At 42.0% G+C, this 144179-nt stretch overlaps 2 protein-coding genes across 2 annotated transcripts; both read right to left on the reverse strand.

Moving 5' to 3' along the window:
* Nucleotides 1–205: 205 nt before the first annotated feature.
* On the reverse strand, nt 206–50244 carry ATP10B (ATPase phospholipid transporting 10B (putative)). The gene is made up of 21 exons (XM_083718797.1): nt 49621–50244; nt 38202–38406; nt 36817–36902; nt 36191–36297; nt 31128–31259; nt 28684–28811; nt 24693–24945; nt 23260–23480; nt 21475–21654; nt 19613–20216; nt 17920–18026; nt 16849–16975; nt 13682–13866; nt 11607–11922; nt 10652–10728; nt 9813–9938; nt 7557–7757; nt 6772–6852; nt 6580–6684; nt 5931–6118; nt 206–1280 (listed from the first exon to the last, which is right to left on the reverse strand). Exons 1-21 carry the CDS (start codon nt 50082–50084, stop codon nt 833–835), a joined length of 4341 nt encoding a protein of 1446 aa, XP_083574923.1. The 5' UTR covers nt 50085–50244; the 3' UTR covers nt 206–832.
* Nucleotides 50245–50859: 615 nt separating this feature from the next.
* LOC310835180 (phospholipid-transporting ATPase VB-like) lies at nt 50860–116958 on the reverse strand. Its single transcript, XM_083719984.1, has 6 exons — nt 114774–116958; nt 67724–67821; nt 58608–58719; nt 54639–54934; nt 52627–52821; nt 50860–51064 (listed from the first exon to the last, which is right to left on the reverse strand). Exons 4-6 carry the CDS (start codon nt 54914–54916, stop codon nt 50998–51000), a joined length of 540 nt encoding a protein of 179 aa, XP_083576110.1. The 5' UTR covers nt 54917–54934; nt 58608–58719; nt 67724–67821; nt 114774–116958; the 3' UTR covers nt 50860–50997.
* Nucleotides 116959–144179: the final 27221 nt, after the last annotated feature.

Below are 144179 nucleotides of genomic sequence, written 5' to 3' on the forward strand. Positions count from 1 at the left end.
AAGAGGAGTGGAATAAACACACTCATTCCTAGTGCAAAGCCTCACGTGGTCTGATGTGGTCTCTTTTGGGAAATAATTCATTTGAAACCAATGGACCTTACATCAAAGTAAGTCTGCTAGGGATTAGGGGGTTGGTTACACAAATAACCAAACCTATATCTGTTCAATTCGTAATGCACTACACACACACACACACACACACACACACTTATAAAAACATTTTATAAAATACTTTTACACATGGTTTTGAATGTTGAATTGCAAAATGCCCAGGTTGATGAATTCAGCACTGTTGACTTATTTCATTCTGGTCTTTAAAACTGATTGTTTTACCATAAAGTACTGTAATCTGGAGAAATTCCTAGGAAACAATTCTATAGTAGTGGCAAAATGGATCAAAACTGTATTGCAGCCATGTAGCTGCCAATCAGCAGGAGGCTCAGAGTGACATGTTTAGGGTCAGATTCAGAAGACAGAAGGGGCTCATTATTGGATAAAGCAAAATAGTTCTCCTCAGGTTATACTGTCCGTTTCCAAGGAAATAGTGCATTTCACATTGACGAAGGGATTCTTGCATAATATTTTTCCAAGTTGTTTGGAACTTCTCTTCCTCACAGTAAGTTCACTTGCACATACCGGAGGAGCAGTACATTGTGAAGATAAAACACACTGTTCCGCCAGGCTGGTGAAATTATACTTTAGGTCTCTCTTTCCTCTCTTTAATATAAATAGAAATTCTATCTTCCCTCTGCTACCTTTGCTCGCCATGTGGGAGGTGGAGGATGTGCAGAGAAGCAATTTCAATTTCTTTTAATCAAAAACTCAAGCTCTTTCATAGAGTCACTGCACTCACAGACCGCCGGTGGCTCCTTTGACTGGAATTTTCAGCGCCATTGGTCAGGAGGCCAGAAAAGGGCTTTGCTGGTATACTTTGCCCAGGAGATGCATCTGCTGACAGGAAACCGGCAGCCACATCCTCTTCTCCACCCCACCATTTGGTGTAGTCATTGCCTCCTCTGTTCGATGCCTGGTTCCTGAGGGCTTCTTGTTCTGGAGGACAGAGACCTTGAAACGTGTGCTCTGCTGCAATGTCAGGTGAGGACACACCCATGTTTGCAATGGGTACTTCAGGCCCATCATTGCAGACACCTTGGCCTTGTTCCCTCAATTTCCATTTCTTTATTTCCCAGTCCTGTTGTTCTTTAGGGAGCTTATCCAAGTGTTGTGCTTTCACAATGGGCGATACCTCAAAAGTTCCCTGAAGAGCCAAGATAAGATACCTAAACAAACAAACAAACAAACAAACAAACAAACAAACAACTTTAGTAGTACGCTCATAAAAACAAGCTTTCACTCTTCCTGGTTCTCCTATTCTGTAGATATCTGATGAGGTAGTATATAGTGGTACCTCAGGTTAAGTACTTAATTTGTTCCAGAGGTCCGTACTTAACCTGAAACTGTTCTTAACCTGAAGCACCACTTTAGCTAATGGGGCCTCCTGCTGCCGCCGCGCCGCTGGAGCACGATTTCTGTTCTCATCCTGAAGCAAAGTTCTTAACCTGAAGCACTATTTCTGGGTTAGCAGAGTCTGTAACCTGAAGCATATGTAACCTGAGGTACCACTGTAATGCTCTTGGGTAATCATTTATGAAGACAATCTGCTTGTTACAGTGACCTTATAACACTGATAGGCCAGCCGAGGGCTTGGAATTTGTAGGAGGGTCAAATCAGCCATGATGTGATTTTAGGCTAGTCGCTTTCTTTTAGCCTGACCCATCTCACTTGGTTGCAGGGGAGGAGAAACCATGTACCCTGCCTTATAGACTTTGGAGGAAAGGCAAGCTATATGAGTGACAAATAATACAGAGTTGTTAGAGACAGGTTTGGAGATAGGAAATTCCTTTTGTTGGAGGGAGGGGGTTGCAAAGGAGAGAAGGGGATAAGGATACTGTGGGGCTGCCCTGTGCATATTGCATGGAAGAGTGCTGTGGGGCAAGGTTCAGGAGCTAGTACACCTGCTGCATTTCTCTGTGGGTCTCTGTGGTCTAGCTAGAAATGGTGTGCACTAAGGTAGCTTTGATGGGCTGGATGAGGGCCCAGAAATTGAGACTGAATCCTGACAAGGCAGAGTGCTACGGTTTGGGAACAATTTATTTAATTAGTCATTAAGAAATGGATCTACTGTCCTTTGTCAAAAGGCCGCAGGGTGGTTTGCAACATAAAAATAACATAAGCAACACAAAAACTCAACACCCAACCGTTCATAAAATACTGCAGTTATGGTTCCCCCTCATTCAAAATCCTCCTGGAAGCGGTGTTTCTTAGGGCAAAGAGTGACAGTAAACCACTGCTTTTGATGGGGCTAAACTCCCCTTGAAAGAACAAGTACATAGTCTGGGAATATTCCGAGATCCATCTTTGTCACAGGAGGTTCAAGTGTCCTCAGTGGTGTGAAGTACCTTAGGCCAGCTTTCACCACCTGCTGTGGCTGTGTTAGGACAGAGACAGCCTGGGCACAAACTCATACTCTGATAACCTTCCATTCTGAATATTGAATTGTGCTCTGTGTAGGTTGACTCTTTGAATGACTTAAAATGGCAGCTGCAGCAAAATGAGCAGAACAGCCAGACACATCCCATTGGTTCTGAAAGAACTGAAATGGCTGCCAATAGGATTATGCTTTGAACCTAAATAGGTGACTGGTGGCGCTGTGGGTTAAAGCCTCAGCGCCTAGGACTTGCCGATCAAAAGGTCAGCGGTTCGAATCCCTGCGGCGGGGTGCGCTCCCGCTGCTCAGTCCCAGCGCCTGCCAACCTAGCAGTTCGAAAGCACCTCCGGGTGCAAGTAGATAAATAGGGACCGCTTACCAGCGGGAAGGTAAACGGCGTTTCCGTGTGCGGCTCTGGCTCGCCAGAGCAGCGATGTCACGCTGGCCACGTGACCCGGAAGTGTCTCCGGACAGCGCTGGCCCCTGGCCTCTTAAGTGAGATGGGCGCACAACCCCAGAGTCTGTCAAGACTGGCCCGTACGGGCAGGGGTACCTTTACCTTTACCTTGAACCTAAATATCTGAAGGAGCACCTCTCCCTATGTAATCCCACTTGGATGTTAAAATTTTACAACAGTGTCTCACCTCACACAGTATAAGGTGATGTGAGAAAGGGCCTTCTGTGTGGTAGTGCCCAGGTTGTGGGGCGTCTTCCCCTCTGAAATTCAGCTGACATCTACTCTCACCCCCCCATCAGTGCCAGTGTAAAACATTCAAGCCTTTAGAAAATATTGAGGTCCAGCTTGGGCTTTTTAGAGACATTTCTGTTGCTTTATGATCGGCTGTAACCGAAATGTTATTTGATGTTATTTTTATTTTTGATTAATTGATTCTAGTTTTAAATGAAGTGTTGTGGTTCCCTACCATGAGATCTTAGGAAACAAGTGGGTCATAATCAAAACAAAAAAAAATTCAGAAGAAGTGTGCATGCACACGAAAGCTCATACCAAGAACTGACTTAGTTGGTCTTTAAGGTGCTACTGGAAGGAATTTTTTTTGTTTTGACTATGGCAGACCAACACGGCTACCTATCTGTAAGTGGGTCATAAATATGTCAAAAGAAATAAACAAACTGGTGACTGATTCCAGGGGACCATTTTTGGGTGGAGGTAATTAGTTGAGTGGGAATATCTTTTTTCTTTCCTTTCCGTGTAGTGAACAGCAGGAAAAAGTAGAGGTTGTATCTTGTTTTGGCACTGTCGTTCAACACCAGCAAGCTAAGCAGAAAGTGACAATGCTTATTAGTTTTGCAGCTCTGGGTCATATTTGTAAATCATCGTATGGTGCTAACAGCCTTATGAACTAGTTTTCAGCACAGATTGACCAGGCCTGTGGGCAGAGCTAAATCCTTTTAGGAATGTAACATTATTTGCTTACACGCATGTGGCTGGCTGATCTGTGTAAAAATCAATTCCGAAGATAGTTCTCAGATTCTGCCTTGACTTGGCTTGTTTAGATTGTAAACTCCCCATGGGAGAGAATTTAGCACCCTCTGCTCACATGGCTTCTAGCCTTATTGCAATCCCTTCTTGGTTTGCCTGATAGCCACTAGTGTAAGAATAACTAGGTACAGAAAGTTCAAAGCCGAAGTGGGACACAGTTCAGCTCTACATAGAGGGAGTAGAACAACTCCATCCTGCCAAGCTCCAGAGAACTAGAGTTCAGTTCTCATCTCTTCCTGCTCCACTTCATAGGAGATTTGAATGTGAGAAAAGCCCACCATGCCTGATCTTCTTCCTCCTATTTTCCCCTTGGGAAGTGATCATAGAGTTCTGATCCCTTGCAACCCCTAGTCTGCTGCAGTGAGAATCAAATAAAAGGAGGGACTCCCAGGTCAGAGGTTGCTATCTAGCTCCTGCTTAAGATCAGAGTCTTCACATTTCATCATTACATGGGGAAATGACAGGTTGGAAAGATGGATCATGCCAAAGTCCCTGGTAATATCTTTGTATACATTCATTGACTGAAGTTGGATCTGGTGATAAACTATGGTTCATTATTGCATTAATGAGCCTTGTCCTTTAGTGACACAGTCCTCACCTCCTTTGGTGCAGCCGTGAAGAAGAGGTTAGAAGTCTTCACTTCCAATTTTTGTTAACTGCAGTATAGTGCTATGGGCTGCCTGAATCTAGCTCCTCTCCCAAGAGAGAAGATGACATGCACCACACCAGGAAACCTCTGTTGCTGTGGCTGCCAGCATGTTTTCACCCCTGCTCCTACGGTAGGGACAAAGAGAGCCTCTAACATGTAAATGGGGACCTGGACTTAGTTAACCCTAAACTGCAGTCAATCATAGATTTAAATATAGTTTACTGAAATAAGTCAATTCCATAAACCACTGTTTGTTCAGATTTAAACATAATGATAAACTGTGGTTAGTTGGCTTTTTTAAAATTAAAAACTTCCGATCTCCTCATGGGTCTGCTGGGGTATGGCAGTCCAAGGCTTGCCCAAGCTCATTCAAGTAAGAATGAACCAATGTTTATGATTTTGTCTGAATGCAGCCATTTGCTCTAAATGCCATCCTCATACAGGTGGCACTTGGGAGTGCATCGCTGACATAGAACTGTGGCAGGGCTCATACGGTTCTTGTATGGCAACTTTTTAGCCTTCAGACTGCAGGGACCCTTGTGAAACTCCAGCCTGAATAATTATTTCACAACAGAGGAGCCGATTTCTTCTTTAAGACAAAACCAAAACCAAAGGAGCAGAATGCTATGGAAACATGCTTTAATGTTCTCCTTCTGAATCTGCCCTGAAATCAATATGTGTTTATAGTGAGTGAATAAAGTAGGATAGATGAAGAACAAGATTTCCAAATCAAATGAGCAGAAGATTCTGCTTCTACATGCTTTGCTTTCTCTGTCTCCTTTTCTCTCTCTGTATAACAGTGGTGGTGAAGCAAACACTGTACATTTGTAGTTGTTCCAAGGCCTTGTTGACAGCTGGGAAAAAGTTTTGAGACCTGACAGTTAACTAGATCCATATTCGAGTGCTGAAGAGGAAAGCACCAGAAAAGCAGTTTCCCCCTCTACTTTGAAATGCTCAAAGGTTGCCTCTCAAAGAACTCCATTACACAGCACAACCACAAAGCCTTTATGTTGCAGCCAAGGTACACAGACTTGATGCCTCCCGAACTCCAGAAAGAGGTTGTGACAGCACGAAAGGGAACAGGCTGTCAAGGATTTTAAGCCTCTCTTCCAGAGACCATCAGAAATCAGAAGAAAGTAGCTGATCAGAGGCACAGCAGGTGATGGGGAAACAAGAAATAGGACACTAAGTCTGTTGGAAAACCCCTTCCCACCATTACCCAGGAACTAGGTTGTTGCTGACCAGGACATGGTATTCTACCCAACAGGTACAAAAGAAGCATATGTTCAAACCTTGGAAGAAGTGCTATGACTGGAGTGATGATGCATATGAAATAAAAGCTCGCCTGCGACATCTCAAACTCCATAATCCAGTAGGGATTGGTGGGAGGGTTGCAGACGACACATGTGGCATTGTAGATGGTTGAGAAAATGAAGTACAGAAGAATGCTCACAGTGATTGTAATTCCATGGGACAGAGTCTGTGGACAAGATGTGAGGAAAAGAACCATTATGGCAGCAAGTTTGGTCACCAGGATTCCAGTACAGGAGAAAAGGCAACAATTGCAAATGTTCATGCAGAAGCAGCCAGATATAGATGTGTGCATATATATATATATATATATGTGTGTGTGTGTGTGTGTGTGTGTGAGAGAGAGAGAGAGAGAGAGAGAGAGAGATTAACAAATTAGAGTATTTTTCATTTATGTGGCAAAACATTTCAGCTTCTGAAACAAGGAGAACTCCATTGTGCAAGTGGAAGTCCTTTCACAGGGCTTCCACTGATGGGACTCCTTAGCTGAATCCTGATCTCTGTTTTGTTAATCACAATAGCATGTTTACTGCAGAACAAGCTAGCACAGGGTACATAAGTTATGATAATCATTTCTAAAAGCAGGCAATTAGAAAGCTATAATAGTTACTGAAGGGTTTATCTACATACCCATGTTTGAATTTCTAAAGCTTGGTGAAACAGAATAGTAAGGAGAGCGACTGTATTGATTGTTGTTCCAAAGCGGAAAATGTCAATATCGGAATCAAGATATGCCTGGAAAACAGAAATAGTTGTAGGCTTATTGACTGACATAATTTTTGTTTCATTAAGAGCCGCTTAGAGAGTGCCTTCAATACTTACCAGATAAGGGACAAAGAAGCAGATAAGGCTCTGATAAAAAGATTCCAAAATGGCAACCCAGAACGTCAGAGGCTTGTAAACCTGCAGCAAATCATAACACAAAGAGGAAACACTTGATTTTCAGTCAGAGGTTGGTTTTTTTTTTGTATTTAATGTGGCAGTTGAGTCCTCTGTGAAAAAAGAGAGTCAAAACTCTCCAGTTCCCCCCTCCTTGGGGAAGCCATCAGGGAGGAGAATAACTGAAAGCTTTCCTTTTACAGCACTGGGCTTTAAAAGCACCCATTCAGGCATAAACTGCGTGGGATGGCCTTCAGCAAGTCACAATCCCCCAATTTATGTACAATGGGGCAATTGTGAAGATAAATGAGATATGGATGGTAAATAACTTTCAATACAAATAGTACCATGCACATGAAAAATAATAAATAACCTAAAGTTTCAGAGTAAAACAGAATCCTACTGAGATACTTTATAAAACCAGAGAATAGGGTACTGAACATTATGTTTTCTAAAATGCTTCTGAAAATTCTTATTCTTCACATATTTAGATCTCATTGCATTTCTTTTCCCAGTGCAAGAGAAGTCACCTGAAGTGACTGTAGACTGTAGCCAAAGTTCAAGTTGTACATGACAGTTTAGGTGGCGTAAGACTGCACAGAGGGAGGCTGCTTAACCCTCCCCACCTTAAAATTGCCCTCCCCAAACTGCTTTTTCACCCACTGCGCTGAAGGATATGTGGAAAACTATAGGGACTTGTGAGGCTTCCTTGAGCAAGAAAGGTGTACCTCTGAGTTTTGTCCACTCTTATAAAGACCAGGCAAGCTCAGCAGAGTTCCTGCCGAAACATCTTTATCCAGGACTCCAGAAAGTATTGGTGGCACAGAAGTGAAAAACAAGTTGAAGAAGATCATTTGCCAGTAGTCTATCATGGCGGCCCCAGAGAATGCACAGAAGAACTGGTACCAGAACAGCAGGTTGACGTAGGTCTGGTGGGAAAATGTTTAAAAGGCAAAATACATTAGTTTTTTGTGTTATTCAAGATATTTCCATGCACACTTCATTACATGTGTACAGATGATAAGCTCCCAGAACACGTTACAGCCTGCGCTGTGACTCAGTTAATGCTTAAGTACTTTGATTTAAGGCAATTCAGTCCAAATGACTTCAAAAAATCCAAGTATTTGATCTTAATCAGGTTTTTGATCAGTTTGAGAAGCTAACTACAACTGAGCTCTGAAATTATTTTTAAAAGAAAAATGCAGCATTGGGAGTGGGGAATTTAAATAAAAAGTGAGGGAAAGGGTGCTTGACTGATATTTCTGTATGATATTATTGCCTCCTTTTTCTTCTCTCTAAATCGTCCCCAAGTTGCTATTCCTACCATGAACTTCTAAAAGTGTGTTTGCGCTAGGTTTTGGACTACCATAGACAGAAATTGCTGCTGGGGAAATTTAGAACGGGGAAGCAGCTGGTGGATAAAAGGTTTGAGAACTTTTTGCACTAACACACGCACTTTCTCCTGAAGCTTCAGGGACAATACACCAACCTAACGGCCTCCAGCAAGTGGGTCTTGGGGTGGGTGTGTTAGACTTGTTTTCTTAGTAGCAAACATCTGTACAGTGGTACCTCAGGTTACAGATGCTTCAGGGTACAGACTCCACTAACCCAGAAATAGTACCTTGGGTTAAGAACTTTGCTTCAGGGTGAGAACAGAAATCACATGGCAGCAGCGTGGTGGCAGTTGGGGGCCCCATTAGCCAAAGTGGTACCTCAGGTTAAGAACAGTTTCAGGTTAAGAATGGACCTCCAGAACGAATTAAGTTCTTAACCCCAGGTACCACTGTATGCAGTTAGCCTCATGCGCTGATGGCCAGGAACCATTTATTTGCTATTCAAAGGTTGTTTTCACAAATTTAAACTCTGCTCTAGGAACAGCTCTTCAGTTTAAACATGTTCAACACCTTTTTGAATAGAATACAGAAGTGAGAAAAATATATTGTGTGTGAGAGACCAAACTGCAGGTGGAAAGCCCCCAGTGCAAAAGAAACAACCCTTATGGATCTTGTTAGCAAAGTAGGCAAACTATAACCCAAATATTGCTGTTCCAGCTGACATATTCCTGTTCACAGGAATGGGATATCTAATAGAGAAGGGTGAGTTCATGTAATACCTACCACCGGATCATTTGAATAAGGTGGGTGGGACTGCATTAGACACAATCTTCACTGTATCTTCAAGACAGCACAGAGAAACAATACATAGAAAAATAGTATCAAAAGGGAAAATGGAATCCATGGTGGATGAGAGAAGGGGGAATGTGGGCTTTTGAAAAGGAAGTGATGGGAAGGGAAGACTCGTGAAAGGAGTTTATTAAGGTGATACAGCTCTGATAGTTCCCATGGAATACTTGCTTCTCTTCCACTCCTTCTCAAAGCTGAGCTTCGAATCTCTAAAAAGTGTGATGTTTCATCCTACCTCCCTAATGGAAATACATGACTTGAAAATGGAGGTGTGGGGTGTGTGTGTGCTTTCTCATTATGTTGGTAAAGCTGATTACTGTTGTTGCTAATTGCTAGCATGTGGCTCTCATCAAATTAAGTGTATTGGCAGGCTTTTCAGCCTAATACAGAGCCAAGTCCCATTCCGAGTAGTTATAATTTACTATTCTGTATGCAGAAACACAGCCAGGATGATACCTATGGTTGTCAGAACATTTTTTTTCTTAAATCATTATTATTTAAGATAGGGAATTATGACTTAGAAGTGTCTCCTTCTCAGCTTTTGAGGAAAAAATGGGAACAAGCCTCTGTAGTCAATCTGTTTTTATTGTGCCTTTTTATTGGATGCCTATTCATCTTTTCAGGCTCTGAATGTGATTTTTAAATGGAATGTTCTGTATGGTATTTTTGGAGCTTGTAAGCTGCCTGGCTTGGATCCTTAATCAGTACAACTATGAACCTTCATTGTCATCATCATCTGTGGCTAGGAGAAGAAAGCATTCACAGCTGGCACAGAGGCAACTGAAGATGTCTGAAACTTACCACGTTTTTATAGAAAAAGTATATCACCAGCTTGCCTAAGCGGGAATAGCACCAATGTCCATGAACTAGAAGCAACTTCTTCAAGTGTTTGAATTGAGATATGGCAAAATCACTGGCCATGACAGCCTGAAACAGAAATGAAAAGAAGAGATTTATTTCCTCCGCTTTATCTGACCCCAAAACAAACCAAAGACAGGCAAACATCAACCAGCTGGGCAAAAGCAATGACTGGGAGGAAGTGCAAAATGTTTCGAGTTTGGCTTGATTTCAAAACTGGCTATGGTTTCATTATGAGACTGCAAGCGCTTGCCTTTCCAAGTCTGTCACAAGAACGTAATCACATAGAAGATGATCCTATTCCAGTAAGAGGATAGGAGCAATTTTGGATGAGATAGCCTGAAGTACTAGACACTTGGGGAAAGTGCTCAAGGATTACTGTTTAATTCAGCAGTTTTCTACAGGCAGTGGAATCCTGTGTGGAGGCTGCCGGACATGGTGAGGTTTAAATCGCAACCTGCCTCTGGGTTTCCAGTGACTCAGCATCACTTCTCGGCATTATTGGGCTAACAAGCGAGGCAGGGAACTCTTTCTAGCTCTGGACATTAGCATGAGGGACAGCGATATATTAAGTCAAGGCAAGCACATAAACACTTTGATTAATTGTGAAGACAGGACATTTCACCTTGGTTTATTAGCATATTATGTCAGATAGCCATAATGATAGCTTACGTTCATGTTATACACAGAATACACCCTTCTATAAATTCTGAACGCTGATGACAAATGCCCCAGCAGTAGCTGCCAAAGACAAAGGAATACACTTCAGTTATTATGTATACCTGCATCCCTTCTTGTCCTGAAATACCGATTCCAACATTAGCTGCCTGAATCATACTTACATCATTGGCACCATCACCTAAAAAAGTGGGAAACAGAAATAGTTGAAACAAATTGTAAGTTAATGCAAAGGGCTATATTCAGCATAGCATAGAGTTGCAGGTTCCATTTGCAAGGATTTCTTCTTGCACAAATGCATGTTCTTCTGCTAAATTTGTTCTGTGTTCAAGGTGAGGAGAAGTGGAGGGCACCCCATTGCACTAGTGGTAATACTTATACATGTGTATATACCACCCTTGATGTCAAATGATTAAGAAGGCAACTTGGGTTCACGCAAGAGGCTTGTTCCAGCCTAATGGAATTATTGACTCACCCCCTTTTGAACAGCTAGATGCCCCCCTCACTGCAAAGGCATGCCACTAGTTGCTTTTAAAACTCTGTTTGGCTTGAAATGTGCCATGTCAAATGGCTTGGGGTCTACTGCTTGAGTAAATTAACCATATAAATCCTCTTGAGCTCATGAGTCGAGTTTCTCAGTTCTTTAGAACTTGGCTAAAATGCCTCTATAAAGTTGTTGTGTTACAGCAATACCTCAGAGCTGTGATCAGTTAAATATTGCGAGTAAGCCACTTTACACTCACACCTGACATCACATTTCAAACAATCTGGTATTGCTGAAGGCTGATTTACACATGCACATCACAACTTGCGCTTAGAAATGCAAACAGCTGCTATTGACAATAAATGTGCATGATGGTAGATGAGGCGATATTTAACAGTTGGTGTTAGATCTGTGATGGTGTTAGATCTGTGAGTAAATGGACATTAAACAAAGTGTGGCAGAGCAGGACATATTTGCCCCTCTGGTGTAGGATAGGAGATGGCTTTAGCGTTCACATTTCAAGCTAAATAGCAGCCAAGTCATGAGATCATGATGCTCAAATGGCAACTACTCACCTATTGCCAACGTCATAACTTTCAGCTGACCCCGTACAAGTTTGACCACCATGCTCTTCTGCAAGGGGGTACACCGGCAGCATAAAACTGAACGGCTGTACTTGGTTAGTTCCAGAAACTTATGCTCAAGTTGTCCCTGGAAAATGGTATTCAGAGTTCTTCCATCAACCACCAGACCAATTGCAGGATCTGCAGTCACACTGGTGGACATAGAAAATGGCAGCTTGATGCCAAAAACAGTCCAAGATATCCCTTGAGTGCTTTGTGCCTTCTTCACTTCTTCCAATGTAATATCCAACAGTGATTCACAGGTTTCCTATGAAAAGAGTTGTGTAGAGTTGTATTCTCCATTGCACTATAAGCAAGACTTGTTCCATTATTAGAAAGTTTTGTGCTAACCTTTTTTTTAAAAAAAAGCCCACAGCCTTTCATTTTATTTGAGTATCCCAAAGACTGGTGAATCTAAACCAAGTGTTGACTTACCAAAGCCTTCCAAAAAGTCATTTTATCAAACATTTGGTAATGATAATTTCAATTTACTTCTAATACCCTTTTTGAACTTAATGCACCCATAATGTGTAGCTAATTTGTATTATACTAATTATTAGCTTGCTTATTTATTTATAAAAATATTTATCTGCTTCCATAAAACATAAAGCACCATTTAAAAATAATAATGAAAAATACAGATTTTCATTAAGGTGACTCTCCAATCAAAAATATAAATTAAACAGCTGCAAAGGCCCATTGGCATGCCCTTGTTTTACAGTTTAAGAATTGCCTTGTTCATTTATTGTTCATAGGATATGCTATCCTCAGGGAATACACAGAAGTAATTTTAGTAAGTTGATAGCAAATGCATTCAAACCGATATCACTGCATGTATCGGAATAGACCATTCTACTGTATATAAATGTAGTAGCATAGCTGCTTTACGGTCTGATGATTAAACTGATTCACTGGAATAGGTGCTCAAAGTATTAGATGATAAAGATCCCATATCAGTGCATTCCTTGTTTAGGGGCCCAATCCCAGTACTAGAAATAGATGGATCACTCTATTTCTGGTCTGTGTTAATTTTGGATGAATTCATTCATTCATGTCTGCTCTGTCCTGCTTCCATATTCATCTGCCTTTCTCTGTGTTTTAAATCTCCCTAAAAGCTACTGAACACACATTTCAACATGCATTTTATCCCTACATGGTATTTAAATAAACATTTCATCTCACATTTCTAAATGTATTTTATCATAAACTACATTTTAAATACATTTGGTATGCTTTTAAAGTTGAGAAGTGTACTGCACCCACTGGATAAGAGTAAAATCTGAAGGGTAAGCATGTTTTGGTCTGCAAATTAGTCTGGGAGCTTTGATCAAGTCAGAAATTGAATTTTCAGCACCAATGATAGCTCTGCCCTGAACTATACAACATGTCACCAGCCAAGCAACAGGTGCCTGTCACATGGGGGATGTCAAGCCCATGGGTGCTTGATACCCCCATCCCCAGATTTCTGCAGTAAAAGGCAGAGAGCACAAACCTGTGGTTTACTGGGTTGTTCTTGGTCCATCAGATTTGGCTGCTGGGCTACATTTGACTTCGTGGGTCACTAGTTGTGCAGGCTTGCCATAAGCATCCCCTGCAGGAATGAATTAATTGGAACAGGGTAAAGGCAACATTTCCAGTTTAATTGTTGCCAGTGAAATGTTATCTAGCAAGTAGGCTTGCCACACGCTCTTATTTCATAGGACAGTTATGTACTTATTTCGTATACAAATCTAGCAAAGGACAGATAGCAAGCCTTCTAGCTAGCAAAACATCAACACTATTTGGAGACCAGGCTTTCTGAAAATTGCCAAATAAGTGTGAAATATTAAAGCCAAATGTTTGTCTATAAGATCTTCCTGAATTCTGATAATACAGCATAGTGGAGCTTCAAAAGGATCATTTTTTTTTCCAAATAACAGTTTGACCCATGTTTTTCACTTTAATGCTGCATTAAAGATGAAGGAAGCTTGCATGGCAGATCATTAAAGAAGTCGTCATAGAGTCTCTTGCAGGCCATTTGGACTCACCTTACTGTCAGTATTAATGGTAAACACTGTGTCTCTTTGGTCCAGAAGTTTGCAAGAATATGCAATGTTGACTGCTGTTTCCTGCTTATCTCCAGTCAGCACCCAAGTCTGGATCCCTGCCTCTCTGAAAGCAGCAATGGTATCAGGCACTCCATCTTGCAGCCGATCTTCAATACCAGTTGCTCCTGGTGAAAAGGAAGAATGGGGAACCAAGCTTTGACTGAGCGTGCAGAGTGTACTTTGCATACAAAAACTACATGGCACTGTTACAAACCTGTCCGTTTATTCACCTGTTCCAACAGTTGCTATAAAAGATAAAGGAAAAGTAACTGAAAAGATGTAGGAAAGTAAGTTCATGCAGTTTTTCTGCTGCATTTTCCTCAAAGGTTCTTCAGGGCTAGAAATCCTCAAAGGGGCAGACTCTGTCATAGAATCATTGTGGGTGGTGATACCAGGCCCCAAGAGTAATTCAGTACTGGGGATGTGCTATCAGCCACCTGATCAAAATGCTCAGGGAGATCTTGAGATGAAGAACAAAATCAAGAAAGCATCCAAAAGAGGAAACATTGTAGAAATGTCAACATATGTGTTCTAGTCATGACAAAGAGGTAAAATTTTGAGATACCCTAGAAGACTGTAGCCTACAGCAGTTGGTATTGGAACTGACCAGAGTGGGGCAACCCTGGTCTCAATACTGAATGGTTCCCAGGACCTGCTTCAAGAGGTAGGCATTGTTGAGCCAATTGGGAGCAGTGATCCTTCTCTGTTTATGGAACAGGTTTTAGCACGTAGAGTTAGTTACTTTGTTCCTGCAACAGCCTTTGCATGTGAGGAAAATAGAGAATCTGCTCTGTGTGCACAACTAAGTTTAGATTCAGCTCATTATACGCATAATTTGTGCCAGCACTTAAGCATCAGTGCACAGAACTGCGCAGGTAGTAATCATTTTGTTTTTTTACCTGCTCATAATCACCAGATCATAACCTATGTCTTCAAAGCATCACAAGAAAGATACAAAACTGAACTGAACATTGACCCTTTTAATTCACTAAACAGATCAGCTCCTTGTCACATTAAAGAAAGTAGGGAGGTTATATTACATTTCTTTGTTTGAGATGCTCAAAAACTAAGGTAAGAGGCTAAATGAATGCTAAAGGTAATTAATGACTGGGAGAGTAATAGCATCTCTTCTGCCAGAGGTCAGTATTAGATTATTTTCAGTGATAAATGAGAGCTGAGATAGGTCTGACTTTTTCATGTGCTTTATTACAACTAACTTAACTCCAAATGAAGTTGCCCTTTCCTGAAGACATCATCTAGCCAGGGAAATCTGAGAGTTCTTCTGGAGATAGAAATCTGAGTGAATATTGCCACAATTTGTATGCTTGCCTGAGGTCAGGAATGGAAATCAATATAATAAATATTGAATATTAAAAAGCAAATTATTGCTTAGAGCATAGATGGCTAAAAGGTGGCAGAGGCAGCAGAGATTTATACAGGCGCAAGGGCCTTGCATTGTCCGGTCTGTACTCCTACTTGTTTTTCTGATAATGTAATGCTTCCTAAATTCTTGTTTCTGGCATGGTGTGCAGCACATATGCACTGTAGCATGCACTCAAATGACACTGTTTCTCGCTGTGGGCATTTGGGACACAATGACCCAGAAGACTGGCTACTGCTGACTTAAAGCAAACTAACAAATTTTTGGTAGTTCAACTATGTCATTAACTGTACTTCTAAGGGATGTGGTTATTTATAACTCTAAAGCTCTGCTTAGAATACTCTCTGTTCCAGCGGCACATAGACTACATTTTCTAGTTCATACATCACATAGAAGTGGAGAAGGAAGAAGCTCCAGCAGCAGGGCCAGTCCAAGACATTTTGCTACCTGAGGCAGATGACAAGTGGACACCCTTCTCCAACCCTATGCAGAGAAACTGATGGGACTGGTAGTTGGGACGGCATCCTCTACTGCACCTGTGGACAACAGGCTGGGGTGTGTGTTGTAGTGCAGGCCACATGGCGCACACTGCTCTGTTCTCCAACATATTGCTGCTGCTCCCCATCCCTATCCCCTGATGCCTGAAGTAGCTGCTTTGCTCTGCCTAATGATAGGGCTGGCTCTGACCAGCAACATCGCTTAGAACTGTAGGCAGGTAAGTTCTGTGAACCTCACTTTGTACATTACATTAAAGTAATAAATTACTTCCGCAAAGCACACAAAATGTTCTAATTTTACAATGCATAACTGAGGAAAAAACTTACAGTGTAAATTAAGACTCTGCAACTGTATGTGTTTAAATGTATACAACATGCATACATATACAGTGGAAATGGATCAAATAAGATGAACTTAACTGAGTTTGTAGTAAATTCTATTGCATCCTTTCAAAACTCTAGCTCAAAACAGCAGAATGGTGATTGAAATAGGACAGAAGGTTCACCGAAGATGATTGCGGTTTTGCTTATACGCAAGATAATGTATTCATGGATCAAGCATATATTTCACATCATGAACTCACTGGCAAGCTTGTAGATACTGTTTCTATCTACATACATAAGTATAGGAGTGCTTTGTATGTTGTTACATCAGGGTTGGGGAACCAGTGGCCTTCCAGATACAATTGTACCTCTGGTTACGTACTTAATTCGTTCCGGAGGTCCGTTCTTAACCTGAAACTGTTCTTAACCTGAAGCACCACTTTAGCTAATGGGGCCTCCCGCTGCTGCCGCTGTGCGATTTTTGTTCTCATCCTGAAGCAAAGTTCTTAACCCAAGGTACTATTTCTGGGTTAGTGGAGTCTGTAACCTGAAGTGTATGTAACCTGAAGCGTATGTAACCCGAGGTACCACTGTATTGCTTGGTTATAACTCCCATCATCCCTGACCATTGGCTACACTGGTGAGGCTGATGGGAGTTGGCATCCAGTAACGTTGTGAGGGCAACAGGTTTTCCACACCTGCCTTATTTAATTTGCAAAACTATACAGGAAGATATTTAAGATGAAATTTGTCATAGACTACAACGTTAACATCATTTTAGTTTTTATATTGTGACTCACTTCCAAGTAAATGTGCTTATGATTGGATACAGGCAATTCATCCCTTTAAGTTGCCAAGGATATATCATTACACTCTAGTGTGTAATGAATTGTCTTAAAAGTTACCTAGTAATGTGAGTTTGGTCTCCAGGTGTTGCGCTGTCTGCATGAGTAGCTCATCTCTGTTGTCAATAGCCGTTTCTGCCTCACGACGAAAGTTGGCCCATATCTGAAAGTCATCTTCACTCAGGACCTAGTACAACACATGCTCACAATTACAGATGGCAAAGACATTCGGTTCCTGCACTGTGTTGGATTGTTTGAAGTAAATGTTTCAAACACAAATGTTTCTATCTGACATTTAGCTTAGTTAAGAGTGTTCTGGATTGGCTGAACCACGGTGCAGTGCCACAAAGCACCACAGCCAACAAGCAACATGATATCGGATTGCAGTTTAAGGTTCAAGAACATTTCCTTGGGAGTAAATCTCATTAAACTCAGCATGCTTACTAAGAAGTGTGCTTCAGTGAGTAAATTGCAATCCTATATCCATCTGGAGGTTGGCCCCACTGAACACAATGAGACTTATTTGGCTTGGGATGTTGTTCTGGCATCCCGAGAATGTGGGAGAAAAAGAAAGCTGTACAGACTTGTAGGAATATGTTGGGAATGCAAATAATGGTTTCAAGTCTGAACTATAGTTGCTGCAAATCATGGTTTAACGCAATACCTGAAATAATTCTAAGAATGAGATGCAAACTGACTTTTGTGTCATGATGAGCAGCTTCTCCTCACCCCACCAAACACCCATTTCAGGATAATGTGAAATGTTAATAGGAACATTAAAACCTAAACAACCCTTCCCTTCTTCCAGCTCATTGGCTCCAGACCATAATCCACAAATGATGATCTCTGGAGGAGCCTTGGAATGCTTACACAAGCGGTGATGGGAATTATTCACTGCTACTCTAATACAGCAGAAAGAAGCTGCAGGTTTCAGGCCATTTATATCATGATTAATCAGCAGAGGAGGAGTACAGAAAGCTACATGAAAGAGAATATTTATTTGATTAGGGATTTCTAAAAGCAGTCTGGAAAGAGTCATAAGAAGAGCAGAAGTAGAGCATTGGTTCTTTAGAGTATTGCCCCTTTTAGTAAGATTGTTCAGATGAAGGAAAAAAAAAATATTTTGCTTACCTTCTTAGCGATGCATAGAGTTCTCAGGCCATCTTGTGCATAGAAATCTAAATGTTTCTGTGTTTGATCTCTGACTTTTCTTATTTTCTTTTCCATGTCTAGGTTAGCTGTGAAACACAAGCAGATTGATGCTTATTCCAGTTACAGATTACACCAAATCACCACCTCACACCTGTAAAAGCATGTTAATATTACAAGGATCTCTTCCAAGCCCATAAATGTGAAGTGTGTTGTCTCTGGTGCATAAATATCATATATTGTCAGAGCAGCAGAGCTGCTTTAGAAGCCCCCCTACTGTGCTCAACCAGATATCACTTTCCTCTTAGGACCGAGTTCTTAGAAGACATCTATCTATCTATTTTTCTATCATCTATCTATCTATCTATCTATCTATCTATCTATCTATCTATCTATCTATCTATCTATCTATCATCTATCTATCTATCATCTATCATCTATCATCTATCTATCTATCTATCTATCTATCTATCTATCATCTATCTATCTATCTATCTATCTATATCTATCTATCATCTATCTAGCTATCATCTATCTATCATCTATCTATCTATCTATCTATCTATCTATCTATCTATCTATCTATCATCTATCTATATCTCTATCTATCTATCTATCTATCTATCTATCTATCTATCTATCATCTATCTATCTATCTATCTATCATCTATCTATCTATCTATCATCTATCTATCTATCTATCTATCTATCTATCTATCTATCTATCATCTATCTATCTATCTATCTATCTATCTATCTATCTATCTATCTATATCTATCATCTATCTATCTATCTATCTATCTATCTATCTATCTATCTATCTATCTATCTATCATCTATCTATCTATCTATCATCTATCTATCTATCTATCTATCTATCTATCTATCTATCTATCATCTATCTATCTATCTATCTATCTATCTATCTATCTATCATCTATCTATCTACCGCTGTTTACTGATAAGTCAATATGGAGAAAACCCAATCTGGAGCAAAAGTCAATCTGGAGAAAACCCGATTGACATTTGCTCCAGTGCAGCAGTAAAAAACTGGTTTCTTCAGGGGGGGAGCTGCAGGGCAAGGGCAAGTCTGGATGTCGCTGCCTATCTATCCCAATAGTTAGAGCATCACAGTGTGCAAGATAATTGTGGTATTATTGCAGATCTCATAAAACCTATTCATTATGGCTTCCCAATTAGGCTGCTCTACATGATATACACCAGGGAACAGCAAACTTTTTCAGCAGGGGGCCAATCCACTGTCCCTCAGACCTTGTGTTGGGCCGGACTATATTTTGAAAAAATAATAATGAATGAATTTTCTGCCCCACAAATAACCCAGAGATGCATTTAAATAAAAGCACACATTCTACTCATGTAAAAACACCAGGCAGGCCCCACAAATAACCCAGAGATGCATATTAAATAAAAGGACACATTCTACTCATGTTAAAACAAGCTGATTCCCGGACCGTCTGCAGGGCGGATTGAGAAGGCGATTGGGCCAGATTCGGCCCCCGGGCCTTAGTTTGCCTACTCATACTCTTTCTGCACTACAACTTGCATGGTTAACACTTTTGCTTCCGTTGTAGTTTTGTAGATGGAATCTATATTTCATGCAACCTAGGCTACGCATTCTCAATAGATAGTTTCTTGGCGAATGCAAAAATTTACCTCTGGAAGGTTCTTCCAATAAGTCCATTATGACAGAGTCAGCCCCTTTGGTGTAGACAATTATTTCGCCAGTATGGGGATGCCTCACCACCACCGACATTCTTTTTCTGTTGGAGTCAAATCCCAAAGTGAACAAGAGGTCAAAGGTCAGGAGGGTGCCCTCTGGCAGCCTCACAGTCACTTGTTCAGCAGTCCTGGACACTAATGTAAACTGGTAAGCCCGGGCTGCATGGACAAGGGCAGCTTCATCTGGGCTTTCAGCCTCATAACAAAACTCTACTTGGGAAGCTCCCTGGTAAGCTGCCCCACAGATCTCCGCTGGAGTGGGATCGCTGTCCCCAAAGATGTCTTTCTCAGTGATTGAATCTCTTCTAAAACTGCAATCATCTGCTAAAGTGGAACAGCTTTGAGAAGAAAAATAATCTTTTGTTTCGGAGTCAGCACAGACTCTGGTGGTTTCTGTAGTCAAACTCTCTCCTAAGTCTGAATTTGACTGAGCTGATGAAAGAGACTGGCTGAGGCTTGCCAGCTTTAGACGCTGGAACAGCTGGTGAATTTTCTCCAGGGATAGTGCTGATGGTTTCATTGGTGACGGAATGGTAACCTTGAAAGAAAAGAGAGAATCAGGATTAATTATAGCTGAAATTATGTACTACAACACAAGGGGGGCATTTTCTAACCAATAGAACACTGCTATCACCATATGACAAAGATGTATGCGTCAGGTGATGTCTGTAGATACAATGAGGGGCTCCTTAAGGGAGCATCTAGATTTAAGAGGGGTTTTGTTTGTTTGGTTGGTTTATAGTCTTAGTATCAGAGAAGGAGATGAGCAAAGGTACAGAGATAATTAAACAGCAACATGTACCTTTGAGAACCCTGCCATATACAAAAACAAAGCTGTCAACCAAGCTATTTCAAATCAGTGAATTGCCTCACTTTTAACTAGTTACTCAGTTAATTAATCAATTTGCATATATTAATAGTGCTTTTCCTGGTGATCCTAAATGAAGGCGACAGCTTTTCTTCCATTATGTGTTCACAATGAATTTAATAAAAGAAAAGAGGCAAAAGGCTGCCATTCATTGGGCTGGATTCTGAGCTTGGTGTGTGCAATGAGGCTGGAGGAAGCTGACGTTCCCTTCCTGTTATCCTGATGGCAGCCCCCAGAGGCTACACTGAGGCTTAGGGGACCCTGCTGAAAGTCCTGGGGTTGTGTGTTTAAACTAGTGATTTCTGAGTTATGTTTATCCACCCACCCACCCACCCTGTGCCTTTCAGGCATAATTTAAAACATAACATACCCTTCTAATGGGTACCTATGGCTTATTCATAACATTCAGAACCTCCTTTTGCAAGGCATGGAAACAAGTGGGTGGCACTGGGGTTATATGGGGTAGGAGGAGGTTGAGATCCATACGCCTTGGCTCAAGCAAGAGTGTTTTTTTCAGAAGCTCATAACAAAAAATAAAATCTGTTTTACAAAGGAAGCAACTGCCCTGATGAACTGGAATGCATTTAGAAGCTGCAATTAAGGCTTTAATCATTTAATCATGCCAATTAATCAATTGATGTTTGCAGTCATAATCAAGAAATATAGGGGAATACTATTTCACTTTCAAATTAGCATATTCCTTAGGGACATGAGGATAAGTTGTTAGGCAGGAAATACGAAGGGAGACAGAGAGAGGATTCTGCAGAATCATTGCAGACTAAAGGGGAAACCCCCCTACCCTTTTTTTACCTTCCCCGCAAAAGCAACTTTTTTTTTACCTCCCCAAGTAAGTTGTCATCATAAAGCTCTCAAGTCTTTTATTAAATTCAACTCATTTCCTCAAAGAGACGTTAAAGTGAGAGATTACCCTTTGTCTTGGATCGGTTGCTGTGGAGACCACAACAGTGTTGCAGAGGGTCAGAGCAAGAAAAAAGTCTGTGATGGAGGAGGTGGTCTTTGCAAACATAAATGGTGTCAAAGGTTCAATCTGGCACGATGCATTTCTCACTTTCATCAGCAGCCTGTTATCTGGGGTCACGTCCTTCTCCTGGAATACATGTTACTCAGTTTTTTTAAAAAAATCTTCACATTGTTAGGATTGTGCGAAAAACAACCTTCTGCTGGGTGTTCTAGAGTTTCAAAGAACATTGCGCGTACAGAATCACAGTGTTATTATCAGCTTCAAAACCAGTGGGTACTAAAGCATAAGAGAAATGGCAGGGATTGTGAGAAGGAAGTTAGGCTCATGGCCCACCCAAGACTTTTTGCCACCTGAGGCAAAGGATAAGATGCTCCCTCCCCAATTCCCTACAGAGGATGTCCAGACCAGCTATTCAGTCTCATGGCATCCTCCACCACACCTGAGGGCAGCACAGGCTACCTTATGGGGTTCAGGGCAGGTTGAATGATGCATATAATGTCAAAACTTTGCTTCTCTTTACCATATCCCAGCCTTTGCTCCCTGACACTGTTGCCTCCCTCTGGTTAGGGTTGCTGGCAGCATCACTGGTGCCTCACTGCCACTCATCTGGCTGTGACAGCTAGAAGGTGCTGTCAGCCTTGGTGTGTCAAAACGTTAGCAGATGTCTGACGACACTGACTTCTGGCCTGGCAGAAGACCTTATAAGTACTAGGACCAGAAGGGGAACTACAGCAGTGGAGACTGGCATCCTTGTCAACCAAGGTGAACATAAGCAGGACTTGACTTGTGGATTGTGGCCAATTTGGGAAGCTCCTTTGAGCAGGCACGGGAGAGTTCAGTTTGAACGCATGCTGGGTAATTCCTCTCACTTTTTCAATCCCCAACACAAGGGAGCTTTGAAAATCTCTTATGGCTAAGGATGGAGCTGCAATTCAGCAACAGTGAGAAAGAAGGGGTCACAATTGCCTGTGCAGATCCGCCCACAGGCATCTGGATCAGGATTGTTGCCTCAAAGTTTTTCTTTTAAAAAGTCTGGATTTAATTTTGGCAATTCCTCTGACAGCTGCTAGTGCAAACGCTTTCTATTAAACCTCAACATCAGATGTGCTGGTTTGCCGCTTATCAGATTTCTTGGCAATAGGCTTAAGAGGCAGGTGTTTGCAGGAGATGTTGTACTGACCTTTAGTCAGGAACTACTGCATCTTCTCAGCAGTGTTAAATTCTTCCGTTGTCATTCTACCTGAGGCTACCACTTTTTATGCCTTGCACATAGCGCTAGGAAACCTGACATTTAGTAAGCAAAACCCATAAACTGTACTGCACGAACCTTTGGGGGGGGGTATGAACGTGGTGTCTTTTAGCATGAATCAATGTTTTGCTTAGTGTTTATAGAAACCATGACGAACATTTGAACGCAGCCTGTACAATCTGCTAGTGTGCATTTTTTTAAAAAAAGAACCACACACCACAAAGGAAAACTGGTTACTGCTGTTATGCTTTAAAAATATTTAGTCTGTTGTTGTTGTTGTTGTTGTTGTTGGTGTGTGTGTATTTTAGCTGGAGCTTAGGGCTGATTCACACTTCCTTTTGTCTTGCTGCTTCTCCACTGGGGAAACTGCTCTTTAGCGCTCAATTGGAACAAAAAGCAATAGCAGTTTTCTCCAGATTGCCATTTGTTCTGATGTATTACTAAAGACTTTATAATTAAAAGAAGCAAAAGGTCTTACTTACAATGGTACTGCTAAATGCCACTTGAGACTGAGAGATGCCACCCAGAGATCTCTGCCTTGTGTGTCCCTGAAACCGAGCCCGAGCACTCTGCCACCTCCTCAAGGGCTTAGCAGTGCTGTTCCGCCTGAGAATTTCTCCACCATTGTTTGGAGGTAGACTCAAATGTTTCGCCCAGTCTTCAGTGTCTGAATCCAACTCCTTGTACGTTTCTAGTCTCTTGGCTATAAGAGATAAAATAAATGTGCTGCATCATCACCATCATTATTTGAAGGGACTCTCAGACAATACTTCTGTCCAACTTCACGTAGACCTCCACAAACCAGACCCCCTGAAGGTTGCAAGGCCATGATTCTGTCCTCACCAATGCAAAGTGCAGAGTTTTAGCATGTGCATAATGTGTAGGAGCAGTGCACAAGCAGAGCTCTTAGCCCAGGTCAATGTAGTGTAATGGTTGAAGAGCTGGACTTGCAAATCCCCACTCAGATGTGAACCTTGGACCCATCGCCAGCTCCCAGCCTCACCTCCCTCACAGGATTGTTGGAAGCTGAAAAAGGTGACGGGGAGAAGAATGTATGCCATCTTGAGCTGCTTGGAATAAAAGCAGGATATATAATAAATAAAGCAAGGATCTCAATGAAACAAGGAAACACACAGCAGCCTAAGCACTTTTATCTCTGGCATCCTGGGCTTGCTTCAACCACTCATTTCATGCATAAAATTCAGGTTGGGAACAGGGCTATCTAGTACTCATACTCCTACATAGCCCTGCAGAGTGGGCAAAGGGGAAGGTGGGAGTTTGCTTGTACCTTAGAGGTTGTCATAGAGCAGCAATGGAGAGTTGAAGAAATGGGTCACAAAGGTTCCAATTGCTGGAGGCTTCTCTGCTGCCAGATGGCTGTACTATGTGACCCAGCCTCCCTGCCTGCAGACAAGTGGGCACAAATCCCCTTAAAATGGCCTGGTTGTGCAGTCTACATCTCCCACCTCCTCAGTGGCTGCTGGGGGATACAGGTAAAGTTGCTCAGGAGGAGGAGGAGTTTGGATTTGATATCCCACTTTATCACTACCCGAAGGAGTCTCAAAGTGGCTAACATTCTCCTTTCCCTTCCTCCCCCACAACAAACACTCTGTGAGGTGAGTGGGGCTGAAAGACTTCAAAGGAGTGTGACTAGCCCAAGGTCACCCAGCAGCTGCATGTGGAGGAGCGGAGACGCGAACCCGGTTCCCCAGAGTACGAGTCCACCGTTCTTAACCACTACACCACACTGGCTCTCATAAACTTTCTTTACATCTGTATGTGCTAAACATGGCTTTTAAAGGGGGAAGGAAGCTAAGATCCTCTGTCTTCCAAAGCAACTTCCAGATTATATGGCAGAAAGACCATGTTTCACATTCAATGTAGCCCAGGGTTATAGAGACAGTGCACGTCTTACCATTTTCCTGATGTGAGAATTCTCTCCCATCAATTGTACAACGTCGAAACACCATCTTATTTTCCGTCAGGGTCCCTGTTTTGTCAGAGAATATGTACTGGATTTGCCCCAGGTCTTCAGTGATATTTAGTGCTCGACACTGTATGGGTAAGTCTAGCTCTTCATTGTACAGGTCCATATCATTATGAATCAAGAAGACTTGACCTAGCTTGACTAGTTCAATGGATACATAGAGGGAAATGGGGATCAAAATCTGAAAGAGAACATTGCCCAGAATGTTAGAAATTCGTTAGAAGCAAGATTTCATGCTGGCTGCTCTAACAAGACTTCCTGGAGGGAACTAACTAAAAAACCCAGTAGATAAAAGTTGACAGCAAAAATGCCTGCACATTTTCTCATTGCTGTCTAGACTCCACAGTGAATGCATTGGTTGTGCTCCTAAAGCATTTGGATTGCCAGACACTAGCTAAACAGAACAAAAGAGATTTGGACATTGAAATGAACTGCTACTGAGAACCAAATAACTTCCCACCTTTATACAGGAGTGATGTACTGCCAAGAGATTCATACTACAGGACAAGGATGCATGACTATGCAACAGAAGTCAGCCATAGCCAGAAAAACCTTTCATACAGGAGTGGGACAAGGAGTTGGCTTTTCCTTGGAAAGGAGTGGGACAAGGAGACAACTGCTCAGACTAGTTCTTTCTAGGTATGGGATAAGCAGAAGTGTGGATTAGCCCTCAGTCTGTTTCCAGGCCCAATCCAAAAGCCTGGCTTTGGCCTTCAGAACCCTTCACAGTTTGGGCACACAACATCTGAAGGATTGCCTCTTTCGACATGTACCCACATATTGTCATGAGAGGAATGTGTCATGACCGTCAACTAGAACAATAAACCCATTGACTTGTCAGAGGAACATGTGAGGTCTGGCACCTGGTAATGATTGAAAGAGGCTTTTCAGGAGTGGCAACCTAGTGGTAGAATGCTCTCATCTGGGAAACCTATTTGGTGCCTACTTTCATGCCCTTGAACACCAGGAAAGTACATGTTTGTTTTTCTAGATGTTTCAAATTTTGCTACAGCCTTTACATCTTCCTAATCTGGAGAGCTGGTGACCTATAAATCTAGGAAATAGACATGCAGTATTCATGTGGTAGTAATACACAGACATATTAACTGTATATGAGGTCAAACTCCCAGAGGTATCTTCTGGAAAGCTAATATTCATCTTAAACACAGTCTGTAAGGACAAGCTTACATTGCTCGTATTTGTTATGAAAAACAAAATATGTCATCTCTCCCTCCCCACCCTTGCTGAATGGGCTCAGTTACATTTCTAATGTAAAATTTAGCTTCCCTTTGGAGTTCTACAAACAGCTCAGAAGGTTGTTTGTCATTCATAACCGTATTTATTTATTTATTTATATTCCATCAGCTACTACAATAAAATGGAAAATAAATGTCTTTTTCTTACCTCTCACATGGGCCTCAAATATCAATATCTGGACACATCTCAATCCCAATTTATCTTTTTATCCCTACACCTATACTGATATTTAGTGTTATTATTTAGTGTCATGAGAATTATTTATTCTTTTCGTTAGCCGGTTTTGTTGAACTTTGTTGGTTGAAGTATCAGTTAGTTGAAAAGATAAAATGGAGGACAAGGCTCCTGCACCTTTAACAGCTGAGGTGAGTTAACTTGCTACTGAAAACCAAAAGATGGCTATTAGCATAATGGATTAAATGGCTCCTCTACATTTGTGTTTGAGCACCCTAACCCTAACCTTTAGGGCTGCCATCCTGGAAATCAGGATGTCAAAATGGGGTCCAGGCAGATTTTTGCTAAATCAACAAAATGTCTGGGAAAACCTGGATGTATGGCAAGTACGGCTATTTTTTTAAAAAAGAATATTTCCTGATTTTCATTTGGGGAATATGGCAACCCTACATTTCCTCTTTCTGGTTTCTGCCCCAGCACCATATCAAATGCCACTATGGAAAATCCCCCAACCTTCAGGATCAGTGTTGTATTTATCTAAAAGCTTTAAATGGGCTGAGAGGAGCTGTGGTGAGAGACCTGATAAGTCCTAGTGTAAATGGGACATCTGGCCTTTCCTTTTATGCTTTCTCTCCAGTCCAGATTTGGTCCCTGGAGCTGTATCTTCTCCAAAGGGCAGAAGCTACTGCTACTGTAATAATAATTTTAAGTTCTTAGATATATAAAAAATGTTCATAAATATACCAAGCAAACATATATAAACCACATGTCTGAAGCAGCACAGGTAGACCTGAAACCATTTTGACTCCCAAGCTGACCAAATGTTTCTCTGCAAGGAGGGAGGAGGTGAAAAAAACCTTCCTTGTTACAGGAATTTAGTAATCACCATTTCAAAGGAATGGGCAGACTACCAGGAAAGGCAATCAGATAAGGCATTATCAGAAAACCTGGCAGACAGGAAAAGCAACAACATTCAAATTTCTGTTGTAGACCACCTTTTCTGTGATGTAGGTATGATGTTTGTGGGGGGTGGTCTTGCGTTACACCCCTTCTGTTATGTATGTATGATGTATGGAGGAGTGCTCTTGAGCTCCAGGGCAGGGAATTTTAAATATCTATATAAGGGCAGGCACACCTTGGTTCTGGGTCCTCCTCCTTTCCTGTGTGTGAGGGGAGCACCCTGTTGCAGCAGATCAATAAAGTTCAGGCTTACTAGCTTCTTTGCTTCTCAATATTCTCTGGTTGGCCTCTGTTATTTTCTCCTACCAATAGGGAACCCATGTAACGGCTCTTGGATACCTCATAAGAGAAAAAGGGCAGATTTTGTTTACAACATTACCCACATAAACCTGCATGTTTTGCTCCACAAAGCAAACAGCAGCTCAGTGATGGTGTGATCTGAACGGAGAAAAGGCTACAGTAGAAAAGGTAAAAACAACACCTTCCTCTTTTGGTGGGGCAGCTGTGATCTGATTCTCCCCACCTGCGTACACTTCTTCAGCCTTTTGAAAAAGTAGCAACACAGGATATCTGATCATGGGGCTCCCAAAGCAATGTCTGGTTGGGTCATTTATTTTATATATTAGGTTTCTAGTATATAAAGGGAGACAGGAAGAATATTTCCTATAAACAAGGAGAAGCCAAATAGTCTACAGCAATGTTCTAAAGTCCTGCAGTAATATCGCAGGATGCGGCTGAGAGGATTAATGCTAACATCGAAACATTCCTCTCAGTCCCTAATAATGTTCTGTCTGCTAGAAAAGTAACAGAGAATTTATATTGTACTTTTGCATGCTCAAAGTGCTTCAAAGCTGATTACTTCAGTGATGCTTACAGTGAGATGGGCAGGTACATGGGTAGGCAAATAAAGGCCTGGGGGCTGGATCCGGCCCAATCGCCTTCTAAATCTGGCCTGCGAACTGTCTAGGAATCAGCATGTTTTTACATGAGTAGAATGTGTCCTTTTATTTAATATGCATCTCTGGGTTGTTTGTGGGGGCTGCCTGGTGTTTTTACATGACTAGAATGTGTGCTTTTATTTAAAACGCATCTCTGGGTTATTTTTTAAAAAAATATAGTCCGGCCCCCCACAAGGTCTGAGGGACAGTGGACCGGCTCCCTGCTGAAAAGGTTTACTGACCCCCCTGGTATTTCACTCCTCTCTCCCCAAGATGGGAGGGGGGGCTGGGAGTGAGAGACAGAGAGAGAAAGAGAGGGACAGGTTTGTCCAAGGCTGTTGAATTCATGGCTGAGATGAAGAAATATAATAATTTTTATTAATTTATTATTTATACCCCGCCCACTTGAGAACTTTGACTCACAGATAACACTCAGACTCATAGCCACTATCATTGCTCAATTTACACAGTTTACAGCATAAGCTTATCAGTTACTTGGAAGCAAGCACCCTTGCCCCCAGCCCAATTTCAATCAGACTTAATCCTCAGTCTTAAACCTATTTCCTCATTAGCAATAAATATTTCCCCACCTGTAAGAGGATTATCATTGTCAGGAACATGTAGAAACCCGCAAGAGCTGGAGCGAGATAGCTGCCATTTATATCGGGAATGACAAACAAGGGGTATTCTAAGAAGTGCCCGTTCCAAATGCCATGACCTGCATAAAAATACAAACTACCGGTACTTTAGAAGAAAAAGCCTGGAAAAGTGCACACTGGGAACAAGGGAGATCACTCAATTCACATACTACCTGTTAAGTAGGAACACAAACTTTAGCAGCAATCACACAGAAGTAAAATAAGAATGCATATAAGAAGCTGGACCATTTAAATCTGCAGTACAGTAGTTTAATGTGGGTGTGGCTGGGTTGCTTTGCCGTGTGTGGAGATTTGCATTGCTTTGTAGATCATCCTCTAGATACCACCTTGGGCTATTTGCAATTCTTCTAAATACACATTTGGGGTCTTTGTCAGGTTTGAAAAGTAACTGGGAGGAAGACTTATGGATCATAGTGGATTCTGTGTGGTCTGGGTTATGGTCTCAGAAATAATTTTAATCTGTCTCTGTACCAGTTAGTGAGACTTCTCTTAAGACAATACATAGATGGTATAGAACAGCCACACAACCTATCAACCTACAGTCCCAACTGTTGGAGAACTTGTGCTACAAAAGGCACTTACTTCCACTTATGGTGGGAATGTTCTGCCCTAAGTAACTTTCTGCAATAATTATAGAAACTATTGTTCACTTCCTAGAATCGATCATACTATCTTTATTTCATGGCTCAAACAAGGATTTACACTCTAGGGAACTTTGACATTTTTACTGGGGAAACCCAGCCAGATGGGTGGGGTATTAATAATAATAATAATAATAATAATAATAATAATAATAATAATAATAATAATAATGAGTGCTGTCAGACAAACTATCAGGGATGATGTAGCAGTGTATTTCCTGAATGGAGCAGGGGACTGGACTAGTCAGCCCTTCCAATTCCAGCATCGAACAAGGTATTCTTTCTGATTTTAAAATATTCAGAAAATAAATGTTGGGAAACTGGATTTTGCCTGAAATTAATAGGTGATTCATATGTTTACTTTTTTTATAGACCTACAGCTTGCTTTTTGACCAAAGTCCTCATAACAGGTCAAAATATAGTAAATATCTTTGTATTAAAATGCAATATTAAAACCCCCAAAATTAAACATTATTAACATTTTGATTTTTAAAAAGTGAAAAAAGAAGGCAAAGCTGCTCTTGTTCTCTGGTAACCGAAAGGTACGTCTGAAAAGCTGAGCAAAGCTGAGCAAGTAGTTCTGGTGAACTTCTGGTGGGATGAAGCTTCATACAGCAATGCTAATTTATGTTAATATCTTTGACAAGCAAAGGTGCAATCCAATGCCCATTTAACTGGGAGTGAGCCTCATTGAATGAAATGCATTGTACTTTTGAGCAGGCTTGGATTTATTTATACGCAAGCTAACAAAGTTACAGTTTAGGGCCTTCATCTTATGAAGGGCCTGTAAATAGAAAGAGCCACTTTATTTCACGTTTCATACAATTGGTTAAAAAACCAGGCCTATTGCAAGATCAGTGTTTTTGTTAGAGTGTCAATTTTTAGTTGCATCCTTGACTAGGTACCAGGATATTTGCAAATATAAAAAAAATATTATTTCTATTTTCATTTCCCTTTCTGTTAGAATAATACACATCTTTTGGTAATGGTATGGGGCCTCTTAAATTTAACGTAGCTTAGGGCTCCAGCATATTTTGAGCTGTCCCTGTTTCTGAATAGGCTTGTAAAGGATTGTGCTGTAAGTCACCTGCGTTTTCATCCCACCTGGCCCGAACCCCTTTCCTTTTTCTGATGAATATCCACCATCCACCCGGAAAACCGATCAAGTTGCAATGTCAGTTAAGTCAAGAAACTCATTTTGAGCTGAAGTACCAACAGTAAAATATAATAATTAAATCTGTGCTGTTGTTCAGCTGAAGAGGATTCTTCACTTCTGGGTCCTTCAGTACTAGTCTGGTTAATTGACTGGCTTACTGCCATGTCATGCCAGATTTCTCCAGGGCACTCTATGCTGGGAAAAAGAAACTCACTATGAAACCTTGCAACGCATAGTGCAGTGTTTTGCAACTCACTTGTGTATTGCCACTTAGAAACCAGGATACAATTACAAGAACCTTTACATGCCCTGCCAAATTTTTATTTGTGGAAGGCTCAATAGTCTTGTTTCCATTAGAGTTTGACACCCCAGCAAATCGTGGTCGCAGTAGGACAGGATTATCGTAAAATTGCTACAAAGCAATCCTTTTCCCTGCTACATATTGAAAGCAATTGGTTCTCTCAGCAGCAATCTAGGAAGCCCACCAAAAATAAGCTATTAATTTTAGCAGTGAAGCACATCCCTATTGCAAAGGCTTCGTGAAATGCAGGAAAAAAGTTTCCATCATTACTCCATACCTAGTGCTCCAGTGAGACACATGATGAAGAGCAGCCCCACGCAAAAGAATATATCAATATTCAGACGTTGTTCTATTTTGCTGCGTTTATAACGAGGACCTCTGTTGTTTAACATGGCTTTTGTTTCAGGGCCTTCAAGAAAAAGAAGAAGAGGAAGAAACTGTCATATGGCTTTATTATCTTAAGAATGGTTGAATGCTAGATTTAGAAAAATTCATGTATACAACATCAAGTCTCACATCAAATATAAATGATCTGTAAAAAGGACTTTATGATCTGAAAATAAAGACGATGTATGTACCTTTGCAAACACATACATAAGTATATAAACCACATGTCTGAAATAGTACAGGAGAACAATCCTGAAGCCATATTGACTCTCCCAAATTGACCTCAAATATTTCTCTGCAAGGAGGAAGGAAATGGGAAAAGCTTTCCAATTGTCTTTGGACTGTAGGGGCTTACGCCTCCCTGTAAATACAGTCTGGCAAGTATCTGTTAAGCTGAGCACACTATCAATATGCGTAAGAGATTCAGGAACTAAGTATTTACCATCTCGAAGGAATGGCCAGGCTACCCAGAAAAGGCAATCACATAAGGCATTATCAGGTATCCTGGCAGACAGGAGAGAAGCAACACACTCAAATTTCTGCTGGGGACCACCTCTTTCTGTGATGTACGGATGATGTTTTGGGGGGTGGTCTTGAGCTATAGGGTAGGCAGTTTCAAAAGTCTATATAAGAGCTTGCACACCAGTGTTCTGGGTTCCTCTCCTTCCTCCCTGCGTGGGGGGAGTGGGGGACCCTGTTGCAACGGTTTAATAAATATAGCTGCTTTGCTTCTCAATACTCTCTGGTTGGCCTCTGTTATTTTCTCCTACTGATAGAAACCTACATAAGGACTAAAGGAGCAGTTTTTTTTCTTATAACATTCTTTACATTCATACTTGGTTATGGCATCCCTTCCCTGTAGCTAGGGTCTCCCCAAATTTCTGGTGCTAAATGCTTGGGTTTAATGATTTAATTAAAACGGGTATGTTAGGACTGGTAATAACCAGGCTCATGAGAATGAGCACATGTGAAGAGTTAATGAACCTAGGCACACTTCCTGTGTTGTGTATTGGACATTGTAATCTTAGCCAAAGGAACAATGGTTAATAAAGTCAGACAATAATAAATTGTCAGACAGGTAATAAAGTCACCTCTTTGTGAGGGGACTGCCTGGTGGGCATATACACTTAGGAAGTTCAGGCATCAAAGGATTAGGTGTTGGCACAACACAGGATCAAAGGAAATAGGTGTGAGAATGCAAATGTGAGACTTCCCTCTCCTCCCAGATAGAAAAGGGAAACTGAGAGGCTATGGGGTTAGAGTTGGGAATGGTGTAATCAGGAAGCAGAGATAGGAAGTGTTAGCTGGGTTGTGCCCTGCAGTGCAAAATAGGCACCAGAGAAAGGATGGCGCTGGGCTCATTGTTGCTGCTATGGCATAAGCTGGCACACAGGCTCAGGTTGCATATATGTGTAAATAAACCATATAACAAAATGACACTGTAGCCTCTATTGTGCCTCATTCCCAAAGGAAACATTAACCCTGAGCAGCATGCCTGCAACCCCTGGAATCTTGTGCAGCTACTCAGCTGGGGAGGCGTGGAACAATATATTCACTTACCACTAAAACTGTCCTCCTTATTAGAACAAATTAGTACTTTGAAAGTAACCAACAAAATACGAATCTTTAAAAAAGGATTAAAGGGGTTTGGTGAATTTACAAGAATCTTAGTCTAGTGCCTGCCCTAGGTAAATTGGTATAAAACATCACTAAGTGTGTTTGGGTTGTACATAGTTTGAGTGGCATTCCTACCATTGAAGCACACACTGTTGACCAGTTCTGCCATTTACAAGAAAAGCCAGAGGAAACCAGTGTCAGGAAACTCACACTCCTCCCTGAGGCCCCTTTTCAATGTTTTAAAAATGGATTCAGCTTGTATGTATGCATGTAAAATGGGAGAGTGTATTATTTAGGCAGTAGTCCTAAACCCACTTACCAGGGAAGCAGTCCCACAGAAAACAGCAGGACTAATCTTCAAGTAAACATGCATAGGGCTGGGCTGTTGATTGAATAAATGTACATTCAGCTCTCTAAGAATAAAAAAGGGTAAGATGTCCACCTGTGTGGAGAAGCTGCTGTAGAACAGCTGAAGGGAAAAAAACACTGGGATGGGCATGTATATGTTTGTACACAACCTAAGGCTAATATTGTTTCTAGGGTAGATGCCTTGCTGAGGAAGAATCCACCAGGGGAAAGCAGAGCTTTATCCCAGCAACCCTTTATAATGAACAGAAATGAATTCTCTTTCTCCCCACTGCCGTTCCCAGAGGTTCTGTGCATTAAAACGAAGTCCCTCCTCACACATTATGTGATTCATTGCCAGAATATGTTATGATGCTCACCACCTTACCTAGCTCTAAGGGATTAGACACATATAGGATCAGTCTATCAATTGCTATTAGCCATAACAGTTAAAAGGAAACTCTGTGCTTTGAAGCAGTAAATCTCTGTTTAACAGGTGCAGGGAACATGCCACAGATGATGCTGGTTTCCCTCATGGTCTGCTTGTGAGCTCCTGAGGCCCATCTGGTTGCTGTGGCATCTGATCCAGCAAGACAACTGTTATGTTCCACCCAGTTCTACACTAAAGTCTAGAGATACCTTACTTTAAAGTCAGCACAGTTTCCTAATACTACAATATTATGTGGGTGTTCATATAGAGCTCCCTTGAACATGTTACTCAGAGAAATACATTTGACAACCAATCCACCTTCTGGAAGTATTACTTGAATATACTGTTTGGGGGAGTGGTAAGCTTGTGCAACCATTACCATTACTATAGCCTGCTATAACTATTACCATTATTAGTGTAGGATATTTCCTTTTGAGTCACTTCCTGATACAGTGGACGCTCGGGTTGCAAACGTGATCCGTGCGGGATGCATGTTCACAACCCGCAGCGTCTGCAACCCGCAGCAGCGCGTCTGCGCACGTGCGGGTCGCGATTCGGTACTTCTGCACATGTGCAAAGCGTGATTTAGCGCTTTTGAGCATGCGCAACCACTGAAACCTGGAAGTAACCCATTCTGGTACTTCCGGGTTTTGGCGGTCCATAACCTGAAAAAACGCAACCTGAAGCGCCCGTAACCTGAAATATGACTGTAGTCAGCAAAGAAAGGGATTTTGTGTCAGTGTCTGAACACTGTAGAAACATCCACTGTATTCACAATGAACAGCTACTTGAGGTTAGAAGAGACAAAGTACTTAAATGTGTTAGAATCTAATTAGATGGCCGACTGATTTTTAAGTATGTTTGACTATTTCACAGCAACCAAATTGACTTAATGAGAAGCTGCTAGTGCACTTTCTGTGTGAACATAAAGAAAGCCCAATATGTCAGATCCAGCAGTGAGTAATTTTAATGTTACTTAGCTCTTCTTGAAGTGAATCTGAAGTACCAACAAAACAGCAGGCCCAAAAAGAAAATGTGTACTAAATTAGAATCAAATTGCTCCAATTTCAGTGGACGGGTATTTGAAGTTCTAACCACAAAACATGAAAGGGAAACTAGACTTTATTCTGTACCCCTCATGGTGATTTCCAAGTTCCCTGCTTTCCCTTGCTCTGAGCATGGCCGCTGTGGAGCTGTGTGTGAACAAGATATCAAGTGACAGTCCCAGCATCAAAGGTCTCCAATGCAAATAGACAGTTTTGCAGAGGGATTTATTAGGAATGAATATTCCTAAAATGTGCCTTTAGGTCCTCCCCAGTATTCCTAAAGGCACAGTCCTAAAGTCATTGAAACAGGCATAGCAGGGGAAGGAAGTTAGTTCAAAATGCTCTCTTTTTGGAATGACAGTCTTGATCAGGATCACAGCCACAGCTGCAACTTTCTTTTTTCATGGATGTCCAAGGGCATGCAATTGGGTAACATGCTGACATTCCCAGTCATGAAAATGTTTACTCAGAGCAAGTTGCATTGTTTTCAGCAAAACTTCCAGATAAGAGGGCACAGGACAGAGCAATAGATTGAAAAGTCTTGGAGCCCTGGAAACCCTAAAAAAGGGAAAGGCAACCTGTAGCCTTCCAGATGTTGTTTGACTCCAACTCTCACTCAACAGCTGCAGCCAGTACAGTCAATGACCAGTTGTTGTCCATAAACATCTGGAGGGAACCAGGTTCTTCCTCTCTATTATAAAAGCGCTTTCTTCACAGTGCATTCAGTTCTCTTTGTAAGTAGCTTCTCTGGGTACCCATTCTGGATTACCAAGTGGGACAAGCCATGTTTGTCTTCCTTCTGACTGTTTGTGGCCATTCCTGGTTAGGTATTGCTCAAATACTGTATAACTTTTTTACTTAATTCCCCTCTCTTTTATAAAAGTTCCCAGGGTGTCTTTGCGTAAGAAGAAAATACAAAACACAATTAGAGCACAAATAGTACAAATCTGTATCTAAACATACTCACGGGTATGGCAGCCAAACAGTTTATCCCCATAAACTGACCTTTCATAAAGCAACAAGTTTAGCCAAAGCCACTCTTGACCTCCCTACCATTTACAATGGTAAACCCTGATGGCAAACAAATGAGTGTTAACACTAATATGCTATATAGACATAGGTCTAAGGGAGGACTGGGAATGCTAAATCTATGATGCTACTGCACAGCATTTCAAATCAAATCAAATCAAATCATTAACCCCACCTATTAAAAAAGGTAAATCCTTCAAATATGAAATTTATAACAGTTTATATACGCAGTTGTTGTTGTGGTGGTGGTGCATACTTATAGCGCATTCCTACATGTCTACTCAGAAGTAAGTTCCATGAAATGCAGTGAGACTTACTCCTAAGCTGGTTTATCTAGCATTGCTACCTTGATTAGACGAGACTCTGAGAGTGCAAAACAAATTTCAGGTTGCACGGATGACTGTTGGGACAAAGGAACAAATCATATTTCTGGGCTGAATAGACTTAAAAGCACTCTCTCAGCAACTATGTGGGGAAAAACATTACCTGCATAGACAACAATTCCTATTGTAACCTCTGTGTTCCTCACTGTGCATCCACGAAGAAGGAGACTTTCATTGTTAAAACCAATTCGTGTGAGGTCAGGCTGCTCCCTACAAGGAAGAAAAGGATTTTCCATTTATATCTTGGCTCTTACAGTGCAATCCCACACATATCTACTTAAAAATAAGCCCTGGTGAGTTCAACAAGACTTATTTCTAGGTAACAATGTACTGGACTTCAGTCTCTCACACATATATATCACATTTCTAAACCAGGGGCGACTAACCTGTGGCCCATCAGCTCCCATCATCCCTGGACCATTGGTATGCTGGTCAAGGTTAACAGAATCCCCAAACATCTGACCTCAAGTTAGCCATGCTGTGGCTTCAAACCAGAGCCCAAGGGCAGAGTATCTAGATTACAGATACTCTGCCCAAGGTCCACATCAGAGTCACCAAAGAGCGGTTCTGCAGAGCACCTCTTTATGCTCAGTGTATGAAAATTTTGGGAGGTTCCTTCTGCTTTCTGTTGTGCAACAGTGCCAGCTGTGCAGGTTATAGGTAGGTAGGTACAAATGAAGTTTGTCTGAGACATCTATGAATGTAGGGATAAACACTGCAGTAACTTACACATAGCCTTTAAATCGATTGAGATGGTTGTTGGGTTTTTCGCAAACAATTGTGCTTTGGAAAAGTTCTGGTTCAAATTCAGCATTCTGCAACAAAACCAAACCCACAGTGAGTTCCTGTTATGTCAGGAGCAAATCAGTGCACTATTTCTGAAAGAGTAACAAGCTGTGTAGTGAAAAAGGAACATCAAGCATTTAAATTTACATCAGAAACAACTGCCACTCAACACTGTAATTTACAGTGAGCCCAATATTTGTTATTAACCTGTCAGGTTGAAATGTGTTCTAATTTTGAACCCAGTTATAATGTATGTATGTTTTCAGGCCTATGTATTTATGTGTGCATATTTCTATATAAAAACATTGCTTAGACATCAATTATACAGTGTTGTAAAATGTAGCATCAAATGTATTTGTGGCTGCACACACAACTATCTTCCTTAAAGAATGAGTAGCAAAGAAAATAATGTGATTCTGAATGCATGATCACCACCAACAAGGCCTCACCTGCTAAACATAAGGTCTGAGATGGCTGATATTGGGAAAAGTACTCAGGTCCAAATTATTTAGAACTTTATATGCTAGTACTAGCACATTGAATTGTATCAGATTTCTAAGGTTTGGACACCTTAACTTTACCAGCTTGAGTTTCTATTCTCCAGCATGTCCAAATTTCATTTTCAGAACAATCAAATGTCTCCCTCTCAGATTTTGAAAGCCTCTTTCCTTTATCTCTTTGAGTTACTATGTGATTCCGATCTCCCGAAATAGAAGACCATTTCTTTTTGCATTACAGTGTAAACCTGCTGATTTTATATCTGCTTGGCCCACCTTCATTTCACTGCTCTGCCATGCTTCTTGCCTGCATCAATGAGGGATTTGTTAAGTGCCACACAAAATGGCTGGCATTCCACTGGCTGTGCCAGCCTGGATTAAGGCACTCTCACTGCTGTAGTTATATAGCTTTGGAGAGGCACCTACCTGTGTATATTATATATGGGATTACTATAGTGTTAGAATTCAAAGTGTAGCAGCCATTATTTTATAAACAGTAACCATCTCTCTGCCCTGCCTTCCAAACACAGTAATTCAGTACCAAAGGCTTGAGGCTGGTTCACACGACATCTCTTCAGACCACTTTGCCACACAAAAGCTCCGAGTCACATTTGATCTAGCACCTGAAGCTAACATGGTGGCAGTTGTGGAAATGGTCTTGTGTAAGCTAATCAAAGCACATTTTGCCAGATGGGTTTGCCAGAAGTTATCCTGCTAAAGATTCCCTCCAGCTGGACACTTCTGTGCTTCTGTCTTAAATTTATTTGCATACCGAGGTGCCACTAAAAGAACAGAGGGAAGACAAGTTGCAAAAGTCGCTTCCAGGCATACCTGATTAAAGAATCCTTTCACAACTTGTCTTTGCTTAAGGTTCGTCTCGCCATCAAGATTTGATGTCTCTAAGTGACAGATCCCCTTCTGATCAGAGGTGTGGAGCAGCAGGATGTCCGCAGGGACAGTCTCATTACATTGCAGCTGCACAAAGTCTCCCACTCGTACCTCTTCCCAGCACGTCTCAATGTAGGCTTTTTTCTTCCTGTTATGAGAAAAGACACCACAGCTGAATGGCCTGTGACAGGTCCATCAAGTCACAGAGCATCTCTTTTCTTTGTGGTACAGCAGTGGCTGGTGAAGTGGTTCAAACAGAACGAGGAACAAATTCATTTTTATTTTTATTTGCATTTTTATGAGAAATTTTGTAACTGACATTTCTCAGAGCAATATGTGAACTGAAGTATAAATATCTCTTGAAATTTGCATATCTCTGAATTTTATGATGCAGGCCTCCAGTGTGTACCAAAACGCACCTACTAGGGGAAAGTGTGCATATCTATACATATACTAGTGAAACTAACATACAACAATTCACTTTGTTAGGGGAAATTGAGTGCAAAAATGTGCATGTTAGTTAAAATTACATACAAAAAAATGTGTGTACTTCCTTGTGACTGTGATTTTATGAACACCTTTTAATATTGTGTTTTTAAATTGCTGTAACTTTATGTTCTTTTTGTCCTGGAACTTTATGGTGAAGGATGATGAATTTTCATGAATATTTTTTTAAAAAATTGCTGCAGAAATGAGGAGAACTGAATTTAACATTAGGAAAATGACAAACTGAGGGAACCTGAAATTGGCATATTCACCCATCCCTAGTTGAAGCCAAATGTTTTACTTATTGATCACAGGCATATAATAAGTACAATAATGTATATTTGTTTTTAAAACTCTTGAATTATTTGGCCAAAATTCATGATAGCAGGTGATAGATGAGCACCTTTGAAGAGGGTGTTCTATAATTGTTCCATAAGTGCAACAGAAAAATCCCTCTTTCCTGTCACTACTTGACTAATCCCTGAAGGGCCATCAATGATTATTTTAATGAATGGGCAGATTTGTATGGGAACACCAGCCTTTGGGATTTTCTGATATTCAGCTTTATATAACTTTACAGGTCAATGTTAGCACTTTCAGTTGTACTTGGAAGCATATAAGAAACCAGGGAAGATGTTTAATACCAACAAGATACCGGTAGATTCCATATGTTTAATCCTAGTCAATTATTTGGCTGTTGTGTTTTCAAGCAAGTGAAGCTTCTGAGTAGCCTTCAAAGGCACTCCCAACAATGATGCACTGTAGAAGTCTTCATAGATTCGCAATTGTTGTTGTTTAATCGTTTAGTCGTGTCTGACTCTTCGTGACCCCATGGACCAGAGCACACCAGGCACTCCTGTCTTCCACTGCCTCCCACAGTTTGGTCAAACTCATGCTGGTAGCTTCGAGAACACTATCCAACCATCTTGCCCTCTGTCGTTCCCTTCTCCTTGTGCCTTCAATCTTTCCCAACTTCAGGGTCTTTTCCAGGGAGTCTTCTCTTCTCATTAGTTGGCCAAAGTGTTGGAGCCTCAGCTTCAGGCTCTGTCCTTCCAGTGAGCACTCAGGGCTGCTTTCCTTAAGAATGGATAGGTTATCTGCTACCTGCTAGGAATTGATTCATGTGAAAAAGGCTTCTGCAGGGCCTCTCCCACTTGGTTACCCAAACAGCTATGGGGTGATTGGAACAGGTACTTAGTACTGCCTAAAAGCCACATTTCAAACAATTCTGAGGTATTTTAGAGGTACTGTGGCAGGTATCTTTCTCCACGGCCTGGTCTCTTTCTTTAATCTTCCATTTTGTGTTCAGAACTTGTTCACAATCTATGTCCCTAAGCTGGGAATTTGTAACAGGAAATAAATTAAAGTTGGTGATCACAGACATAGTGGTTATGACTCTGAGGTCCACTGAAAAGGGAATAGATTGCACTGAATCAATATTTCCATCAAGAACATGGACAGAGAACAAAATGCGTATTTGTTTGGAAAACAGAACTGTGATGAAGGATCGCAAATGCTTTAAAAGATAGGATTAGAGACTCAAATGATCTTGATAAATAGGAGAGTTAGCCTGCAATCGATACAATGAAGACAAATGTGAAGTATTGCACTTCGGGAAGAAAAATGTTTCCACTTTGCTTGGCATACTTGAAATTCTTGGATACAGTAATGACAACAAAGTGCTGCATTCCAAGCAAGTTGCCTGGGTGCAAAGGAACTGACTGAACGGGACTCTACCTTCCCTTCTTTCCCCCTGCAGCCTCCCCGTGTGCCCTCAAAATCTGGTTCAAGGACAGATTTTTGGGGTGCATGGGGGCTGAAGCAACGAGAAGAGGAAGGCGACATCCTGTTGAATGAGAGTTTGCTTATGTAGTGTTAAATTCCTCCCATAGAGGCAGAGGAACACAGGAATATAGAGCTGCCTTGTATCGAGTCAGATGATTAGTCCATCTAACTCAATGTTCTCTCTACACCAGGGGTGGGGAATCTCCTAATTAGACTTGCCAGACCCAATCTATTTACTGTCATTTTACAATGGTACCTCAGGTTACATACGCTTCAGGTTACATACGCTTCAGGTTACAGACTCCGCTAACCCAGATATAGTACCTCGGGTTAAGAACTTTGCTTCAGGATGAGAACAGAAATTGTGCTCCGGTGGTGCAGCGGCAGCAGGAGGCCCCATTAGCTAAAGTGGTGCTTCAGGTTAAGAACAGTTTCAGGTTAAGTACGGACCTCCGGAATGAATTAAGTACTTAACCCGAGGTACCACTGTATTTATGATTACATTTCTATCCTGCTCTTCCCCCCCATCAAAGAAGCAACCCACACACCTTCACCTGGTGTGGGAAAGTCCGAACCATGGCTTGAAATGTCAATCTGTGACTAAAAGGAAGAACTGTTAAGTGTGCTCCCTGCTCTTTGACAACTACAGCTTGAGCTTCACAGTGTATTCCTTCACAGATGTAGCTTGAATTCACACAAGTGAGGAATCTCCAGCACCTGAGATCATGGTGATATCAGGGAACTGACAAGTGGGTGGATGTGCCCAACTGCAAAAGTGGTCTGCAGAGCACAGGGGAGTTTCACATCTGGTCTGCTGGCCAGATCTTGTCTTCCACTTCTAGTCTCCACTGGCTGTGAGTAATTTTGCACAGCAGGGATTTCTCAGATCTTATCCTAGAGACCATTCTCAGTCATAATAGACATACATATTTGTGTTTAGGATTTGCTCTATAAAAACACTGTTACACTAGATCAAGCATCCCCAATCTTTGGCCCTCCAGATGTTTTGGACTACAATTCCCATCATCCCTGACCACTGGTCCTGTTAGTTAGGGATCATGGGAGTTGTAGGCCAAAACATCTGGAGGGCCGCAGGTACTGGCAGAAGGTGATGGCATTAACTTGCAGAAGTGCCTGGAAGGTAGTGAACTGGATTCCAGGTCCTTTGGGGAGTCTTTTAGCAGGAGAGTGAGGAAAGCACTCTTTGCACACACTTCATAGATCATTTCTGAGTGCCAGCATAGGTCCATGCAGGTGCTTCAGATGGTTCTATACAGATCCAAAAACTACCAGCTAAATGCTGAGGAGTTCCACTGTACTTACAGGAAGGCACTGGAATATTGCTAAGTGTTGCAGAAGGTCTACCTCCATCTGCTAATTGTGGTGTGGGCAGAGCCCATATGATTTGTGGCAGTATAATGTAAGAACTAGTTCTTCATCCTGGAGGTCCAGCTCCGAGGGCCTTCTGGTGGTTCCCTCACTGCAAGAAGTGAGGTTACAGGGATCCAGGCAGAGGGTCTTCTTGGTAGTGGTGGCCGCCCTGTGGAATGCCCTTCCACCAGATGTCAATAAACAACTATCTGACTTTTAGAAGACATCTGAAGGCAGCCCTGTTTTTAATGTTTGATGTTTTGCTGTGTTTTTAATATTCTGTTGGGAGCCACCCAGAGTGGCTGGGGAAACCCAGCCAGATGGGTGGGGTATGTATAAATAAATAAAGAAGAAGAAAAAGAGTTTGGATTTGATATCCTGCTTTACCACTACCTTAAGGAGTCTCAAAGCGGCTAACATTCTGCTTTCCCTTCCTCCCCCACAACAAACACTTTGTGAGGTGAGTGAGGCTGAGAGACTTCAAAGAAGTGTGACCAGCCCAAGGTCACCCAGCAGCTGCATGTGGAGGAGCAGAGACGCGAACCCAGTTCACCAGATTACGAGTTTACCACTACACTACACTACACCACACCACAAATAATAAATAAATAAACCTGGGTTTAAGAATAAAGGGAACTCCAAGTTTGCTCCAGAACCCAATTAGTTCACAACTCGGAGCCATGTTTTCACCTCTCTCTCTCAAAAAAAGGTTGGATCCCTTGGAATCTCCAGCCCATTACAGTAGACCTTGTGGGCATGTGAATGTGGCCTCCCGAACTCACTGTCACCTTATTCCAGGTGGGTAAGAAACACAATGGGTGGAAACTGCAGTACCAAGTAGGCTGCCTTGAGATCTGGACTCCATACACTGGCTGCACCCGTCTGCCAGCACCAATGCACAACTCCTGCACTGTGCTGTTGTGCCAATACGGTTGTTTCCTGCTGTGCTGAGAACAATGTCAGACGTTCAAAACGAGGTTTTCAAAAGTATTTTAATCATGAAAATAGGGAGGGGAATATCTTATAGAGAAGCATGTTTAAAAATTGTCTGTCGGGAGTTGGTTGTGGGGAGGGAGGATTTTCTCTGACCCACTTTAGGCATAGCAATAGAAGCAGAGGGTGTGTCATAGTTCTTGATGAAAGAGGCACCTGCTGCCTCTGTCTGGGGAACAGCGCATTATTTCCACCTGCTTTTCTGCCAGGGAAAGAAAAAGCACGAGGCTCTCTTGCTGATAAATGAAAACAGCTAAATTAATTCATTGCCTGGAGTGATTTGAATGTCACAGCATGTCTGTTATTATCATTATGTGAAGTACCTTCTCCCTTTAGGACTCAGCTCTGGTTAGCCATTGCTCAATGGAAGCCGTGCTGGGCAAGTCGCTCAGACCAGTGAAAATGATCAAGAGATCAGGAGAGCGAGACACTCTTCTCCAAAGCAACTCCTAGTGCCCTGTGACGACTCGCCTCACACTTGGAGTGGCAGTGCTGTAAAAACTAGCTACAAGCTTGGAGCATGAGCCAAGATAGCTCACCATGCTGGAGATGCTTCCTGCTGACAAGCCAATGCTTGAGGTTAAACATTAGAATAAATCCCGTCGGAGCAGCTCTGCAATGAAACAGACGAGCCGTTCATTTGTCCAAGAGCATGCCAGATGCAAGGGCCTGTGTGTTCTGTCTCTGCCCCTCCACCACCGAACTTGCTTACAGGGTTCCTCCCTGCGTTCAGGAACCCTGATCACAGAGCTTTCCAGATCTCACCAAGGCTTGTCAGCATTTTCAAGTGAATGTGCTTTCAAGGCCCCTTCAGACCTTGCCATTTAATGCAGCAAAGTCAGGAACAGATGCATAGGGTGCATAGCCTTGTGCCTCCAACATAATGTCTGACAGGGTGAAACTTCATGAGATGTTTCCAGAATGGATGGGCATCTGTTGGGAATGGTTTAGGAGTGGAGGCTTTGGTTAGACCCACAGCTGCTTCATTCTGTGACACAGAAGCCACCATTTGGTGGTGCTGTGAGGGAGCCTCATGCCCTCCCAAGGGATTAAAAGGCATGCAAATACGGAGCTGGGTAAATTGACTTTCTGTGAATGGGTGCTGGCATCTGTCTTGGGAGGAATGCACCTTCGTAGGTGAGGTCAAGCTGTTGGAAGGTTGCAGTGCCTGCTGTGGCTGTAGAGACTGATGCAGGTGAGACATGCTTTGCTGCACCTGGGGCGGATGAAAGCATCCAGGTGTGTTGCTGCAGATGCACCATGGCATTTCTTCTCTCTTCACTCCTCCCAGTAGTCATTCCTCCTCTGGACACTGTTATGGATACATGACTTGACTGCCTGACTCCAAGCACTGTGGTTGTCTGCAAGGGATTCCCACATGATGTTGCCAACTTTCATGTCACGTTTGCAGACATCTTTGTAACGCAGAGTTGGTTTGCCAACTGGCCTGGTGCTGGAAGCCAGCTCCCCGTAGGGCATGTCCTTGGGGAACCATGAGCCAGAATCTAACTCATGCTACCCCAGGATAAAAAACATGGATCAGAACCTTGCTTAATATCCTTTTTTGTAGTCAGAAATTAACCACATTTGTGTAGTTTCCTATACAGTAGTTTAACACAGCCTAGAAGCATTCTATTATGGTGTGTACAAGAAGGTAAGAAGTGTGCAAAACATCACTTATTTTTGGTTTTAAAGAGGATGGTGTATTAGTATGTCATGTCTGAACTTGGGCCAGTGACTTGCTCTAGACCACCAAATGAGCTCCAAGTACACATCCATTTCTGTTTCTCTCATGCATACAGTCACACACTGCTTCCATTGACTGCACATATTGGCTTCAGGTTAACACATCATGTCAGCCTAACCCACCTCACTGTTGGAAACAAAAAACATAACCCAATGAAAGTTCAATTCTTCACCCAAGTCAGTGTGCTGCACAGAAAGCACTCATTTCTATCTATGATCACACACACACACACACACACAGAGAGAGAGAGAGAGAGAGAGAGAGAGAGAGAGAAAACCTAAAGCACTGAGAGATTTTAAAAGCAAGTCCAGACAACTTGCAGCAACTTATCCTCAGGCTACAGCTGCAAATTGGTACAACGCACGGCATCACAAATATGCCCCATAAGATACACAGTGTACATTCATAAAACTGCCTCAGTATATATTGATACCATTCAATTTGCAATTTATATTAAGTTAGTTTGAAAAGTGGTACAGGGGCATAGCCCTGAAGTAGCTGTTTTTCAAGAAAACCAGTAAAAATAGTACCACATAAAAATGAATATTGCTTAAACGATAATCCCAGGATACAGTTCAGCTGGGAAGGCAAATAGCTTTCTTGAGGACAAAGTCTCAATATTATTATTTTTTCGGGGGGAGGGAGGATTTTGTAGAGCTGTGTTAGTTGATGAAAGACAAAAGAGGCCTTTCTGATATACTCCTGTTCTCTTATTAATAGTAATCTATGAATCAACTTTCACTGAAGTCTCAAGGCATTTATAACAATACAATAAAAACAACTAAAATAGGTTTTAAAGCAACATAAAAGTCAAGATAGATTTAAAAAGCATTGGTGGGACTAAATAATCCACAGGGGCCCTTCCAACTCCATGATTCAATGATTCACCAGAGAGCCTCATCAGCAGAAACCCTGCAGAAAGACAGCTGCTTGTGCAATGAGACTTTCTTCCCTGTCCTTCCCCCATGCACACCCTGAAATTGGCTTGGGTGGGGCGGGAGAATCCCTGGAACAGTGTGTGGGAGGAAGAGAGGCGGTATCATTTCACATGGCAAGTTAAAATGCTTGTACATTCGAAGTGTTTGTCATAGTGTGATGCTAAATCCCACCCTACACATATAAACAACCAAGGCAGAGACCTACTCCCTCCTTCCCTCCCTGTCCTCCAGCCTGTTGAACCAAAGATGCCTTTAATTATTTCCAGAAATTAAAAACAGGGAGCACCTGTTGCATCTCAACAGGAACGCTGTCCCACAAAAATGGGGGCAGCCACACTGAAAGCCCTGGCCCAAGTTGCTGTGGGGTGGGCTTCTGATACTCTAGGGCCTTCAAGGAGAGGCTGTCTTGGAGAAAAGCATCCTACAGTGACCTGCCAAAGCTGCAAGGTCACTAAGTGCCGTCAGGATCAAACACGGAAGTTGCCCTCCCCTGTTCCTTCTTTCTTTTTCACGCACCAATGGCACTTTGGCATTCGGTGATCAAAGGTCAGAATATGTTTCTTAGCCTTCTTTGTTATGCAAACAAAAGGAATATAGATATAAGGAAGAACAAATAAAATGCAAACCAATTTATGCTATAAAATAAGCGGTGTGATTTCGGCAAAGGGAAAGATCCAGACCCTTGCAAGAAATGGTTGAAAGGAACAAGAGTTTAGAAGAGAAGAGGGAAATGATATGTCTGAAAAATTAGGGGAGCCAGTAGAAAATTCTTGAGCAGAACACAAATAAAGAAATTGGGAATGAAAGGCAGAGGGATTTTAGAAGGAAGGCGTGTTAACTAGTCACATAGAAGCCCAATCGCCTCTTATGTACTGAAATTGCTGAGGCTGATATACCACACAATAAGCCCCCATTTCCTTTATATGGCTATCAGGCCCCTTAAATGCTACCCTAGCTGAGTGGAATTGCTCTCCATGGCCCAACCACATGCACATTAGGGGCCAAAAACAGAGTCACAAACATAAGATTTGTGTGCGGTGCTAGGAGAGGGGAGCTATCAATTCATTTAGGGTAGAAGAAGCACACTATTGGCCCTTGTCTACCCAGGATGAGTTATTCAAATGCTACCCTAACCACAGTAATGGAAAAATGGCTCCCATGTAGCTAGGTTAACTTTAAAGGGACTCAGTTTCTGCCTCCAAAATGGTGTTTTTGTTATTTAGCTGTGCTTCACTCTGAGGTCCTAAGGTGGATTGCCACAATTTAAAATACCATATTAAAAAATGGTTTAACAGCAGTTTACAATCACAAAAAATTGAGTGGGTCCTAAAATATACATCTTAGGTGTGAACATCTGGAATAAAAAGGTGTGTCTTCACCATTCACTGAAAACTGTATAGTGAAGAAGGGTAGCACCACATAGTGGACACTGCAACAACCCAACGTGGAAGTTACTCGAGTATGGAGTCCAGTGGTTAAGTCATTTCTGTCCAAATGGGGCTGTAGATGGTGAACCAACCAGAGGAGGGGGAGAAAAGAACTTCTAGCCCCCAAAGCAATCTGAGTCTCCTGTAACAGTGTTGCATTCAAGCTGCATCTTCTTCCTTCCAGGGAACTGCTACCCCTTCCAGAACAGGCCATCTCCCCACCTCCTGAACATGAGAATTTGGGATGCACAACACTTCTGTCTTTTCACTGCCTCTGAGTCTAATAGTTCAACCACATTTCCCAATTCCAATGGAACAGAGAGACAGAGCTGGGGGTCACCTGCATACTGATGTCTCTTTACTCCAAAGCTCATGATGGCAGCTCCCAGCAGCTTCAGACAGATGTTAAGTAGCAAGGGGGACAAGATGGAACATTGCATTTCTCTGGGTGTCTCAACCCAACCTGAGCAACACCCAGACTCCCCAGAATCACCTTGATTCTGCCCAGGCATTGGCCCTTGCCTGAACCCAGTGCACAGCCCTATAGAAGACTATAGTCCTATTATAAGGCAGGTAGGCCTAGATTATTTTTTTTTAAAAGGTAATGGGAGGGCAATCAATCCAGACATGTGCAATAAATGCTTCAGTGTAGTTTTCCAGAGGTGAATGACACTCCTCAGTCATTAAGAATCACACAGCCCATCAAATCACACAGCCTCTTAAGTTTCATACCTTACCATAGAAACTATGCTGAAATTTCTAATGCACATGGAAGGTGTTTAATTTTATCTTTTTCTTTTCACCCTCATGTTTCACAGGGAGCATTGCCTCCTACTGTTCACAAGATATCAGACTGACCAATTCTAAAGACAGATCTTCCCACTTAATCCTGACCACACTGTGCCACAATCAGACACTGGATACACAGCAGAAAATTCTTGCAGGGCAAATAGCTAGAGATCATTCATGCTTGTTTTGAGACAATCTAAACTGAAGCTTTACTATCCTTGTAGGTGGGACAAATTTGAGATGCAATCTTCCTTAATCTTTTAGTAGCTTGAAGATGCGAAAGAACATAATTTCTTTCAGAAATTGGAAGACAGTTCTGTTTTCATATTTCTGATGGAGTTCTAATGTGGTGATGGATAATGTAGATCTCTGGCATAAAAGAGACACTTCTCTCACTCACTTCTTGATTTGCAATAAGCATGGTTTGTTATTTGGTCTGAAGTTGGCAAATTCGGTTACTGTAAACCATTGTTCACTTCCAAGCCAGAATGGGAAACCCAGTTCACAGTGTGGTTTCCAGTTCTGTATGGAGACAAATTATTTTGGGCATTAAATATCATTTGCCCTGTTTGGATGTATTGAGAAAGGATTGTATCCAATTTAAGGGTAGGCAACACATTCCGTCAGTGCAAGGATTTCTACTTGTACAATGGAAATTTTCCCTCTCTCCTCCCATTGTGTGTACCCTAAATCCCTGGAACAGATTTGGGCGAAGATGCAGGGTGCATGTGGGGAAAGGAGAAGGAAGGAAGCTACAATGCAGAAATCATGGCACTGACAGAATGCATTGGTTGGATACTGCCCTTGCTATGGTTATAAAGCATCAGGAAGTAAGGGAGAAAACTCGAGCACGTAAAGCAAGGTAGAGAGGAAACATTTGAGCATAAGGCCTTCCTGGCCTAAGCATGGCTTAGCTATGATGCCTGCTCTGGGCTACTGTTTCCACTCATGTTATCTTTGGAATAGTACAATAAAAGTAATGAATAGACCAAGAAACCAGGAAATGAACTACAAAAAATCGCTGCAGTGATGTGGTTGACAACAATTTCAACAACTCAGATTTTTCCAATACATCATACACAATTAATAATATTATTTTTCAAAAGGTTGAGGTTGTAGCACCTTATGAAAACAATTCTCCCCTTTTACCTAAAATAAGAGATGAGATTACTAGAATTTTACAAAGCAATCATGCACAGAAACCAGGAAACACGTTGTTATTAGGCAGTCTCTGAATTTGCCCCCTTTCACTGAATGCACTGCTTTTACTAATGCTAGAAATACTTAAGAAGAACACTTTCCTTCCAAGTTATTTTGAAATTAGAAATGTTGTTTGTGTTTCTGAATCACAGGTCAATTTTTAGCCAACAATTCTCTGGCAAAAGTCTGAGTGTGCAGGGGACATTTCAGTCCCCTCCAGATATAGTTTCTATTGTGCATTCATGGTAAGTTATGCTGATCATGCTATTGGAGTGGTCCCAATTTCAATACTGTTTGTACCAGCAAAAGTATTGGGTCATACTGCTTCATTTCCAGTCCATGTACACACCCTGTAACTTCCTGCTGAATTCCCATAACTTTTCATACCACAAACATTCTGGGCATTTTTTTGTGTCCCACTTTTGCTATATTATTGGGAAAGCATTGTCGAACTAATAAAGCAGAATAAACACATCACCAACACACTATCATTGTGTTACAGAATCCACCCACAATAAGGAGCCGCAAATAGTCACTTAAACAAAAAGACAAACACGCCTTTTAATCTAATATTTCAATGCATGTTTCTGAAGCATTCCCCAAATTGAATCCAATGACTTATTTACCTTTTGTATACCAGACAGCCCATGCTATTGATCTCTTTGTCCAGTTTGAATCTCCGAAAGTCCTCCCAAGCATCTTTGATAGCTGTGATGGCCATGATAACACAGACTGGGATCACAGATACCCCAGGTTCAAATGCATTGACCACTGGCACAAAATTGAGTACTGCAATGGCCACAAAATATAAATTAGCAAATCGATGAAATTGTTCATACAGGTTTTTAGGGATGAAGGACAGAAGGGTGTATCTTGTGGTCTTGATCCTGTTGCCCACATAATGTCTGTTTGGGTTTTCTTTCCACGTGTCTTCAAAGGGCAAGTTAGAAACGACGACTCTTTTTGCTTCTTTCTTTTTTCTCCTCGTCCTTCTCTCTTCAGGCTCCTCATTCTCAGAATCTGAAGCAGCATTCTGGCAGCATGGTCTTCTGAACCAAAAGATGTCCCTTAGGAATTTTATAGGGCACATTTCCTTGACATCTTCCTGCCCCTTAAAAGCCACACTTTCTTGCACAGGTTTCTGAAAATTTAAGCTTCAGTCTTTAAGTAGATTCACTGTACAGCAAAGTGCCGGTCTGAGTTTAACTAAAGCGATTGCTTTCACTTGCTTTTAGTCAACACCTGCTGGAATACCTACGTCACAAATGCACACAGGTATCATCCTCCTATAAACCGGTTTTCCAGTCATCCAAGCGAGTGATCCTGGGTCCTAGTGCTTGCTCTTTGTAGTGATGAATGAGGACTTTGTTCCTCAGATATACACTTGCATAGAAACTTCCTGAATCTCACTATGAACAGCAGACAATGTTTCAACCTATTTGTCTCTTATTTGAATATTTGGAACATATTCTTAATATCACAAGTTTAATGTATATTAAATGCCACGTGTGTGTGCGCGTGCACATGCATACAGGGCTCAGAATCAATCAAATTTCTGCACAAATAAATTCTATGCAACAAAACTAAACTACACACAGACCAAAGATGAATTCCACAGCCTGCATTATTTGCACAAAAAAGAACATTTGCATATTTGTGTTTACTTTTCTTAATATATTGTATTTCTTGTCACCATGAGGATTCCCAGCCTCTGGAAATGTTATTCACTTGTATTCTGCTTCCTTCTTGTAGCCAAAAATGAAATAGTCCAGTTGGGCCTGGACCAGGAAAGGAGAAAGAGGAGCTGGAGAAAAGAGCTGTTGAAAACAGGTTGCATCTTTATTTTATGAATAACTTTCTGTGGTGTGGTGTTAGGAGGGCAGGGGCCAAAGCACTGTAGCACTTGTAAACCCCCCCCCCCAAAGGCATAGAACAATGCAACTTGATGCCTCCTTCCTTAGCTATTGATGTGAGGCACACTTCCAGTTACAGGACTGTTCTAGTTACAGCCCAAAACTTCTTAAGGAGTCCCCACAAAGAGGTTTCCACTTCCTCAATGCCCATTGGCAGTTGTAAAAACATATACAGATCTAGTGACAAGCAAATACTACGTGGCTTGATTTGAACTAGGGTCAGAAAATCCATTTCAAACAAAATATTGTGTCTAAGTTAATACTGAGCCCAAGTCTCAAATACATATTTGGGAATGCAGCAAAACCCAAATACCCTCCTGAAAGTCTTCTAACCCCACATTGTGAGTAGGGATGGACGAAACGGGTCTCAGTTAAGTTTTTCATTTTTTCCAATCTAAAATTCAGTTTTCCACATTTCCATAGCAATTTGTGGTTTTTAAAAGAGATCCTGATGAAAATTCACCAGAGTTTCATTGCAATTTTCTCCTAATAAACAGATTTCCATATGCAATTTTGCCTAATATACAGTTTTGCAAGCCATTTCCCCTAATAAAAAGCATTTTGTGTGTGTACTACTTTCACTAATATGTGTGCTTTTATGCACATTTTCCTCTAACAGATGCACAATGGGTGGTATTCAGTGCAGCTTTACTTAAATTAGATCCACTGAAATTAGTGAGAAAGGTTACTTTAGGTCCATTAATTTCAGTGGCTTTATTCTGAGTAAAACATAGTTGACTACCACCCATTCTTTGTCTGGATAACTTCATCACAAAATTCAGAAAAGTATTAATTTTGAAGGATAGCAACATTTCTGTTTGCATTTTGGTTCACAAAGTGTAAATCAGGTAGTGTCTCATTAAAATGCAAAGTGCCACTTGTTGGAATGCTGTAATGATGTTACAGGCATCAGATACCCTAGGAAACAGAATTCCTCCCTGGTGCCTAAGTGCTTTGTTTGGCCATAAGAACGTAAGAAGAGCCTGTTGGATCAGAATGATGGTTCATCCTGTTCTCACAGTGGCCAAGCAGATTCCTCCTGCAAGCAGGAGCACAAGAGCATTCTTGGTGGGCACTAGGAGCGTTGGAAGTTACATATCCCTTTTGTCAACAGCAACAAAAACACACAACTCTGTAGAGATATGTGTCTCCTGTAGAAGCATGCAGACTGGTAGTTGCAGTCTGGCAGGAATTCAAGTAATCCCAGAATAACACTAGAATGGTTTTCTAATATGTTTGCCAAAATAAATATTTAAGATGCCATCTAGAGCCAGAAGAGGATTTCAACATGAATTTTAAAGCAGAAATCACCTACTACAGAATATGATTGCTGGTTATTTAATTGTAATAATAATAATAATAATAATAAAAATAAAAATAAAATTTATTTATACCCCACCCTCCTCGGCCCTTTACACCAGTAAAATTACAGTAAAATCATAATAGGGAAAAAACCACCAATTTAAAATACAGGTTAAAATGCAATCTCATTTTAAAAGTAGCCCATGAATCAAAACCGTAAGGGGAGGGAAAACATAAGGGTCAGACTGAGTCCAAACCAAAGGCCAGGCGGAACAGCGGAAAGATGTCAAGTCCTGCAGGGCCCTAGTCTCTTGTGACAGAGCGTTCCACCAAGTCGGGGCCAGTACTGAAAAGGCTGGAACGGAGCGCTGGAATGGAGATCTGGAGTATTAGTTAATGAAGCAGAAGAAGGCTTACCTATTGTATGCTTTAGTCTTGGATGAATTGATTTGCTGATCAAACCTGTATCTCTTAAAATCTTCAGCACCATCTTTAACTGCGATAACTAAAAGCACAGCAACCAAAGGTAGCATTGTGATCTCCCTGTGGAAGACTTCTAGCTGTGGGAACCAGTTGATGATCACCAAGAACAGGAAATAGACATTGGCCAGCCTAAAAAAAATTGTATCCTATTAAAAGAGGTTGATAATTTTACACTTGATTTCCACTTCCTAATTTGGTTATTTTTGGGTAGTTAACAACAACAGGAAAATTCTGAAACACGAATTCATGGGTAGGCAAACTAAGGCCCGGGGGACAGATCTGGCCCAATCGCCTTCTAAATCCGGCCCACGGATGGTCTGGGAATCAGCATGTTTTTACATGAGTAGAATGTGCCCTTTTTTAAAAAATGCATCTCTGAGTTATTTGTGGGGCCTGCCTGGTGTTTTTACATGAGTAGAATGTGTGCTTTTATTTAAAATGCATCTCTGGGTTATTTGTGGGGCATAGGAATTGGTTCATCCGCCCCCCCCAAAAAAATTGTCCAGCCCCCCCACAAGGTCTGAGGGACAGTGGACGAACCCCCTGCTGAAAAAGTTTGCTGACCCCTGCACTACTTGGATCAATCAGCTTCTTGAGATGCTCACCCCCTCAAAGGCTGCAAGCTGCTGGGCTTCGCTAAAGAATGGTCTGCTAAGGACAAAGGAGATACTTAATCTCCCCATATGAGGCCACTCCTTGTTCAATCAAAATAGAAAATCAAGTTGAGACCATGATCTGAAGTATATGTGGGCTAGTATAGTATTGGGTGGGGATGCAGGTGGTGCTGTGGGTTAAACCACAGAGCCTAGGGCTTGCCGATCAGAAGGTCAGATGTTTGAATCCCCGCGACTGGGTGAGCTCCCGTTGCTCAGTCCCTCCTCCTGCCAACCTGCCAGTTCGAAAGCACACAGTGCAAATAGATAAATAGGTACCACTTTGGCACGAAGGTAAACAGCATTTCTGTGTGCTGCTCTGGTTCGCCAGAAGTGGCTTAGTCATCCTTGCCACATGACCTGAAAGCTATACGCTTGCTCCCTCGGCCACTAAAGTGAGATGAGCGCCGCAACCCCAGAGTCGTCTGCGACTGGACCTAACAGTCAGGGGTCCCTTTACTTTAATATATTGGGTTAGTCTCTTGGTTATCATGGCAGCCATGAAATACAGGGTTTTACCCCATCAGAAAGATCTCAACACTAATTCTATATCACCTCAGTAAGCTAATTTACGGAATTTGCCACGCAGTGCACTAAGTAGAAATCCCAACCCATTCCTAGATCCCAAAACCCACAACACACATGCTACATATGTGGTCTGTCACCATATTTTTATATACTATATATTCATATACTAGGGGAACATGATGACAGAAACCAAATTTCTATTTATCCATGTGACTAGACCTCCATCTGCAAATTCTTCATTAGTGGTGTATTAGGAAACTAACTGTCCATTGCTGTGATAGGAACGGAACTCCTGCTTCATCCAACCATATCTCTGTAATATATGCCAGACAAGGATCTTCATCCAGGGTTAAATTATGGATGAGTATAGTTTTTGCTGTTGTTGTAACTGATTGGTATTAAACATTTGACATAGTGGACTGTAGTCTTTGCCACAATACATTTAGGTTGCCATGGGACTCTATTGTTTTTTAATGTTGTAGGTGTTTGGCCGTATCAAATATGGTATATTTTGTGTATTTTTCCCAAGCTAACCTGGCTGCACCCTATGAGAATTGGAAAGTTTTCTGTTAAATTCTACAGTGCACTACACTGATTGAGTTTTCAGATTTAACTACCGTAGGTTAGGCTTTTTAAATCAAACTACTCCATCTAACACTTTTTGCTTTGCTTTACCATTCTAGCATTTCTTCTGAATGCCTTTCCATCCCTGAAAATATATGCAAAACCTTTTTATCTATATAGTTGTGGTGTGTATAGAAATACCTGTGAAACTGCTCAAAGAGATTTTGAGGTATAAAAGTCAGCAAAGTGTACTTGGTGGTCCGTATCCCATTTCCAGAATAAACACGACAGACTTTCTCTGATTCTTTCTGAAATCTCTCATTACTGGGAAATACAACTCTCCATTTGTCCAAGATGTATTTCTGCCTCTCTTTGTCAGCTGACAACAGAGGTGCTGATTCCAACTGAGTCTGGGAGACCTCTTCTACGGACCACCGAGACTGCCAGCGATACCAAGCAGAGTCTACTGACAGAGCCATTTTCACCTATGGAATTGCCTGAAAGAAAAACACATAACAAGGGCTGAAAACCAATTCCAGTTTGGGAGCAAATGCATTTCTTGCTAGTGAAGCTTAAGGGCAGCAAATGAACATCTCAAGTTAATGTACTGGCTGCCTGAATTTCAAATATTGTGTTTCCAAGAACAAATTGCATAGGCTAACAAGTACAATAAAAATACTTTGAGAAGAGAAAGAACAAACTGTTTAACTGTTTGGAATAAATCACAGTTTTGTTGTTAAAATGCATACAGGGGTTTTTGTGATATCCATACAGAGATCATTTCATACAAACAGAGTGGGAAGTTGATGCCAACATACAGTGAACTGAGTCACAGCAGATGTCGAAATGTTACAATATGAAAACCAGGGGAAAGGATATCTGGCATGCTGTGGAATGAAATATACATATAGTTGTTTATTAGATCAAAGTCTAACAAACTGCATGCTTCCTCAGTGCTGGAAGTGATCACAACTTGTGGAGGGGAAAAAACCTAGAAGAAAGCGCAAAGCAGCAAGCAGTTCTTGAATCCAGTTAATGGTCTAATTCTAAAATAATAATTTAAAAATCTACTTCAGTTTAAGCACTGAAGTCACTTACAAAATGACTTATGTGCCAAAAAAGCATTGAAACTGCAAGCAAAGGCATGTCCTTTAACCTCTACACCATGTAAGCCAGAGGTTGCCAACCTGGTGCCCATGGGGGCTGTGGTGTGCTCGAGGTCTTCCTCTGGTCACTGTGAAGTGTCTGAGCCTCCCAACACACTGCCCCCTTGGTCACAAAGTGGTGGTGGAGGTTATGTTTTTCTCCCCTGAGAAATTGTAGTCTCCTCCTTAAAAAACTGCTACGCTGAATGTGGAAATGAAAGGGTCTGAAACCACCAGTACTACCAATTCTGAAGACTTGGTGCTGTTTCATTGCTTCCTGCTATTATGTTATTGCCAGGAGTGGCTACTACTCATTATAACCCAATGGAACATTCATGTTTGGGGAGGTAGTATTGGAAGCAGGAAGCTGAGACAGAGAGGATAGCCATCACCTTCATGCTCTCCCTATGAGCAGTTTGAGGTGCTCAGCCAGGCTGCACAAAGTGCAGGCAGCCTGCTGTCTTGAGAAAGATCAATAAAAGCAATGAAAATATCAGGATGCACATCCAAGCGAAATAAATCAGTGTTTTGCATTTTAAATTACACATTCTTGTTTCCCCACCTCCTTAAGCTGGAGGCAGAGCTGGCCAAAAATACTGAGATGCGTCTGAACTGAAGGGCAACCCAGTCAGATGAGCAGTGTACAAATAATAATAATAATAATGGCAAAGGAAGACAGGAAAAGCTGGCTAGGCGTGACATTGAACTGAGTGAAAAATTGAGATGGTTCATCATTCATTTATGTGGAATAATAACATTAGGCAGGACCTCTCATCAAACTGTTTTAGAATCTTGCTAAAGACTTCCTTTTTTACTTCAGCAAGCCTCCCCAGTCATAGTCATAGTTATTTATGCTTGTCTTTAAATTTTTGCTGATTTTATCTGTCTTACTGATAATTACATTATATTATTTTCTGTACATAAGTTAGAATTTTTATTAGGTGTTTAATAAATATATAAGACTGAAATAAGGGGAGTGAGAGGAAGCTGAAATGAGCACGAAAACATGAGACTTGTCTCTCTTGTTGGGGGAAAATCAGAGGTGGCAATTAAGTAGCTGAGAGTTAGGGAGAATTTATACTTTTTTTCCAGGGGGAGGGGGAGGAATGAACCTCTGGAGCAAATGTAATTAAAGGAGAAATTAATTGGTAAGGAGGTAAAAGGGTGGATTGGTTCTTATAATATAGAGGCACCAACTATCCCTTGTGAAGCTGAGGCTCCAATACTTTGGCCACCTCATGAGAAGAGAAGACTCCCTGGAAAAGACCCTGATGTTGGGAAAGATTGAGGGCACAAGGAGAAGGGGACGACAGAGGACGAGATGGTTGGATAGTGTTCTTGAAGCTACCAGCATGAGTTTGACCAAACTGCGGGAGGCAGTGGAAGACAGGAGTGCCTGGCGTGCTCTGGTCCATGGGCTCATGAAGAGTCGGACATGACTAAACAACAACAAACTATCCTTGTTTGGGAATGGTCACTGTTGAAAATAAGAGTTCTGGATTAGATGGGTTCTTGGTTTGACCTATTAATGACATTTGCATTCTTCCCATTTGTTCCCACTTCTGCCTCCAGGCCCTGGTGTCTTCATTAAAGGTCCCTGCAACTTTGGAGATAGCTCTGACGTAGGGTTCATCCCAGGGCTGGATTTACGTATAAGCTAAAAAAGCTATGGCCTAGGGCCCCACTCCCTTGCCCCCCCCCAAATACTTCTTCTTAATTGTATTTCAGTTCAACAATTACTTTGATAAAATATATATTTTGTTATGTGCAAATGGCTTTAGATACCTATTAGGTCCATAAATTACCATATGGCATATATTCAACAAAAAAAACAGTGACAATTTGTTGTTGACAAAGGACATATAAAGGGCCCCTGCCCATTGCCTTCAGTAGCTTAGGGCTTCATCAAACCTAAATCCAGCCCTGGTTCATCCATACTTTCGCTTCTTCCATGGCTAGAAAGTAGGGGTCTTTTCTGCTTGTCCAATGCTTTCTAGTCATGAGTCTGAGTAGTATTGCATTTGCCACACAGCTTTCACCTGAAAAGCACACTCTTTGTCACTAAATTGGAACAACCGGCAATCCACAGAAAACCCGATTGCTGTTTGATCTGTTCAGTGGTAAACTGCCAGTTTCCCCAGGGAAAAGTGACTGGGCCAATGTAACTGTGGAAGAGCCCCAAAGACAAATGAAACAAGGGCTAGAAGTAGTTGACAAGTTTTGAAGACCAGATACCAGTCTGCTTCTCTGATGAAATCTGTCTCTACCTGTACTCAGGAGTACTCGCAATGGGTTTTGTAAGAAGAGGGTGTTAATCTTGGCACTGGAGTCAAATTTCAATGAAATAATTAGCCAGCCTTCATATACATTCCCTACAATTTTATTTAGATAGCAAACAAGCAAAGCAAGAGCTGAACAATAACTCTTCAGAGGATTCAAGAAGTACCTGCTTGTTGGATCTTATATATACCTAAAAGGAGACCACAAGGAAAAAGAAAAAGAAAAACACTTGTTCGTTATACTGTTGTTGCTGTTGCTGTTGTTGTTGTTGTTGTTGTTGATGATGATGATGATGTTTTATTACTTGCTCTTCATCCTAAGGTCCCAGGACAGTAATTTAGAACACAGTTTAAAATAGTTAAAAAACTTACATTTTTTTTAAAAGTGCTGGTTTAAAGTGTTAATGAATTTTAGTTTTCTAAAGTTCCTCTTCTGGGTTGTTTGATTTGTGAAGTGTCACACTAAGTTGCCTGCCATAGGTATACTAACTTCAAAGATTGTCCTTTTAACTACAAGAAATAATTAATTTCCATTTTCACATCCCACTTTCATTAAGTATCTCAGTTACCAGACTGAAACTCTCTCATTAGCTGATTTTGACCACATCAGACTGGCCAGTGTCCAGCTGTGCTCTATGTTCCAAATCTCTGCTGCCTATAAATTAATCAGCCAGGTTATTATAATATGGTCTCAAAGGCCTTAAAGGGATTTTCAATTAGATAATGTTATTACAGTCTTAACTCACCTTGTTCTGAAATTGTTTTCAGTGAATTTTCATCCTGACAAAATTACTTGCATCCCAAAGCGTTCAGTCAGAAAAGACCTTTCACAAGTAGGTATCATCACAAAGCTTCAAGCTAAAGTGATGCAAAGGAGACAATTGAGTTCAGAATGTGTTATGCAAGGCATTTTCAGAGGCCTGAGGAAATATTAATGGTCCAAGGCCCTAGAAAAGCCTCTGTTAGAGTAACTGCTTTAATTTAGGTCACAAATTATAATGAAGGGTGTGTTATAAGATGGGGTGGAAATAATCAGACTAGTGTGGAGAAGTGGGTGGCACATCCATTGTAACAGGTATGATTTCCAGGCTGTTAAGTTGCCTGTGTCTGCCGTGTGTAAAATATAAACTGGGATTTGCAAAACCATTGGTGAACTATTATTGGTGTCTCTGATACAGCTAGGGGTCTAACTGTATGTTATGTTAAATGTGTCTCAGGAAGTGTTTGTTCCCTTTAATATTATTATTCTCAGTGCTTTTTTCTGGGGGTACGCAAGGTACAGTCAAACCTCGGTTGTCGAACGTAATCTTTTCGGCTTCCAAAATGTTCAACAACCGAGGCACAGCTTCTGATTGGTTGCAAGAGCTTTCTGCACTCAAGCGGAAGCTCCATCGGATGTTCAGCTTCTGAAAAACGTTCAAAAACCGGAACATCTACTTCCGGGTTTTTGGCGTTTGGGAGCCGAAACGTACGATAACGGAAGTGTTTGGAAACCGAGGTTTGACTGCACCATTCTTTTTCTAGAAGAAAAGCTCTGCTTGTTATCATTATTATGGCAATTCACTCAAAGAGACTTACAAGCACAGCAGAAAAACTTAAACCAACTGCCATAACACTAATGGCAATTTTCACTGGGAACACAGCACAGGAGGAAGAGAGGCTTAACCTTTCTCTCCCCTGTCACAAAGCTGAGGTAACTCTCCAGTCAGAGCACCCCCCTCACCATGGGAGGTAAGAAAAGCAGAGCCACCCTGCCAAAGTGCTATTGCCTGCCACTATGATACATGTCTTTACATTTTAGGAGCACACTTTAAAAGCTTGAGCGTACACCATATAAAGTGCAAAGCTGCCTTTATATGATATTTGGCTGAGATAAACTGCCTCAACAAACATGCCTCAGTAAGAACATGCTTCTCAAATAAAGAGTTTTAAAATGTCCCATCTTCTTCAGCAGTCAAAGGTGTGTTTCACCAATCGTGATTCATTTATGACTTTTGCTGCATTTGTTGTCACATGACTGAAACTCGCACACCTATTCATTATAGCCTGCCCAACATACACAACACTCAATTGGGGATTATTGTAGCCACCTATTAAATGGGCCATTTTTAGGTGTTAGTATTCTATTCATACTCAACAGGGAATATTGCTTGCAAACACTTATACAAGCCTGTAGCTTGTCTATATCCAGCTTGTGGCTCTGAAGAAAATATTTTGCGTGGACAGGCGGAGTCCCCAGATCCTGAGCGGTCCCCCCTGTTATGTGGAATAACGACTCAAGACAACGTGCTATGGGATTAAATTGGTCACAACTTTATTAAATTTCAAATGTGGGTAGACCTTGGCTCAGGCATTGGGTGTTCTCCCTCCCCAGCCGGGACCTAGGGAGCATCAGGGTTATCCAGTGTGTGTGGGGGGGATGGGCCGGCTCTGGAGAACATATGTTCAAGCAGAGATAGCCGCCTCTGTTACGCCGCCGCCGCAGGGGAGAGCAATGATGACCTTTCGGCATACGGTCAAAGCCTCCCTTCAGAAACCCCTTTAACGGGGAACCCTGGTATCGCCGTCGCAAAGAGGAAGATGGACTAAAGGATTCCACCCAAGGCCTGATACCGCCAAAGTTGTGACGTTTTGCTACGGGAAAGGCGAAACCTGCCAATGCAGGGAAATTCCTTTCCGGCCCTTTAACAGCGACCTTGACGTAGCAGTGCCCGCATACCTGTGAAGAAAAGTTAACCTGCAAAACCTGTGAAGAAAACTTAACCTGCAAAATAAGACATTAACTGAGGGTGGGTAGGGTGGGAGAAGCTCTGGAGCCAAGTGAGGATTCCCAGGTAAGGTCCTCCCTCTATTGTGTGGGCAGGTAATCGCTCCCCTACCTGGCCTGGTCTCCTTGGCAACGCTTCCCCCAGGTGGGATTGGACAACTGACTGAGGTAGGCGGAGACCTCCAGGTATCCCACCTGAGGGAAGGCAAGCCAAGCCTATGCTGATGGAGCCGCTCCAGATCTAGGGGCTGCACACATCCACGCAAAGGGCGCCCCCCGTTTTAAGCGGGGAGTGGTCATTATGGCTCCATACAGCCCCTTTCTCTTTTCCACTAGCAGCTAAAGAAAGCAAAAGGGTTCATGTTAGGCTCAATTTGCATAATTATTGTGAGGCATGGCATTTTACTTTGTGTGTGTGCGTACACACGTGTGAATGCACAGAAAATGGATTGCCTGGAAACAGAATTTGGAGTTTTGCTTTCCTATGTTGATATTCAGTGTTAAGCATACTCAAAATAGATCCACTGAAATTAATGCCCCTAAATTTCAATGGGTCCACACCAAGTATGACTATCATGGAATATCATGGGTTACAGCTTATACCTGACTACCTGGGTTACTGAATAATTAGCAAAAATACATCTGGCACCTGAAGTCGGAGATGGTGCACAGACTACCAATGTATCAAGGAAGAAGCTCCTCGCCAACAAACCAAGCCAAAACAACACACATAGTTTCTGCTTCTAATAGGGGAGTGAGCCATTCTAAGCTACAGCCAATCTCTAACCAGCTACGGATTTATTTTACAATCTAAATACCCTGCCTACTAGTTTCTTCTATTAGACGTCAAGCTTTCCTGCCTGTACAAATAGCTCTCTTGAAAGCAGTTACATTTATGAACAGTTTGTGTGCTGATCACACTGCCAGCTGTCAGCAGACAAACAATCATTCACACCAAGGGAAGGAAATTGATGCTGAAGAAAAATGGCTCTCAAGCAATGTCCTCATCAATCCAAATAGAGAAAGAACCATAAAGAGTTCCTTGTAACCTAGAGCCTTATTAATGACTCCCCAGCTTTGTTTCTAAATACATAACTTCCCTAGTTTTATTTGATGACAGACATAAAGAAAATGTACCCTCAGGGGTAGCTTTAGAAACTGTGGCAGTGAGGCTGTGGTGCAAACAGATCCTGATCTAGGAGGGATTTTATTTATTCTAAACATCCATAAACAGTTTCCCCAAGGCTCCAAGGCTTGAAATTCACCCAAGTCTTGTTTTCAGGTCAGAAAAAGGACACATTCCTCTCCCCATTTCTCACAGTACATCACTGCACAACAAACTTGCATATTTTCCCTAGGCTTCGATTTAAAGTACTATTGCCAGGTGTGTGTGTGTGTGGTTTTAAGTTTGGCATGTTATAAGCTGCTTTGGGCACAATCTGGGGAGAAAGTGGCACATGAATAAATGGATGATTATGAAAACCCATGCCCATTTTCACAGTTAAAGGTAAAGGTAAAGGTACCCCTGACCGTTAGGTCCAGTCGCGGACGACTCTGGGGTTGTGGCGCTCATCTTGCTCTATAGGCCGAGGGAACCGGCATTTGTCTGCAGACGGCTTCCGGGTCATGTGGCCAGCATGACTAAGCAGCTTCTGGCGAACCAGAGCAGCACACGGAAACACTGTTTACCTTCCCACTGGAGCAGTACCTATTTATCTACTTGCACTTTGACGTGCTTTCGAACTGCTAGGTGGGCAGGAGCAGGGACCGAGCAACGGGAGCTCACCCCGTCACGGGGATTCGAACCGCCGACCTTCTGATCGGCAAGCCCTAGGCTCAGTGGTTTAGACCACAGTGCATAAATTACAACACAGCAGGGCAAGTTATCAGCAGAACTAGGTTGGGTCAATTGGGCACACACCTAAATAGAAATGCAAGGTGGACTTTCCAAGACTGTGTAATACATTTAATTCATACAGATAAATGAAGACAAAAAGGAAAATCCATGCCACTTCCATTGTTACTGTTGCCGTAATTACAACAGAGCAGGGCGAACTGTCAATAGCATAACAAGGATGGGCCAGCTGCACACACCTTAGACGAAGATGCAAATGGGCCTCCCACGGTCATATAATGTACCGTACTGATAGAAATTGCCAGATATCAGCTTGGTGAGATGCTTATGAGACCAGCATGTCAAGCGGAGAAGTGTCTTTTATTCTCTTTATACCTGTATCCTAACACAGTAAAGCACATTTAGTAGTGCAGTCTTGCTGGCATGGAAGGTCCCAAAGTGCCTTAACAATCAATCCCTCTTTCCAGGGAACTTTGAGAATTGTAGCTCTGTGAGGGGAATAAGAGTTGCCTAACAACTCACAGCATCCTTAACAAATTGCATTTCCCAGGATTCTGGTCTGATTCTGTTTCAAGTGCTATGATACTGTTTTAAATAGGGTACATAGTGCAGATTGGGCCTATTACATGTGGGCAGGTGAAGAGAGAAGGCCTAGGGCTGATGTCCCCAATGAAGTACTCATATGAAAGCCTCACCCAGCCCCTGTGAAGCCTTTTTTGCTTTGTTTCCTACCCTTCTCTCTGGGTTTCTTTATATGTTTTTGTTTTTCCCTGCCCTCAAGGGGTAGATCGTTAGGTTCCCCACTCTCTTCTGTTTATGTTCATCATCCTTCTCCAGTGTCCCCCCCTCCTCTTGGGGGTGGTGGCTTCTCCCACTCTTCCTGGGGAGTCAGTATTTGTTTTCCCAGCCCTGTGTGTTTGTTTTTCTTCCTTCTGGCTTGCCTCCCTTCCTTTTAGTGTTCAAGAAACACACATACACAGAGCATAACCAAGCAGGGGATACTCCCAAGAAATTGTGACTGGGGGTGTCTCCCATGGCAGCCATTTTGTGGTAGTGCTCATGGCACTTTTGAAAATTCCAGCTGTATCCATGGCTCTGAAAAGTTGGGGACATCTGGCCAATGGTTTGTTTGTTTTTTATTTATTTATTAAAGCACCATGGTTGGGGTTGTGAAGAAACTTACTCAAGATATTGCTACTTCCCCACCACAAGAATGCCCCCAAAGAATTGCCACAAATAACAGGAGTTGGTGGCTTGCAGCCTGCAAACAACATTGTTTGGGGCCATTTTGCCTCAGTTTAAATAACTAGTTCCATCACTCCAGACAGATATAGCAGGACTAAAGAAAACATGGCCATAAGGTTGTGAGAATAATTCATACCAATCCAAAGTCACCTCTGTATATTTCTGCTTTTGCTGTGGTAAGCATTTCCATGTTTGTAAACCACTGAACTTCAAAGTTCGCTGCAGGGGATGCTACAGGGTGTTCCTTGTTTCAATGTGTAACATGACAGAAGATGGTGCTCTGGATCCAGAAAACATAGCAAACCATACCAAAAAGGACATCTTAGACAACAGAGAACCTTCCCAACATACAAATTATGCCCCCTTTTATCCATGCCTACAAGCTTTACCTGTAACTGGAATAAAAGTCAATATGGATATTTGGTCACAGATGCCGGAACTTAAATAAATTGTGCAATAGTCATTCTGCCAACCTAGTTGGACCATATGCACTACTCATTCTATGGGCTTTCATTCTGTTTTTACATGCTTCAAGAATCATAGTTGTTTTCAACTATGTGTGTTTTGTTATGGTGTTGTAAGGTTGTCCTAGTTTGAAGAGTATATGAATTTCTATTTTTAATTCACTGTAACTTTCCATAAAATGCAGAGCAACCCTGTCCATGATTATTCAGAAGTGTTCAATGACACTTACTCCCATTAAATAATGAAATAATGTACTTTACAAAGGATTGCAAAAGCTTTTCACATGGGACATCAAGACTATTCTCTATAGGCAGGGCCTGATATGTCCCTTGCATTTCCCTCCTTATCTCTGTCTCCTCCAAAAGATGAGGGGTGTGCTTTTTATTTTACTTTTCACATGACCCCCCCTAAAAAAAACCTTACCCAAACCTCAAGAAAGAGACAAAGCATATATATCAAAAGATTGGTATGTATGACTCTATGGGATCTGATCTAGGGCTATCACTGCAGACATTTCAGAAAGGTGCTTTTCAAAAAATGGTTGGGTAGATTAACCCTCATAAATAACTGAAAGGAGCAATTAATATGGTTAACCAGACTACAGTCATCCATGTCCCACTAACCTCCAGGTTAGACTACTGCAATGCACTGCACATGGAGCTTCCTTTGAAGATTGTAATTAGTTCACATCATAGCTTATAGGCTAGCAGCTGGGACTGAATATTGGGAACACATCTTGCCATTATCATCCAGTCTGTTTCTGAGTTTCATAACTGAGTATGAAAAAGAAGCACCGAAGAGAAGAAATTATATAAATGCTGTGATGTGACATATGCTGTAGGCACTAACCTAGATGGTTTTTCCAAGACAGATGTTTCATTCCTGCAAAACAGAGCTGCTTGATTGAGGGTGCTTCTAGACTGTTGCTATTTTGTTTGTGAGATTGAATCATATTCCAGCAAATTCAGTTTGCACAATTAAATTTGTGCAACACAATCACTTCAACCACTCTTGGACATTTTGCAGTAAGGAAAATGATGGGGAAAATGTACTGGAAAATGTGATATAACAACTGCTTGATGCAACATTATGTAGCCTCCCTGCAAAGAAATCAGCATAGATGTTCAGTAAACAACTAGTGTTGCAGATAATCTGTCCACAGAATTGTGCAAACAAATCATGATGAATGCTCAAAAGCAGGTTGTCTGGAAGCAACCTGAGATTTTCTGTCTTGCCAGTGAGGCCTGGGAGCTGTCCAGCACAGCAATGAGAAGATCAAAGGCAGGGTTGTTGAAGGAGGAGGGGAACTATCCAGCCAAGGAGTCAGAAGTAGAGCAGAAGACTAGGAGCTGGACAGAAGGGGGTGTTTCACTAGCAACATCCGGGCACCAAGATTTTATATCTGCCCTGTCTCACCAGTTTCTTGAATGCCAAGAGTGGGATCCTTGTTCCAAGTATCATAAAGTTCATAATTCATTCTTCTAAACAGGACTCAGTTTGAACTCATTGTAACCTCTAATTGTGGAGACATGGGGTGACCAGAGAGGGCTGCAGCTGAGGTGTACAACTAGTCATGGGTGCATGATGGCCTCAAACTGACCTTAGTCCCAGTATGTGCCTGGGTTCGCCTCATCTGTTGTGGGTTCAGGCATCAGTGATCTCACTCATAACTACAGTAAAGAAAGTCAAGGATAGGTCTATCTTCATATATGTGCAGTCTTCAATTTTACTTCAATATTATGAGCTACATCATCCCTCAGATATAAAGACTTAGCAAGAATAAAGTAGCCTGGTTTCAAATGGAGTGCTGTTGTCAAGAGGATGACCCCACAAAAGTGGAAGACCTGGATGCAACCAGATAGAGATTGTTGATCTCATGACCTATTGACCCCTGCAGCCAATGAGAAAGTGACATATAAAAAGAGAAAATCTATGTGGTAATGCTTTCTTGACCTGTATGGGGATTGAAAAGGCATGTGGAATATCTGATTAGCTGGGAAAGTTGTCAATGACTTTAAGGAAAGAACTCCTCCCTGTCTCGCTCCCCTCACTGCTTTTTATTTTGTTATGCTCTTTTAATCTATTTGATAATGTAGTTAATAATGTCTTATATGATTTGGGCATCTTGAAGTTTGGGGTCTTGGCACAATGGAAAGATATTCAAGGTGGGAGCTGCAGTTTTATGGGGAAGGGTTAGATGAGCAGAGGAAGTTGAACAATTGCATTCACCCCTGACAAAATGTTTCAGAATATGAGTCTTTTTATTTTATTGTATTGTTTTTTTTAAAAAAATACTTCAGATTTTAAAAAAAGAAGGATGTGCATGTCAATGGCTATCAGCTGTGAACTCCCTGATCAGAGTAACAGATGGTGGGAAGGAATGCACAAGAAGAGATAGTCTGTTTCCACACTGACTGTCTACAGTTGGCAAACCAATGGTCCTTGACTTGACCTGACTTGATAGCTCTTCTTTTATTTTCAATCCTGGATTTGATAAATGTAAATATGCATTTCTAAACAATACTCCTGCTGAAGTTTATTCATTAAGGAAGGCACTAACCTTTACCACCACTAAATGCAAAAAGCCCTGTAGCATCAACAATAAAGATGCCAATAGGTTGACTTTCCATGCTTCTCCCGTGCACACGCCTCTCAGTAAGAAGACCCTGAGGGATGCTTATGCAGCTGTAAGGGCTCCAGCAGGCTGACAGAGTACTTTCCCCTCTCATTTCTCATCAGCATTCACATCAGTGCTTTTGGCTAATAGACAGGCTTCTGCTTCCAGATACACAGCTAAAGATGAGCATTCGTGCCAACTGAATTAGACCTTTCAACCAGAGATGCTTGGAATCGGTACTCTTCACACATCACAGGCCATCTGAAACCTTCTGCTCATACTGTTTCGCTGCAGCTACCACATCCCATGCTCACGGAGAACAAGAACACGGGCAATAATATAGGAGGAGAAGCAGCCATGGGCTGTTCTCTTTGCCAGGCTTATATTAAATAATGCATACTTATCCAAGAAGCACATTTTGGCATATCCAGAGAGCCTGCTTCTACGGAATGCTACAAAATTTGATTAAAAAATATTGTTGCTTGCTTTAGTTGGGGTTATTTTTTTGGGGGGGGTGTATTGTGGGCACATTCAATAGTAATACAGCACTAAAATTTGAGAATGGAAGGTGTGGGTCACCTGGCAACTGTCTACCTGGCCTGGAATAATCATCCACCCCACTTGAGTGACCAGACCAGGACCAAATGAGGATGCAAGTCAGCCTGAGTTGTCTCCTGGTCCCTTGGGATGCTGCTGCTGGTTTGACACTGGATCTAAAGGCTGCTTGTGGAACAAGCTTAAGTGGAAGGTTCCTGACTAAAGAATTTGCAGGCTGCAGCTACAAACTGGGTAAGAAAAGGATCAAATAAAGCCATAGCCAAGCCTCTGCTCCCACCTAAGGTAATTTTTCCTGGTCACCTTTAGGGGGGACAGGAGTCATGAAATCCGCAGAAAATGTAAACCAAATGATTACCTTTTCCTATCAACTCTGGGGACAGAATTTTTTTTCCTTCTTCTTCAGTTCACTCCATTATATTGAGATGTTCTTGAGATTACACACAGTTGTAGCTTCTGAAAGTGAAAGGCAGTTTCCATTACAGATGAAAAGTCAATTTCAGTTAGAGTTGAGCTGAAATGAGGAGGGAGGGGGTGCCTTTGGTTTTGAAGAGTTCCCAATGTGTAAAACTTTTATGTCCCATTGAAAAGGGAGTGCCAGTGTACAGCTCCAAGACACAAAGCATTGGGTCAGCTGCTCCAAAACAGAGAAGGCTGACCTTTTAGAACAGGGACAGGGCCATTTCCCGTCCCTCCCTCCCATATGATTTCCCTCTGCATGATGTTACTCTGCATCCAAATCTGATGGGCTATGTGGCACTGTATTGACATCACATCAACCATGTGGGCCTGGATTGGCTGGAAATGAAATAAAGGTGGGAGGCAATGGCACCAGAATAGCAGCAAGGTGGGAAACCAAGTGTCTATAAACAGAAATGTCGTAGGACTAAGGGTTAAGGGCAGGTTGTGTAACTGCTGCACATTATGACCAAGGAAAACTTTTAACATCCAAATGTTGCAGGCAGGATTCAAATCTGGCAGCTTTTGAAAGAGAGTTTAAATGCGGTCAGTTTTACTTTGCTCTTTTCAAATGGCATATTCACAAACTTTCTTAGTGGTGTTAATGCTTGAATTATATGCTTGGCTTGTGGCTATACTTCTGGCAGGCTTCTCTACTGTTTGGATAGCTTCATAGCTTGCGTGCCAGCCAGACATCATAATCCTGCATAATTTGTGATAACCAGGTGGCAAACTTTCAATCTAAGACACGTACAAGTGGAGGTGTTACATGTGCAAGGCCACCTCATTCTTTCAGTCGAGGCAGCAGATTCACCCATGGGTGAAAAGCAATGTTATTGTAGATCTTCCCATCCCCAGCAAAATGAATGAGAAAGCCATTGCAGGGATAGAGGCTTCTGTTCCTTGTTTGAACCTGAATGCTTTTCTCCAGTATAAGGATATGCTGACCATCTATGAATAGGTAACATGCAATTTCCCCATGTGGTTAGACCAGCATGAGGAAGAGTGCAGATGTGCTGCCCAGTCCCACCCCTTCCAACTCTCCCTTGTCTTGAAGGGCTAATGCCTGCAATGGGCAGGCTGATGTCCTCTTGGAGGCTTTCTGCAATTTAGGCTCCTGATCATGCATGATTCTACGTAAATCACACTGCGGTGGGTTCCCAATGTACAACAGGCTTCCTGCTGCAGATATTTGCCTTCCAATTTGTGGAGGCTGGTGGGGCTGGGTGACAGGGATGTTGACAGAGGAGGCAGAGAAAGACAGCATCTCTCCACTCTTCTCATCATATGAAGAATCATATGCATTCATCAGGGGAAGAATGCAGCTGGTGGAGAGAGAGAGAGAGAGAGAGAGAGAGAGAGAGAGAGAGAGAGAGAAGAATACCATTGAGTGCTAAACCTTGTGAACTGTATTTCTTCCTTTCCAAAAGGAACAGAAATCTTTCCAGCCTAACTTGGGGTCTCCTAGATATTCATTATCTTTCATGCTGTTTGTGGACGGCTCTGCTTTGCTCCCAAAGCAACCAGCACAGGACTATAGCTGCCCATTTTGCTATTACAGGGAATGAAGATCACTCATGGCTTTATCACTTAAAACCTCCATTTTTCGGTTTTGCAGTGTGTTTGGTATAGCAACTGTAACACTATACGTAAGATAAAGGCAATTATATTGCAATAATGTTTTCAAAAGCTTGATGAGTTCACTGTGGCAAATGACTTCAACTCTGTTGTCCTGACAAATTTAGTTGAGAGAACGCTGGGGAATGAGGATGTAAAAAATATTTGACCAAAAGAGGGCAGAGGCGCATTGTACAGAGTGATGAAATGCAGAGACATGTAATCAGCCTAGTTACTTGGGTTTTTATTGCAGCACCTGGAGCACATAGGAGTTTTTAATATATTTTTTACTCTTGCACCAGAAAATATGACACAAATGGTTGGTTCATTGGGTTTCCACGGTTATGGTAGTTTGTAGAGAATTACTGCTGGCACCATAGTTTGGAGAACACACACACACACACACACACACACACACACACACTCTCACTTAATAAAAAAAGCATTAAAACATATAGTATGAAGGGGGAAAGGGATCTGTTCTGTATGGTAACAGAATCCTGACTTCTTGTACATGCATAATCATATCCCGTGTACATGATTCCCCCCTAAAATAACAATGCTGCTAGCCTGGAAAAGAGGACAATGTATTAACATGGCTGTAGCCTTCATCCCAGAAAATGTTACTTTCTTTTATCAGGGTTTTAGGTTTACACACATTTTGAACTTGTCAGCCTTGACAACATTCTTTTAATTATCTGTTTATGTTGGGATGGGGACTCCATTTTCATTCCTGATACTATTTAGATCATAATGTGTGTGTGGAGGGAACTGTTCTTAGCATCTTTTTATAACCCATTTTCATCAGTCTAGTAACAGTAGACTATGTGTGGAAAAAACCAAGTCCCCAAGTGGATCATTCTTCCAGATCTGAATCTGTTTGCTAAGACACTCCACTACTTCTGCTCTATTCAGCACACTCCTGTATAATGAACATGCTGCAAAAGATGGAGAGACCTATTTAGATAGCCAGATAAATGAATCAAGTCCCATATATGGATTATGGGACCAGGTTTGGCATTGGGAAACGTGAAAACTCTGCAGCTGGAGAACACATCCTGAAATCATGTTCATTACCTAGATACCTAGTTTTAACACATGGCTGTAGGACTAGACCTATGTTCTTTCCTTGGCTTTTACCTGCACTTGTACCTTCTCTCCTTCCAGGGATACAAGGAAGGATACAGTGGACCTCCTTCTTGCCAGTTCTTTACCTTTATCTAGTCAAACATCCTGGAATGGCCTACTGAATATTACTGATGCACCTTCAGACATTTCAGCAGGGCAATTGCAGAGATGTCAGGATTTATGGGGAAAGACAAAGAGAGCTAAGCATTGTCAGAGTACTGGCAATATTTTGCATTGTACAGTATTGCCTGTGAATTCATGGGCACCGGTGTCTCCAGGACAAGCATTTTGCGATGGCAATGAGTCTGGAAATCAGACTCAGATCTCAAATGTCATCTGGGGTATATAGAAATGGGTTTTTGTTGTATTTTATGCTGAAAATGTTTAATTAAAAAATGATTATTAAAAAACAAAGATGTTAAGGTGCTAATTACATGCATAATCTGTAGTAAAACTGAAAGAGAATAAGAGACACAAAAGTATAGTCTCTGATAGGATGGACAGATGCTGAAAAGCACAGGGTTGGTGCACCTTCAATAGCTGTGTCAAAGTGGGAATTTCTACAGGTGTAGCTTGTCAAGTTATAGCTGCTGAAATTTCCTTATCTACAAGACTATTAAAGGCATGGGAGGCCTGTCCTCTTTTGCACGGGACCACCCTTTCTCTGGGAGAATTCTGCTTTCTTGATTTGCCACTTGGTAGCCTTGATGCTTACATCACTTAGTTAATGGTAGACTTTGCAAGAAGTGCAAAGGCCAAATAGGTGAGTTTGCTTCCTTATTGAAAAAGTGGAATGAGACAAGGAGATGTTGCAACAGTGAGCTTCTTGGGAAGATGTAAAGAGAGCATATGTTTGCTGAGGCCAGACCTGGTTTTCAGTTTAAGCTTCTGTTTAGCTAAGTGGCCCATATCTGCTTGGCTGCTGTGAAACCCTGCTATCCTGTCACCTTTCTCCTCAGAACATGATGATATTCCCAAAGCTTGCTGCCTCTTCTGTTGACACAGAATCCTGTAATCTGATGCCCATGTCTAACACCAGAGCTGTGTCACTGCTATACCTCCTGCTGGCTGTAATTTGTCTGCTTCTGTTGCCTGTTGCTAGTAGCACACTCCAGGAAACAGGGCAAAGAAGTAAGCAGGGGTTAAGAGCTGCTAGTGCATCTGCAATGGCCAAGAAAGAAAGAAAGAAAATAAAAGCACAACCTGTGGTCAGGTGTTGCTGAAGACAGGTAACTGGTGGATGGTGTGACCTCGATTGTCAACAAACAAGGCTTAGCAACAACAGATGTCAGTGAAGCCAGGCCATATGTTGTTACACAATTGCTTTGGAAGCTGACACAGTTCCAATTACAATACATCCCCATGGAGACGGGTTCTGCTAATGATTAATGACTCTTGATCTCTTGAGCTGTTTCTACAAGAGCACGAATATTTGACATAAAAGCACAGAGCTCTGCTTTCAGAGTTGCTGCATGTGTGTGCTGGCCACCACCTGTTGTTCAGGGACCAACCCCGTTAGTAAACACAAGGAAGGGTGAAGGAAATGGGGAGGAAATGTTTGTATGTCAATAGAAGTCCATGTAGGTATAGCAACAGTATAAACAGATAGCCGCTGCTTGGATGGCAGTGAGCAAGGGACAGGCAGTATTTTGCAGGACTGCGGGAATGAATTATTCAAGTCACACTGTTTGTCATTTTCCAGGCAGAAACCTTTCCCCTCTGGTCATTGGTAAATCCCATCTAGGAGATTACCTGCCAGAGAACACCATTTCCAAATCTTCAACACTCCAGTTGCTAATTTCCAGGGCATCTCTGCTTGAAATGCATTATTTACAAGAGAGCTATGTGTGGAAAGGTATTAAGGAAAGTTGCATAAGCCTTGCAAACCTGGCTTAAATTAGGAGCAGAGAACAAGGATCTGCAACATAATTCTTGTGGCTTGGCTACAAAGAGGCCTCGTCACCGTAGGTAAGCTTGTAAGCATCAGCCCGGTGTCTTCAGCTCTCTGTGCTCCTGTTTCATGGTTATGTTTCACCATGGAAATAGAACAGCAGCTCCTTTTCATTCCTAGGAATGTGCCCCGCGCAGCACTTCCTGGGCTGCCAAGGATGTCAAAACAAATATGATATGGCAGTCTTTCTCAATGTGCTGCCGATTCTTAACGTTAAGGGAACACCAGCCAGCAAGCAATGAATTTCATAACGAATAAACGCTAATTGCAAAACCAAGAGCTGTGAACTTGGGACAGAGACCAAAACCGTGAAATAATTTTGGTTTTTGAGCCTTTTTAAAGGGGGGGGGGGGAAGATTTGAACTATGCAGTCGCAACAGCTGCTAGAAAGGTGATGTGACTGCAATAAATGGCTTTTGCTGTTTAGCAGCTACTGAAGGCAAGGATGTGTGCTTGCATGGAATGGAGCTGACCTCACCAGGGTCTGCTTCCAAACCCACCAGGATGGGATTGGTCCTCTTCAGCTGCTGCTCAGCAGCAACAACAACTGGTTATGCTACTACTGTACCACCTGCCACTGTCTGGTAGCCTAGGGCAGAGTTCATTGTTGCTGGACTACAACGCCTATAATATCCATCCAGCTTACCAGTGGGCAGGGATGATGGAAGTTGTAGTCCAACAACAAACACCTAGAGACCCAAGGTTGAAGAAGGCTGGTCTAGGGAACAATCACTGCTTAGATCTGGCTGCAGCTTAAGTACAGTGTAAATACAAATATTTAGACCTTCTAATTTCAGATGTATGAATGAAGGCTGTTCAGCAGTGAAGGAGGCGTATTTTACAGGTGCTTATTGTCTCTTTACATACCCCTGCTTAGATCTACAGAGAAAATACAGGCAGTGAGAAAAAGCTGAAAAGTGAGGAGCCTTGGAAATAACTTTTTGTTATTTTAAAGGCTTCAGACTAATGATGTATGAAATGGAACTATTAATAGGGAAGAACCGAAGGAAGTTATGAAATTGCCAGAAGCATGTGGCTTCAGAAATTCTACCAGGGACAAAGAAGAAAGCACAAATGATTATTTTATTGGGGGGGTTCCCTTTTCTGGATCTCATCTGAAGGGAATAGATATATGGTCTATAGTGAGATGCATACTCTGACTACCTTGCTATGGGGAGGGGGTGTTATGGGTCTCCTCTGTTGTAGGAGATGCCTGTTCAAAGTCCCTGGCTGAGTCCTTCCCCCCACTCCATAGCATTTCATACAGATATCTTAAAATAGAAGCTTTTTCCAATCAAGATGTCACAATTTGGGTCACTTGATAATTCACTGTGTGTTGTAAACCAACTTCTATCATGAACTAGAGACACTCTGTTCTTTTAGTCCTTGTAACTGAAAATGAGAATTGTTAACTGACATTTTTGATTATGTCTGAAAGCAGCACTGGGTTTGTCTGGGGCTTGGAGAAACGTGATATGAGAGGCCAGAATTTCAAAGTTATAGGATTTGTTGAACCTCACTATACCTGGTTACTCCAGTGGTATGAAATTAAAAGAATGATAGGCCAGATTTCTTGCTGCCCCAAGGGTTGTATTCAACTAAGTCCTCCTATGAGCACTTTACCCTAGTTTTTTTTACACATTACTTGACTGGAGAACTGCAGCCCAACATTCAGAGAATTGCAACTTTCAAAGAATGACTGTGTTTTGGTTCACATATTAGGTAAATTCATATTTAAATGTGAACTGAACTGAGGTCTTCTCCATCCCTATTTAGGGGGAAGCCAGAGGAAGAGATGGAGCAAGGGGAGGTGTAATACTCTTCATAGCTTTCTAGTAAAGAATTGGCTTTATATACGCAAAGTCCCAAGTCTAATCTCCAGTGAAAGGACTTCAGATCAGATAAATGGGATGGACTTCTGCCTGTGATCTTGGAGGGTTACTGCCTGTTGGATTACTATGAAGACGCTAGCTTCCTTAGCAAGAGGAGTCATGTACCTAAGATTGGTGTGAGCATCTATGGCATTTCTGCCTCAGGACTCTTCTTTATGCCCAATTGGCTGCAGTAGTTAGAAGTACAATTGTTGCCAGAGAAAGTAAATTCTGAGGAGAATACTGTTTGCAGGGAAGGCCAAATTGTCCTCTGTACCCATCTAGGAGTGGCACTTTTGAAAAGCCCAGTGGCACCATTCAGACACCAATTCCTGTCTTCATTAACCTCTCCACCCACCTGGTGCTGCCCAAGGTAGATTGTTTCATTCTGATTGTTTCAGCACAGTGTCCACACAGTCTTAGCAATATATCAGCATTAAGTTTCCATTTGTCTCTGAAGCACCTTCTACTGACGATTTCTAACAGCTCTTTAGACTGGGATTCATAACCATTTTCTGCAGCTAACAACAATTCCCAATAAAAGTTTTTAAAATGCCAGTGCAAGTCTATGCCTACTCAAAAGTAAGCCCCACTGAGTTCACTGAAGCTCCTAGGTTAAGTGCATATCTCATGGGTGGGGAAATTCAGACCTGGGGGCCAAATGTAGTCCTCTGAGCCTTTTTATCCAGTCACTGAGGCTCTGTCAGGCCACACTCCTCCCTGCTCCTGCTCCCTGCTCTTCTCACATGGATTTGCCTTGCTAGGATGTGTTCTTGAACTCTGATCATGTCTGTTGGCTGCTTGGGTGAAGGATAGAGAGAAGTGTGTAAGTCTCTGTAGAAACTAGCCTAATGAATGAAGGTAAAATTTATATTTGTTGCTCTGGCCACTTTTGATTCTTCCTCTACCCACCATTGACATGTGGTCTCTTGACAATTTCCCAGATAGGAACATGGTCATCCATCTGAGAAAATATATGGGTATGCAGGAATGAAGTCCAGCTTCTCTGCTGTCACTCTTGTTTCCTTAAGCTTTTTATTCTCTGTAAGTTCAGAATACTTAACAACCCTCTAGCAGATGTCTATTTTGTATGTATCTTTGCAAGTTTTTTTTAAAAAAAGTTTTCTAGTTGCCTTCTCATCCTTTTGCGAAAGGGAGTGGTCAATATGATCGACCCCATGTTGGTAGCCTGGAGAGATAACAGAATTTCCAGCAGTGACAAGAGATGTGAAAAAAGACAACAGCCTGAAAGGAAAGCTGAAGAACACTGTCTTTGCTGTGTTCAGTTTGAGATTTCAACAGGATATCATTCAGGAACATTTGTCAGAAAATATTTTCAGGAGCTTATGCTTTGTTTACCTTCAAAACTGTGGACAGAACATTCATTTGCAGACTAGTCTCTAGAAATTTTGGGTGGCAGACCAACTAAAATTAATGAGCGTGATTAAGTTAGGTCCATTAATTTCATTAGGTTTACTCTGAGTAAAACATAGATGAATGCTGCCGATGGGGCTGGTAGCTTTATTTAAAAGGGCTTGTCTTGCTAGAGTCTTTGATTTTATCAGAAAGCTCACCAGCTCCAATCTGCCATGATCATGCCTGTCAGTTTGATGCAACTTGAAAACTTGTAAGCCATGGGATATAGGATTTTGTCATCCCACTGCAACCTTCTCTTCCCCACAATGTGTATGCAGTAAAAAGTGTGTTGTGAAATCATTTAGATTAACATTTCTCTACTCTGCCATCTCATACATTGCTTCTTGTGGGTGGGATGCAAATCACAATGAAAGCATGTCATGAGTTTTGCTGTTATTGGGGAGAAGATGTGGGGCAGCTGCTCTGGGTGACTGCCGTGAATTTTATTGTAATGAGTATTTTGATATGCCTTGATGCTCCTGTAAGAATAAGCACTCACACCTCCCATTGTGGGCGCCCTTTGCAAGACTGCGTGCAGAACCCCAGGCCACATGGGAATCACCAGCTGGTTGCGTTGGCCCATCTCCCTGTCGCCAGTTGTTGGGGGTTCCTGCCAAACTGCAGTTTAATCTATCAGTGTCTTGTTGGAGGTGGGGCCAGCCAAGCGGACTGCGAATGGGCAGGCTTCTCATTGGCCCGCTTGAGATGCATAAATAGGAGGCGGAGCTGGCAGCAAGCATGCAGTCGGCTCTGGAGCTTCACCCACCCACCCTCCCTTTGTCTAATGCTTCATTGCAGGTTAACCATTTTCTTTCCTGTTCAGCAGGCATTGCTGCAGTCTTTGGATGGTTGCTGTTGAAGAGCCAGGAAGGAATTTCCCTGCTCCGCAGGTTTTGCCTTCCCTGTGGCAATTGTCACAACTTTGGCGGTTTTAGGCCTTGGGTGGAATCCTTTAGTCTATCTTCCCTAAATGGGGGGGGGGGCGTGAAGTGGTGACTCACCCTCCCTGCGGCGGCAATTCCAGGGTTCCCTCTTAAAGGGGTTGGTGAAAAGGGAGTGACTGGCCATGCACTGAAAGGTTGTCAGTGAACTCCTCTGCATTGTGGGGATTAGAGGTGGGCTGCCTGCATGCACAAGCATCTTGCAGTGCACCCTCCCCTATCCCGTTCACCCTGAGGAGCCCCAGTTTCCCGACTGGGGGGCTGGGAGGGATACATGCCCAATGCCTAAGCCAAGGTCTTCCTACATCTGAAAGGTTTAATAAAGATGTGGCCAATTTTAATCCCATAACACATTTGTCAAGAGTCGTTATTGCTTCTGGTGGTCTCTCAGGGTCGGGGGGGGTGTCTCTGCTTGGACACACAATGAGACCATCATATTCCTGCAGTACAACCAACCAACTCTGTGGTAGGAGTCATTAGTAAGAGCCATGTGAGTTAGAATTTGCTACAAGAGCTGTTGGCATCTAGCACATGCAAGTATTCTTATGCTTCCATCAATTCTACTTAATTTTACTTAGGCCCAGTTCAAGACATAAAGATTTTGGTCTGATAAACCAAGAACAAGTGTTGGGCTTGTATGTTCCTTCCTCCCTTCCTCTCCTGCTAAGGGTTTCTTAAACCACCCTTTCCCATTCAAACTGGGAAACTAATTTGATATATTGACCACAAACCAGGAAAAATAAGAAACCCAGAGAAACCGAAAAATGATAGATTCAGCCATCCCTAGTAAAAACTGTTGTTTATTTGAGCCAGATTGTTACATCTGAACTAATCCTTTACCTCTTTCATCCATTTTCCTAAATGCAAAGGTAGCAAGCAGCCCTTACAATTGTTTTAGAGACCAAAGATACAAATTACAGGAGTTTTCACAGATACCCCCCCTTGTTTTCTGCAGAAAAGATTCTCTTTCCCCCCTCCCCCCACAATGTATAAAAATTATAAGAAATGGCATGTGAACGAGGAATCATAACATAAAAGCAAGAAAAAGGGGCACAGCCTCCTGCAAATTTTGAATGTGACTTTCACAGTGTTAAGAAAAAATCTTGGCATCGTGAGTTTGACAAATCTAAATCTGATCTCCATTTTTTATGCTTCCGATAGCTCTGAAATAGAAGCACTTGACATCATTTCTAATGAAAGGAGCATCTGGGATATAATCAGATTCTCATCTGAATAGCAACTACGAGATAACACTTTTAATTCCATATTTGAATGAAGGCTGGTTAGGTGGTGTATTTCTGGTTTAAGTACCCAGCTTGTTTTGTTCTGGATCACAGAACATTAAGATCTCAAATGGATTTTTGGCCAATATGGCAAATGCATTGCTATTAGATCCAAAGACAGAAGTAATTTGTGCTTTACTAATGGTTATGGAGTCAGATAGGTAAAGCTATGATTCCTGTCACCATGGCAACAGCAAATGACACAGCTTATTCACCCAATGTACACACACACAAGTAATTTTGCTTTTTTGTTTGGAAAGTACTTTTTCTTTAATGTTTGGAAGCTTTTGGAAGAAAAGTATCCTAAATGTTTTGAAAACAGAAAAGACAGGAACTGCTTTGATGGATCAAACCAGGCACCAGAATTTTGCAACCAGCAGAGGCCACCTAGATACCTGCTGTTAGGTGATGAAAAGCTCCTCATAGAAATACGTCTCCCCTCCCCTCTGTGCCATTCATGGAACATGCATGTGAACAATGAGCTGACAGGCACTTATGGCCAAAGTATATGGGAGACTCAAGTGGTACAAAATTTGCCCTTATTGTTGGTGAGGGTCTCACAAAATACAGCTGCAAAGACTGCACAGAAAACCAGGATGGCAAAGAAAGTCTAACCCCTTCCCTGCACGCTATTTTCCCCTGCTAAAAATTACACAGACACCCTGTTGCTTTTCGCCCCTTAAAGGGAAAATCTATAGGTAGTTGTGCAATTTCCACTGTCTGGCAAAAAAAAGCAGTTGAACAGTGAAGTTAGCAGAATAATGGCATGAGGAGGAAAGGGCTGCAAAATCTTTGGCCTCCAATGAACTGCTCCAGTTTGCAACCCCCAATGCTTCATTTTTGTAAAACAAAAGATGTACAACAGAGCCTCATGTGAAGTTTGGCCCCTACCTCTGTCAGACAAAGTCCTTCACTGGAAAAACCTAGGCCACATAACCTCTTTAGAACAACATTTTCTGGAAGTTTACCTCATGATGCAGCACATTGAGTATGTGTGGACGATAGGAAGTAGGCAGCAGGCCTGGATGTGAGAAAGACAAATGTGCACACATGCTGCAGTTTGTTCAGGTACTGCTTAGCTCATCTTTCGTAGAGATAAACCCTTTGTCTTTTTCGAGAGTTCCACCTAGCAAATCGAATTAGTGTACAATAAGGGTTTTTCTTTTTTCTTTTTTTAAAAATGCATAGCTGGTGCCACTAGGCCTGGCTGAGAATGCTGATGTAAAAGGAAAGAAACCCTGGCAAGTAATTAGTATGAATGATGTGCATCTGCTTTCATGCAGACTCACCTGGCTAATTCTAAGGAAACCATTCATCTACATTAAGCTTTTACCTGAATTCATCACTACTGAAGTTCTGCTGCTGGAAGGAATATTTATAGACAGCTTTTCTATGAAGTACTAATTTCCCACCACAATGAAATAATGCAATCCGTTTTCAATTGATTAGAAAAGGGAACAGTGTAACTTATCAAGGTGTTCATATTATTATATCAACATTACATCATTTATCGGCTGATTATTTGCAGAGAAAACAAGAATCAAATCTTAAATGGTGATTAACAAACATAACGTCTTAATTTTTATTTAATGCTGAAAGGGGCTAACAACCTTTGCTCTAACTTCAATTTAATGCACTTTACAAGAACAAAGATAGGAAGCTTTACAGTATGACCTAGAACAACCTATATCCATCATTCTTTTTTCCCCCTGCTAAGCAACATCAGCCATGACTGCAGTTCCTGAATTCATTACTATTCTGTAGGAGTGTTAAAGAAACCCAGCATTGAATACCTAAAACTCCACTACAACAGATATCTAAATGTTACACAATTTAGGTCCAAAATTAACTGTTTTCCTCAAAATGTACTATAACAAAGAAACAGAGCTGTGTGTCAGCAGCACACTGATGACACTTTGTTCCAAATTCCATAACAACTGATCCCAACTGCTTCATGTAGATCTTAAATAGCACTGGCAACAAACACCTCCATGTGGCACCCCAATTACCAGAGGCCCAAAGAACATTCTCCCAATTCCAAGCTCTGGAACTGACTCTGCAGGCAGGAATGGAACTACAGAAAAACAGTGTCCCTGGTTCCCATCCCTCAGAGCTGGTCAAGGATGATACCATGGCCAATGGTATTGAAAGCCATGTAGAAGTCAGGTAGGAGAAATAGGGTCTCACTCTCCTTGCCCTCACCTGATAATGGTGTATCAGGGCAATGAAGGATTATTCAGCCCCAAAGCCAAGCTTGGGTCCAGACTGAAATGGGTCTAGATAATCAGTTTCATCCAAGAATGGATGCTGTTGCTCCCCCACAACTCAAGAAAAGGTGTATTAGCCACCAGCTGGTAACTACTGCAGACTAGTTGGCAGGTTGGCAACTGGGAGAGGGGGCATTCAGTGACATTAATGCAATCCTGGCCCAAAGCATTTTGCTGCCTGAAGTGGAACCCTGCTAGGACCAGGACATTAAAACATCTTGCTGCACCTGACACAAATTCCTCCTTCATCTATCACCTCTTCATGGTGCTGCCTGAAGCAAATTGCTTTGTGCTATTGCACTGCAGAGCTGGCCCTGTATTAAGGGACCTGAGACTTTGATGTTCTGTTTTATTGAGCAGTTTTATAGGCCATGGCTTTTTATTGTTGGGGCATTGTCCTTTTTTATATAGTACACTTGTGATTGCTGCAGCTCCTTAGATGAGATTTTACTGGATTTTAGTAATTTTAGACTAGATTTCATTGTATTAGAAGTTTTTAATGTTGTATGTTGCCCCAAGTGCAAAGAATGGACTGTTAGTGGAGGTGGCTGGATACTTTATGTTTGTCACTTTCACTATTTCACAGTGTTTCCTTTTGCCTTGGATAGTGTGCATATGTCAGTTCATTGAGGCATACCATATGTCTGTTTGGCTATAGTACACACCTCTTATTTCTGCCTAGTGTTCTCTGTTTTAGCATCCAGCTCTTTATTATCAGAGTCGTGAAAAATTTGTCTACACATATATTTTTTGCAATATACTTTTGAGCAGTAAAGTGATATTTAATACCTGAAATACATTTATTTTAACTATTAGTATTTTAGTTTGGCAATTCAACTGAAATGCAACATCTTAAAACAATTCTCTATCAGTCCTGTGACTTATAGGGTGGTTTTAAAATTGTTTAGGGAAGTCAAAAAGGGTCAGAAACAAAGCCAACCAATCAAAACATTAAGTTCTCTGAGATATTCCTTGTGAATTTTCTCAGACTAATCAGACTAATTTCCCTTTTCTGTATGCTTTTAGTCATTCCTGGCTCTTGAATAGTTGATAAAAAGTTCAATGTACTGACCGTTGGTATCAACAGAGACAGCGAAAACCAGGGCGGAGGAAGAGAGCACTACATTGAGTTGCTGTGTGTGTTCTGCGCTTCCAAGAGAGATCCCATGCATTTTATCATTTATTAATGTCTGCTTGTTACAGTGTGCTGTTTACTTGAGCTTGGACTAGCCTGAGGCAACAGAGGAACTGATTGTCCTCCGTTGCACAACATAATGTTTTGACAATTGCACATTCATTGCCTAATCCACGGAACTGACATTTTTCTTTGCATTAATTATCACTTCACTTTAACACTGTGCTGTGGAGCCCTTCTGGGATTTGTAAGATAAATGAGGGTGACTTGGACTAGTGGCCCCTGATACAGTTTTATTTATAGGTGCTAAAGAAGGCCAGAGACCTTTATTTCATAACACTTAAAAATGATGTTCAGGTTTGTGTAATAAGAATTTGAGAACAATTTCTAACACCTGCACTTCTCTTCTCTTCCATTGCAGATAGATAGATCCATGACTATGCAGTGTCTACTTTCAGAAGAGCTTTTCTGGATCAGTGAAGCAGTCCATCTAGTAGTCTAACATCCCATTTCCCACAGTGGCCAACCAGATGCCTCTGTGAAGCCCACAAAGAGGATGGGATGGCAGCAGTCCACTTTTCTTGTTGCTCCCAGAAGTTAGTATTCAGTGCCATTCTACCTCTTAACCTGGATGTCAGGGAACTGCCATCAGCGCAGAGGCGAGAGGTGGAAGGGCAGTTGGGTTACAGGGAGCCTCCGAAGGTCGTGAGAAGCAGCTCTTCCTTCAGCGAGGAGGGAAGCCCTGCCTCCAGTGGTAAAGGGATGCAGGGCTCGGAAGATGCAAGGGAGAGCCGCAACACCAAGCCTGAGCAAAGCGGGGGGAGGCAGGTCCCCCTTTGCCCACGCCCTCTCTGCGTAGTCTGTTTACGTGCAGAGAGGGGAGGTGTAGGATGAGGGTCAAAAGACTGCTTTGCTGGGGAAAGTTTAAGGACCGCCCACTCCCAGATTCTGCTAGCGGCTGAGCAGACATGGAATTGAGACGCTCTGCACTGTGAATGTTTTGCACAGATAATAAAGCCTTTAAAAAACCAGTGGGAGTCTTGCCTGTTCACTCTCGAGCAACCACGCCGGCATACATAACACTGGGTGATTAACATAGCCACCGAGTCTTGCAGTCGAGATACATTCCAGACATGGGGATATATCGGCATACAGTATTACGGCATTTAGCTGCTGATATCACTATGTTGAAAACCAGATATCACTGAGCCCTAACTCCTACTTTCTGCCCTTTAAACTCCACTAAGAGTCACTTATAACTCTCATAGTTTGAGGGAGGTTTGAGGGCAGAAGGCAAACTAGATATGGCCACAATCCAAAACAGAGTCAAGCATGCTTAAGGGTGTTTTGTTGATTTCATGGGACCCAAGCCTGGATTTCAGTAGATCTGACCACACTTAAGGATGGCCTGAAAATATAGGCATGTGACCATCCTTACTTAATGAGATCTGCAAAGCAATACTAAGAGTGTTTATTCTGAAGTAAATCCCAATGTGTTCAATGGACTTTACTCCCAGATAGGTGTCCTTAGGATTGTAGTCTACGTACATTTTCACACATGGCACTGGAAACATCTTTGAAGCACTCATACTACTTGTTTGCAGTTTTGCCTACCAGTAATGTGGTCAAAAAAGCAAAGACAGACATTTCAAAGTTATGTTCCGTGCAATGTAGGTATCATATTTCACAGGGAATCTCATCTAATAATCACCATAGAAAGAACATTTGAAAAGTTTCTAATTTTAAAGTTCAAGTTGACATAAAACTTCAGGATTTTGTGCCAGAGCTGCTTGTATTGAAAGAGAAAGTGTGAAAGGAAACCAGCTTCTAACATTATTAAAATTACAGAGTGAAAAATACCAAAGGAATGGCTACGTAAACAAGGTTATTCAAATGACTGAACATCCAATTAATGTCTTCTCCTACTCAAAAGTATTAGGTAGATGCATGATTCATGTACAAATCATATTCTAGCAAAGACTAGATCATCTTATGATATGCTAATGGAGCCCTTCAAAGTAATCTACAATCCTATACATATCTATTCAGAAGTACTGTAAGACACACTGAATTCAGTGCAACTTCAATTCAGTGCTCCCAGGTGTATATAGGATTGCAGCCCTGGATATTCCTGGAAAAGATCAATTATGCTTTTAATGTAATTTTCCATAACTGCCTACTCAAAGCTTCAAATAATATTGTCAAGTTTGTTTTCTCTATCTTTCTTAAGTCAATTAACTGGAACCTTTAAAAGGGGTGAAATGTAATTTATAGAGTGAACAGCTTGAGAGCATTCCACCAGCACCAAATCAGCTTCCCCAAGAGTTGTATCTGGAGAAGTGCTTCAGCAGAAGATAAAACAACAGAAACCAACATTTGGAAGGTAAAATTACATGGTAAGCTTATAAATGTACACACGCTTGTGTTTACTTTCATTAAATTATAACCAGATATTGCCTTGATATTCAGATTCCAGATTTGATGCATTATGTCCATCTCTGTCCTTTACTAGGCACAGATTTGTGGATTGCCTTCAGTATCACATTTCAATAAATTGATTTAGGATGATCACAAATGAATATGCACTTTTAATTCTGTGTTGTGGTGATGGTCACATAAATATGACTCTCTCTCTCTCTCTCTCTCTCTCTCTCTCTCACACACACACACACACACACACACACACTCTTCTGGTTCAGAACTCATTCAAACAAAACATTTCAACATCAAATAAGTTTGAAATTATCCAAGCAACAAAAACATAACAGTAATAGAATTAAAGCAGGTCCCGCATTCTGAATTAGATCAATAGTACCTCTAATCTAGTTACTCATAATCATTGTTGATTGTATCTTAGCCAATATTGTTAATGGTGAAAAGATGAACTACAACGGCACATCAAACTGTACAGAAGTTTTTTTGTTGGCTTAATTTAATAGAGAAGGAAATGAGAACCAGGCATACCACTGCATGCAAGATGTCTGCTAGGCAGCTTACATCAGAGCAGCTACTCCTGTGTGTAACCATTACAGCTCATTGTTTAATTTGAAGTTTATTACTTTTCTTTATCTTTTGGTCTTGTAACATCGCCTGCAAAACTTTATTATACTCTTTCACTTTTACTGTAAGTGACTCTCTTGTGTTCTTTATGCCCACAGCAATATTTTCTCTGCCTCACCGCAGAAATCCATGCAGTTCCTATGGGACACTCTGAAGAGTTATTTATTTGCTCCTACCAGTGGAAATAACTGTACTGAAGCTGAACAAGCTAATGGCATTGGTGTGACAGCAAGCTCAGTGGGTTGTGGAAATGCTTTATAAGCCTACACAAGTTAACGTATCCCTGTACCCTCCAGCAGTATTAGGGTTGTCAGGTCATCACCTGAGGCTCAGACCCGGGGATGCTGTGTGAAGCAGAGAGCTACTGAATCATGCCTGGAAACCAAAGGAGTGGAACCTCTTGGGATGGAGCTGATCCAAGTGACAGCAGAGGGTGGCACCTGGCTGAGAGAGAGCATGGCTGTGCCTGGTAACTCTGGCTGCAGCCTGATGAATATGAAAAACTGCCTGGCACAGTGAATGGAAAAAAGCTGCCCCCCTTAATTCTTGCCCTTCACTTTGAGACTCCTTCTCCTAAGAAGAATCTGAGACCCTGAAACTTCAGGTTAAACACTGAGCTCTCAGACCCTCCAAGTGTCCATATTTTCCAGGGACGTCCCTGATTTAGAGATGCTGTCCCCGTTTCTGATTTGATCCTGGAATGTCCTGTTTTTCCTTAGGACTTTCCTATTTTTATTGGAGAAATGTTGGAGGGTATGGGGTTATCTGACTCCTGAGCCATCTGAAGGAAATCCTGTATGGGGAAGTTTATATAATCACCACCCAGAGTGGCTGGGGCAACCCAGTAATATATGTGGGGTGCAAATAGTAAAATTATCATTATGGAATGGGATGTCCCTATTTTAATCACAGAAATGTTGGACAGTATGAGCTCTGCAAATCCCAAATTGTACTAAAATGGCTACAACATATATTTATTCTGTGCACCAATTGCTGGTGCTTGTTGGATGTATCAAAGTCTAGCGCAGGCAGAAGAAGGGAGGTTTAGTGCTTGCTAGCCAGTAGATAACCCTTAGTGAAGAAAAATAATTGAATTGGTTCGGGTGTGGGTGTGGATGTGAACTGGTAAACAGCCCTAGTCTAGTCTTGTCTTGGTATAGATAAATCACCTAAAAAGGTAAAGGTACCCCTGCCTGTACGGGCCAGTCGTGCCCGACTCTGGGGTTGTGCGCCCATCTCACTTAAGAGGCCGGGGCCCAGCGCTGTCCGAAGACACTTCCGGGTCACGTGGCCAGCGTGACAAGCTGCATCTGGCGAGCCAGCACAGCACACGGAAACGCCGTTTACCTTCCCACTAGTAAGCGGTCCCTATTTATCTACTTGCACCCGGGGGTGCTTTCAAACTGATAGGTTGGCAGGCGCTGGGACCGAACGACGGGAGCGCACCCTGCCGCGGGGATTCGAACCGCTGACCTGACGATCAGCAAATCCTAGGCGCTGAGGTTTTACCCACAGCGCCACCCGCATCCCCCAGATAAGTCACCTAACTGTGTACAAATGGTACAAAAACTGGATCTCCAAGATAGCATGCAGTCCTAAAGAACCACATATTGCCTTTTGCCAGTGAACCTGAACATAATGTATATTATGCAGATCGCTCATCAATTTACATCATTACACACTCCTCTTGAAATGGCAAACTTTGCTTTCGATGTCCCTAATGCAAAAAAGCAATGTTAAGATGCATTGCTGATTTGACTTTCTAATTCTACAGTTCCTGTATAAAATCATAAAGGTCACGCACCACCAAACATTAAAAGCATCGCTACAGAGACAAATGTAGTATATTATGGCTGGAAGCAGTACCCACAGGCTATCCCAACAGTCCCTGCTGGCTTTAAAGAGTCAAAAGAGGGTAGGGTTGGAGAATGAGAGCAGCTGTTGCTGCACATCTGCTCACTTTGGTGGAGAAAAGGCTATCAGTGGCTACCAGTCACAAAGACTATGTTCTACCCTCACTGTTGGAGGCTGTAGGCCTCTGAATACCAGTTGCCTGGAATAACAAGTTGCATTACGGTCCTGCTTGTGGGCTTATCATAGGTATTCGGTTAGGAAAAGTCTTTATTTTGCATATCTGTAATTTTTATCAGGCCTAGGCTCCCAGAACTTCCAAATTCTAGAACATGGGAGGTGGGAGGAGAGAAAGGAGAATGGGAAGTTGGAGAGAAACATTGGAATGACTTTGCAAAAATACTTGCAATGCTGTGTTAAAAGGTATTGCATACAATGCCTTGGAGTAAGAAAAGTCTTTGAGGCAGATCTATAGGCTATCAGAAAGCAAAGTCTATTCAGTGTTCCATTTAAAATGAATTAAAATGGCAAGCTCTTTCTATTGCAACCTTTTGACATGGTTTCCCCTTTGCTATATGCTTTTCAAGAGTCCCCATGCCATTTTCTCAGTATCATTTGATGCAGGATAAAAGGACTAGACAGGCTTGTAATCTGTATGCTTATGATAGTAGTTTTGCACTCAAAAATTCCTAGCTGGTCAGAATTCAGAAAATTATACTTCAGTGTTCCTGGATACCTGGCTGGAATACTGATTTTGAAATGTTACACAACATTTCTTCAGCTCTCTACAGATTGCCATAGAATGCTAAGTATGAAACAATGTAAGTTCTGAAACAAAATGGAAGCAAATGCACAAACCAGGAATAGATGAAGACAATTCATTGCTATGAAGCTTTAATTTAGAGAGTGTGAGAGTTAGGGTGATCTGTATAATCTCTCTTCTTCTTCCACTTAAAATATATTGTGTGCAATATGCAGGGCACTCATTCCACTGTTTAGAATCAGAGCCAGAGATACGAAGGGCTCAACCACATTTACCTGTTGCCCTGCTTTTTCCAGGCACAGGTCTGCAATTTAAAGCTCTAAGTCCAAGCTCTCTCTCTCTCTCTCTCTCTCTCTCTCTCTCTCTCTCTCTCTCTCACACACACACACACACACACACACTCTGCCCTGGAGCTTTCCCCACAAAAACCCACTCTTCAAACCTGAAGGGCAACCAACAGCAATTCAAGCTTTCTGCGGACTGCTATTTGCTCCGATCCAGCTTTTAAGAGCAAGTTTTCACAGGGAAAGCTCTGGAATAAAAACAAAACAAACAAAAATGGACATGGAGCTTTAAAGCGTGGGCCGTTCCTGCAAAGGGTGGAGGAAGCCCTAAGCAACACCTGTGATTATCTTGATAGCTACTTTTTAAAATACCCCATGGTCCAATAGTCTTTTGTTATTCAAATTGTTCATGGCTGCACACAAACATGGTGTGAAAAGACTGGAGTTGTAACATATATTCCAGCTATGGGGAAAATTTGGCCTCTTCCCATATTTACAGTACAAGTAACAGATATGAATGCTGACTTGCTTTTGCCTGTCCCTCTCCTTCCATCACTATACTTCCTTCTCTCCCTGTTTATTCTAAATTGACTCTTAAATTATCTCTTTGGCTCTTAAAAATACCCTTTATACTCTTCCTTGTTTGAAAACTTGTTTGTTTTTGATGTTTATCTGTTCTTCAAGTTACTGGGCTTGCAGCTTCTTCCTTCTTCTGTACTGCTGGAGAGTGCTTCTATCTTCTTCTCAACAGATGCTTGGAGTATTTTCCTCTCCCATTGCCATGGTATACATGTTTCTTAGACGTTTCCTTTTGGTAGGAACTACTTTTGATATCCTCAGCTCTGTCCCTCCCAAGAGATAGGTCAGTTATCAGCTCAGAGTTAAATGACAGACTGAGAACCTTAAGTGTAACTCGTACTTTGTAACCACTTGGATCAGTTATTTCAAAATGGAGCTGCTCTTAAATTGTTTGGAAACTAAAGCTTGTGGGAAGAAGTGGGCACAGATAATGCCACGTTACCCAGATGAACATCTGACAAGGAAGTGCTATTATTGTGGCACTATGCTTTTGCGATTCTCTTCCTGGGTGGTGTGTGTGTGTGTGCAGCTACTTAGAACCCTTCCAAAATTTAGGAAGCCTGTGAAAGCTTTTGAGAAGTTTCACAACTGCAACCACAACCCATGATTATTATTACCCAACATGCTGTCATTGTGATTTTATTGGCTTATGGAGAAGAACATCAGAAGAACCCTGCTGGGTCAGGCCAAAGTCTAGTCTAGCATTCTGTCCTCACAGTGGCCAACCTGACTCTCACGGGAAGCTTGCAGGCAAGACCTGAGTGCAGCAGCACTTTCCTCACCTGTGATTCCCAACAATCAGTATTCATACTGCCTCTGACAGTGGAGGGAGGTAGAACATAACCATCGTGGCTAATAGCCATTGATACTTGGATGCTTTTGGTAAATCTGATGGTTTTAAACTTGGATTTTATTGGGGTTTTTTTTCATTTGGATTCAATAATTGATGTATGCTTGTAACCCCAGCTCTGTTGAACTGTTGCAGACTGCTCCTCCTGGGGCAGTACTCAGTCAAAGTCAAGTGAGTCGGGGTCAAGAGGAAGGGCTGCCAGATGGGCTCCATTCTTTTGGTACAGCTCCTTCGAATTGCTCCCAGGTTTCTTCTCTTAATGTACCACATAATGCATGAAACAAAGTGGCATCATTTAGAGTTGTGCAACAGAAGGGCACTTTAGTATAGCAATTTATTCATCAGGATTATTTCTTCTTCTGCTATTTTTGTTCTATACCCTCTGTTATGTAGTGCCCTTGCAGGAAGGGCTCTGAAGTTAAGGATAAGTCTTTGGGCCAGCCTCTTTTTTGCCAAATCCTTAGACTGCTGAAGCCTATGTCCTTCTAGATGGTCAGCACACAAGCCTTTTAATTTACAACTTTTTGGTTCAGTAGCTACAGTGGAAAGGTGCTGTTTACAGTGGCGTAGCGTGGGTTGTCAGCACCCGGGGCAAGGCAAGTAATTTGTGCCCCCTAATCCGTGGATTTGCACCTCTAACCCATGGATTTGCGCCCCTACCCCCCATATGTTGCTCCCAGGGCGGCCGGCACCCCCTGCACCCCCCACGCTACGCCACTGGCTGTTTAAATAGTAATGTCTTGGTCTTTGATTCAAATGATGAAATGATAACTTTGGTAATTTAAGACATCAAATCTCATTACGTTTTGACTCCGTGTAATATTAAGATAAAGTTCAAGGTTCTGCCAGCACTACAAGTAGGACAATATTTAGTGAAAATCCTACGACAAACACTCTCTCCTTCTGATTACAGGTCTCATGTTCTCTAACCGAAATGTACTAACCAAATCCTGTCTTGTGGGAAACTGTGCTGATGCCTTTTCAAAGCCACAGGGATGCAAACATCAGCCTGTTAATCTAATTATCTTGTGCAACCACTTTAGGCAGTACGGTTAAAAAGAGAGAAAACAGCGGTAGCGGCAATATGACTGCATTATTAAAACCAAATGCAGATGGGCTTTTTAAAAAGATGCCTCTGCTAGATTCATCAGCAAACCCTTTTTCCAAGAGCTCAATTATGAGTCAAATTTAGTGCTATTTCCCTAACTGCAGTATCAAAAGAAAAAGAGTTTTGAAAACAGAAATCCTTTCCAACATTACAAAATTACCACCCCCATTCATAACAGGTGGATAATTGAATGACGTGGATGCCGAAATGCTAACATTATGCAATTATTTGATGGGTCTTTTGTCATGACTCCTGACCAATAAAAATGGTGCTACTCCTCCCTCTCTCTCACACACTCACATAGTGAGGAAGCAGTCAGTCCCTCTCTGCTAAATTTAATAAGCCAAGAGAGATAGAGATCAAGGTGGCCATGTGGAAAAGTATATAGCTACCAGCCCCTTGCCCACATCAGCTGACTGTACAAGCTGAAGCCTGTCCCATAACACATCCATATCTCCAGAACTGGATAATTAACCTGAAATCGCAACAACTGCAGAGTCAATATCACTCCAAAATCAAGTGGCTTTATCCTCAATGTATGTTGCCAGTTGGTCAAAGTGAGTCCTTAAATGCTCCACAGGCCTCTCCTCCAACTTTTAGTATGGTTGACCACCACTCATGACACTATACACAGAGAGCGCAGCAAAGGATTTACAAAGGAAAATTAGGCGCTTTTAGAACCTATCTTACGTAGATGTAACGTTCTCTTGGAGACTGAAGAAAGTCAAGCATTAGGAACATAGTAAGCTGGGCCAGTCCATCTAGTTCAGTATTGTCTATACTGTTTGGCAGTGAATCCCCAGGACTTCAGACAAGGTCTCTCTCAGTCCGGGCTGGAAAGGTCAGAGTTTGAACCCAGGACCTTTTGCACAAAAAGCATATGCTCTGTGACTGAACTATAACCCTTTTGCTAAGAGTGTACTAAACTATATGAAGATACAATAGATTATGAAATACATCAAATTATGGTGTGTATGAGAAGAAGGGGCTTTTGAGTGGGTCCCTTCCAGTTTTCTGGTTTCCAAAACACATGCATCAGCTTTCCAAAGATATAATAGAGAGGCAGACCCATATGCTCACTTGCAGGCACAAGGAATACTACAGTAAATTATCAGTGGGTTCTATCCAACAAACTTCTACTCAGAATAAAATTAAAGGATGTAAGTTAGTGATGTTTATTGATCTCATTTGGTATCCTCTGGCCTTGCACTGGATACAGTCCTAAGTATATAATTTTTATTAATTGGGTTCCTTTTTTATTCAAAACAATAAATTTTAATTTTGATTTCACAAATAATTAGAAGGAAACAGTTCAAAGGCAGGGCACAGATCCATCCAAAGTGATCCCCTCCCCCAGTTGAGAGTCAGACAAAATCTAAATCCTTTGCTTACGTCCATAAGTTTCACTGTAGTGAAGATCCAAAATTTTAAGATGGAGAACTGTTCTCTAAAGACCCAAACAATCCAGTTATCAAAGCCAATTTTTCTGAACCGTAGAGAGGAAAGATAAACAGTAACTTCTAATATATGCAGTGGTGGTTTTCCTTAGGGCTTAATTTAATTCTGGGCATCTCAAGGCTGTCCCCCAAAACTTGTTGGACTCAGCTCTGGAAGATGTGAAATCATAAAGATGAGAGTGCTTCTGAATATAGCTCATGGGGCCTTTGTTTACAGCTGAGTGAACCTTGAACACGGAGGGGATTAATCTGAAGATTTCCAGGGCAAATGATGCAACATCCAAACCGGGATGAACATCCTCATTTAATTAGACTTTGGCAAGTTACAAACTAAATTCACCCAACTCTTGCTGGAAAGAAAAACAAAATACTCTGCATCAAGGGCTGAAATGAATCCTCTGCCCTCCAATATACAAACTATGGATATGTGAGGAGAAGGCTGCTCATGCAGAATTAAATTGAGCCCTTCAAAGTAAGTTCCAGTGATCAACAGAATACTTTGGGGTCAGGGCAGGGTAGCATGTGGTGGCGGCTTCTTCAGGAGTTCCCAAAACTAAAGGTTCAAAAGCCTACAAAAAATGCAGGAAGCTGCCAAACCGCCTAGCTAGAACATATTTAAATGCACAGCTATGGTAAGCAGTGCTTAAAAAAACCCAAGGCACAATATGCAAAGGAAAAATAAAATTGAATATAGAAGGAAATCACAGTTTACATGGCATTTCAATGTAAAAGAAGAAAATACATCTGAGCTGTCAAAAAACATTACAAGAGGAGAAAGCAACCTCATAAGTTTCCTTAGGCAAATGCATTTCAACACTGCCTGGTGCAAGGTAGAAATATCTCAAGGACTTTTGCTGAAAGTTCTCCAACACCTCAGAATGACCTGGCCTGGGGCAAATGCTTCCCTGCCAATTCTCTGTGTCCTTAGCCTTCCTTGCAGAAAAAGTTTTCCTCTTTCCTAAACTTACCTTGCACATGGAGAAAAGAAAAGCTGGGTGTGCAGAAGTCTCTCCCGTTTGCAAGACCTCCCTTCCCTTTTTTCGACATAGTCTAGAAGCCTTTGCACCCAACCCCCATTCCTTCTGGCCAAAGGTACCTTCCAGTAGTTCTCTCTCTCTCTCTCTCTCTCTCTCTCTCTCTCTCTCTCTCTCTCTCTCTCTCTGTTTGTCTGTCTGGGCTACTCCTTGTACCTTCATCAAGGACCTAGAGAAGCTGGCCGATGACAATTCTCAGGGATCAGTTACTGTAATATTCCTGTAATCCCTTTAGTCTAATGCAAACTCAGCCTTTCCCTTCATGTCCCCTGCCTCTCGAGCATATATTCTAAGCAAACAGAATTGGGGGAAGATAGAGTTTAGAATAACAAGCTTATTCATGAGCTGAGCCAAAATTCAAATGATTTTGACTGTTCATAAAAAGCTGCTTATTTCTGAAGTTGGGTGGGAGGGTGTGAAACCTCCTCTTTCCCAGTTCCAAAACTCAGCAATATCATTAGCTGTAAGGCAAATTAATTAATAAAGGGAGCCTCAGTGGAAATTAGCATTTCCATCAGTGCTGTAGTCAATCATGGCACTCCACCAGGTTATATAAACCTCAAACTAGACCAGGGCTTAAATACATAGCAGACAGTATCTTGTTTTTCGTTAACTAATTACATGGATCTGGGAGCCCAATTCTCACCTTGAAGGCCATGAGAATTTACTCCAGCTAGTGAATAGGGATGAATCATATTTTGTCAAATTTATTTTTCTCTCACTGTGAAGTTTCATTTCGCTCTACCTTATACATCCGACATCAGTCAGTGTTTAAACTGATCACCTGAACACACACAGGATACCTGTAAATTCACAGCCATATCTTTTGCTGCAGACTATATAACAAGGGACATCCATTTTGACCAGCTGAACACCTGTCCCTCAAGAAGCAATGACAGAAAAAGACTTGCAGAGCAATAGCAAAAATAGTCATTTATATGCACCTGGGACACTCCATAGACAAACTGCAGAAAGATCACTGCTTTAAGGAAATATTTTTTGTTCTTTGGGGTTCGTAACATATAGGGAGGGGAATAGAGTGTCTGCATTTATTTAAATATTCTTTTTGCTATCCTGAACGTAAGATAGGGGTTATTCTAAAGTGCCTCCTTCAAGACAGCAGTCACAGCTATATAAGGCACCTTACACATTTATTCTTTGCTCCAGAATTGCGGCTTCAGGTTTCTCTTTGCTAGTCTTTCTCTCAATGCACTTCAGAGACCGTTCTCTGCAACGTGAAGAGCCAGAGTATGAAATGTACAGTAGGGGGCAGTTTGGTTTCATGCTTGGGGTTGTGGCTTACCTGTAAGTTTTTTTGTAGTATTTTGCTTTGGACTCCCCTGCCCACCCCCATTCCTAGCTGTGTCATGCTAAAAAGGCCACATTTAAGTTTCTCTTCAAACCAGACATCAATAATATTACAAAATCACTGCTTTTTCAAAAAAAGAAAAGTTCAAAGGGGGAAAAAAACTACAGGGATCAAAGTGTTCTGTTCAGCTCTAAAAGGAACGCAAGGCTGTTTTATTATTATCTATTCTTCATGGGTTGATGGACTAGAGTGGTTCTGACAGAATTACTTCAGTTTTTGTTATTAACAGATTATTCTTATTCTTATTAATTGAATTTATATACTGCCCTATACCAGGAGGTCTCAGGGCGGTTCACAGCATAAAATCAAAATATAAAACCACAAAATACACAATCAAAATAAAAACAACAACCTATTAACCCCTCTTATATTCATACTTTGTATGCAATGTTCCACATATATATCCCCATTCTCCTCCATGGCATATAGCACCTTTAAAAAATATATATATGTATATGCAAATCTAAGTCTTTCTCTTGCTTTCTCTAGCTCTGGTTAGGTGATGAGGCTTCATTTTACTCCACTTTTACAACACTTTCCATTTGGGGAGCACCTGTGGACATTCTGCTGGGCTGCCCAACACCCCACTATTCATTTTCATCATATTTATTGTAACTGGATGTACAGAGGGAAAGACAGAGATTTCTCTAGCACTGTCCTTTAGAAGGTCTGCATGTTGACATGCAGAGGCTAGCCTGTTAGGAGCACTGCCTCACCAACATTAGCCAGCCCCACCTGCCTGCCTTCTTACAACCAACCCAGGCACTAGTCTAAAGGACAGTGCTAGAGAAATCTCTGTCTTTCCCTCTGTGTATGGTTCAAAGCTTCCTCCTCCTCCAGTCTCAGTGTTGCCCTCCTAGTACTCAGCAGGGAGGAGGATGAGGAGAAAACTAGAATTGACGAACTCTGTCAATGAGCCTGGCTCTGCTGGTTGGTTGCCGAGCAGTAGCCACCACTGCCTTCTTCTCTCTGAGGTATTTGGCTAACCTGCTCCACACTACATTTATGATTGGACCCTCTTCATAATAATCATAATAAAAAGAATCTCTGCATATGTTGTTAATTTCTTACCTGTCCTTCAATATAAGGTCCCAAGGCAGGTTACAACAATGTAAAAAATGCAATGTTAACATCAGTTAAAATAATTTTGAAACCTAGCAGCTTAGGGTAAAGGAGTTCTTCTCCTCACGGTATAATTTTGAATGTGGAGGGAACTTTTCCATGTGGAAAAGCATCAAAAAGCTGCTGTCTGAAATGCCACCACCCAGACACAGGTTTACTACCTCAGTGCCATGACCCTGAAGTCAGATTCCTCTGCTTCGGAGGATGAGATCTAGAACTCTGTGTGAGAAATGAACACAAGGCCAGCCCCAGAAGTGTTCCCACAAGACAAGCCTACAACGCCAGTGGCCTTCTGGCCTGATAATGTTACACTGCCATCCTCAAACCCAGAGGAGCCTATTGCAGTGGCCCCCAGTGAGGTGTGAGTCCACCCCACCATGCTGTCAGAGTAGAAAATGGCAGGAACAGGCTGGGCTCCTTTGAGGCTATCCACACTGAGCATTTACAGTTGAACAGTTGCTGATTTTATAGGATTTATTGGCATGTTGCCACATGATGTCAGCATCATTCTGCCAGTACAGTGGTACCTTGGGTTACAGACGCTTTAGGTTACAGACTCCGTTAACCCAGAAATTGCTTCAGGATGAGAACAGACATCGTGTGGCGGCAGTGGGAGGCCCCATTAGCTAAAGTGGTACCTCAGGTAAAGAACAGTTTCAGGTAAAGAATGGGCCTCCAGAACGAATTAAGTTCTTAACCCGAGGTACCACTGTATTCCTGAATAATGTCTAGAACAAGCCCTGTACTGAGAAGCAACAGAAAAATTATTTCGTTCCCATGGCAATATATCACCAGAGCATCAGGGTTACTCAAGCCAGTGTGGTGTAGTGGTTAAGAGCGGTAGTCTCGTAATCCTGGGTAACCGGGTTCGCGTCTCCGCTCCTCCACATGCAGCTGCTGGGTGACCTTGGGCCAGTCACACTTCTGTGAAGTCTCTCAGCCCCACTCGCCTCACAGAGTGTTTGTTGTGGGGGAGGAAGGGAAAGGACAATGTTAGCCGCTTTGAGACTCCTGAAGGGGAGTGAAAGGCAGGATATCAAATCCAAACTCTTCTTCTTCTTCTTCTATTTTCTCACATCTTAAAAGACTGGCCAGGTCTTGACCCAGGGCTTTAAAGGGAAGTTCCTGCCCAACTAGTTTACCACTTTAGCAGACACTTGCCCAGAATGACTAAGTTGGAAAAGACCCTGGGGATGTCCCAGTCCAACACACAATGTTTCAATCTGGAGAAAAGAATTTATTATTATTATTATTGGGCAGTCAACCCAAATCTCCCAAAGCAAGATGCCTGCTTTGCAAGACAGTTGGGCAATGAAACAAAACTGTACTAACAGTGAAAACAAAATACTTGCTTTTAGCAAAGGATGATTTCCTGGGAGTCCTCACCTGGCCGTGTGCTGCTTTATGATTGTGAGAAGCATAACAAGGCCCCTGAGTAATAGTCGGCTCTGCAATGGAGCCTCCTGTGCACTGACTGCCGTATTTTTTTCATTTGGAAGCAACTAGCCTGAGATGACACTGGACAGGAATGCATGTTGGCTGGAGGTGACCCAGTGTAAAGAAGAGCTCAGCGAAACAGCACAGACAATACTTGCCCTTCTTTAATATTTGGCTCATGGACTCTTTGGGCTCTGTCCCACCATGCATTACTGAATAAAGTCTGAGTGATTGGGAATTTGGTGTGAACCTCTGTACTTGAACCCTCAAGGACAATTTCCTCCACGTTTGTGTCCCCAGTCAGAGGCAGTAATGCTTCTAAATACCAGTTACAGTGGTACCTCGGGTTACATACGCTTCAGGTTACAGACTCCGCTAACCCAGAAATAGTACCTCGGGTTAAGAACTTTGCTTCAGGATGAGAACAGAAATTGTGCTCCGGCGGCACGGCAGCACCGAGGGGCCCCATTAGCTAAAGTGGTGCTTCAGGTTAAGAACAGTTTCAGGTTAAGAACAGACCTCCAGAACGAATTAAGTTCTTAACCTGAGGTACCACTGTACTGGGAAGTGCTCAGGGTCTGCTTGCAAGCTTCCCATGGACATCCCAAAGCTGGCCATTGTGGGAACACGATGCTGAACTCAATGGGACACTGGCTTGATATAGCAGGGCGCTCTTAAGTTCTTATTTATTTCCTGCATTTATACCCCACCTTTTCCCACAAGGAGCTCAAGGTGGCATAATTGGTTCCCCCCACGCTCAAAATTAATCCCTGCAACAACCTCCTGAGAGAGTTTGGGATTAGGGGCAGTGACTGGCCCAGGGTCACTCAGTGAGCTTTCATAGCTGAGTGGGGATTTGACCCCTGGTCTCTCAGGTCCCAGTCTGACACTCTAACCATTATACAACACTGTTCATTTTGCTGTTCCATATACAGTCTTAGTATTCCTGGTCTCTGTGCCCCTTAATGATTATTTGTAATTTCCCCCCATGGTGCTTTAGGCTTTAGAGTTGGACACCACCCTGATATTCTATGGTATGGTATTACACCAAACCTTTTATAAACAATAAACAAAACAATCAATCTGATTTCTATGTGACGTTTCTGTTCATTGTTTCTTTATGTGGCTAAACCATAATGCTCACAGCCTGGCATCTCACAGTTCCATTTAACTTTAACTGGATAACTCTTTTTTGTCTATGCAACATTGTTTTCCTTAAATTCCCTGGGAATACCACATCTCACCTACTCTTCATTTCACATCTCCTTTCTTGTTTGTTTTATGATCTCTGCATTCTCAGATGCAGTTGCTCCAGCAACTAACCAATTTGGTCTTCCTGCCAGACATGCACATATATTAGACATTTCTGATGTCCAAGGGCTACCCCTTTGGGACACTGCTTACAGCTTATCGCCTTTTTAAGAGAGTTTTTCTGACAAGCAAAAATCTGTCTAATTTTTTAAAAAAACTATTTTCTTTACCCTTGCTATCCACTGCTCTGTCCTCTTGTGGTTAGCACTGGGCTTCAGTTTATGCAGGAATCTATGAAGCAGATTTTGAGCAAATATTATTTTCAAATATCCAGCATTAAAACTGCTTACTGCTTTAGGAAGACTGCAGTTGTGAGTGCAAAGCAAAAACACAAATATAAGAGCACCAAAGGCTGTGCCCACATCAGTGATCCTGAGATAACGGTGGGGGGGGGGGTCCTCCTACCTAGATATGTTTTCTTTTTAATTTTGTAGGTGTGAGATTGGAACACTAACCTGTAGGAACCATATAATTTAATTTAATGAACATTAATTACTTAAGATATATGAAGAGTTGGAGCCATGCCAACCACATGCAATTTTGTAACATGACAGGCAACAAAACAGATGAGCAAAAATGTTTGCACACACAATACAGTGGTACCTCTGGTTACGTACTTAATTCGTTCTGCAGGTCCGTTCTTAACCTGAAACTGTTCTTAACCTGAAGCACCACTTTAGCCAATGGGGCCTCCTGCTGCCACTGCGCCGCCACTGCACTATTTCTGTTCTCATCCTGAAACAAAGTTCTTAACTGAAGCACTATTTCTGGGTTAGCGGAGTCTGTAACCTGAAGCGTATGTAACCTGAAGCATATGTAACCCGAGGCACCACTGTATATGCATTTTGGAAAGCTGTTTGCTATGCATTCAGATGCCTTTTAAAATATCACAACCAAATTTTGCACAGTGGTTCTTGAGATCAAGGAGCAGGGTTTCATCTCTGTTTAGATGTAATTGGATGCCATTTTGAATCAAGACAGCAGACTAGTTGAAGGGCTGTCCAGTCCAGTCCTAAGAGGGGAAATCAGCTGCCTTCAGAAGCGTTATCAAGTAAGGGTGATGGGGGGGGGGGCAACAACGACTTGCATGTGTGATGCTGTGTGTGATGTTAGGACGTTGGAAGGACTTGGGATGGAGCCAAGTGCAGCAGCTACACAATTCAATGGTCGGTGGCTCCTTGTCCTGCCACTGCTACTGGCAGGGGGCTGCTTTGACCCCCTCTGTGACAGCAGCAGCAGCAGCAGCAGCAGCAGCAGCAGGAGGAGGAGGAGGAGGAGGAGGAGACGGAGCTGGCCACTGAAGCCAAGCTACGCTCAGCTCCACGCTCGGCCTCCTTTGCCCTCTGAATTTTTGGGACTTGGTGGGGTCCCTCCCAAAAAATATTGGGGCCCCCCAAAAGGGCTCAGCTCTCATGAGTTGGCACCCTGGTTGCCTTGAAGCTGTCTGTCAATAGCCTTCCCCACTATGGTGAGATTCTCTCCCCCCCCCCCCATTTAAGCTAAAATAATTATTTATAGATGAAGACTAGCACAAATTCATACTTGATGCAACTCTCTGTTCTCTTTTTGTGTGTGTGATATATGTGGCATTTTTAGCATTACAATATTCAAGGGGTTTATATGGGAAAGCAACTGCTCCCTCCCTGCCAAACCCAACAACTCCAGGTGCTTGAAATGAAATTCATTCCAGGCCCAATACATTTTGGAAAAAAAAATCCTTTCTTGGGGGCACTATAAATACAGTATATGAAGGACACACGTGAGAAATTGGATAGTGACTATAAAGTGTAACACTTCCTCATGTCACATACTGATAAGCAGTACTGAAAGAATATGAAACAAAATTACCAAGTCGCTTTTTATTTAAAAATATGGCAACAAGTACTTAAAACATATATATGAAGGAAGACTATATCTAACAGTACCAAACTAAAAATGAAACACCTAAAAATGGGACCAAAAAAAGTGTTTTTTATGCTCCAGGGAAGCTAACAATTTAATAAACTCTTCTGTCCTTTTGCTCTGGTAGGAGATCAGTTCAATATTTCTCAAAAGCATTTTTTGTTTGTTGCGGGGCAGGGGGAAGTCTGTGTTTTCTCTGCTTCAAATATACTGCACCAGCAGCAGGAACACATGACTCCGAACAGGCAAGCACTTCAAACACTTATCTCTGCAAAGCCTTTGGTTTATTGTAAATGTGATGCTTGCATGTGAGCCTTTTCTGTGGCTGCTCCCATATTGAGGAATCCCCTCCCTCCTGAGAGAGGCTAGATGGGCTCTCTCCTTGTTCTCTTTCTGCTGGCAACACAATTGGTAGTGCTCCAGACTTCCCCAATCTCCACAGGCAGTGTGAGATTCCAGGAGCTGCAGGCACACTTGCCATGGTCTGTGTTCCCTTTTGAGAGACACAGTGGAGACTGTGGTGTCTTTATGATATATGGCTTTATTTACACATATATACAACCTGCACTTAGATGGGGGGATTGCATTCAGCTCTTATGAGGGTCTGGCTTATCCCTTAAGGGTAGCATTAGATTCAATAGACAGCAAAAAGCCATCCACTGTGCCTCTTAGTTCCTAGTTCTAGCCTGTCATCCCCACTCACATGGAGTTCTGCCCTTCCTTCTCGTTCTCACTTCTTACCGACTCCAAGGACCTCCCACTAGCCTACGTCATTCAATGTTGAAACTCTAAACCTCGCTTTCACCTCTGGGGTCGCCATTCCCCCTTGTCTGGCAGTCTTGCCCTCTGATGGTTTCCTTGATGAGCCATCATCAGCCTTTGTCCTCTGCTGAGCTGGGTTGGCTCATTAGCATAGTTAAATCCAGGGGGTTTCCATGTTTGGCAAAGTGTAATCAAACTGTAATCAAACCTTGATTAAGTCAAACTTTTACTAAACCCAGGAATTATGGAGAAGATCTGGCAGCCAGGTATTTAGGGGGATCTCACCCCCCGCAAACCCATAACAGTATTTGAATGCTAGTTCTAAATAGTATTTCCCTCCAAGACATCCTTATTTTTGAAAAAAGAAAAGTGGTTTTTTTTAAAGTTTCCTCTAGTATTTCAGGTTTAAGAGTAGGTTCTGCAGCTCCCTTTCAATCAACTTACCTGATTAGAATTATGGTTAGCAATGCATGGTAGATCTCATCTTGAGTGACAGAAGCATTAACAGACAAACCTACTACAGTTTGCCTGGTCTCAGCTGTCAACAGAAATAATCCCCATCAAGTCTAAAGGGCTTTCCATGGAGGCTGTTGATGGCTACTAGCTACAAAGGCTATGTTCCACTTCTGCTGTCAAAGGCAATATTCCACTTGCTTGGAATCACATGGGGATTCCCAGCTTTTGTGCTCAGATTCTGCTTTTTGGCATCTAGTGAGAAGAGGATGTCCAACAGGTAGATGTTCAACAGGTATATCGTGATCTATTGTTAGATCGTGAGGTGTCTGTGGTAGATCGCGGGACCCTCCCTCAACCCCCTCCAAAAAAAGCTCAAGAACTTTGACTTCTTAAAAAAAGCTCAAAAACTTGGGTAGATCACTGTCAGTTTTTTTTTTTATAGTGGGAGTAGATCTCAGTCTCTTGAAAGTTGGATATGCCTGCTGTGTTAGATGGGCCATTGGGCCTGATTCAGCGGGTTCTTATCTTATATTCTTATCAGTGATATATTAATAGTAGATAAGGATACACACAAATGCCAGAAGCTGCTAGGAAGCTGTAAAGACACAAACAGATTTTGCAATGCATGGCAATGAAGATCTGTAGAACTGTGCCTATTGATTTATAGCTTTATATCATCTATATTAATATTATCCATATTTACTCAAGTGACTCCAGTGCATTCCATAAGCTTATTCCCATATAAGTGGGTACAGTTTGGCAGCCTCATTTTGGCTATGCAGCCCAACCCTGCCACCACTAAAACCATGTTTAAATAGCTACAAAGGGGTATAATGCAAACAACATGGTAGAATGGTAGTTTCACCACATAAAACAATGCTATACTGTAATTAAAAAGTAGTTCAGCCAACTGAGTATCCCATCTCACAAAATTAGAGTAACACTCATGCTGAGAATCTGGTTAAAAACTCGACACTGTTTTCAAGAAGGATAGAAAAACCAGTTTGCACACGAGCATAGATATTCTCAAAGGAAAGTGCCATATTTTATTGAATTTTTTCAAAATTCTGTGTTATTATATCAAGCTCACTTGACAGTAGAGGACAAACTGTCTTTCACATGCTATAAAAGTAATATGCCAGCGGTTCAAGAAAGGAGCAAGATTAAACAAGACTGTCTGGTGGATTTATCTGCACCAAATATAAGTCCTCCAGAAATTTTCAAGTGACACACTGTTTAATAAAAACAGCACAGTCCTAACTTTGAAAGATTATACTATAGTGCAATGAATTTACCCCTGAGCTGAATGTAATAACATGAAAACCCCCCCAAAGCATGCATCAGTTTCCAAATTCGAATTGACCTTTTCAACACGTCTATGCCTTTCCATTTCTTTCAGTTCCAGTTTTACATTTTAGGAGGGCAGGCAACAACACCTGGGTCACCACCGGATTCTCCAACAATACAGGAAATATGCTGCTAGGAAGATATATTGTGCGATTCTATCAAGTGCATTATTGACAATGAGCCATTAGAGTGTTGGTATTTCAGCAAGGACAGACAAAGCCACAGTATGCAGGAAACTGTATTTTGTTCCCTCAGGAAAGGAATCACCAAGGAGTAGTTAAATGTCACTTATAAATACATGGAGAATGAATAAATATTCTCTTGCGCTTGCACTATACTAATAAAAACCTGATAACATTTTCAAGAATCCCATTATTCCCTTTCAAAACAGCCATATGCTATATACAAACACCCAATGATTTTTCTATATTATTTGACCAGCTTCACTAATAGAACTCATGACTTGCAGCTGTTATGCTCTTTTTGACAAGATATGGACTTCGTTAATGCAGAGAAAGCAATATTTATGGTATCGGAGCAGCTACTGGAGTACCTAAAATAATCAACACTCTCTCAACCTTTTCTGAATATCTTTTGGGCTCCCTCAAAAATTTCCAGGGTAAAACCTCCTGGAGTGGCCAGCTCATATTGATAAGAAGCAGCTCTCACGACCTGAAGGTAGACTGTCCCTGAAGCAAGGGACCTTTGCCCCTCCAGAGGTTGTTGAACTGCAACTTCTCTCAGCCCCAGCAAATATGGCCCAATGGTCAGAGATGATGGGAACTGTTGTTCAGCAACATCTGGAGGGTCAAAGGTTTCCCAAACCTGCTGTAAAAGTTGGAATTAAATTGGCCTATCAACCTTTCTGTCTCTCTGTCTCTGTCTCTCTCTCTCTCTCTCTCTCTCTCCCTCCCCAATATACAGTCTTAACTTGAATGAGTCTGGAGGCTGAGATATATTAGGCATGCCACATGGCCTAGAGCAGGCATAGGCAAACTCGGCCCTCCAGATGTTTTGGGACTACAACTCCCATCATCCCTAGCTAACAGGACCAGTGGTCAGGGATGATGGGAGTTGTAGTCCCAAACATCTGGAGGGTCAAGTTTGCCTATGCCTGGCCTAGAGGCCTCTACATTTGTTGTTCTCTTCCAAGCATGGAGCAGAACCTCACTGCCCAACCTTCCTGTGCAGATTATTCTCATAAATCTTGGATTTAAATGGCTTGAACTACTCTTCAAAATAATCCAAAATGCGGGACTATGCCCCATGAAGTCTGCCTGTAACCTGCTCTGCTCTTGTGGATTGTCTAGCCTAAGGTGGTCTTTGGCTTGCAGCCCTTGCTTTCTTGTGACTTTAAGAAGCACTGCCAGTAAGTTAGAAGAGGTTAGTAGTTGTGCAAAAGAAAAATAAATAAATACAACTTTCTAAATATTGTTTCCCTGGCATGTACCAATTGCCAGTCTATTTAGGCCAAGCTATTGCTTCTTAACTCTGTGACAGCTGGCATAAGCACAGCCTAGAAGCTAACTAAGACAAATCCTTGACAAAGGAAGCACTATGTTAGCAGGTTATTTATTACCAGCTATGGGCAAGTGTTGACAGATGCTAACGACTAGAGAGAGTGATTTAATGCAAGATCCGTTCCCCTTGCCCTCCCCATCTCAACCCTCAAGGTAGCCAAGAAACATGGTGTGTTCATAGGACTTGGCAAGAGACAGATTTCCCTGTGCTATACTGATGGATTCAGAACCGCAGATGACAGAAGCTGTTATAACAAATGCATGATCAAAAGAATGACTATGAAACAAAAAGTCATCTGCTGGACAGCAAACCCCCCCAAGACTAGTCCGACACACCCTTTTGAATTGACACACTGGCAATTTTGCTTTCGGGATTCCTTCTTGAGATTAATTTGGCTACCAGGTTGGGCTTTGTGCTTGGTTTTGCTTTTAGGATGTTGCTGTGCTTGGTCCAAACAATATACTTCCCTTGTTCTCTTTGAAGGACTCCTGGGGCAGTCAGTTTCAGATGCCTCTGCCCCTGCCACTCCTTAAAGTACAATTGCCTTAATTTAAACTGGCAGAACTTGCTCTTTTGTCTAGTGGCTGTGAGAGCAAGGTACCATTTTAAAAACTCTTGTAGTCACACAGCAAGATGCATTCAAACCCACTTTAAACAGGCTTAAAAAACAACAACCCCAATTTAAAACACAGTCCCCCTGATCTCTTTTCAATCTGGCCAGAATGGATTGAGAATGAAATGGCAAATTCTTATGCAAATCTGACTAGCAACAGTGTGGATCCTTTGATGGAGGAAGTTTCTCTGGATCCAACCCAAGCTCAGTTCAATTTACGGCTGTCTACACAATATACCTTCTAAGCACATTCAAAGCACAATCCTTCCCTCAAAGAATCATGGACCATTCTTCACTTGTTGCTAAATTTGGAGGTGAATTCTTTAGAAATGGCACATGTGCTGTGAAAACTATGGTGTAGATCTAAATGTAAAGGGCAGTAAACAAAACTGAGGGTCATTTTATGAGAATATGCCCTTCTGTTGGTATTTAATTAAAAAAGGAGAAAGGGGCATTTGGTCCAGTTTTGTTGTGGGCAGCTAGTCATACACAACAGCCAGTGGCCCTATATGAACATCCTCATTTGTATCAAAAGATTCAATCCAAGCAGATCAATGGGATTCAGCACAGCTGAGCAGCTGGTCTATAAGAATCTGAGGGGAACTTCTCCTTGTTTCCAACCACTAAGATGACAGTTTAGGCTGTAATCCTAAATAAGTTTTGTAGGGTGCAAACTCCACTTCTGAGTAAAGATAAACAGCATTGCTGTCAGTGGAACATAAACAACAGCACTGACATCTATAAAATGGTTGATCAGAGAATGTGAAAGAAAGAAAGGCAGAAGGACAGACAGACAGAAAGAAAGGAAGAAAGGAAGGAGAAGAAAGGAAAGGAAAGGAAAGAAAGCAGAAATAAAGTTGCACTTGGATCTTTCTCGCTGGATCAGGGCAGTCGTCAATTCTAATATGCACCAAATTTAGATAGAAACAGTTTACAATAGGGCAGAGAAAATGCAAATGAACTTCTGCATTTGTGGTGGAAAAGAAAAAGCCTATTCAAATTAATGAAAATTTAGTAGATGTCATTAAGGGTAATTATACTAACATCTACAGAAAAAACAAAATCTCTGGCTTGCTTGATTAGAAACGTAATAGAACAGTTCATTTGTTAATGATCAGGGATCTTATAGCAAACCTGACTGCAGTAATTCAATGTCTTAAGGTTAAGATCCCATCTATTCATGAAGCCTTCCATCTATGGACATTTTTAATAACTTTCATCGACAATTCCAGACCTCCCTCCCCATCACAAGGCAGAATACATAACTTTAAGAGCTAATATTTATGACTAGCAAGGGTTAGTTTCAGTGGCAACAAGCAAACATTTCCAAGCAGAAGTAAAACATCCTTCAACAATGAAACTTTCAGCACCATGCTTTATTTGCTACTTTGGGAGGCAAAATTAAAGGCACCCTTAGACAAACTGACTGTGTAATCCTATTCATGCCTCCTCAGTCAGAAGTAACTCCCTCTGAATCTGAGGATACTTGAAGTGGCCAGGCCTTGCACCAGTGTTTGGCTAGTTCAGGCACTGGCAGAGGGTCCCAGGGGTTCAGACAGCCTGTTTCCTTTCAGATTCTATCTGTGGTGGACACCTACCTTGCTTGATTATCCAAAATGCACTTTCCTGGCCTACAGACCTTCTATAGAATGTCCCAGAGATGGAAAGAAGAAAAAGTCCTGACCAGAGACGAATAGGTGATGAAGATGATGGACTATGCTGAAATGGCGAAATTGACTGGGAAAATCAGAAACCAGAAAGAGAGGAACTTGTAATGTATTAAAAACTAAGGTAAAATTGGATTATTTAAGAAAAATATAGAAAACAAGTGAAGCAGTGGAAAAAGATGGAAAATGGTAACCATGGAAGGGTGGAGGGGAGTCAAAGGATTCAGGGAATGCTAAACGATGATGATGATGATTAATGTTTGAATTTAAATTTGCAATGTAAAACTTACACCCACCCACCCACAGTGGTACCTGTGGTTACATACGTTTCAGGTTACATATGCTTCAGGTTACAGACTCCACTAACCCCGAAATAGTACCTCGGGTGAAGAACTTTGCTTCAGGATGAGAACAGAAATTGTGCTCTGGCAGCGCAGTGGCAGCGGGAGGCCCCATTAGCTAAAGTGGTGCTTCAGGTTAAGAACAGACCTATGGAACGAATTCTTAACCACCTGAGGTACCATTGTGTGTGTGTGTGTGTGTGTACACACACACACACACACACACACACACACACACACATTATAATCCTGGTCCCAGCTACAGTTTCACTAGCTCTATGGTTCTACTAGTAACTAAATATGGTGGGCAGCCACCATGGATGGGAGCCAAGCTCCCATTGGCAGCATCACCCAACCAGCACCGAAAGAACTCTGGTGGGCAGGGTGATGAGTGGTGGCCAAGGGGAGGAGAAATGGCAGTGATGCTGTCCCTTTGCACAGTAGTAAGCAGGTTGGAGTGTATTTCGGATGGGGTGGCCTAGGGAGAGGGGCTTGCTCCTGCTCCTGTGCATATTGGCAAGCAGGAGCCCTGCCCTGGTTGGAGGGGACATCAGTGGCACTATGCCCAGAGCCCATGAATCTTCTCTGCAATATGGGGGATAAAAATACTCATTTACTTTGCAAGCTTCTGGAAATTATCACTAGATAATGAATGTGATTTAAACACTCGAAAGCACCATAAAAAGGCAAAGTGTTGTTGTTGTTGTTGTTGTTGTTGCTGTCGCTGTTGTTGTTGTTGTTGTAATACACCTTGAGCATTATCTTTGTCTGCTCACTGTTCTCTACCATGTAGACAAATGCAGGTTGCAAAGGGACTTAGACACATTTATGTCCCATAAAATCTCTCCGGTTACTATGCCAAAAGCAAGCATTCTGTGGAACTGGGCAGGGTGAAGGTTTTGTCGAATAGGGAGCATCACCACAGGCATTCAAAATGTACTCAGAGAACAAAGGAGCAACTCAGTGTTTCATTGCATCTGGAATCCCTTTAATTAAATATCTTTGTCTGCTGTTTGTTGTGCCTGTCAGCCTACAGCACTGGCTGTTGTTTGGCTCATATTAGCAGATGAAACCAAATGTTGGGGAGGGGGGAAGAGGAGGAGTTCTGGTTCTGATTGTTTTTCTGTTTTTACTCAGGGCACCTAAGAAGAGCCCTGCTGGATCAGGCCAGGGACTCAGTAGTCCAGAACCTTTTTTTCACAGTGGTCAACCAGATGCTAAAGGGAAGTCTAGAAGCAGGATCTGAGGGCAACAGCACTTCCCACTTCTGTGGTTTCCAGCAATGTATTGTTACGAGTTTGTGGGTGCTGGACCTGATTGCATATTACATATTATGCTGGACCTGATTGCATATTATTGCATATTACATTTCGAGCACAATTCAAAGTGTTGGTGCTGAGCTTTAAAGCCCTAAACGGCTTCGGTCCTGTATACCTGAAGGAGCATCTCTACCCCCATTGTCTAGCCAGGACACTGAGGTCCAGTGCCGAGGGCCTTCTGGCGGTTCCCTCGCTGTGAGAAGCCAAGTTACAGGCAACCAGGCAGAGGGCCTTCTTGGTAGTGGCACTGAAGCCTTATTTACCTAGGGATCCATCAGCCTCGCCATCCCCGGACCTTGGAGGGAACAAAAGTACCAGGAAAGCAAAATCTTCTTTGGAGAAAAAGTTTATTGAAATCTATGCACAGAGACAATCTGTACATAGAGACAACCAGCAGGATACCTCCTGAAAGCTGGCTGTAAAGAAATACATTTCAGCAAGCCTTCTTATACCTTTTGAGCATTTCCCCCCTCCCATTCCTTCCTCAAATTTTCCCCAATCAGCTGGCAAATGTTCAACTTATTCCCTTATATGGCACATCTTTCTGCTGGCTAAGCACTTCCTCATACGTGTCTTTCTTATCTTTGCATTACTTAAGACAGGAAGCGTATGGCAGGAAACATGGTGATGATTTGCCGTGGAAGAAACTAAAAAGTTTTAAAAATTAGTTTCTTCCATTAGATTCACAAAATGTTTAGGGGTATGCATCCCCCTAGAAACCACCTTTTTGCCAAGGCACCCAAACATGGTTTGTAGTTTTGAAATATGAAAACAAATGCATGTTATAAAAGACAGAGTGAGACCTCTTTGGCAGGCTGGTTAAATTTGCAAACAGCTGCAATTTTCTGGCTAGCTGGTAAGGCAGGAAGCTGGACTCTTGACCTGCCTGAGTTTAGCAAACACCCATTGTTTGGTAATGCCGCAACTGCAAAAACAGGATTAGTACAGGAATTTACTGCAGGAAATATTCGAGAGCAACCCCTACAAGGTACAATGGTACAGAGAAGGTAGAGAGAAATCCTTCTCATGCCCTGCATGTATGTCTTGCATTTCTAAAATATTTCTAAAACAGATAGCACAAAACAGGAAACAGCTCCCAGTCTGCAGAGCTGAAAACAGGAAGCAACTTCTGGCCTACAGAGCTGACGCATTTGCGGTTTCTGCCTAACCACAGCTTTTAGCTTCTTTGCCTTATTAACCCTTCCTTCTCCCTTCAGCACCTGCCCTGTGGAATGCCCTCCCAGCAGACGTCAAGGCAATAAGTCTGGTGATATATTGCCATGGGAACAAAATAATTTTTCTATTGCATCTCAGTACAGGGCTTGTTTTAGATATTATTCAGGAATACAGTGGTACCTCGGGTTAAGAACTTAATTTGTTCTGGAGGTCCATTCTTAACCTGAAACTGTTCTTAACCTGAGGTACCACTTTAACTAATAGGGCCTCCCACTGCCGCCGTGCGATTTCTGTTCTCATCCTGAAGCAAAGTTCTTAACTCGCGGTACTATTTCTGGGTTAGCGGAGTTTGTAACCTGAAGTGTCTGTAACCTGAAGCGTCTGTAACCCGAGGTATCACTGTAGTATAGGCTGAAGAATTAACTTCAGTGTATAAAGGGGGACAGGGTAGGGGAGAGCAAGGGGACTTTTCTGATGGGCCTCTCCTTCCATTTATCAAGCATCTGGCTTAGCAATATAGTGCTTAATGCATAGCGTGTGAAGCTGCCCTATGCCCTTAGGTTTCACAGCTGTTTGTTTCCTTACACAGAAAATTAGCTATGAAAAGCACGCTAAGGAAATATGAGAGATGGGTTTTCTTGCTTTCCAGCTAACTAGAGCACAGGTTGATTTTATTCTATTAATACCCAACAGGATTTAAGAATGAAAAAGAAGGAGGGAGGAACAAAACTTTTGGGCAGAATGCTGATTTTCCTTCCTAGCTTCTGCTGTGTTTGAGGCTTGTGGCAGATGCAGGAGTTGAGCTGACATTCAAACTTCAGATGCACAAAACTTCACCCAGTTTCTGAATGTTCAATGATGTTAACATGCTACTAACAAGCAGAAAAAGAATGCCACATGGTCAAATTAAATCGAGACTCTCACTTCACTTGGCTAATGAACATTGCCAGAAGGAAGTGTTGCATGAATTGCACTCATTATCTTTTAGATATCTGTGTTATAAATTGAAATTCTTGAAATCTTGTTGATGCTTTTATCTTTTTTCTGATTTATTTCAAAGATTCAGTAGCTGGGCAGATGAGAATATGCACATACTTGCAAAATTTGGTTTTATTTCAACAAGACCTTAATATACCTGTTCACAGCAGAAAAGCACAAATCAACAACACTGACAAAAAAGAGCTTCCATTCCAATGATATGGATGGGTAGAGAAATGAATGATGCATAAATATATATTTGCATTTACTGTTAAAGCAAATGAGTAGAAAAAAGCCAGGTGTGATCTGTTCTGCTGCTCCGCTTAAATAGTTATCATCTCACCAGCTAATTTCCTATAACTCATGAAAATGGATGCATCCAAGAAAGGAAGGCTAGAAAGTAAACAGGCATCCCTCAGTGAACATTAAAAATCAAATGGAGTAAGACACGTATCACAGCAAAGTCTCATAAGGTGAAATCCACCGTTGATTCAGCAGAGGCATGTGCTAAGAAAACAGTTGTCCTAGACCTAGACTATTGCCTGGAGGCAAATGAGGCTACCACTTTGGTGAAAGCAAGAAGGTCTGAGTCTGGTAAGCTCCTGAACTGGAGACCCTCTGGGAACCTCATGTACGCCACCTTGGTTGCGTATCAGAAGAAAGAAAATAAGTAAAAGGAAGGCCTTTTTTATAGATTTTGTCTTTCTCCTCTACCACCTTCCACATTATTTTGAAGCATTCCCTCAACTTGCAGAAATGGATTTGGGGGGGGAAGTGCAGGAGGCTGCCAGGGGTAGGGGGAATAATAAAAAATTACCTCCCCTTCTCTGGTGGTAGCAGATGGCTTGTGGAATGGCAGCAGTGGATTTTACTCATATGGATTCAGCTGGCTAAAAATACTTCAACTCCACATAATGAAAGCAAACTGAGTGGTTTCAGGTTAGGTGTTAGGTGGTTCCTATACTCCTCTGTCTCTGTTTCCTGAGGTTTTATTTTGGAGGAAGGGAAGTTCATGGTGACATGATAAAGACAGATGAAGTTACTAATGGTGTGGAGATTGCAGACGGAGCTTTCTCTTTTATCTTGTTGGTGTTGGTGCTGACCTTTAAAGCCCTAAACGGCCTCGGCCCAGTATACCTGAAGGAGCTTCTCCACCCCCATCATTCTGCCCGGATGCTGAGGTCCAGTGCTGAGGGCCTTCTGGCGGTTCCCTCACTGTGAGAAGCAAAGCTACAGGGAACTAGGTGGAGGGCCTTCTTGGCAGTGGTGACCGCCCTGTTGAACACCCTCCCATCATATGTCAAAGAGATAAACAACTACCTGATATTTAGAAGATATCTGAAGGCAGCCCTGTTCAGGGACGTTTTTAATGTGTGACATTTTAATGTATTTTTCATCTTTGTTGGAAGCTGCCCAGAGTGGCTGGGGAAACTCAGCCAGATTTGTGTGTGGGGGGGTATTATTATTATTATTATTATTATTATTATTACCTTGCTAGCCCCTGCTTGGTGAGATATATATAAAAGAAATATTTTGCACAATATATACTGGATATGGAATGCACTGTTGAGAACATAAGAACAGCCCATCTAGTCCAGCATCCTATTTTCACAGTGGCCAACCAGATCCCTATGGGAAACCTGCAAGCAAGACATGCACACAGCAACACTGGAAGTAAAATATAGCCATCAGGACTAATGGTCATTGATAGTTTTCTCTTCCATGAATTTGTCCAAGCCTCTTTTAAAGTCATCGAAGGTGGTAGTTAACTTAGATGCAATATATGCTGAGGGCCTCTCATTGAAATGGCTTTAAAAGGGACTAGATAAATTCATGGAGGATGAGGCTGCCATGCTATACCCAGTGAACATACACAGGAACCCAGGTACCAAATCAGACCATTGGTTCTCCTGATTCAGTATTATATACACTGCCTAGCAGTGACTTTCCAGGATTTCAGACAAGGGGCATTCCTAGCCCTACCTGGAAATGCCAGGGATTGAACCAGGGACCTTTGCATGCAAGGCAGATAGTATAGGATTGTACTCCTGATGCTTCAGTGGCTACTAACTATGATAGCTAAGTTACAGATAGGTAGCCGTGTTGGTCTGCCATAGTCAAAACAAAAAAAATTCCTTCCAGTAGCACCTTAAAGACCAACTAAGTCAGTTCTTGGTATGAGCTTTCGTGTGCATGCACACTTCTTCTTCACACTTGAAGAAGTGTACATGCACACGAAAGCTCATACCAAGAACTGACTTAGTTGGTCTTTAAGGTGCTACTGGAAGGAATTTTTTTTGTTTTGACTATGATAGCTAAGTGAGGACTATACAGGAAAACAAGACCCCCCCCAAGGAACTATATCTCACACATCATAACCTGCCATATCACAGAACAGGGAAAACCTAGCAAGCTTTGCCATTGATTTAGACATGAATACAAGCCATGCTATATTTTTGAGCCATGTAAAACGAAGAATTGAACCGCACTGCTTTTGATAATGGAAACTTCACTTCTAGGCTGCAAATTAAAGCTGAAAAGCAGCTCGCAGTTAAAATTCACATCAAGTAGTAGAGAGCATCATTAGAAGGTCATAGGCAAGAGCTTGTGACTCCATGAATAGCAATTAATTCCAATCAATATAGAAATTAGAGAGAAAGATTAGAAAGTGGTGAAATTTACACAGTGAGAGCTAATTTATATTTTTAACAAATTGTATCCTGCTGCACAATCAGTAAGGTCAGAATTAAGATTCAAGACCCAGTTCCTCATTGTCTTTTCTTGTTAAGTGTCAGTGTGTGGGCAACCTTGGACAAGGAGCGCAAGCATAAGTGAAAATATAAATAAAAACAAAAGGCTCCCATTAGCAGAGGCTCCTGTTAGTCCCTCTGTAGTTAAATGTGAGCAATTTAGTAATCACCCAGATGCATCCAGGAAACCCACAAGCCAGGCATGAAGGCAATAGTTGTCTCCTGCTGTTGCTCCCCAGGAGCTAGGATTCTGTTGCGGAATTTTTCTGCATAGTTAATTTATTCAAGTCACTGCCAAAGGATGTTTAGATGGCTTTAAAGGGGGATAGACAGATTCATGGAGGACAAGGAAAGATATAAGGATATTTTAACCCTGATGGCTACGTTGTACCCTCCACTGTCAGAGGCAGTACAGCTACTGGGTGTTTTGACTGTGCAGAGGATTTGCTAAAGCTCACTTTTAATACATTCAGGAATCTCAAATAAAGAGCAAGTCCTTAAGGTCAAAAGATGGAACACTTGATTGAGACCATTGGGAGAAGGCAGAGAAAGTGGGGGTTTCTATTAACCCCCACCCCAATTAATGACTTCATATTCTCTCGTATTAGTCTCTTGCTTTTGTCAAGGATGCCCATGGGCATAGAGAGTTTAAGGTCAATTGTGTGAAAGGGTATAAGAAAGCTATGGGAAGTGGGGGGAGGGAAGGGAAAGGCTCCGAGAGCATTGTCTCCCCAAACCTCATAAAAGGAAAGCAGCAATATGGCCTCTCTGAACTTTCTGGATTGCATGCTCAGAATAAGAAGCTGAAAGGGCTGTTTCTTTCCATCTACTGTGTGTGTTCTGCAAGGTGCCTTCCTTTCTAAGAGTAATGAAAACTTAAATTTGCAGAACTGCTCGTTGGTGGCCTTTGTCTGTGAAAATGTCAGGGGCCTAGAGACACAAGGTTTTGCACTTCACACCATCCAGATTTCCAGAAAAGAAACCAGGAATATAATTTGATCAGAGACCAAAACTTAGAGGGACTAATTGGGGAAGAGAAATTGAATGTGCATCGCTTCCTGTGTATGTATTAAGGGACAGTGTGCTCTCTGTATTGGACCACAACACAAACAGATGCTCCGCATTGCAGTCTGTCTCAGTGCTCCTTGACTTTTGCTGGCTGGCAAGGGTGCCTCTGGCAGATCTAGTTTGCCAGCAAGTGGAGGAAAAGCCACAAGAAAAACAAACATCACAGAGTAAGTACGGTATATGAGTCGATATTGCTATCGCTTTCTCTTCGATGGTACCACACCAAAACAATTCAGAGGATGACTACAAGGCAATCCCACTCTTATAATCCAGCAGGTACTTTTTCAAATTCTAGTGTTCATAATTACTTTACTCCTTTTGGTAAAGAGAGGGAGACTACTGGTGAGATAAGAATACCACCTAAGGAAAAACTTCTGCCAAACCCAAACTATCCTGGTTAACTAAAGACTGTCAATGCGAAATAGAGAATCTGAGCACTCCTTTAATCTTCTCACAGCCTCAGCAAGGGTCACAGAACTGATATGTTCTAGGAGCAATTAATCAATGATTTTGGATCCAAGATGGTCTTCTGAATCTATTTTTTAAATAATTCTACAAACTATCAAGTTCTTACAATCCACAATGGAGGTCAACAGGTGGAAAAATTCAAATTGTTACATGCTCTGCACTCCCCCAAGTGGAGAGAAGTTTTGGGTCACCACTACTTGGGATCTAACTTCCTCTGACAAGTTTCTGTAGTCCATTCACAAACACATCTAGGACACAGGTAAAGGAGGCATGCAGGAGACATACTCTTCACAAGTCACTGCTTCTCGAACCCAGAGAGGCATGGTTCTTCCAGATTTTTTTTACTTATTCCTTCTCTTTTTTGCTTCTCTTTGTCCCTCTGTTTCAAAACTGCCATTTCTACACACACAGAGTTTACATCAGCCCTTACCCTCAGTTGTAAAAGGGAAGGAAGACCACCTTCTCAAAGCTCTAATGGCTAGCATTTAGAAAATTTCCAAATATCTCCTAATTATTAGCTTCCATTGAGAAAACATGAATCAATCATTCTGGGCTATTAGCAACCCCAGCCCACCCCAGGCTTTGACTCAATAGCCCACAGCTATGTAAGACAATTTACTGAACTTTACATGCAAAGACAAGAGTTTAACTCGAACCTAAGTATTGGAGAGTTCAGAATCCAAACAGAAAAGAACAAAAATATGTTTATTATAATTGTGAGGCTGGGGCTGGAAAAGAATTACTTACCCAATTGACCAATCTCTTCTCTGGCAATCTCATATACCGGAAGTTTCCCAGTGTCATATCTCTGTGTCGATCGCAACATAGATTTTCCAAAAGGTTGAATATGAACCAGGCAGCACGGCTTCCAGCACCAAAGCCCCAGCTTACTGATTGACAAAGAGGGGAAAAAAATCAGTGTATTGGCAAAGTCAGAAGATACGTAATGGAGTTTATTCCCCTAGTAGCTGGACAAACTGGAATTGCCAGAGAGATAAAGTGACCATGTGCCCCACCCTGTCCTTTGGCACATTTCTTGAGAGTGGAGGGAACTTGACGCTAAAAAGAACGTGAGGAGATAAAGACTTGCTTTACATATCGGAATGCAATATCACATTTTTGTGGTACAGATAAAGAATGTTTGCCTTTGTGAATGCTTGAATATGTTAAAGGAATATCTAAATGGAACATTTCCAGATCCACCAACTGACTTCTAAGTAAGTGGGCAAAATGCAACTGTGATCAAGGAAACGGTTACCACTTCCCACATTGCACAGCCTGGTGCACCCTGGCCCTCGTCTATAAAGCTGTTGTGTGAGCTGAGCTAATGTCCTTTTATCAAAAGCTATTTCATGATCCCAACTAGGTTCTTGACCCTCCTTTCTTTATTTTTAAGCACACACACATGTATTGGGGTTTGAACTGTAGCATATTCATTTTTTCATGAATTAAAGAAATGTAGCATTCATTAAAAAGTAAAAGCCTTAAAGAAAGAAGCACTTGTGCATAGAGAATGTATGAAGACAGCAGATAAAGAAAATGGAATGTGAGAAGACTGCTGTCTGGATGTGCCTTGGGGTGCTTCCAGAAGGGGGCTCTTTGTAGGGCAGGAGATGCTCCAACATGCAAATTTTCCACAGAGTCCACATGATGTCACTGGCATCAGAATGTCAGCCCATATTCTGTCACCCTCCCCTCCCTGTAGCTGAATTTACCCTTTTTGGAAAAAATTCTGAGAGGATGGTGTATTTACTTTTTAACTGTTGCCAATGACCCATTTGTGATCACTGAATGACCTGTTTACAGTACTGAGCTCCTATCTGGAAGCCCCCATAAACTCACAGTTCAACAAGCCAGCTTCACAATTTCGCACAATGCAGTTAGCCAGCCCCATGAATTTCAAAACTGCTGGGCTCAGCTGACACATGTGGAAGCCAAAGGCAGCCAAGCTTGAGGCATGAGGAGCTTATGTTAGTATTGCATTGGCTGATGTGGTGTTCTCTCTATGAAAGCCAGCCCACATTTAGAAGATGGAAAAGGCAAAATGGATACACAATGTGCTGGGGGAACCTGGCTATAGGACAATTTACTGTTGTGACTCTGACATGGTCCACAAAGCCTGAGTGGCAGAATTGTGAGCTAGCCCCATGCTGAAGAGACCAGTCCACTTGGTGCCAAATTCTACATTTATCCACACAGGCCCACATCTTCTATTTGCCAATTTGGCCATTGTGACAATAGACCTGATGGAAACAAAGACTGGGAATGCAGCCATGATGTCGCTGCTCTGACATTTTCTAGAGTGGTTGAGTGGTTTGTTTTTCAGTTTGTTGCTGCTTCACAAAGTTCTGGGCTACTACACATGCTATAAATGGCAGAGTGCCCATGAGCTGTCTTGGGGAGAAGATGAAGAGGCTGCAGCTTCCAGGTTTTTACATCTCTCATCTTTCCAGCCCTGAGCAGCAAGCGACCCCAAAATGAGCTCTTCTCCTCCTTGCTCCTCTGCTTGACCTGCAGCAATGTATTTGGCACTCTGTTGGTGGGCGGTGGGCTTTAAAATCCCAGCCTCCTGATTGTGGTTGAGTTTGTTGGTGCCAATCTCCCTTGTGCTATGAGTTTTCAGACTCCCCTGTGGTGGTAGGGGTTTCTGGGTTCCAGACACTGAACCTCTGGATTCAGCAAATGTTAAAATATAAGCCAGGCCAGTTTCATCATGAGGAAATTAGGACAACAAAAGGAAGGCGACAAGCCATTAGGAAAGCCAAAGAGAGGGGGGGCCCTCTGTGCTAGATGGCAAATGGGAGGGCCCCCTCCCTCAACAGAGTTATTTAGAAGACAAAAGCAGAGTCTGAGGGAGAGTTTTTGGGTTGGCTGTGATGTGACTTAGAGGAAAAATGGTTGCAGGCTGCTAAAGGCAGAAAGCTGGAGAGAGGGTCAAAGCATGATGGAAGATTCTGTTTGAATCCAAGGTTGAAGCTATGGGAGGAACAAGACCCTCTTGGGGTATTAATGCTGGGAACTCCTCCACTGTAGCCTCAGGTTGTATATATGTGTGAATAAACTATATGTCATAAAGACACCATGGTCGTCGCTGTGCCTCATTCCCAAAAGGAAACATGGACCTTGGATAAGTGTCTGGAACCCCCAGAATCTCACATCACTTGGATATTGGGGTTCCATGCAACAATATGTTTCCATCTCCCTTTCTTCAGAATTCTTTAAAAGAAAAATCCTACCATACTTATACTTTTAAAATACATCCCTTTGTCTTCTTCCCCTGCTATGCTAGCATTTTTTTTCAATTTCAGCAGGAGTCAGTTTTTGTCCCAGAGCAAACACTGCTTCATAAAGCAGTGAGCTAATTTTTTAAATTTTTTAGAATAACATAAAAAGAGCTTTGCGAGTTCAGACCAAAGGCCCATTCTCACAGGGGTCAACCATAAACCTATAGGAAACCCAAGAGCAGGACATGGGCACAGTAACACTCCTCTGCTCATGTTGTGCAATTCAGATGGCCTCTGTCACTGGAGGCTGTGCATAGCCTTCATGGCTAGTAGCTATTGCAGCCATAGTAGTAGCTATTGCAGCCATATCCTCAATCAATTAGCTGCTTGCTTGTTTGCTTACGGTGTTTTCAGTGTGGCTTATAGCAATAAATAGTTAAAATGCAGTTGTCATAAAATAATAAAAAGCAACGTAAAATTATCTGTTGCAGAAATTAAAACAGTTCACACCATGCGTTTAAAGCACATGCCTTCCTCCAAATAATCCTGGGAACTATAATTTGTTAAGTGTTCTGGGAATTGTAGCTCTGTGAGGGGATAAACATCAGTCCCCATGGCTCTCAGGTAGGGAGCCAGGATTGTTAAAGTGGTAGAAATATGCTTTACATGTATGGTGTGGATGTGACCAAATGCACATCACAGGGACTTCCAGTTTCCAGAAATAAACTCTCCGCAGGGCAGAGAGTAGGCAGATGTATTTTGATTCTGATGCTCACGTGTGTACATGCATGCACAGAACACAAAATGTCAGCTCATTGCTGACCTTCTATTCCACACAACCACCTGTCCAAATAGCACATGGTGGCCCTTTGTGTGAAATGTTTCATAAATATTTTGGCAGGATGTTCAGTGTCTAGAGAAGGGGAAAGAAAAGTGCTTTGGTGTAGGATGAGATGCCAACATCCATACCTACAACCCACTCTAGAGACAACAAAATCTGCTTTGTGTACACAAAAAGAAGATGGCTTTATTTCAGGAACCATACTTATCTTTCCTACTTTTTCCTCCACACAAAAGGATCCATGTTGAGTTGCCTTTCTGAGCCTTGATGATTGTATGAAATGATTGCATCCCTAGTGATTGTATGCAGCTTATTGTGAAGGTAACATTTGTAAGTGAAAACATCTGACTATAAAGAACAACTCAGTAAAGTGTCTGATTAATGTGTCTTCCGCACACAGCCTGAATGCTTACCTGGCCCTTATGGCCCAGCCAATACACATAAATGAACAAGAAAGCTAGAAATTACTTTGCAGGCAATTATAGTTGCTTGTAGAATAAAGTCAACTCAGATAAACTCCAGTCAGAAGCATATTGATTCCAATTTATAACCTGTTAAAATACAATTCCTGTCTGCCCAGGTAACAGAGCTCTGGAAAATGCTATTAGGGCCTAAAAGATGACTGGAATTAATGCTGGGTAAATAAAAATGGCTTAGAGACAGCAAGATTTCGGTCTGAAACAAGCAACTTTGTATGGATCCATTGGGGAGAAAGTTTTTAACTGTTAACATTTCCAGGGGCAGAAATAACAATAATCAAGTTTTCTTTAAACTTCAAAATTACATGTTCTTCAGTACAAAGGGGAAAAAATCACTTCAAGAAAATAATAATAAAGAATTAAATAAGATTCCAGAGAGGACAAACTATAGAAAGTACGTAACACAAAGATGTCACCAGTTCACCTGCTCATAAAAGGACACAGGATGCAATCTACAATGGCAAAATTCTACATGGTTTTAATTTAAGCAGGAGCAGGAGCAAAATGTATCTTTTTAAGAAACTCAAGTTTCGTGAAAAAATAAATATTTATATTTATGTCTACATAATCCATGTTAGCAGCAACTATATCTGAATGAGGCCCACGCTCATGTGCATGGTCCAGTAAGATTGATACTCACTCAGAACAAGGGCCCCACACATGAACTATCCTCTGAGTTGGGTGCCATATATTCCACATAGTGCTTCATGGAGTAAAGATCCAGCTTCCAGAGTGATGCATGCAGTTATGCCTGCTGGATCATGTCCATGTACACCTCCAAACTGATGAGCAGCATGAGTAGCTTTGACAGCATCAATTATCTGCTTGTCAACATGATGGAATGAATCTAGGTCACACCTAGATTTTTGAGGGTATATTTACTGAGACCTTTCATGGGTGCCAAAGGAGATACTGCCTGACACACTGGTGTCTGTGGGTGCCACATTAGTGACTGCCAGCACACATGCGTGATACATAATGATGCAGAAACAATGTGTTGTCTTTACTGAATATACATTCTTTTACCATATAAGAGTGAATTGTGTGAATTTACAACTTCGCAATTCCAGTCACATTACAGAACAACCAAATTATGCACTAGTGGGTAGACAGAGTGGTTTAGTTTCCACAAATACAGCAGAAGTTCCATTTTAAGCTGGCTTTATGAATAGAATAGAATAGAATACTTTTAATCTCAGAGTCGTGGGTTTGAGAGCCACATTGTGTGAAAGATTCCAGCATTGCAGGGGGTTGGACTAGATGATTCTTGTGGTCTCAACTCAACGGTTCCATAATTCTATAATTAGATCTTTATTATGTTGCTACCCATCAAAATAATTATGATGCTGGTACTGTGGTTGGCTTATCTGCATTTAAAGATGACCATCTGAGGTAGATGGAAGGGTAAGAGTGAAGTGGAATGTTGCTCATTTTTTTTCTATTAGTTGACTATCATTTTTATATCTATTGCGTTTTTACTGCTCTACCATTAGCTGATTATTCTATTTGTTGTATTCTCATTGGTTTAGCATTACAGATTAGTTAAACTGTTGTTTATCAAGTACTACACTTTGAAGTGTAGGACGTGAAAGCTGGACCATAAAGAAGGCTGATTGCCGAAGAATTGATGCTTTTGAATTATGGAGATGGAGAAGACTCTTGAGAGTCCCATGGACTGCAAGAAGATCATACCTATCCATTCTTAAGGAAATCAGCCATGAGTGCTCACTGGAAGGACAGATTGTGAAGCTGAGGCTCCAATACTTTGGCCACCTCATGAGAAGTGAAGACTCCCTGGAAAACCCTGATGTTGGGAAAGATGGAGGGCACAAGGAGAAGGGGATGACAGAGGACGAGATGGTTGGACAGTGTTCTCAAAGTTACCAGCATGAGTTTGACCAAACTGCGGGAGGCAGTGGAAGACAGGAGTGTCTGGTGTCCTCTGGTCCATGGGATCATGAAGAGTTGGAAACGACTAAACAACAACAACAACACTGTTTGCTTGAGACAATGTGTCTGGGCTGAGGGATGGAGATGGTGGTAAGGAATACTGTTTTTATGAGGAGGCTGTAGATGTTTTTTATACCACAGCCAGGTATTTGTATAATGGGATAACTTGGGTGTCGCTGTGGTCTAAACCACTGAGCCTCTTGGGCTTGCTGATTGGAAGGTTGGTGGTTCGAATCCCCGCGACGGGGTGAGCTCCCATTGCTCTGTCCCAGCTCCTGCCAACCTAGCAGTTCAAAAGCATGCCAGTGCAAGTAGATAAATAGGTACCACTGTGGCAGGAAGGTTAATGGCATTTCCATGAGCTCTGGCACTTGTCACAGTCCTCTGTGCACCAGTAGCAATTTAGTCATGCTGGCCACATGACCTGGAAAATTGTCTGTGGACAAACACCAGCTCCCTCGGCCTGAAAGCTAGATGAGCGCTGCGACCCCATAGTCGCCTTTGACTGGACTTCACCATCCAGGGGTCCTTTACCTTTACCTATAATGGGCTAAACACTTTTGGGTTGTGGTTTTATTGATATTATTTACTGATGAATTGTTGCTATTATGCCTTTTGGTTTAAATGATGTGTTATGTTTGTTAATGTATTGATCGTTAGCTACCCTCAGCTCTAGATTGGAGGAACAGACAAGATATAAGAACCATGAATGAATGAATGAATGAATGAATGAATGAATGAATGAATACATACATACATACATACATACATAACCATGGCTTCCTCTTTGTCTTGCAACCCCCCATAATTCTCCCTTCTGCTTACTCTTTTAAAATACTGCTCATAGCAGGGTTGGTTCTAACATTAGTTAGAATGAGGAGGCTGCCTCAGGTAGCTGATTATAAGTGTCATAAAGGGCAGCAAATTAGTTATTTAATAAATTCTTGTTGTGTTTTTAGTCCCAGGGAGGGGGAGAGGCACTAATGGGATTTTTTGGACCCAGACACCAAAGATGTCAGTAATTGTAATGATTATTTTGCATTTTTTTTTATGGAGTCTTCTACTGTACGTTGTACACTGCCTTAACATTGTACATGAGTTGGCAGTATATAAATACTTTTATAAACAAGTAAGCAAATAGAAGGGGAATAACATTACCATGCACATGGGTTGAGGAGCAGAGATCCTATTTGCTTCTTCACCACAGGCAGCAGCCATGCCCTGATCCTCCTCACTAGGTTGCCATGGGCTAAATGTTTTGCTGTTTCTCACCCCTTGGCTACTTTCTCCTGTTTAACCAATTTAAGCAAAACAATCCCACAGGCTTGATGTGCTGGATCAATCAAGAGAACAGGTAAATAAATTAAATCGAGCAAGGACAAGTTTCCTAAAAGAAATTGGTGAGTACATCATGAAGAGTGAGCATCATGGCACTCCTCAATCACTTCCTCACCAGAAATCCTGTCTTTTGCATTGGCCATTGTTCTTTTAGAAGAATGCTGGCAAGCTCTCACATGTCCAGTGAATATTTGAAAATGTGGAGGTAGGCTAATGAGCACTGCAGTTGTCAGCAGTGGCTGCCATTCCCAAATGTAATGTCATAATTCTGGACATTCACCAGAACGGTTTCAGGACTGTCAACATTCCCTTGTGACTGCCAACAGCCTTTGCATTTTGGAAATACCTTGTAACATACACCAGGCAGAATGAGTGTCTTGTGACTTGCAGTGGGCTGGCTTAGCCTGGGGGCTCTCATAAATACTTAAATCCAGCCCAGGGCAGGAGGGGTGTTTGTGTTGCTGCCTGACTATACCCAGAACAGTTACTGCTTCATAATTTGTGTGGGAGAGACAGGCTGTCATAATGATGGGTGCATCACTAGCCAGCCTCATTTTCCTTCACTCAAGTTTGTGCTGAGAATGTGAAGGGTCAGGCTTGTGCAAACGTGTGAAGCTTTACACACACACACACACACACACACACACACACACACACACAGCAACCAGAATTAGTGTTTAAGCAATGAATTACAATCCACAACACAGATTTGATTTTGCTCTCTTTATTCCAGATACGAAAACCTATTGCTTACTTTACGTGATCCAGAGTCCCAATCTTTTTTTTTTAAAAGATAAATAATAAGAATTGTGAATGTTAGGAGGCACAGTGGGGACAGCTGAAGGAATATGAGGGTGCCCAACTGTACTGATTACTACGGTGGGCATCTTTCTGAATATGGCAAGACAAAAATGTGAAGAGGTGAGAACATCATAAATATGCCAGAAGGAGAGTCGTGGCTAATTAGAAGATAAGGAAAGTGCATTAGCACAGCAAAATTAATGAGCTCATAAAATCAGTACCTCTGACAAAGGAGAAACAGTTAGGGAGGAAATAATAACGGTGGCAGTAGAGGGCAATTGCAATTTCCAGTTTTCAGCATATCTAAATTCAATATTTAAATGGAATTTCAGAACTCCTTTTACTTGAAAACAAAAAGGTTTCAAAGTGATTTTCGCTCAACCATGTCCATATTGCCATTTTTCACACGTATATTAGGGTTAATTATTTTCACATGGTTCTAACAGGGTAGCTGTAATCTTCATAATTCTGTTGAAAAAAGCACTGTTAGCATTGGAAAGCATTGGCTCACTCCTCGGAAGCCTGTCTATCAAGACAGAACACTGGCGGGTGGAGGAAAAGAAGTTAACTTTGCTTCTCCACAGAAGGAAATAAAACGTATCTGACATATTCTTGAGCAAGACAAGGGTAACTCTCCCCCAACACACATCTAACCCTAGAGTACACAGTTCACAATTCCAAAAGAAGTTTCCCATCTCCTTCTTCCACCTGATATTTTATCATAGATTTTCTTTTCCCAGGCAGTCTGAAATGGCACTTTCAGCTGCTAACTGCCAAGGTCCAGTGTTATCATGAGACTAGCTAGCAACCGCCTAGGGTGCAGACTTCAGAGGGCCACTGCACTGACCTTTGAGAGGCACCATTTTATACAGATTAGCTTTTGTTATACCAGATACATTTCTGATAATATTTAACTATCGTTTTATATCTTGAATAATTTTGCCATTTCTACAAGACATCTTATTTTGAAAATTGAAGTTGGCAATTTGTGTGTGTGTGTGTGTGTGCACGCAAGTAGTTAGCCTTGCCTAGGTTGCAAAAATATCCTAGCACTGGCATTCTCACCCACTTTCTTCAAAGAAGGCAAGAGTGAATGTCTACTTTCCAGCATAATTGCCCCTGTTTATTCCCTATGACAAAATAGCTACAAATGCTATTGGCAGATCCTGTGCCAATCCAACTCCCTTTCCCCTATGAAACATTTTGGTGTATAATGAAATGAAGAAAATTTTAAGCTATACTTTTGTTAAAAAACCCGAGGCATTCCTGCTGGGATTGGTAGGAAGGGAGATAAAAAGGAAGGGAGATAAAAAGGAAAGATTACAAGCTGTTTCAGTACGCAACAACGGCAGCAAGGGTCCTGTTAGCTAAAAATTGGAAATTAGAGGGTTTGCCGACAATTGAGGATTGGAGATCAAAATTACTAGATTATGTGGAGATGGATAAGATGACAGGGAAAATCAGATATATAAAAGACCAGAGGTTTGTAAAAGATTGGGAAAGTCTTACGAAATATCTGGAAAACTTAAGCGATGGACAGATAACACTAGTGGGTTTTAAGGGAGCTCTGTAAGAAGCAAAGGGTAATGTCTAAAGAAAAACAGATGAACTAGAATGATTAACGGCACTACAAAATAAGAAATGCGGAATTATTTACCTTTATTAATACGGATGATTTGTGGAAAGGTTGAAGGAAGTCACTTTTAAAATATGTGTGATATTAAGTGGAATATTATAGTCTGTCTTGTATTTTGATTTATGTAAACTAATAAAAATTACACATGAAAAAAAAAAAAAGAAACATTTTGGCATTTCCCTCTGCCTGCTCTGGCAGGAATACCAGCAGCAGTAGTTCCCTGCCATGTGGACAAGCACATTAGAACAGCTCCCTAATGGAGGAAAACTGACAAAAACCCCTCCAGGCCAATTGTTCATAATCATTCAGAGTGCAGAATCTGTGAGTTCAGCTTGTGAGGAAACAGGCCTGCTTCAGATGACTGACCATGTGGTGGTGGAAATGTGTGTTTATGCCTCACCTCCATTACAAAGATAATATTACATATTTGTAATTACATATTACATATTTACTCAGGTACCCCATTGGGTGCACTTATTGTATGAGCTTTCCTCCCTTTTTTGAGGAGAAAGCACTGCAAGAATTTGGCATTCATATGGAGCACCCAATGAAATTCAACATTCCTAGAATCCATGTTGAGAGGAAGAGGGCACAGACAAAAAAGGAAATATTAAAAAAGGAAAGGAAAGAGAAAAAACATTGATGCTTGTACTGGTGTTTTTCATTTCTCTTGCTGTGTTCCCTTCCTATGCACACACAAAGCATTGGTTTTCATGGCCCATCCCTTTGCATTCTTCCAAAATAATACTAACAACACAAACTTAGCAACTATTATTAGCACATTATTCAAAGTCTCAGCGGCAATGTTATAGTAAAAAACAAAAAGATAACAAAAGATAAAAGCAATAGTGAACCAAAAAATGGAAAAGTAATAAAGGCTGAATCATGAACTGAATTGGATGCAGTCGTATACACCCCTAAAATTAGTTCAAACCAAATTAATTCGTGCCACCAGCAGAGAGCTGAAGAGCATAGCATCAACCTAATCTTCTGATCCCCACCCCCACTGCAAAGACAACCCATGAGTTGAGACTACGTCCACTCACATTTTCTGGTGGGTGGTGTTGCAGCCAGGCAGCCAGGCCTCTGCAGTGATCTGGTGGGGGGTGGGGATTGACACCCTCCTCATTGCCATCCTGGCCGTGTTGACCCAACCTTGCTATTGACAAACGTAGGCTGCCATATTGTTGGGGCTGGGTAGGGACTTTTTCCACTTGGAAAATTGGCACCAGCCGTTTGGTTTTTGCCTACCTTGTAGCAACTGCCACAACTTGATGAGGTTAGGCCAGGCTTCCTCAAACTCGGCCCTCCAGATGTTTCGAGACTGTAATTCCCATCATCCCTGACCACTGGTCCTGCTAGCTAGGGATCATGGGAGTTGCAGGCCAAAAACATCTGGAGGGCAGAGTTGGAGGAAGCCTGGGTTAGGCATTGGGTAAGCCTTTGTTTGGATGGAGGGGATGTTGTAGCCCCCGCCTACCCCTCCTCATTAAGGGTATCCTTTTAAAGGGATCCAGGGGGTGTGGATCCTGTCCGATGCCTGGATGTGGGCTAGGGTCATGCCATGATCTTAACAGGGATCTCTTGGGGTGCCTCTATTACATGTAAGTCATAGGGTTCCCCCTATTGGTGGTTTACCCTTAGATAGACTCCCTGCAGATGAGCGGGAGACGAGATATAGCCTGGCTTCACCCAGTGCCTAAGCCAAGCCGCTCACATCTATAACCAGTAAAGTTGTGGCCTATTTGAACCCAGAAACCTAAATACTCGTGTCTGTGTGTTTATTATCCACTAGGGAACTGCGGGTCACGGGACCTTGGCATGCAAGATGAGTTGTGCCATCCTTCAGCACTAAACATATCTCTCTGACTTCTGTTCCAGCTGTGTCTTTGTTCAGCTGTAGATTCTTAAGAGTGAGATTTAGAGCTGTCTGATGGAGTAATGTCCAGAGGCACTTCACTATTTGCAAAACTTCTCCTGCTTTATGGAATTCAGCACAGGAAGGATTTCAGGCAAAATTCACTTGCAGAGAAAACAACAACAAGCCATGCAAAGGATTTTATCACCGTAGGCAAAATGGGCAGCTCATTAACTAAGCTGAGCACAGCACTGGCACACGGAGGCAAATAGTGCTGAAACTCTAGCCGGCTTCTAATCACTTAAGCTTCACATATTTCCATGTTGGAAGCCAATTTAAATTACACATAGGGCCAGGTTAGCAAGCACACACCAGCATCTCATTATCAACAGCATAAGTGGAATGTTAATAATGATGTCAGCTCTAGACTTCAAGATCCATCTAGTGTGCAGACCTTGGCTTCACCTGGTATCTAGGTTCAAGTTGGCTCTCCAGGACTTGATTAACATTTCCTAGCTCCTCAAATATAACTTGGGAAAAAGGGATTGCTGAGGGAAGAGAACTGATTGTTTCCTATGGCCACTGACAGAGGACAACCGTTCCCCACAAAGGAAGCTTATACTGAAAAGGTGATTCTACACACTGAGCAACTATTAACAATGGACAGAGTAATCTAAACTCCTGATATTCCATTCTGGAGGTTTTTTTTGTTACATGCAGGTATTCCTGGGGGAGCCTCACCACCAAGGCGTGCTCTAATGTGGCACATGGTAGGAAGACACTGCTGGTGGAATTCTTGCCAGCAGCAGCCAGAAGGAATTCTCATTTTTTTTTTTTAAAGCGGGGTACGGGTATAGTTAAGTCGGCACAGGATCTAATGGACTCTGAACTGGCCCTGCTGCCACAACATGATGGCATTGGGCCTGATCCAGGTATCTTTGCTGCAGCAGCCTAGAAGTTGGCATATCCCTTGACCCTTGCCTTCAGACATAGACCAGTGTGAGTGGCAGGGTTGTGAATGCCAAAATGGGTATACTTCTCCATTAAGGCCTACTGCTGATGGCCAACGGGTTTGGACTCTATGTATATACGTTTACTATATATGCATATCGAAGGCACAGATCTAGATACGGACTCTTAGACACTGTGTGCCCTGTGTTGATAAGACCAGGGCTTTTTTCCAGCTGGAACTCACTGAAACTCAGTTCTGGCACCTCTCAGGTGGGCACCATTGCCATTATAAGGGAGGTGTTCATTGTGAGTTCTGGCATCTTTTTTTCTAGAACAATAGCACTATATAAATCTACTATAATTATTCTGATATATAGCAAAAAAAAAAAAAGACTACATATGTTTTTTAAAAACACTGCTGTTTTGCAAGTGAACCTTGAATGCATTTAGCAGCTGGTAAAGCCTTGCTGGACGCAGGTGGCGCTGTGGGTTAAAGCCTCAGCGCCTAGGACTTGCCGATCGAAAGGTCGGCGGTTCGAATCCCTGTGGCGGGGTGCGCTCCCGCTGCTCGGTCCCAGCGCCTGCCAACCTAGCAGTTCCAAAGCACCTCCGGGTGCAAGTAGATAAATAGGGACCGCTTACCAGCGGGAAGGTAAACGGCGTTTCCGTGTGCGGCTCTGGCTCGCCAGAGCAGCGATGTCACGCTGGCCACGTGACCCGGAAGTGTCTCCGGACAGCGCTGGCCCCTGGCCTCTTGAGTGAGATGGGCGCACAACCCCAGAGTCTGTCAAGACTGGCCCGTACGGGCAGGGGTACCTTTACCTTTTACCTTTAAAGCCTTGCTGAATCAGAGCCCTGCCGTATCAAAATCTATTCCCCCATTCTTACTGAAACTGAAAATGGTGCCCTTGAAATTTGGTTCTCATTGTTTTCCAAAATCCAGACCCAACAATGGAGAAATGGACCATGAAAGAAATGTTCCTTAATCCTGTCTCTACACATGGCCTACTTTAACAACCTTCAATGCTTGGGCCAAAGGAAAACACTGTTTGCTCTAACTACCTTTCAATGGGCTGAAAAGTCATAGCCAGAAAATAGTTATTAATGATTTGCTGTCATATTGGAACAAGTGACGTGCCACTGGGATCTGCTCTGAGTTCAGACCATTTCAGTATTTATTTCCATCAGTGTGTTTTGCTCTTAGGTTCAAGACAGCAAGACGCCAGGAAGAACTTAGTTGAATACAATGAAGAAAGCAGAACACCACAATTCAAGGGCTTAGTTACAACCAGCAGCATTTAGAGACATTTTAAATATACATACATTGTTCACCCCCCCTACATACGGTTAGGCTGCTTGCATCCCACTGAACTTGGTGAAATCTAAATACTGTCAGCAATTTCAAAAATGCTGATATATCTGCCAGGCTGACCAGTGACTTAAAGAGACAGGATATATTGTATTTGATTAATGGATAATACTAAACAAAAATTATGGAGGGGAAGAAAAAAATATAAAATCAGGAAATAGTAAAATAAATTTTGGTATAACACCAATACTGAGTATTGTAGTAGAAGGAAAAATGAAACAGAAGTTAAAGTTATCTGAGGAACATGTCAGTCAAAGAAGTTGTGAGATCTACAGGGAAAATATCATTGATGATCAACTAATCCATGCCTTTATTGGCTTACCAATGCCACAATGTCTATGGTATCAACTAGTATTCTAAGCTATGCAGTATAAAAATGGTAGCAAATATGGCAGCCTCTGGATGTTGTTGGACTCTAACTCCCATCACTCCTGTCCATTGACCATGTTAGTGGAGGTGGCTAGGACCTGGAGTCTGACAACATCTGGAAGGTAGAACCTTACAACATCCAATTCACACCTTCTATTCCAAAACACTCAGGGATGGTTGCAAACAAGTGTGACAAGACTTCTTCCATAGCTGCAATCCACATCTCAGATAGTCTTCCATTCTCCCCCTCAAGGCCATTGGACATCACATCTGATGGTAGAGCCACTCTCCTTTGTCCTGTGTTACAGGATCGTGCCCTTTGAAATGTTACTGAGGGATGTAGATTAGCTGCAGAATACTGGATTAAACTCTTTTCAAGCTTTAAAGGATGTTCACCTCTGCAGTTAAGAGAGGCAGGAAGGTTAGATTTTATCTCTCTTCTCACTTCCCTCACATACCCTCGCATATGAGAAGGCATGGCCAATATGTCAGTTTGACAGATCACCAGCATTCGTTGCAGCTAGAAATTTATTCTATTTACTAGACTAGCAACCTTCTTATGTGAAATATATATGAAGAGTGGTTGAGGGAGTTGGGTATGTTTAGCCTGGATAACAGGAAACTGAGAGGAGCTATGATAGCCATCTTCAAATAGCTAAAGGGTTGTCACATGGACAATGGAGCAAGCTTGTTTTCTCCTCTGGAGGGTAGGACTCAAACCAATGGCTTCAAGTTACAAGAAAGGAGATTCGGCGAAACATCAGGAAGACCTTTCTGACAGTAAGAGCTGTTTGACAGTGGAACAGACTCCCATGGGACAATAAAAGTAGCATATAATAATGCAGTATATTACACTAATATGATATCATACAGTGCTATTTTTCTAGAAAAAGAGGTGCCAGAACTCATCACGAACTTCTTCCTTGTTCTCTTCGAACGACAAGGGCACCCACCTGAGAGGTGTCAGAACTGAGTTCCAGTGAGCTCCAGCTGAAAAAAAAGTCCTGATGTAATACAATATAATATATAAAATGATGAAATTCAACAGCTGTTCAATAGTGGAACAGACTCCCTCAGAAGGTGGTGGCCTCTTCTTCCTTGGAGGATTTAAGCCCAAGTTGGATGGCCATCTGTCATGAATTTCTGCATTGCAGGGGGTTGGACTAGATGACCCTTGGAGTCCCTCCCAACTCTACAATTCTATGATTCTTTGATATAGCACAATATGCTTGTATTCTGTTTTAGGCTTATTTGTTTGAGACATTGTTTTCCCCATTGCACCAATTGTACTTCTTGACATGTATCTCTAATAAAAGTCACTAAATATTTGGTTTTTTTTTTTACTTTAAAAAAGATATATAAACACAGGGCATAACAATCCAAAATCTCTTTGGATTATAGGTTTAAGCATTTATAGTGACTCTGAATGAAATTGTGTACTATAATTAAAATATTTGTTGTTTTTTAAAATTAACTTTACTTTGGTTATTTGTCACATTGGCTAATTACTTGAGTATCCAATTCAGTTAATTGCAAGATTGCTCATTGTTCATAACAGATTAGGATGAATTAATTACAAGAATGCTCATTAAAAACATGTCTGCTGTATCAGCATATTAAAACTACACAGGAGGGAGAACAGGGCAACCCTCTTTTTCTGCTAGAGGGAGGCCTGCAGCATAGCCAATGTCATCAACGTGGAGGGGAACAGTGGAAACCTAATGGGAGATGAATGATCTCTTGACCTCAGGAATCTGGACAGCTTTGTGTTCTCAAATTTAGCTGCAGTAAGATCTCCAAGGGGGCTAATCTTAGATTTAATTAAATTAATTAGTTTCAGATACAGCATCTCCTAGCAGGTAACAGGTCCAGTGGCTACGCTAACACGCTTGCATAGTTATAAGCTAGCAGCCAGCAAGCATTAGGTTCTGTTTTGAGGTATTTATTTTTAAGATAAAAGCAACCCCAAAACAGTGCAAATGTATTATATCCCAATAACTAAGTTATATATCCCATAACCAAGCATAAGGCCACTTCCAGACTATTTTACGGGTGGGATTAAATCTCATAGTGGCAAATTAGAGCAGATCTGGAGCTCTTGTGGAACAGACCTGCTTCAACCTAGCACCCCAACCACAGGAAGGTGTAGAAGAAGTTCACTGGATGGTGTAGGATAGCAACTGTTTAAAAAAACATCATCTTTGCAAACAAATCAGAAGGGAAGCTCAGTCAACAGTAGATGTCACATAACTTCTCTGCAAACCTTGTGCAAACAAATCAGGGTGAATACTCAATAAAATATTCATTATGGACTCCACCAATTGGGACTACAAAGTTGGTGGTGAATTCATTGCAGCAATATATATATGTTAGTCACACAAACACAAACACACACGTGATACATTTATACAGTGGTACCCCAGGTTACATACACTTCAGGTTACATACGCTTCAGGTTACAGACTCCGCTAACCCAGAAATAGTACCTCGAGTTTAAAACTTTGATTCAGGATGAGAACAGAAATTGTGCTCCGGCGGCGCGGCAGCAGCAGGAGGCCCCATTAGCTAAAGTGGTGCTTCAGGTTAAGAACAGTTTCAGGTTAAGAACAGACCTCTGGAACGAATTAAGTACTTAACCCGAGGTACCACTGTAATAATGTGGTTCCTATATTATCAGAAGGACAGCTTTTCAAACTTATATGTGCTTTTACAGAATACTTACTTTTTGTGTAACTGAGACAAATATAATGTTGATCTTTAGGAAGAATTTGGAGGCAACAAAAATGTCAAGGGTATTCAATTATTTGTGCCACTTTTAAGTATTTACTTCCACCATTTAACTGTTCAGTGACTTAGCTTCCTAAAATCCATTTGTCCTCCCCATTGATTTTCTTGGGTGATTTACACTATCATCTATTTAACTAATTAGGACACCTTATTTACCTTGTTACAAAGCGTTGACTTCTGTGCACAGCCTTCTCCTGCCTTAGCATAGATTCATCATAAATCTCTGGAGGTCGCTTTAATCTGACTTTACCTCCAACTTGCTTGCTATTCTCTTTTTAAGTAACAACAATTTTGCCAGGAGGTGATTTAAATTACTTATACAGCTTGTACCACAAAAAGGTGGGGTGAAATAAGAGCTTGCAGAGTGCAGGCATAAGGTTTCTGCGACAGTAACAAACATACGGAAACATGATCAAAAGATGTCAGAAATAGGAACATCTGCTGAAGAAGCAGAGGCAATCAGGGTACAGCCCAACTAGTTTTGGCAGCAAACCATTTCTAGATACGCCTTGATGGCCTCTCACTTCTGTTTCTCATGGGAAATAACTGCTGGAATTCCACTTCCTGTTCAGCTAGACAGCAACACCATCATGAGGACCATGTTTCCACTGAGGAGAGTGTTTTTTTCCAGGGGGTTATATATAAAAAAGCTGATATGTATCTTTTAGCCCTGATATAAAAGAATCTAAACTTTTAAAAATCATCATTATTTGTATACCACCCTGTACCCACAGGTGTCATCACTCATTGTCCACTTCCAAGATAAAATAAGAACATAATACTGTATTAGCCTGCTGGATCATCTTTCCCCTCCCTCCTGCCCTAGGAGTCCTCATAAGGGAGCTGTGCCTGGAGGAAGAACTGTGAGGGGAGGCAAGGCCTTCATCAGGCAAGGCCTCTTTCCACCTGCCTTGCCCCACCCTCCAGTCTCTGCTTCTCAGTTTGTATTGTATTATTTATGAACTGTGGCTTGACATTGTTTTATTGATTGTAGTTTAGAAATTATTTATTGTAAATGTCAAGTGTAGATTTCTGTTTAATTTTTATATGCTGATATTCTAATGATTGTTGAATGTTACCTTATTTGATGTAGGTTGCTTATTTTAAACTTACGTTTTATTATCACGTTATTGTATTGCATTCGGTTGTTATAAGGTGTACTTTCTTTGTTTCTTCAGCTTGTAAACTGCCTTGAGTATTATAAGATAGAAAGACGGTACAGTGGTACCTCAGGTTAAGAACTTAATTCATTCTGGAGGTCCGTTCTTAACCTGAAACTGTTCTTAACCTGAGGTACCACTTTAGCTAATGGGGCCTCCTGCTGCTGCCGCGTGATTTATGTTCTCATCCTGAAGCAAAGTTCTTAACCTGAGGTACTATTTCTGGGTTAGCAGGGTCTGTAACCTGTAGTGTCTGTAACCTGAAGTGTCTGTAACCTGAGGTACCACCGTATACAAATTAAAAGTGATGATGATGATGCCAATGGCCCATCTAGTCCAGCATCCTGTTCTCACATTGACCAAATGCCTGTGGGAAGCAGAACATGAACACAAGAGCCATCTCCCATTCTGTTGTTTCCAGCAACTAGTATTCAGAAGCATTGTTGCCTCCAACTGTGCAGGCAGGGCATAGCCATCATAGCTAGTAGCTTTTGATAGCCCTCTCCTACATGAATTTCTCCAATCTTCTTTTAAAGCCATTCAGGTTTATGGCCATCACCCAGAGGCATACCCAGGGTCCCTCGTGCCCTTGGCAAGGAGCTGTATTGTGCAACCCACTCAGAAAAAAAAAATCACTTTACCACAATAGCCACATTAGAAAATGAAGACATTTACTTGACCCAAGTACTCAAAGTGTCCAGAGTGATGGTGAGGGCAAGGAGGGGGAAAAAATTGTATACCTGTGTGCCATTTTGTGAGAGGGAGGGGAATAATACTATATGGGCCTCCTTGAGCATGGTTTGGGCTTTGGGAAGGTGGCATAGAAATAAAATGATTGATGGTCTGGACCAGTCTTCTATGAAACTCCACTTATCAGGGGTTGGGGTTGGACTTTTATCATATTCAGGAGCTAAGTGGTGCTTCTACAAAAAGAGGGTTGATTAGAAGGGAGTAAGAACAACTCAAACACTCCTTTCAGTGAAAGTACTTAAAGGGGAGGGGAGGTCACTCTGCCACCCTCTTTTAATAAATTGATCCTGACATTAGCTGTGGCAGTCCCTGTGGAGCCCATGGACCCCAGAACTTTGCTAGCCATTTTGGGTGCTGATGCCAGCCCAATCCTGACCAATACGATAGGCTTCAAAAAACTAATAACAAAACATATATTATCTGTTTATCTCACAGAGATGCTTGTTAAAAATAAATAGCAGCACCAATATTAATTTCATTCCAAGGGAACTGTCTGTTTGAAGCATCATCATTAAATCTAATTTAAGAAACAAATTGCATCAAAATAGTGCCAAATATAGCATGAAGAAACAGACACAATGCTCAACTATTGCGCAAGGTGTGAGGAGGTAACTGTGGGAAGCCTCTTTTGTAGATTGCAATTGGAGATCTACAGGATTTAAGGGAGTGTAAAACACACATCATTGAATGTACTAAGGACATAATAAAAAATAAGAAACCCACACCACTCAACTGCAGACAAAATTTTAAGAACCTGTTTATCAGCGGGCCACCATATAGTTTTTCATATAAAAGGCCATAGCTCGGTGTCAGAATACCTGTTTGCATACAGAAGGTCTCAGGTCTGGCATGCCCAGGTAGGGCTGGAAAAGACCACTGTTGGAGAACCTTAGAAAACCACAGCTAGTCACTGCAGACAGTATTCAGCTAAATGGACCATTGGTTTGTCTCATTATAAGACAGATTCTTATGTTCCTACTACAGAGACAGAATTTCTAGAGAGTGTTTGGGTTTTCAAGAGGGATGATATGCGGCAAGGAATTTTGCAAGGACAGATTTGTTTGAAGCTCTGTTCCTCATCATACCATCAAACCTATGGCTTTAGTATGGTTTTCTCCCCCTGCGTCATCAATAATAACTGACATTGATCTCTACCTCAAGCATCCCTACCCTCTTCACTGACAGAGATACTTTCTGTTATTTTCACGTAAATGGGTTGAAACAAGTGTTTCAAACCATCCTGAACAAAATCTTCAAAAATACATTTACTGTCACCATGATGAGATGGTGTGTTGCCATTTCAATATACGTCGAAGCATTTACAAGACTGGCGACAATATTAGCTACACCACTAAAAGAATGTGTTAATGCTAACTATTTTAAAAAGTTAGCTCTGAAAAGTGTTGAAGGGGGAACTGATAGCTATGCAGGGGCGAGGAGAACTTAACTCTCTGCCTTTATCTATTTTCAAAGTTTAAAAAAATCCACATTCTGCATGCAATTCAGTCATAAACTATCACAGAAGATCAATAACAGAGCAGCATACACAATGTAAGCTAAACCATCCCACTAGACTATGACTGCAATTGTAAGCCTACTTGCCTGGCAATAAGCCCCATTGAATTAAATAGGAGTTGCTTCATGTTTAGTCTTGTACCGTATCTCTTTGTAAAAAGTCTGATTTGGGCCTCTAACAAATATTGCATTTACTCTGTATTTGCCTTGATTGATTTAATGCTGCTGGTTTTGGTGCTCTCCCCACGGGATTATTGTTTATTAAGGGTTTATGGGTGTTTGCGATTTTTGGATGTTTAAGAGAAGTCAGGACTGAAAGGCTAGATTTAAATACTCAGATGAACAAAATAAACACAACAATAATATCATATGAACCGTGCTACCATGACCTCCTTTCACCCTCAGAACCATTCACTGCCGGACCACTTTCACATTTTGTATGCCAGCTTCCTACTAATTAGGAGACAAGGAGAAGCAAGTTGTATGAACATCTGTTTGGAGCAAGAGAAAGCAAAGCTATTCAAATATGTTGCTATTCATCATTCATAATATGAAAGTCTGTATTTTTGTCTGTGATTTCCAAGCCTGAACAGGAAGTTGGTTTTGTGGTTAATATTTTATTGAAAACTTATTTTCTATATGAAAACAAACTGTTCCCACTTCCCCGTTCTCCTCATCTCCTCCCCTACATACATAGATATCCCATCCATTTTTGTTCATTTTCTGTAAAAATTCAGTAAACAGCAACAGTCCTGGTGCAACCGTGACCTCCTCAAACCCTCAGACCCATTCACTGCTGGCCAACTTTCATACTTTGTATGCCAGCTTCCTACTAATCAGGAGACAAGGAGAAGCAAGCTGTAGCAGAACTGGGCAGGACCAGAAAGAGAAGGCAAGACAAGAGAAAGAAAAGTGGAAGACCCCCGTCTCCTCAACTGAATTGAATTTTTCATATGTTACCAAGGCCAGCAAGTATTTATTGGTGGGGGTTTGGTTGCTTACCTATAGTTAGTTATTCATTCATCTATCTTATATATTTCCAGATCACTATATTGCCCAAATACAAGCTCTCTTTCGCTCCATCCCTCCACAGAAATAAAAGTACAAAGTTGCCTTGGAAAAAGTGACTCTTGCTTACCTCTTAAAACCAAGTTGTGCAGGCTAGCATGGAATTGAAACCTATCCCAAGCTATACAGAGACCAAGATTGTCTTTTTAGCTCCAGTTGTCTGGCTGACTACATAATGAGTGAAGGAGGAATGGGTATGGTTTGGTGGGCTGTTTTTTTTTAAACGAGATTGCTGTCACAGAGGTCAGTGTGGGAGTCCTCTGTTCCTGCTAACACAATGAAAACCTGCCTAGCTAGCAAATACACTCTAATAATATGCAGGAGAGCAGAAGAAAGTATTGGTTTCCTTGGCCCCCTTTCTCACTTCCCCAGGTATCAGGTAACTAGAAGAAAAGAACCATTCATGAGGCACGCTAAAATGAAATGCTAGTTCCTGCTTTAGCTATAGCCACTTACATTCTGTTGCCAGATTTTGCCTGTCATCTTCTGAGGGATGAAGCCACGCTATAAGGTGTCCTGTACTAGTCCCAAGCCTGCCAATTCTGGACTTGTTCTGAGGGTCAGGATGATTATGTGTTGCACATTGGGTGGCTCCTCCACGCCACTCATTCAGCAAACAAAGAGCGGAATCTCATTTACAATACAACAGATTAACTTACCAGTTCATGTGCAGGCGGACCCAAGAATCTTGCAGCAAATAGCATTTTGGCACAACTTTGCAGATTTTGCAGTCTTATTTGTGGGTGAAAAGCATTTGAAAAATGCTGTCTGGATTAACTAGTGTTTCTACAGCATTTTAAAAGGAACTAGCTTATGGTCATTGCATTGAGCTTGATCTGAATTGTGCTCTCCATTTACTGGGAAAACATTTATGATAATTCAATTCATGAATTGCAGCCAATACAATTTTGTTATTGTTTTGCAGGTTTACGGTGCCGTAATAGGTAGCAAGCAAGCCATTTGGCAGAGAGGAGGCATATGTGTTCTAATATAATGTCTCACTGGGAAAGATAAAAGATGAAACAAGGAAAAGGATCTCCATGAAAGAACAACTTCTAAAAGGGCAGCCCCTTTAGAGTCTTGCAGCAAAAACAACAAAGGGCTTGAAGACAAACTCATTGCTTGTGGCATAAGCTTTCATGGATGAGAGTCTACCAGATGCATTAGTAAATTAATAAAAAACAAAAAAGGAAATATACATTTGCAAATGTGCACAGACTAATTGATTTACATATATGCAAACTAACTAGTCAGTGCATATCAGAGTAGCTGAACTTCTAAAGAAAAGCAGTTGGTTTGTAAAACACCAGTCAGAGAAGTAGCACCTTAATACTGACTTTGGAGGGTGGTAATGTAGTAAGGGGGCAAGTGTTTCCTTATTCTTTTTATTTATTTGTTTATTAAAGATTTTCTTGATTTACAAAAGTGTGTACAATGTCTCTCTCTCATTTTTTCCCCATGTAACATTTTTACAAATTGGTTTCATTTGTTGAGACATTAGGAAGAAAAGGGGGAAAGAGGTGGAGGGGGGAAAGGGTGGGGGTGGAGTCGGGGGGCAATGTTTCAATTTTACTTAATATATGTAGGGTTTGGTGTCAGCATTGCTTGTGCGGGTTCTCTGCTGTTCACTTGTGTTCCTTTGGTTAGTGTTTCTTTATTCACAGCAAGAAAGCCAAACCCCAGGACCCTTCTTAGTGGCCCCCTGCCTTATTTGTGCCTGTTGTGGGGATGGTGGGAAGAAGGGAAGCGGGAGAGTCTCCTTGGGTCTCTGGCAGTGACAGTGTCAGGTTTAGCCCCCCCCCCCCCCAGCTTGCTGAGCCTAGGGGGTGCAAAATGGAGATGATCCATTTGGGGCCACCAAAATTTGGGCTCGCACGTATGTAGCTAACTTCAACTGGTTTGGCTCTCCCTTGAACCAGAGAATGATCTGGTCCTGGCCATGCAGTTCTGTGGGCAATTTCTTTGTCGTTCATCTGCAACATCTATATACCTTATCCCAATATCCAGCCAGAAAATTTACAGAGCAATACAAAGAAAATAACAAGATAGCATATATGTTTTTATATGTATTGCAGAGAATTAGTTTTCTAGTATTTTTAGTTGGTTTCTAAACTGATCTTTAGGAAGAACCATCAGCATTTTGCTGGTAAATGTTATTCACTGAAGGTTATATAAGTGATCTGAGTTGATTTGTGTGCTTACGGACTTTCAAGAGAACAAAGGTGCTGCCATCTCTCCTCCTGGAAATCCACAATGAAAGCAAAAACGCAAACACTGTCTGGATAAAGGCAGGAGAATCTCCATATAGATCGAGGGAGATGACCAAATCATATGGGACTGCATATTTCATTTTGAGACAGGGATGTGAGAAGCACATGGCATTATGCCTGTTTTCTAAAAATTTCCATGGCAATGCTGAAAGGCAGCTGGCACCATCATCTGACTGGGAACTACAGTTGTTTGCACAAGCATCAGACAAAAAAAGCTGCTTGCTGGTGTTCTGATACTAGAGACGAGAGACACCTAGCCAAACCTGTAGTGCAAAAGGGGACATGATGTTCTTGCCGCAATGCTTTCTTCCCTGCGGAGAAAAGGGTGGAAGGGCTGCTTAAGCTGATAACACAAGAGCTGACTGACAATGATTGAGGCTGTTTATTTTGAAATTTTGCTACACAATATATTTTTCTCGGGGCTCTGGCATATCCCCAAGGACTGGAACTAAACTGCTCATTAGCACTCTCATTTACTGCAGAGAGTCTACCATTCTAATATCCATTCTCTGTGTTTTGCCATGCAAAGATTATCTAGAGATCAGGCAGAATACTTTGCTTTTCTCTTGTGTTTTACATGTGTGACCTTATTGCCGTGTAGACCTCACTCAATGAGGCTCTGCCTCTCCACAAAGTAGGGGCTACACCAGCCTTCTACTTAGTGCTCTATATGTGTTTTGGACCACAACTCTCATAATTCCTGGCCATTAGCCAGGCTGCCTAGGACTGATGGGGCTTGTGGTCCAAAATGTTTAGGAAGCACCAGGTTGAGAAAGGCTGTGCTATACTATACGAAGTACATTAGTACGGCAGAGCATTGCACCATGCAACAATTTAGGAGCAGAATTGATTCCATATACAGTTGAAAGTATAGGGAGGTCCTGCTGGTGATGCAAACATTGAGAGTTGCCTGGTTGGTGGTGACCCATGACACTTGTGACAGGACCTTTTCAGTGGAGGCCCCACATTTGTGCTATACCCTCCCTAGTGAGGTGCATCAATCTATTAACTTTTGGGGAACGTTTTTAAAACATTCCTGTTTACCAAGGCATGGTTGAAATTTCTGTCTTTGGCAAGTTTGCAATTATCAGTTTGAGAGGTGGTGATTGCTTAAGACAGTAGGAATTCACCTCTGGATTCCCAGAAAGATCACAGCACAAATGAGGAATTTGAAACTGTTTTAAATGAATTGTTTTAGGATTGACATGTTTGTTGCCCTGGACTCTTCTGGAGGAAGGTGTGGGGTATAAACCAAATAAGCATTTAATAAAGCCCCATTGGGCAGAGTGCTCGTGCAAGGCTTCCACAGACAAGACTTGTGGAGTGAATCTTGCTGGACATCTTGCCTACTGTAAATTCTTCAGTCCATCTTCAAACCTTATGCAGCTTTCCTTTTTCTTTTCTTCTCAGATGTATTCCATAGTTTCTTGCAGAAGCAATTTGGGGTGCATATATCATGGAACCAGCGACGGAGCTTCATGCTCCGGCACCAGGGGGCAGAGAGCAGGCGGAGGCGGGGCTGGTGTGTATCCTGGGGCGGGGCACGCTGCTCACAGGGGCGTGGCATGCACCCTGGGGGCGGGACACTCAGCGTGGGCAGGGGGGCCAGCCGCAATGGCACCCAGCCGGGATCCCGCTGCTGGGGTTGGTGCGCTCCCCCCGCACTCCTCTTCCTCCGCCAGTGCATGGAACCATGCTATTTTCTTTCCAGTTTTTGTGCCACAAGATGCTTTAAATGCCACAGCCGAATGATGTACCATGGGTTGTGGAATTTTGCTTGCAGGAGAAAGACGAGACTATGTTGCCTTCAAGGCATCTTAAATATGATCTGGGGCTGTACAGCTTTTTCCCTCTGCTCCGTATTTTATATTATGCTGTTGTTGTTAATAATAACATTTATATCAGCATTAAAAACACCACAATGCACATATTTTGCTTCTGTGGTTGCAAAAGAAATTACTGGCCTTCTCTGCTATGTTCAACTATAGAGAACCATAGGGAGATCAGGTGACCCTCCTCCTTGCTGTCCTCAATAAATGCTGTATTTCTGACAGTAGATGAGCCACAAGTCTTTTACTCCATTATTCCTTCTACCATTCCCCCCTAAACCTAGTAAAACCTCTGGTGTTTTTGAGCCACTGCAGCTATCTCTGTGTGAGGAAACCTGGATGGCACCCATTCTGTCTATTAAGGTTCCCTTAAGCAGTGTCACTGTCATTTCTGTAAGTGATACTGAAAGTATCATCTGATTAACTCTCATTGATATATGGATTCTCCCCTTTTGTGTCTCTCAACCTAATTTTCACAGCTTGATGAGAGGGAAAAATTAACATCCCATGAAAAGTTTTAATCTGTATTTTTCATGCTAAAACTATGATGAACCTAAACAGGTGTTCTCCTGACTAATTCATAAATTAAAGCAATTCCTAGAAGAACCTCTACACTCCAGAGGAAACCAGATTTAATTTTATGCAAGTTGTTCATTGAATTGCAAATAAATACAATCTGTTTTAAATCAACTACAGACAGAAGTGAGGGCAGAGAAATAGGAACAGGTTGGGTCATTGCATGGACAGAGCAAGAATGAGGAACAAGTAGCAGTCAGTGGGTCAGGACAGTGTGGGCCCATAATGCCTACCTGCTTCCTAATGCCAGGATTGCTGCCAGTCACTGAGAAGGGGAGAGGCAAGGTGGCGGGGAGGTCAGGGTGGTGTAGTGCAGACTGTTGCTCCTGCTGCTGTGCCTACACCATGCCAACCTTCCTTCCACCTCAACCCTCCCTCTCCCCCTCTCAGAAACTGGCAGTGACTCCAACATGAGAAAGCTAGCTCAGCCCTACCTCTCTCTGACCCACTGGCTGCTACCGTGAGTAACCTGTGGCCCTTCAGATGTTGTGGACTACAACTCCCTCCATCCCTTGCTACTGACTATGCTGGCTGCAGCTCATAAGAAGAGCAGGCCAAAAGCACATCCAACCCAGGCTCCTGTTTTCACAGTGGCCAACCAAGGCTTATGGGGAGCAAAAGAACTCTACCCACTTATGAGTCCCAACCACTGGTAATCAGTGGTGCCTTCAGCAGCAAAGGTTGGCTGCCCCTGCTGCAGAGGGAGGCAACAAAAGTCTGTGCTCAAGGTCATTCAAGGTGGAAGGATTGCTGTGTGAAGTTGTTAGGGAAGGAAACGCTTGCCATATAGTTTCCCCATCGCCGTTTTGTTCAGCACATATTGAATGTCTCCTCACCTTGCAGGAATTTCAAGGCACACTGTAGACGACTGTTCTGACAGCCATGAATATTACCTGGGGGGGGGGGGAGCTAAGGAGCAAGAAGAGACAAAGTTTCAAGACCGGCAATGAACAGAAGTGAGAGCCTGTGAAACAATAAATTAGGATAAATATCAGATTCTCCCTTCACAGGCCTGTGCTGCAAGCTCAGTTCCTTCTTTTGCAATCAAGCCCAAACAAGGGCTACTGTATCAAAATGCTGCATATGTAAAAAAACCCCATAACCACAGCTTGCTTGCCTTAACACATCCCAGGGCTTTGTTGTTAAAAAGGATTTATGCAGCTTTGTCCCATAGGATATCAGCATATTTTCCCTTCTCAAATCAGCACACAAGCCAGCCTCAGAACTAAGCAGCATATGCGACTCACCATGCACTGCTGAATCTTAGAGCAGGGAGAGAGGGGAGAGGGGGAGGGGGGGGAAGCTGAGAAAAGCTGCAGTTGGGTTTTGAATGTCAGCAAACTATTGACAGCAGTAGCCAAGGTTCAATGTGCTTTCTAACTGCAATATCCTAAAGAAGAGAATATTTTTTATTTTATTTTTAAAGGGACGAGAATACAGACTCAAGTTCGATGATGCCACCTTAAAGGCAAATGCTTTTCAGAAACTTCTGGCAGTCATCTCATGCCTTTGAGAAAGAACTGTCAGCAAAAGGCATTTGTTTTTGCATTACATTCTGGGGGCGAAAGTTACAGATCTATACAGTTATTTAAAAAAAACCCCAGTGCTCAAAATAACAGAGCTGCCAGATGGTGGTGTGGTATTCACATATTTCCCTTTAGCCTAAATATTCTTCATACAGGGCTATAGGACTAGATGTGTTCCAGATTGAGGGAATGAACTAACATTTGAGAACGGTTGTGTCCCTGTATTTGCTAGTTGTCAAGAACATATCATGCCAGCTTGGTTCAAAAGACAAAGGATCCCTTTGTGTCACCAACCAAAAGCCAAGGGCAACTTGGCCAAGTGAACAGAGGGAAAATAGAGCAAAAGCACCATGTTGGTCAGTGAAAGTACATGAACAGATATTGATGCTTGCCAGGTAACTAATAGTTGAGCTGGTGTCTGCTGGGATGCCAACTGTCTGCTTGCACTTCCAGATGGAGATGAAAAGGTAAACAGTACAAAAGATGCATGGGGCAAGTTGAACAGCACAGGTCAAGTTATATACGTATACAGAATAGTCTTGTATAATTAGGCCAATCCAGTGGCAAGGAAGGTAATTTGAGACAGCAAGGTATGTGACCCACAAAAAGCTGCATATTATCTGGAGAGCCATGGGGAAAAGCCAGACCGGAATCCAGGAATAATCTACCATAAGACAGACCCCCAAAGTTGTCATGTATACTTCCCAGCTCAAACAATTTGGTGTATCGTCAATAATCTGCAGTCTGTCCTGGACAATGTTTATTCTCTTTCACGGGCTTTAGGTGGTAGGACTACCTTGGCTCACAGACAATCCTCTAATTTGACATGGCTACTTGTTTGTACCAATAGACCCTGCAATGGACTCATAGGCTAACTCTGCCTCCATTCTGTTTCAGACCACACTGTTGTAGGACCCAGTAATGTCAGCCACAATATCAAGGCTTTATTCCAATGCTCATCTTCCACTATGGTGTGTGTTATCATTTGTCAGTCATGCTGGTTTGCATGCTGCATAGGACAAACATGTGGATCTCTACACAGAAAGAATAAACACTAACATGACACCAGAAAGGGCGGTAATCAGAAACTAGTAAGGGGACATTTCAGTTTCCTAGGACACTTCATTACCGATCCTAAAGTGACTATTCTTAAACCGTAGCTCCAGTATGAACTTGCTAAATGCAGTGAAGATACACCTCTTTACCCTGTCTTTTTCACTTGAGATGTGCATTTTTAGGAACCACCCTATTTCTGTGATTGAAAGTTTTTAAAAACTTTCGGGAGTGCATGATCCCACGGGAGATGCTAGCACACAGTCCAGCAGGCCAACAGGTTCAATGTCTAAAGTTCAGTCAGGCCAGGTTCCCACCTCTGCAGCCAATACAGGGGTCAGGGCACCAGGAGGTCAGTTCTGCATACCCACAATCCCAAAGAGCTTCCTGGACCATCCAAGCCATGGTCCAATCAACGTGAGAAGTTGAGCAGACACAACCCCTCAGCAATGCTTCCCTCTTATACTTTGCATGCTGATTGCAACATCTGGGCTTGATGAGGCACATGATCCTCATCTGTCCTGGGCCTATTTCAGCTGAGGAATAACACACCTATCAGAGCTAGTGAGCCGCAGGTGGCCAGCTAGGGAGCTGGGCTATGGGCCCTTGCCTGCCTCAGCCTCCTAGAGCAGGCACCCCCAAACTCGGCCCTCCAGATGTTTTGGGACTACAATTCCCATCATCCCTGACCACTGGCTAGGGATGATGGGAGTTGTAATCCCAAAACATCTGGAGGGTCAAGTTTGGAGATGCCTGTCCTAGAGCATCCTTTTCTGCTGCTCCTTACATCTCAGAGCCTTCCA

This window comes from Podarcis gaigeae (genome assembly GCF_964106915.1).
Source record: "Podarcis gaigeae genome assembly, chromosome: 2".
NCBI classification, from domain to species: domain Eukaryota; kingdom Metazoa; phylum Chordata; class Lepidosauria; order Squamata; family Lacertidae; genus Podarcis; species Podarcis gaigeae.

Bases quoted from the DNA above. Each gene is read 5' to 3' on its own strand.
- ATP10B (XM_083718797.1), bottom strand. From the start codon at position 50,084: ATGTGCCCTATAAAATTCCTAAGGGACATCTTTTGGTTCAGAAGACCA. The intron at 28,812-31,127 runs GTATGGAGTAAT...ATTTTTATGCAG, and splicing joins GTGTCTCACTGGAGCACTAG to GTCATGGCATTTGGAACGGG. The intron at 18,027-19,612 runs GTAAATTTTTGC...TGTGTTTCACAG, and splicing joins ATTGGAAGAACCTTCCAGAG to CTAACCTAGACATGGAAAAG.
- LOC310835180 (XM_083719984.1), bottom strand. From the start codon at position 54,916: ATGGCTCTGTCAGTAGACTCTGCTTGGTATCGCTGGCAGTCTCGGTGG. The intron at 52,822-54,638 runs GTATTTCTATAC...AATTTTTTTTAG, and splicing joins CTCTTTGAGCAGTTTCACAG to GCTGGCCAATGTCTATTTCC. The intron at 51,065-52,626 runs GTAAGCCTTCTT...ATGTTTTTACAA, and splicing joins AAGACTAAAGCATACAATAG to CTGCCAATGGGCATTGAGGA.